This window comes from Malus domestica, chromosome 08 (assembly GCF_042453785.1).
Source record: "Malus domestica chromosome 08, GDT2T_hap1".
Taxonomy (NCBI): Eukaryota; Viridiplantae; Streptophyta; class Magnoliopsida; order Rosales; family Rosaceae; genus Malus; species Malus domestica.
The window spans coordinates 13,427,123-13,569,888 of record NC_091668.1 but is presented as its reverse complement, the minus strand read 5'-3'; the positions used below and the strand labels follow the sequence as shown (position 1 = coordinate 13,569,888).

Genomic DNA, 142,766 nt, shown 5'->3' with positions numbered 1-142,766 from the left:
AGCATTCACGAAACTGATACTGAAAAGACCAAACCTATACAAATCGTTGATGATAGGCAGAATGACTTACCCATTGTATTTTCTAAACACAAGGTTTCTAAATCCTGCTGAACTCAAGGTCTGCGCAGATTTCTCTCCGTGTGCATATGCAACCTCGTCATCACCTGCGATGAAGAATTAAGGCTTCCGAGGGGGTTCCAATTTTAACAAAGCAAAACGAGCGAGCAACTGGAAACTTGCAAATTCTTCAATAGTTACTTATGGGAAGGGGAGGTAGGGGAAGACCGGAAGAGAGATTATGCCAAAGAACTGAAGCTGTACTACCAAATATGAGAAGAACGTGATTACCTAAGCCATGACATAGCAAAATGGGCAATGATGCTGCATGCCTTGCAGCCTCGTGCGACCTTTCCATCTGGTTCCTCAAAGTTCTGCCATAAATTAAAAGATGGATGAACTGATTGCTTATTAACTAAATGTCAGTGCACACACGAAAAAAGCTGAACCTTGAACACGGAAGCCAGCCACTTAAACCAACAATTGCACTTAGGTTAATTGGGTATGGGTTTCCATTCCCATATTGCCCTAAAACACGGCACGTAGCAGAGTAGAGGGCAGTTGCAGCACCCATACTGAAGCCCCCAACACCAAGTTTTACTGTTCATGATAGTAAAAAGAAACATGAGTTATACAACGCATTTGTAACTCCAACCAGAAAAAATTACCTCAAGACACATCATTTTAAACGATCATTTTATAAGAATATCCAACAAACATCAGTAGTTATTCTCCTCATAGATCTTGTTGTAATAACTGCTAAAAAACCAACTTCCTCCAGTTCTAGTTCTTGGTTAACTATTACCATATTATTGATTGCATAAATCTCCCGAGAACAACCTTGAAACAATAAGGTTATCGATATTTCAGTAGCAGAGGTGAAGATCAAGTGAGCATGCAAATTAATTGGTAAAAATCAATTATGCATTGAACTTGTTCCATGGTGGAAACAAAATTTAATAAACCCGATAGGGAAATAAAAGAGATAATAGGGAGAACTGAGCAGTATAAACTTTTTCTCAGGTAAGTCATGATTCATTAGATATGTATGAACAAGAAGTCAAATAAGTTTCCTATAGATCAGTAGAGGATGTAATTTATAGAGAAATTTGACTATTTTATTCTATATTGCAATTTTTAAGAAGGGAAAATAGCTTGAATCCAGAGGACGGTTTCCCAAAACCCCGAATTTTACATTTTGTTCTTTTAAGTCTACCAAGATATATAATCGGTCCAATTATCTTATGTTAAATCCTTTAACTGTACATGTTTCTAACAACTATAACTAGATACTAGAGTTTTACAAGCTTTCAAGAGAAGAACTTACTATTAGCAGGCTCTGTTGACAAAAGGTTTGCGACATGCGCTGCTGAGGCATCTAACCCCTCGATATCATCAGGAGCATCTTCTGAAATCTCTCCCATGTCAAACCCTGTAATAAATCACCCCAACGCTTTAGAATATGTGTTAAACATACAATATTAAAAGAAATAAATAAGAAATAAACTGCTATCTTCCTAGTTAATGGATAACTCGTTATTTTAGGCAATCAATGTCCATGCGATAAAGCTCAACGCCATCCTAGAACTTGATGGTGGGTTTCAGAAAGAAGATAAATACAGAAACTAAAACAATCAATCTTACAGGCAGTACAAGGAAATCCGCCAAATAGAGCCACAGGTCGAGAAGGAGCAGTAGGGCAAATCCACTTAATCTGTATAATAAGTTCAACAGAAACAGATAATAAATTCTATTAACCAAACTTGGCAGTATATTCTCTAATAAAAGAAGGTTTAAGGCTGCTGGTGATGAATGCTGCATAATGGTACAACGAAACTTAAAAGTTACCACCCTTACATTAGGAAGAGGAAGGCTTTCCAAGAGCTGGGACCAGCTGCAAAACAAAGCACAAAGTGGGAAAATCCAGCTGAGTCACTACTCTTGCTAACCAAAATCGTCAAATGAGCAAAAAGGGAGTTGGAATAACATAATATTTTTGAGTCCAATAGCTGCGAAGGTTGGTGGCACACTTCAAGCTTGAAATCATTACAATACAACTTAAGAAACACTTCTTAAAATCATATAAGATATAATTTAGGGAGCACAAACAACCAAATAGCATAAAACTAATCAATAATTGTAGAATTCTGATGCTTTCCAATGTCTTAGCTCCAAATGGTTCCATCATCCTTCGTTAAAACAAATATTTGAAATTAATTAGTCCTGAATTAGTACTATGTAGTTATTAATTAGTATATTTCAACTTGATTAGCAGCTTAGAGGGAAACTAAGCTATTGAAAAAGTGGTCCCCTATTCTAGGCATTGCTATATTCAAATACTTGATTAAAAACTTCACCATCAGGACTTAGAATGAAACGAAAAGGAAGAAAAAGACAACTAATCACATTGTACTCGGGATTCAATTAGAAACAGAATCTTCTACAGAGTTCAAGGAATTAGTTAAATAACAGACTCTTCCCGATCAGGACAAAGACATTGACATTCTCCGATTTCCCCCCTTTGTCCTTTACGTGGAACAAACCATCCTCTTACAAGCATATGCTCATTTAAAAGAAAAAGGAATCACACTCACACCAAGTGCTTCATATAAAGGAAGGAATATCAGGTTCATACAGATGACTATAAAACTCCAAATTCTTCATATCATAACTATTGATCCATGCACGTCTGCAATCAATGACGAGCTATAATTTAATCATGCATAGGAACTTCAGTTCCACTGATGAGTTTGCATACATGGATTAGACACAAGGATAAATTGTACCAAAGCGCAAATATCGTTTTCAAATCACAATAGAACATATGAGAGTCTGCAAAAGAATAGCATTAGTACCTTGAGCCCTTATCACCAAGGCCATGCAGCCAAACTATTGTAGCTTGATGTCTCCCTTTAGGCCTGACCACATGGGTCCTTCCGAACTCAAACGCCCTGCTAGCAGTTCTACTACCTGACATATTAAAACAGAAAATTCTCAAAACACAGAACCAGCAGGCCTAATGATCAAGATATCGGCAAGAACCAAGATAAATGATATAGACAAAAATGACAAACAACTTTACTCCATATTCCATATAGACACCATCACAGGAAAATAACTAACCAGAACCAGCGTTGGAGCTATTGTAGCTCATCCTCGCCCCCGAAATACACACGAAATGCGCAAACCTATGCTGACTTCCTGCAATGGAGAAAAGCCAATGTCGGTCATATCTATTTATACCCATGAAAGGGGGTGAAAATGTAATAAAACCCTTGAATCTGCATAAAACAAGTTTAAATGGTGGTTCTAATAAACAATATCAGAAAGGGAAAGGCATCCAGAAAAGAAGACAGGAAAAGCTAGGAGGCTTTATGAACACATAAATGCAGAAAATGAACTATCAAACTATCAAAGTCTTTGAGTTTGCAATGCTCATTGCTCACAGAGATTGAAAGCAAAGAATCTAATGCTAGTGGACAGCAGGCAAAGTAAAGCACTTCCAACTACAGCAACCCAAGAATACAAAACCACAAATGACATTTCTTTCTGAAATAAGTTTCATTTTTTTCTCCAAAATAAATTTAAAAAATGACATCTTGAAAGATACCCATTAAACAAAAATAGAAGTTTGAAAAGTTTCACTTGTTGAATGAGGTAATGAAATTGCAGGTGCATAAAAAGATCTGAGAAATATATATATATATATATATATATATATATATATATATATATTGATAATAAATATTGCAGGTGAGAAAGAGAAGTGGGGTTTAAGCTTTAATTTAGTACCAACCTGGTTCCCAAAACTTTGCTTTTCTTTGCTTCCCACAACTCTCTCTCTCTCTCTCAGTCTCTATTCACACTCCTTTTCTTTTTGTTTGTTCACACAAAATCAATCGTACCTCAAAAATACAATGTCTGAAAACTACTCATTTACTTCACAGGTTTTTGCCAAATGCCCAGACCAAAATGCCCTTCCCATGCCCCACTTGTTTTAAATTTACCAAAGTTTTCTTCTTTTTTGTTAAGTTTTTCAAATATACTGCTAGAAAGATGAAAAAGCAACTGACTTTCACACTCATGTTTATCACCTTACATTTTCTCTTATTTCTATTCATAAGGTGGAAAATACAAAGATTCCATATCGAAAAATTGAAATTCAATATGATATGTATCAAGTGATTCTACTTCTACTTACTATAAAATTTACACATTTCGTAATGTGTAGGTGGTAAATGAAATTTAGAGATAATATTCATGTAGTGAGTCGATTCTCAATTTCTTTAAAATCTGGACAAAGAGAAAAATAAGACCGCATACTCGAATAAGAGAACAATGCCAAGTTTGGTCAACCAGGACCAAGCCCAATGTGATAGTTCATGTTAATTTTCAAAAATAAAATTGATTCCCTTCTATAATAATTTGATTATACTTGGCATTACAAGTAATATTCTACAATAAGGAAAGGGGTAGTGTTTCAATCCAAGATGAAATAGATTGAAGAGGAAGACTCTAATCTGGAACGGAGTGAATTGATTTTTAAACCTTAATAGAGATGGTAGTGAGATGCTAAACTCTAAATCGGTAAATCCCATCTTTTCCAGAACTTTAAACTCCACATACCTCAATGGAGATTGGACATGCTTGCTTCCTGGATTTGGTCATTGAGTTGAACATGGTCTATTTCACTTTTTTTTTTAATAAACGATATTATCTACATTAACAAGGTGGGGGCATGCGTTAAGCCTCACAATGAGCTAGTAATAATGTGATTCAAATTCACTTTTGACGATAATCAAACCTAAGACCTTTTACTTATAAGTAGAGAAAAATATTATTAGATCGTGGACTCAATGACTTAAAACATAAATAAGTGCAAATTCAGCAAATAAGTACTTTATGAACTATAGAATAATGTTTGGAACTTTGGATGAGGGGTTTCCAAGTATCAAGAGATTTAGGTTAAATTAGTTAAATACGTTACAAAATATTAGATAAAGACATTAAAAATGCACTACATAAACATCACAAATCTACAAAACAAAGAATTTTCAAATGACTCCTTACAAGAAGTCATGTACGAATCCGAAAGTATTTAAAACTCCCTCCACATACATTGCATGGGTAGACATCTCAATTAAAATCTCTGTCTTCCATTTTTTTTATTAAGATTCTTCATCTTTTCTGCCTTTTTTGTGTGTGTAAATTCACCTAGTATCCTTGAGTTTGTTCCACAGATGGCATACTTGTTTACCACAAGAAAATTGGCACTCCATCTGTCGCGATATAGGTGATGCCAACTCTCTCGCATTTGTGAAGATGCTCGTCTAACGTAGGTAGCTTGGCATTGTAAAACGCGTTCCAATTACTAACATATTTCATCATGCTACTTGTGCTAAACCTCATGACCATGCATTTTATTTTTCTTGATATCCAGTACAAAAATCTATCAAATATTACCTATAATTCTTACATTTAGTGGTATTTCCATGTTGGTTTGCTAAGCTCCAACTTTTCTTGTGGTTACATTGAAAGCCATGTAGGGACCAGAATGGTCCTAGGCCTACCCTAAAATTTTCTTCACACAAGAAAAAAAATATAATTATGCCTCTGATTTTCAAAGATTTTTCAGGATATTAGGGTCCCAACCAGAATCTTTTCTTTATTTCCTTCACTAGGTTCGATTTAAGGTTGGTGGTTGTTTGGGGGACTCAGGTGATCAAAAGAAGGAGAGATAGAAAGTAGGCAAGAGACCTTCCTTCATTCATCCACTTAAAAGGACTTTTATTTTGAATTTGAGTTGTGATGCTAGGCATGGGAGTTGAGTTGAGGAAGAGGATGACACGATCAACGTCATACCAAACCCAAATGATGGTGGTTGGTAGCTCAGGACACGACATATCTTTATTTTTCTTAAATTAGAAAAGCATTTTAGGCTGAAATTTTTAGACCCCTCCTGATTTAAAATTTTGACTCCTCCCCTAACTCAGTTACTGATCTCACCTACTCTCCCTTGCCACTTGGGCTAACCCAGGCATATTTTCTTAAACGTTGAAAATGAAATAAAGAGGATTTGTTTGCTAAGATGGAACAAACATTGGTGGCTTTTCCAAATTAGCGTCTTAGGTGTGATGTACATGTCTTCATCATCCAGCTAAATTTACATGTCTATTAGGAATTTAGGACGAAAAAAAAGTCCTAAAGTTTTAGTGCTTTGTTTTATGTGACTTTTAGGTTGTCCCTTTTAAGTTGTCAACTATCACACCTATTCAAAACAGAATCATAGTTATTTTATTTGTGCAAGAAACTTTGGTTTGCACACAAAAGTGAAACTCGTAATCTTCTTTGCCTTTCGAATAATCATGGGATGGGACTTTCTAGCCTTATTTAACGTATAAATCACATATTCTCATCCATCAAAGTGGAGATCTAAATGTTACGAAATCATACGGTAAAGATAAATATGATTTGACCATAGTATTCTGATTGATTTTTTTATTTATTCCTTTTGGACTTTGATGCCAAATTAAAAGCATAATATGATTGTTGATAGTTTGGCATCAAAGTCTGAACACAAAAAATACCAAATTAATGCCTAAGAATGGCTCAAAATGGAGATTAGACTAAAGTTAATGATGCCTTAGGAATAATATTTTCGCGTTGTCGGGAATTTTTCTGAATTTTTATATGATTAACACATTCCAAGTGTTCTCCACTCTGCAGGTTCCAAGGCCTTGCTAATTATTTTGGTTTCTTTTATAATATTTGGGTTCAAATTCATTTGCTAAATGCTAGGTTGTGACAGCTATCATGTATATGTAATATTATATAGGCTTTTTAACCATTTTGATATCTGAAATTTGCATATCTCCTCACTTTGATCTATGAGATTTGAAATCAATAGAAGTGGTTGCTAAGATTATCCACCATCAATCATTTTGGTCATTCCGTGAAAAATTATGTTAAATAAAGATCAAAATGATAAAAATACCCTTAATCTAATAAACAATAGGCCAAATGATTTGACAAAAATTGAAGGTATTTTTGTCATTATTTGCTTATTTAATGGAGTTTTTTCATGGAATGACCAAAATGATTGATAATGGACAAACTCAGGGACCAATTCTATTGATTTCAAATCTCAAGGACCAAAGTGAGGAGTTATGCAAATCTCAGAGACCATTTTGGCTAAAAAGCCTATTATATATATAGAAGCAAGCTTCAATGTGGTTTGTTACATGTTGTTAGAATTCCTCTGTCCCACATCGGCCAGAAGGCTTCAGAACAAGCCTTTTAAATAGAATTACTCCACTTTAACTAACGTCGAGACCTTTTGTGATAAAACCCAACACCTGATGCGAGTGGCCAATGGGGACCCACCCATTCACGTGGCATCTCTTGGCCTACATGGAGCCAAGTCGGGGCTCACCCATTCACCAGAGGTCAATGGGAACTCACTCGTTCATGTGGCAGTATAGGTCCGTCCCCTAGTTCATGTGGCAGTACGGGCCCATCCCCTGACTTTGATACCATTTTAAATTTCAGGTAGACGGGCCATGGGCCCACTCCAACAACACCGATATTGTCCCCACTTGGCCACCTACTTAATTCATTAGGCGTGAGTTTTTATCACAAAAGACCTCGGTGTTAGTTAGAGTGAGGTAATTCTATTTAAAGGGTTTGTTCTCAAGCCTTCTGACCGATGTGGAACAGATGAATTCTAACACATGTGGTCCAACATCCTAGTTGATCTTGTTTTGAGTTTCTACGAGTGAGTCGCGGTTTCGAAACTCTCCCTTCTCCTAGACTATTGTAATAGTTTCAAACCTTCCACATCCCCTTCATAAAAATTAATTTAAAAAAAAATGTGGTTTGTTGAATAGGTTCCCCAAGTACTCTTGTCTTGTGAGATAAGGCTTCAAATGTTTTCAGTACAAAATCAACTTTATGTTTTATGAAGTAGGATTATCTCCCCTCCTATTCTCACATCATGAGTAAGTTGGTGTTCAGTGCACCTGTTAAAGACCTTAAGACTTTTTTTTTTCTTTTCTCACTCTCAATATATACTATTAGATTGCGTCCAACCACCTGATCGATGAAGACTTGACCCTAACCACCTGGGATGACAGAGACTTTATTCGACGTCTTGGTAAAAATCCCATGTTTTCAACACCATGGATATTAGAAAGTGAAGAAGTCAAATCTTCTCTTGCATGGAAAAAATTCTACTCTAAGAATCCTGCCCTTGGAGTTGCGAGCTTGGCCCCTCTCGTCTCACATTTTGAGTTTTGTCTTATTATTTTTATGAAAAAATCAATATAAATGTTGACGTGGCTTAACCGTAACCGTTCAAGTATGAGAGGAGGGAAGGGAAGAGAGATTAGAAGGAGAGAGAATCCTACTCCATGTTTTATAGTGAGGGGTTATGCTGTTGGGCCTGGTGGGGCGAAGTTATCCCTCACGAGTCATGAGCAGCTCGGCATATTGTTTTGTTTGTTTATTTTTGGAGACCCGGCAGTGCTGTGAACTTGGTTGGGTCACCTAACTTGGGTGGCTGGATTGGAAGACGAGCTCTAATATTTTGGCATGAAAAGGGATCCTCTTTTGATCATTTCCTCCTAATCCACCAAATTGAGGAATCTGTGTCATTGAAATTTGATTCAACGGGCACGGATTTCCTGATTTGGTAGATTAGGAGGAAGGGATCCGGAAGGAGGACCTAAGATCGTGAGGAAAATATGGTTTCCTTGGCGCAATGCCAAAAGGAAAGAGATCTTCTTCGAATCTCTTCCTCCTAATCCACCAAATTGAGGAATCAGTGTTATTGAAATTTGATTCAACGGGCACGAATTTCCTGATTTGTTGGATTAGGAGGAAGGGATCCGGAGGGGATCCCTTTCCTTTTGGCATTGCGCCAAGGAAACCATATTTTCCTCACGATCTTAGGTCCTTTTGTTTAGCAACCTGTCCATCATAGAAATATAGGAGGAGAAATATTGAAGTGATAGGTTTTCAAGTGTAGAAATGAGTTGGTTCTTCGAAGATTTGGAATAAGATGAGATAAAATTTAAAGAATCTTATCAGAAATTAAGAAAAAAAGTTTTAGAAATAATTTCATAAATTTTAAGTTCTAGATAAGAAATCATATAAAAGAGAAGCCATGGCTTTATATGATGCTCCCATGGGCGAAGCTACAAAGGAGTGAGGAGGGGCGGACGCCCCTCCCCTCATAGGAATCAAGCCCAGGAGCGATGGTTCCGCCCTTCTGGTCTCGTCGGAAATGATGGAGTCTCGACTACTGCTTTGGTAGCAACGAAGAGTTATAATTTTTTTTGAAAATTCCTAGGCAGAACGACGCCGTTTTACTTTATTGAGATAAAAAAAAAATGATTATAGTGGGGACCACTAGTCCCCCATTTCTTCTTCTCACTCACTCACACCCCGTCCCTTTTACGAGAGCAGCAAATTATGCCCCAAAAACTCACAATTCACAAATATACCCTCAAGTTCTGACTAGTTAAATTATATTGGCAATGTATTTATTTTGTATACATGAATATAAATTTTAGTCTACAATCACCTAATGTAGATTAATAGTTAGCACATAATTCAATCTCTTACATATATGTATTTGGAGTTTACCTTAAAAAATAGGTCAACTACAATTTACACTATTCACATTTGGAATGATTTTTAAAATGGGTCATGAAGTTTTAAATTTCTCATAATGCATCATAAGATATATTATAAGTGTATTAATTTTTATCTTCAGCCTAATTGTATGATAATTTATTAAATTGATGAAATTGTGAGCTTGAAAACCTTATATGAGCTCATTTGTAAACTATATTTGCACCGGATTGACAAAAAACCTCTTTAATTTAGGATTATTAACCTTTTTAAAATTCAACTTCAATGAATATTTAACCGAAACCAAAGGGTGATTGGTGTCAAAAATGTGTTTTTTATGACTAATCAGGAAAAAAAAAAGTATTTGGAATAGAAGAATTTGTGACTATCAACGACAAATTTTTTCCTCGAAAAGTTTTTCCGATGGCTCAATACCTTTTCCTACTGCATTTTACCCTTGCTAATAGCGTTTCATTATGCAGTGAATGAGCATATTCTGGAATGTTTTCATGACATGAAACCTCGTCGGCAACAATTTTTACCCTTTCAAATTTCGCCCCTCCCCGCAACAATTTCTGGCTTCGCCATGCTCCAGTATTATAGTATAAGATGAGATAAGATTTTTATGAGAAATAAGTTTATAATATATTAACTAATAAATTTAATTCTATCAATAGTGTCATTCTCGGACATAGTTTTAGTATTGTAAACTTGATCCATATTGTTGGCTCATTCTCTAATAATCTAAACTTTTGAATCCAGTTCTTACTTAACAAGATTTCAGAGCCTCCTTTGCAAGGAGTCCTGAGTTTGATTTTCGTTCCCCACTTCTTTGTTGGTTCATAGAAAATACATATATGATGGGGTTACACCTCACCATTTGCATATGCTTTGATAGTAACCTTGTTATTTTTGGTTTTTACTTTCATGAGGTTATGGGGTCCAATTTACTGGTCTAGTTTTGGTTCTTTCCAAGTATTTTCTACTTGGGTTAAAATTATTGAAATTTAATGTGGTGTGAGCCTCATAACTAATTCCCATTTTAAAGAAAAATGGAGATCCATTATCTTAAAGCCCTCCTATATACATATATTCATGGGATTAGCTTGTGGTCATCATTTCCTTTTTTATTGTTGAGTGAAAGTAAAAATTGGAATTAAATAATCAATTTCAATGAGTCATCAGATACCTTGATATTTTAACTTAACTTCTAAAGTCTTTTCACTTATATGAATATTTTTAGCACATTTACGTATCAAATTAAAAAAGAAAAGAAAAAGGAGATGATTCATGGCTGTGGGTGTTATATGAATATTTTTAGCACATTTACGTATCAAATTAAAAATAAAATAAAATAAAATAAAATAAAAAGAGAGATGATTCATGGCTGTGGGTGTTATTGCAAATAGTTTATGTACAGTGGTGGAAACTAAGATGTAATTGCTATACTTTTGAGATTTTTTTTAGTATGCTCCGAGGTACACGATACTTTGAGATATTTTGGGCTATTAGATTCTTACACTAACCAAGATGAAGCATAATCGAAAATGGATATATTGATTTTATTGAAAATTTCTCTGAGAAATCAGAATCTGAAAATGTCTATAGGACTTCAACATTACAAAGCTCTTATCCTTCAAGATTCTGTTGAGCAATTTGTAGCATTAAAATCTATGAATTTTAAACCATTTCAATTTGTCGAGCAGCTTTTCTGCTTTTGGCAGCTGATGATTCAATATCATATCCTCCAGACTTTGAATTTCCAAGCTTTTCACCTTGTCCCCAGATAGCATAAGCTTCTTCCCCATGAGCTGCTTCATCACCAATCTCCATATCCTCCGTGGACATTCGCAGCGGCATGATGGATTGTATCACAAGACATATAATGCTTGTGACCACAACATTTAGTGTAACAACATAAAAGATCCCGAGAAGTTGGATTCCCACTTGACGAAAGCCGGTGCTGACTTCTCCCATATGGAAACCGTAGAATAAGCCAACGTACTGTCCATATTTGGTATAGAACAAGAAGCTAAGCCGTGGGTGGGCAAAGAGACCGGTGAGGATTCCACCAAGGGCGCCTGCGATGGCATGAGTGTGGAGGACAGCCATTGTGTCGTCAACTTTCTGAAGGAGCAAAGATCTCTTGTGAACAACCATCATGGTAAACCAAGGGATTGAGCCCGAAAATATCCCCATTATTATTGCTGCCCATCCTTGCACAACACCTATATATATGAGGTTCAAAATGCATCAATGGCTATTAGTATCTGGCACTGAAATTTGATACTTGAAATCTAAAACCAAAATTTGAAAAAAATTGAGTAGATGCGAGATTTTATCAGGGCGTCGTGCCTCTTAAAGACAAGATGTCCTTCATAGAGCATTTATGTGAAGGATATGCAAAACTGTAGATTTTTTGAACTTACCAGCAGCAGGGGTGATGCAAACTAAGCCAGTGATCATTCCCTGAACTGCCCCAATGACCGAAGGTTTACGGAAGAAAGTGATGTCAAGCAAGAGCCAAGTGAGTAAACTGGTAGCAGTGCAGATGTGAGTGTTCAGCACAGCCAAGGAGGCATCAACACTGACCACATAAGGGTCTCCTCCATTAAACCCTGTCCAGCCCATCCAGAGAAGTCCTGCACCAGTCAACATAAGAAGAATGTTGTTGGGAGGAAACCTTTCCCTGTCTTTGTTATAACGAGGACCAACCTGCATCGCGTATTAGACCCCGAATCAAATCATACTTCTCAACAAGTTTCTGGTTTTGAGACGTACTGCAAAAATGTTTGAAAAGAGGGAGACTTCAAAGGGTTGTATAGAGAAAGTGATTTTTGCTACAAAATGTGCTCCACATAAAAGTTTAGCAATTGAAAAGATGTGTAACTATTAATGTTAGTGAGAAACACTTGAAGTATCAAACTACATAAAGAAACAATAACCTCGCCGAATGTTCGATGCACTAATATTCGAGTCCAATGACAATTTAATCCAGTTTTTTTCCTCTAAATGAGGATTATTGTTTTCTACTATGAAAGAGAGTTCCGATGTGAAGAAAGTTGAGGTTCCACTATAAAATCAATTGGCAATATGGGAAGTAGTCAAACTTCTTATAAGCCTATGCAAGGTCCCTCCTCTCATCAATGTGGGACTTATTCTCAACACGTCCCCTCACGTGTGACGAATTTTCGAGCCTAACACGTGGACAACCCGAAGACAACTGGGTGACGTGGAGCACATGTGGCCGTTTGGCTTCACATGTGGGACAATATGTTCTAATACCATGAAGAAAGTTGAGGTTCCACCATAAAACCAATTAACAATTATGGAGAGTAGTTCAACTTCTTATAAGCCCATGCAAGGTCTCTCCTACCATCAATGTGGGACTCATTCTCAGCACGATGGACTTATTTGTGAAGAACCCGGAAAAAGAAAGAACAAAAGGAAGAATGAGAAAGAAGGGTTTTCCTACCCAGTAGGCAGCTGTGAACCCAGCAGCACCAGAAGAAAGATGGATCACGTACCCACCAGAATAATCAATGATTCCTTTCTTGGCCAGAAACCCGTTAGGGCTCCAAATACTAAAAGCTGCAATGGTGTATGAAAAAGTTAGCCACAAAGGCACAAACAACATCCAAGCATAAAAGTTCATCCTTCCCAAAAGTGCCCCAGCAATTAGAATCAAAGTAATTGCTGCAAACACAAATTGGAAATAAACCATTGTAGCATTTGGTATTTTCCCACTAAATGCTATGCCCAAAAGATATTGCTGGTTCAGTGCCACGTTAGGTTTCCCCCAAAATGGAATATTCTTGATTAAGGCATCCCCAAACGACATATGGTATCCCCACCCAACCCAACAAACAAGAACACAAGCAAAAGCATAGAATCCCATGAAAGCCGAGTTCACAGCCCATTTCTTCTTCACTGCGCCACCGTATAGGATCATGAGCCCCGGGATACTCTGGAGGCCGACCAAAGTCGCCGCCGTTAGCTGCCACGCGTTGTCGCCCTTGTTCATCCATGCCGGACTGGCCTCATCTGGTATGAGGTTAATAGGCAAAGCAACTGTGCTGTTGCTCATTTTGTTTCCTTATCACAATCCCAAGAAAATATGTCACGCTAAAGCACTACAAAAGAGTGCATGAGATTAACCAGCTCTGGGGAACTTGTGGAGTTAGCACCAAGTAGTGCTTTTATTATATAGAAGATTAGGGTTTTGATTCTCACGAATAGCTGTCACTGTGATGTATAATTTTTGGTGTTATTTGATTTCTGTTGTTGTTAAACAATGTGTTTTTACATCTCTTAGTTGCCCAACTGCTACGTGTAGTTTTGGACATTTGGCGGGCACTCCAACCGTTTCAACGGTATTTCCAAAGATACCCCTCAGCCTTTTATCTCTCTCCCAATCAGAGAGTGCAGCACATCATAAAGAGAGATGAAAAAAGTTCAAATATTGGTTAATGGAGTATTAGAAGGAAGAGTCGGCGTTGATCAAAACTCGATCAAAACTCATTTCTTAATCGTTGATATATGATTATTATGTTGTTAATTTTTTACATTGTATCATTGATTTTTAATTAATATGTTGTTGATAATTGATTTAATTAGTTCAACAATTAAAATTTAATTTCTATTCATTTTAGTCGATTTCTAGTGAAAATGGTAATTTTGTTTTTGACAGGAGGACATGGGGAGCTCCGACTAGTGTTTGTATTACACAAAACCATTTTTGCATGATATACTTTATGTGACTAAAGTACCAAAGGTATCATCAACAATCAAGACATGGGGAACTCGAAATCTTTGTATTTACATAAAAACATTTTAGTCTGGGACTTTATGTGATAAAATAAGACTAGAAGACAAGCAAAATTAAGATTGAAAACTCCAAACGTATAAGAATGAACCGAACCCGAAAAAAGAGTCCAGGGGGAGGGATTCGAATTGTAATCATCACTTTTAAGGCATTATATCCATATTAAGATTTTTTTTTTTTTTCACTTTGGCGAACATTTTGGACAAAAACAATTTGAATAAAAATGCAACCATAAACATGTCAAAATAATAGTAAGTGCAGTGTTATTCATACACATATTTTTACCAACTAAACTCTTATTAGTTTTTATCCATTGATCTTCTTCAATTCATTCGATCAGATGATTGAAAATTGAGACGGATGTGTGAAAAATAAAAATAGAGGTGTGAATAGCATTACTCTAATAATAATAGCATATCAGATAACCAAGATGGTTAATCATCCACCCAAGTACAGGAAACATAATTGTGTCGAAATTATAGTGTTTAGTGGTGGAATACTCATCAAAATTTAGCAGCATTGTTGAAAGAAAAAATGTTGAAGATTCAAACTTCCAAGTCTAAGAGACCACCTTCACTTCTATCTTTTGTCCTTTATAGTTTTTACTCGTTCTCTTTTTTGTTGTTTCCTTTTTTATTTTTCCAGAGATTTATGTGTTGTATGTACCATATTAAGCGGCTTCGGAAGAATAAAAATAAACAAAGTTCGTCTACGAAAAGGTGAAAGGATGCTTCTTGTTTATCAGGAAATTGAAGTTCCAACATAAAACAATTAGTAATATAGTGAGTAACTCAATTATTTATAAGCATATATAATGTTTATTATCTTATCAATATGGGACTTATTCTTTACACGTCTGTTTGTACCATACTTGACCAATCCCGAAACTACTGAGCACCGGTCAACGTTATACCGTCAAGGACCTAGAAGAGTTTCCTTCCAACCAGGAGGCCAATCACAGCGCGACACGTGTCGACATCAGAAGCCAATCATAGCGCGACACGTGTCAACATCAGAAGCCAATCACAACACGACACGTGTCAATGTCAAAACAAAGCTAGAAACTCTCTTCTATAAAAGGAGATCATTCTCCCACAATATTTCCTAATGTCATTTGTACTAAATCATTCACTAGTACTCACTAAAGGAGAGCTTGAACCTATGTACTTGTGTAAACCCTTCACAATTAATGAGAACTCCTATACTCCGTGGACGTAGCCAATCTGGGTGAACCACGTACATCTTATGTTTGCTTCCCTGTCTTTATCCATTTGCATACTTATCCATACTAGTGACCGGAGCAATCTAGTGAAGGTCACAAACTTAACATTTTCTGTTGTATACCAAAGTCCTCACTGATTTTGTGCATCAACATTTGGCGCCGTCTGTGGGAACAACACTTATTCCCACTCTCTTCAACTTTGCCAAGTTAGTTTCCACCATTCGTACACTGTATTTTGACCAGGCATCTCTATCTAACATGGGGAGCGAAGGAAGCCACAACACACAGAATAACACCCCTCTTACACCTAGTGCAAAGCAACGAAAGAAGGAAGGAAAGAGGGTCGCTCTTCAAGCTAAAGTTGATGAGCTAGAAGCTTAGAACAACAAGATAGCAATGAAGAATGAGGTCCTCTAGAAGCAGTATGAGAAGCTCTTTGAGACACTCCACGAAACTAGGCGTACTCAAACACGCGAGCTCGTTGCCCATGTGGACATCAACTATCATCTGGGTACCCCCCCCAACACGGAGGGTCACCTCCCTTCGACATGGGTATCCCTGATGAGGAGCGAGCTAATCATCAAAACATTGATCAACATGAGACTTCTCTCAACCTAGATGCTTTGACCCGAAGCAGAAGAAGTGGAGGAAGACACCTCCTTGCAGAAGGGTTGGAAGGATCGAAAGTCGTTTATTGTGACTGCTGAGACTTCCTAAAGCAACGTTGAGAGAATCCCCTCACATATGCTCGAAGATCAATGACCCAAGGGTTTCTGAAAGACTCGGTCCCCTTCCACGACCTAGGTCAGCTGCCAATCTAGGGAAGGAACGACAGGTCCCAGATGAACATGAAGGTATAAGGGATTCTGAGGTATTCCGATAGACTCGCCCTATAAGTCAGTATGGCGAGTCCAAGAAAAAACCATACGCCCTTGCTCAAACTTTCCTACTTCTAAGAGGCGATGGAGACTTACGAAAGAAAATTCCAGTGGTACATGACTCCACTCAAGACCCCATTGTCCTTCAGCTTCTTGTGGAAGTAAACAAGTTGAAGGTTGAACGTCAAGCCGAGATACCTTACTGGAACCAACTCAGGCCTGTCTATCTCACAAAAAGGATCATCGACACCCCCTTCAAGCGAAGACAAAACAAAAGCTTGGTTTACAACTCTATACTGGAAGGGAGGACCCAATTGAACATTTTAACCTCTTTAAGTCCACCATGGCATATCGGATGCACATCGACAAAGAACGATGTCTTCTCTTCCCCTCCACCCTATCTGGCGGAGCTCTAAACTGGTATTGCAGTCTTCCATCTGAGACAGTAGACTCATTTAAGGAACTGAGGAAACTATTTGTCTCTCAACACATCTTCCAGACCGATCGCTTGCATTCTGCAGATGACTTGTACACTATTCGCCAGAAGCCGGACGAGTCACTACGAGAGTATGCCGGTCGTTTCAGCCATGAGTATTCTCGTTGCGCTGAGGCAGATGACAAGGCCGCCCTCAAGGCCTTCACGGCAGGCCTACGTGATTGTTTCTTCAAGTACATGATCAATGCCAACACTTGGAAAACTTACTCTGAGGTGATGGCACATGCTTACAACCACGCATCCGCCGAAGCAAGGACATATCAAGGGAACCCCCATATGGTTAACCCTTATCAACAAGTGGGAAGTGGAAGTCAAGTTCTACCAAGTGAGGAGATATTGGCCATTCAGACACCCATTGCATCATCTCCTGCCTCATTTAACTACTCGCTAAGTCACCAAACGTATCTATCTCTTGGTAAAAGGAAGAATTTTTACTCTTAGCAAGCCCATTACAACAAGAAGGATAAAAGTTCGTATCAAGACAACCAGGGGTGAACGTACCGTCGACTATTATGACTATGAGGCCAAGCCCCACTCTTTCAAAGTGGAGGACTAGGTATTGAAGGAAATGCTATTATAAGAAGGCATACATATTACAAATGTTTTGACTTTTAACCGCTTGAGATCTTTTGTCACACAAGCCATTCGATAAATATTTAAAGAAGATGGAATTCAGACAACTTCTTATGAGTCTTTTGCATTCCTAGCACTGGAACACTTGGTCTACGCTGACCTACCCTTATACTCCAACTCAGAGCTTCAACATGCGTACTTTGACACAAAGTATGTGATACTAAGTGTTACAACCAACATGGTTCACATATCAAAAGCATGGATCCCTTCATGTATAGCAAAACATTCATAAGCATCACTCATATCAATCAACATAAACATCATACATTCCAACACATCCATACATAAGCCAAATGTGCTTCGAAAGGGTTCAACATACTTTGTGTCTTCGACACTTACTACAATGTGCCTCAACACCTTACCCTTATTCTCACCAACCAGGTGATGAAATATGAAGAAAGAACTCATCTTCATGCCACCAACCAAGTGATGAAATGTACAACCCATACTCTCCTTCATTCCACCAATCAGGTGATGAAATGTACAACCCGTACTCTAATATCATTTGGCAACTTGCCACTCATGCCACCAACCAGGTGAAGAAGGAACTCATCTTCATGCCACCAACCAGGTGATGAAATGTACAACCCGTACTTTCCTTCATACCACCAACCAGGTGATGAAATGTACAACCCATACTCTAATATCATTTGGCAACTTGCCATTCATGCCACCAACCAGGTGAAGAAAGAACTCATCTTCGTGCCACCAACTAGGTGATGAAATGTGATGAAAGGTGATGAAGAAACTCACCTTCATACCACCAACCAAGTAATGAAAGCAACTCACCATTCATTCCACCTACCAGAAGACAAGTGGTACAACTTGTACATGTGAACTCCATACTCTAATATTTTAAATTAACGATTGAATTAGTTTATTGTATTCATATAGGATCAAGGAGTGTAGCTGTAAAAACATTATCAATATCGGAGTTAAAATAACCGTTAAATCGTGATTTTTCGTTTATAGCCGTCGAAAATGTTTGTCTCGTTACTTCATATTTGAATGTTTGGTTTTTGCAATTTTTTGGCGTATGCAATCTCGAAGCATATATAAATAAGTTTGACGATTGGATCGTTGAAATTAGTTTTGTAGAATGCGTATTGTGAAATCCAGTTTCTGGTTTTCACTATTGCAAACTACGTATGTGTATTAAGGAGTTATTATATTATTATTATTATTTTGGAATTTATACTAATGGTAGAGTGTTGAGATTGTGTATTCAAAAGATATGAAGGTGAAAATGCTACAATTAAAAAGTTGCCTTTAAATTAATTAAGGAAATTTGTTTTTTAAGAAAAAGCAACGAGGAGTGGCTGGAGGAGGAAGAAGAAAAGGAAATGAGGTGTGGAAGAGAAAGGAGGGAGGAGGGGGAAGAATCAGAAGAGGAGAGAGAGGAAGGAAGTGACAAATCAGAGAGGGAGGAAAGGATGGGAAAGGAGGGGAAAGAAAGGCACCCAACCCGGATCACATTTTCGACCTGATTCCTAACCCGACTTCGATCCCGGTCCCGGTCCCTTTTCATTTTACGACGTAATTTTGGCCCTTTTTTCGGCGAATTGCGTCCATTTATCACCACCATTCATCATCCCGGACCTTCCTCTTCATTTTACACTAAAGATCGACTGGGTTTAGGGCTTTTATCACGAAGAACAAAACCGTGGGTTCCGGGGACACCACAGCGGTGAATCCGCCATTTTTGCAATGATTTATTTCGATTTCCACCACTAATGTACTTATCTGGAGCTCAGGAACAATGACCAATCATTGGTTGGAGCGTCGGAGTCGATTTGAGGACGAATCAAGACACACCCATTTCTAGGGTTTCCGGCGGATTTGAGTGAAATTTGAGTTTTTCCCGACCAAATTGGACTTGGCCATAGGTATAAAGTTTGCTATACTCTTATAGTTCTTCATTTCTGTAATTTTTGATAATTTTTAAAAATAGTTGAATTTTTCCGATAAGTCGGGGCGGCCGACCGCCATCCGCGGCAGCAGCCTGGCCAATGGGCTGACGATGTTCTTTTAAGTTCAAATAAATGTCTTGGTTTCATAATTGATATCCGTATGATGTAATTTGATTGTTTGGACTTAGTTTCATTACGATACCTTACTTGGTCAAAATATGAATCAACGATTCGACCGTTGGATCGTCACCAAACCTTAATGCGTGACAGAACATAGTATTTGTGCATCATAGAAACTTATAGATCAGGAATCCGACGTACGGATCTTTCCTAATTGGATTTCTAAGTTGGTAAAATAAACTGTTGATCGCCACTTAATTCTAGTAATTGGTGGAGATCCGACCATTGGATCGCGATGGGAATTTAGTATGTTGTTCTAGAAGCATAATGTGGACTTTGGAAAATTACGGATCCGAAATCCAACGTGTGGATCTTCCGGATTGAATTGTGTAGAATTGTGGACCCTACCTTTGACCGAGAGTTGACTTTTGGTCAACATGTCTCGAAACGTTCCCAATACTTAAATTAGTAACACGGGAGACTTAAATGAAGTCTAGTGGACCTACATTGGTTGGAGAGTGACTTGAATATTGTGATATGGTTATTACCTTAATTTCTTATATTAGTATCATTTGTAAATGTGCATTGGACTTATAAATATGATTTCTATTGAAATGTGATTTTCATATATTTAGCCATAGGCTTATGTTTGTTAAACATGATTTGGCTTGTGTATTGATGATAATGATGATATATGGATGTTTAATTATTTCTAGTAATGTGAATGATAAGTATGATAAATTTATGGCTATGTGATCTTAGAATCCTATTTGAAATATTCTGTAGAACTTATACGTTTGTGTGATATATTAGTTGGTGGCCATGAGAAGTTGATGGTGTAGGAGACTACGTTGTAATTCATTGGGATTAGTGTGATGTGAAGAAATGTGAGTGACTTTAATATATGTTATATTGGTGATTACCCATGTTTTCATAATTATTATCCTGTGAGGATATGTCTTGGTTTTATAAATATGTTTCTTTTTATTGAATTGTTATTTTTAATACTTAGCCATCAATTTATGTTGAAGAAGTGAGATTTGAAGTATATAATTGAAATATGGGTTGATTTGTATGATTGGTATGTTGTGATGAAATGTACGGCTAGGAGTGGACCATTAACCATGGGGATTTGTTGTTTCGATATTGTTTCATTTCCGCTTCGTTTATTAGTTCTAAATTTAGTAATTGTGCCTAATTTCCCTTGGTTGAGCTTTGGTAAATTAAGTAGCATGTGCTTGTCTCATTTCTTTGAGCCGTCGTACATTATGGTGTTGCCCTTCCGCGATTTTGTTGAGTGATGGTCCGGAATCGTATCCAGTTGGATTCCGTTGAGTGATGGTCCGGAATCCCTTCTACTCCACGATTCCGTTGAGTGATGGTCCGAAATTGTATCTTGGGTTGGATATTGTTGAGTGGTCCGAAATCCCATTCTTCGGAGAAGTAGGTTTGGCTTAACTGTGTCACTCTAGCCTTCGTTTTAGTATATTGTGAATAATGGTTTTGAGAATATTGTGAATTGAATTATAAAAGCAGTTGTACGTCCGTAGGATTCCTTCGAGATTTTCTACGATTCAAATATGGTTTCATAGTTTATGAATTTAGAAAATATGGGAATGATTGTTATTATGTTGACCATATTAGGTAATTAATGTGGTTAGAGAATGCTTTTGTGCATTGTCGGTTCTTAAATATGATGTATGTTGTGAATTGAGATATCATGTTGAGTCCTAATGATTTATATGAAGGATGGAAAGGAAATCATGATTTTTTTTCATGTGGGTTTGTTATGTTACCTTGAGTCTAGGAATTTTATGCTTGACAAGTTCTATTGATTGATGTGATGATTGGATGGTGTTGGAACGCTTATGGGTGGATGAATGACGAGATGACTAAAAATTATTATTGGGCTTTGTTAAATGTTCCTTGAGGTGCTACATGATTGAATTGTGGTATTATGTTGAGACATAGTGGTCTATGTGTTGATTGTTCGATTGAAGTAGAATAATGAACTACGAATGGCTTGATCCCTATTGAGGGTATGTAGGCAGTCTAACGAGGAGGTTAGATGCAGCCATAAAATATACAAAAATTTCTATGAGATTTGGATCTTGAATTATGCTATGTACATATCTCGTAGGTGGGGTAGGTTGAGATACGAGTATTTGGTGACGTCATGTGTCGATCCTGGACGTATGTCGGGATCGGGGCGTGACACGTACCCTATCAAAACAATAGCACTAACATTTAAGAGTTTATTTATACTTTCATTAAATATAACATAAGATTTTGTGGTATCTACTAGTGTAAATATTTTAAATTGACGATCGAGTTCATTCATTGTATTCACTTAGGGTCAAGGAGTGTAACTGTAAAAAATCATCAAATTTGGAGTTAAAATAACCGTTAAATCGTGATTTTTCGTTTATAACCGTCAAAATGTTTTTTCTCGTTACTTGAGCTCTGAATGTTTTTTTTTTTGTGATTTTTAGTGTATGCAATCTTGAAACATATACAAACAAGTTTGACAATTGGATCGTTAAAATTAGTTTTGTAGAATTTTATAATAATTTTTTTTTAAAATATATATAACTTGCGCGATGCCTAAATGGGATCGTTGTGCAAAACCACTCTGCGCGATGTCATAACGTATACATGCGTTGCGCAATGTGTTAAAAATTTGGCGGTAGTTTTGTAAAAATTAGGCGCTTTTTTTTCCCAAATTTGAACAAAATGGGAGTGTAAAAATTTGGTCTCTCTTCCCTCTCTCTCGCTCGGTCTCTCACATCTCGCGTAGAAGCCTGAGCCCTGAGCCTTGAGCCTTGAGCCTCATCTCTCTCTCGATCTTCAATCACTCTCTCAAACTCTCCGTCTCTCATTCCCAACACCATCTCTCGATTTCTCTCTATTTCTGCCTTCATCCAAAAAAAAAATTCACACGCCTCCACCTCGGCCAAGCTCGCGCCGCCGTCAATTTCGATGTCCTCTTCAGGTTCGCACATTCAATCTCATTATTTGCATATTTAATTTAATAATTGTGGTCAGATCCATGGTTGAAAAGGATGGGTCTGCAAAGGGAATTGTTTTCAGCCAGTTCACATCGTTCTTGGATATTTAAAGGGTACACGGTGGACTGGCAAGTGCTGGTACGTCTACAACCTCCTTCAGTACAAGTTCGATCTCCAGTTCAATATCCCCATCACCTACCCCGCCACCGCACCGGAACTCGAGCTCCCTCAGCTAGACGGCAAGACCCAAAAGGTCGGCCTTATTTTGATTTTACGATTTTTCCCTCTTCCCCCATTTTTGTTTTCTGATTGTACCTTAAGTCCGTTAATTTCTGGGTAATTTTGGATTGGTTCAGATGTATAGAGGGGGGATCTGCTTGATAGTGCATTTCAAGCCGTTTTGACCCAAAAACTGGTGATTTTTCTATCTTGCTGTCTTTAATTTGTTATATGTGTTGAATTATTGTGAATTTTTTATCTGTTTGGTCACTGAGAAATTATAAGAAATGAAAGGAAAGTTGTTTTTTTTTTTTTTTTTTGTTGGGAAATTTGTAATATTTGGGTTTACTTGAGATTTCGAAATCAGCTATGAACTCGGCTCTTAATTTGCTTTAGAAGATATGACATAACAGAACAATAAAAACTCAAATGTTGTTGCAACTGACAAAGAAAACTCGAAATTTGTTTGGCTTTATGATTATTTGCTTCGAGTAGAAAATTAGGATGCATGGTTTGTATATTTCAATATGTTAGTCTTCTGTTTCTGAAACCAATTTATGTATTTAGATTAAGTATCTTTGCCTCTGTGAAAGGAATTTCTTTTCGCATAACATGACTTACCTTGCATTTTCTTTGTGGAAGAATTATGTTTGTATTCTTTTATGTGGATGGAAAATAATTTGTGTAAAATTTGCGCAACACATTTTCTTTTTCCTTAAATTTGAATTGTAGTGAGAAACATCCGTCTGTGGAACTTTTGCTTTTCATGGCATTCACATGGTAATTGATGACCATGAAAGTGTTAGTCTTCCTTTAATCTCCAACAATGAACGTACTCTAATCTCTTCTGGAAAGCATTAATGCAAACAAACAACGTGCTGATTTGTTTAATTAAACATGTTTGGAGTTATCGGCTAGTAGTACTTATGATCTTTCTCATGTTAATTATGCAGTCCAAGATTTGGTATGGCACATGCACTTTGTTTGGGTCTTGCACCATGGCTTGCTGTATTCATGCTTATAAGAATAGCACATGGTTTTTCTTTTTTATATCAAGTTTATGAAAAGAGGATTGTGGCTGAAGCTGGATGCTTCACAGTATCGTAAGAAATAATGTTTTAGCATAAATTTTCTACGGTTTTGCATCTTAGTTATTAATATTAGAACAGAAAAAAAAAATTGGCCTTCCAATTGCTGGTTTTAACTAGTTAAAGGTCAAGAATCATGTAGTTTTGTTGCCTAATGACCAATTTTAGATATCTTCAAATTTGCATTGTCTCCAACGACCCTTCTCAGTTAATATTTGACATACATATGCACATATACACCATACAGAGGGACATAGTCCGACTCTCAGAAACTTTGTTCAAGTATTAAGCTCTAGTGAGAAGGCACAAGATACAGTTTCCATAGCATAATCAAAATTTCGAGGTTTTGATTTAGAGGCAATATATGCATCAACGTTAAGGCTTATGTGATCAGTTAATATCATTGAATGTTAAGGCTTATGTGATCAGTTAATATCTTTGAATGTTGAGGCTTATGTGATCAATTAATTTCTTTGAATTTCATCATATCTTGATTATTCTAAGCCTTCTTCAGTTGAATACTTGAATAAGATATGTGGATTAAACTTTGAAGGTTGACATTTTCCACAGGGACTTCATCCTTGATCGTTATTAACTGAGAAAGGATAAGGTGAAGGGTGCTAACCTCAAGTGGCTTTACCCACATTTGTCTGTCATACCAGCCACTCTCTTCGTAAGGTATAATGGCTGATAGTAGCTTATCACCAGCATAACTCCATCCCTGCAGTACGGTAATTATATGATTTACTTGCTTTAAAGATTCTACAATGAGAGACGTTCTACTAAACAAATATTAAGCATGAAAATTGCTTGAATGTGCTTGTTTTTCTTTCTTATTGCTTACAATACTATTGTTTAATGCCTCAATATGAAATTTCAAGTCTTGCATTTGTTTTCGTGCAGTCCATACATACCGGGGAACCTGTAGTAATATATGTTCTCTGGTATTCGGGGCTGGTAGAATTGAATCCATGGCTGTTTATCAAGTTCATAATCTATTATGTGTTTATCTTTTCTCAAAGGACTCCCTTAATATAATTTTTCAAGAGTTCTACCTATACAAGTACAAATTTTTTTTCTTGATCCATATGCTTATGTCCGTGCAAATAGAGAGGCAAAAATTTATGAGGCTCAAGCATTAGGGGCAGTAGTTCGCTCTCGAGGTCCTTTGTCTGGAGGTGTTAAAAAAATGTGAAGGCTTCAAGTGACAATGTCCTTGTTTGTTGGAGGTCTCTGGATAGTTTGATATTTCTATGTAAATCTCATTGTTTTATTGTTTGCTTTAGAAGATTACTTGTTTTTTCTTTTTTGTTCGGACATCTTGTATGTACATTTTCATATATTTTATAATTAAATATTTTTGCTTGGTTAATTAATTATTGTTTAGAATTTAATTACAATATTTATCAAAAATTAAGAAATATATATATTTTTGACCAAAACGAAAAAAAAAGGGTTTGCGCGACGCAAGTCCTAGGTCACACAATATTTATAAAAATTTTGACCAAAACAAAAAAAGGGGTTTGCACGATACATGACTACGTCGTGCAAAGCGGCTTTGCGCAACGCATGTCCTACATCGTGCAAAGTGACTTTGCACAACAAGTAACATGCGTCGTGCAAAGTGGCTTTGCACGACGTAGCCATGCGTTGCGCAAAGTGACTTTGCACGACGCATGTTACTTGTTCGTCGTGCAAACCCTACCGTCATTGCCTTGGCGTGACGGTTAGCGCGAGACGAAGGTTGCGTTGCGCAAACCCTTAGGCAACGATTTTTGACTTTGCGCGACGAAGGTACGTACGTCGTGCAAAGTGTTTTTTCTACTAGTGATGTAATGGGACTACTAGGGTTCAGCCTTTTTTTACTTATTTTTTTATTTTTTTATGACCACAGGTAGAAATTCAGCCTTTTCATCTTATATTTCCTTGTAAGCCTAGATGGTAGGGCAGTTTTGGAATGTTAAAGTAAAAGAGTTTATTCTCTTCCGTTCTATCAACTTGGGTAGTTTGTAGAAATCAACGAGGCATAGATTTTCTTTGTTCTTGATTATTCTCGTATGTGAGAATCAACAAGAATTAAGGATTGTGTTCTCAAGTTGGTTTCATTTTTCAAATATTATTGCTGCATCAGTTGTCGTCAGAGCTTAGGTCAATCATGCCACCAGGAAGGGGACGTGGTGGAAGGGGACTGGGACGGGGAACCAACCATGGTCCATGATAATGTGTATGAGAGAGAACATATTGCGCGATTAGCACAACAGGTTAACCGACAACTTACTCAACAAATGGAGACTTTACTTGCTCGACAACAAGGAAATGAAACAAACTTGAGAACACAATAAACCCTTATTGTTGTTGTCTCTTACAGATGAGAATACCAAGGACAATGGAAATCTATGCTCTATTGATTCCTACGAAATACCCAGGTTACTTTTACTTTAACACTAAAAACCTACCCTGCCATCTAGGCTTACAAGGAAATATAAGATGAAAAGGCTGAACCCCAATAACCCCATGACATTAAGCCTAGTCCAATACAAGATTACTCTAGGTAATAAAGCCAAACCCAAGATTACTTCTAATACAATGCATCAATACTTATTTAGATATTTAATGCATAGATGAATGCAACCTATCCCAATACATCTGCATCATTTAGCATGTTCAGCTTCTTGAGAGATTAAAATATTTTGGAACTACAACATTCATTAACTAATTTTTTATATTCATTAAGGATAAATAAATAAATATTAATTTATTAAGTACACATTAAGTAATAACCTCCTAATGTTATAAAATTGGTTTGGTCTCAACTTTATTACTTTATAGAGGTTTTGTAGTATTATGGCCGGTCCATGGGATTTTTATAGGGTCATGCAAATTCTTTTGAGGCCTTATTGTTGTAGGCCTAATTTACTGAACAATATAAAAGACAGAGTGAGGGGGTGCGGCACAGAGAAATATGAGAGAAATGTATATTTGTGAGTTGTGTGTTATCTCAACATATTGTGCCTTTATTTATAGTAGTAGGAAACCTAAATTCTTTACCCAATAAGATTACAACTCTAATAGGATAATATCTAGTCTAAAAGATATGATAGAATCCCATAAGGATATCCCATATATGATAGGATTTACACAATCACATTTATAATCTAATAGGACTGCAACACTCTCCTTGAGTGTGTTAATACTCAAGCAAATGGTGTATTAAGTCTTCAACGATGAAGTAAGTTCAGTTGAAGAAGTTGTCGGCACAACGAGCGAATGCGAGTCTTAGATCAACATAAGAATGCATAAAAGTTAAAACTCACAAAACCTTGCTACGGTAAAACCCAAGGTGGTATAAAAACCCATAGACTAAAGAGAAAAGTGAGAAGTTGCGTTAAGTCAAAATTATAAGTCTTTTGAACACAAATAAAAGAACTCATAAGGGTATGACCAACCCAGGATGGGTGCCCTTTCAAAACCTAGTTATGTAGCAAAAACCCGGTGGGAAAAATGCTCATAATCGTAAGGAAAAATAGTACATTAAGATCCTGGATACTCTCCTTGAGTTTGATAAAACTTACAAATGCGAACTACAAACATTACATATGAATAGTTAGGCATACCAATTCCTCGGACAAGTTTTTAGAAGGTTGACTTCAGCAGTGACGCCATGAAGAGGTTGGAAAGGTTGTCTGGGATCGACTTGCTTGACTTCCATCTCTTGATGATTTGCTGATGTGATGTAGACGCAATATGTCTTGGCGTTGACTTTGTTGATGTGTTATATTTTGGTCGGGTTGATACATGCGACATAGTCTTTATGGATCGTTGTCGGGACTCACAATGAATGAAAACAGTAGGTACTTCAAATATGCTCAACAAAAGCTCTCAACCATGTGTCATGTTGTGGCAAAATGAAGTAAGGTGAGTCTTGGAATGATTCGAAGATTTCGCAACTAAGGTCATATCGTAGACCTCCAAGTTATTGCTATATCCCTACCGGTGAAGACATAACCAATCGGGGATGTGCCTTGTGCGGGTTTGTTAAGTAACCTGCGTCAGCATAACAAATAAGGCAAATATCATTTCGAGAATCAAGGGGTCGAATCCGCTTCGAATGCGTTGTGGATTAGCCCAAACCCATAGTACCTTTGGGGTAGCAGAAAACGTCTTTAATACCTAATTCAGTGGCTACGTGTATACGCAGTGCTGCATCTTTATCAATAAATCAACGGCAAAGTAGATGTTTTGTCTAACGTAATGAGCTAAATACAACAAAACGCAAAGTTGAACTCAAATATGGAACTTCGGATTCCATAAACTCTTCAAGGGTCTCATCCTATTCCTAAAGGTTCATAAGGCCCTCGTTCAGTCACTCACTACAAATGGATCTGGACGACCTCTAAATCTAACATCCGTCAAGTCGGATTACTGGTGAATGCCTGAACTTTCTTACTTTATCGTAAATTTTTGTTTATATTCCAGTTTCCTTGCTGCCATTGTTCTAGGATTTCAAGCTTTGTCATTCAGGCATACTTTTATTATATTGGCATGATGTATAGCTTCTCACTGGACAAATAGAGAAGGTCTGTAATCTCTGTTAATATTCACTATTTTCATTTTCCTCTCCTTTAGTTTGGTTGCTTTCACAATATTAACTTTTGGGTTATTGGTTGTGGCAGTATTTCATTTGTATAAGATCGAATGTTTTGGGTGTTCAATTACCAGTTACAGGTACGTTTGAATAACGTGATTTCTTGACCTTCATTTGAAGTTTTCTATTGAATGTTTAATTGGTAGAGAAGTGTGCCGTAAGAATTTTTTTCCCGCTTCTAATGAAATTCATCAATCTCCCCTTTAACAGTTGCGGGTTCCTCTGTCAAAATTAAGCACAAGGGAAGGACATCCAGAGAAAAAGTCGTCTTAGCATACAACAAGGTTATCATTTTTAGCTAACATTTTTATTGTGCTATTTTTAGTTTACTGCTGATATGATTTTCTTTTAGTTTTTAGGAATGTGAGAAATAATTTAAATCTTTTATTAATTTGATTATTCGTTATGTTGGTATATGTTGGGTGACTAATGCGGACTTAGAGTTGTAATTTTACTGTGACCTTTTTTTTAGATAAATCATTAGTTTTCTCTTTGTATATTGAGGTAGTCTTTTTGTGTTGTTTATTTACTCAGTTTGATAACATTTTAAATGATGTATTCATATCTGTATTTTTCTGCTATCGTTTGGACATAAAGTTCCATTTTTTCGTGGCATTTGCGATATAGGAGATTGATAGAAACATCAAATTTTGCTTCATTTTGTTTATGTGCTCTTCTCTTTGCAAGTTCAGAGGCTTACAATTTGTTAACTAAAAAAATTAAAATAAATGTATCTTGACAAGTACAAACGTACAAATTAAAATTAACCATTGTATGTCGTACGTTGTAATTATGAGAATGTCTCTTAATGCGTAAACAAATGTAAAAAGGGGGAAAAAAAAAACTTCACACGCCAAGCATAGCGTGCGTAATATAAAAAAGGCATTTCGCACGCGCATGAGCGTGTGTAGAAAGGCTAGCTATCTCTAAAACGAGTACAATGACTAGATTTTAGGAAAGTTGTTGCTATTTTTTTGGTGAACTGGTCGGAAGACAGTCCTTTTGGTATAAAACAAAAAAAAAATTAGAATTTAAGCCCATGTGGTGACGTATTTTAGGATTTAGGCACAAAATTGAAAATTCCGTTAACTTTCCGTTAATTATTAGCAGGTGAGCACACATATGAGGATAAAATGAAACTCTTCATTAATTGTTAGCACGTGAGACTTACATGCGAGGCTAACTTTATCTTTTTAGCCTCATAGGTGAGCTTCATGTGCTAATAATTAACAAAGAGTTGACAAAATTTTTAATTTTGGGTTTAAATCCTAACAAACTTTATCACAGGGGTTTAAATCCTAATTTTTTTTACTACAAGGGCTATCTTTGGATTATCATATCACTACGCGGACTATTAATCCAATCAAGCCTCTCTTTTTTGTGATGAAAAATTCCTAAATTATGGGAGTGGCATATCTTGTAATTTTTGGTACAAAAAGAAAGTTAGTTATCATACATGTGGCACAAAAATTGTAGAATAAAAGTTTAATCAAATCTTAAAAATGTATACATGTTTAGTCTAAAAAATTTAAAAATCAGGTGCCTGGATTAAAACTTTCCGATTAAAAGTTCTACCAACATATCACCTGTGAAAACGTGGATAGATCGTAGAATCTAAATCCAACAAATAAACAACCTTAATTAAAAAGAACAAATGACACACGATATTTCTAATACACAATGAGAAAAATCCATGGCACTAGCCGGTTAAAAAATCCACTAATTAAGAAATAAGAACTTTTACAAGACTCAAAAAGGTAGACACTACACTTGGAAGTTCTCTCTTGTACTTTTGTTCTTGTAGCACACTGTCCTTCCCTAGCTCTCTTTTGGATGAACACAGCGCACTCAATAGGTCCTCCTCACAAACAAAAAGGTTGCACACAACTTCGTCATAAAGATGAACGATATGATATAATGGAATGATATGCAATGCATGAAGAGTTTCACTAAGATCACTCTTCTAACCTAACACTCAAGAACTTTCCTTTAAAACATTTTACGCTCAAGTCTTATTTCGGTAATATGAATATAATCTTTTCTGCCAAGAGATATAGAAGCCTTCAGCCCTAAAACCCTAACATGATAAAATGCCTAGGGCAATATGGCTTAAGAAACAAGCCTTAATTGAAATGACCCAAACATACGACAACTTTTTGAAAAGATTTAGTCTTGATTTAATTAATCGAATTTGCAAACTAAATTATATTTCACTAATAAAAAACAAACATGTTAATCAACACTTAATTAATAATCCAATCATCTACAACCACATTTCGACCAAAAAAAAAATATTAATCATCTACAACCACATCATTTAGTTTACAAATTTAGTTTAAAAAATCTGGTCTTCCTCATTACCCTAAAATTAATTGATTTCCTACGAAACCAACAACCTAGAAGAAAGGAAATTAGAATTATATATTTAAAAAATCTAAATAAAATTGATTTTATTTGCTAAAACTAGGCATTTAAACTGATCTCACAATCTGAAAGATATGCAATGATGTGATTCTACATGCTACTAATCATCAAGAGTTTACGAAATATGATCGTCCAATATATGCCTTGATGTGCATATCTTCAATACTTGAATCTAGAAACTACGACACACTAAAAATCTAGAACTAATCTATTACAACTGTACAGCCCATATGGTGACGGCGTACATTTATAAGCATGTCCGGAGTTTTGACTGAGATGAGTTAAGACCAAAATTACATTTTAATATCTTAACTTTTTTTTTTATTCGAATAATATTTCAATAATCTTATTTAACTACAATTACAGTGTTGTAGCCAACTTGGCTACACCTAGTCCTGAACTCTCTACAACCAGTTACCACTCAGAAAACATGGAGTTCCCATCCACATAAGAATCCAAGTCAGCCTCCATGATCTTCTTCATCAGCAACGCCGCCTTCTCTCGTGCTCTCCCCGACCCTCTAACCGAAACATCAGCCACCAAAGTTGAGAAGTCCGGCAGCCTCAAAGCGTCTCTTACGCAGCCCTCACTTTCATCAAACAGGAGCAGCATGATTTCAGCTGCACCTTCCTTACTCAGCATGCACCTCCCTTTGAACACTTGTACCATTGAGCTCACAATCTGGTCAGTTTTGCGCAAAGCATTCAGCCCTTCATCAAACCTAGCAAGAAGGCCAAGAAACAGGAGAGAAGTACCGGCCAGATCCTCGCCGTCACTTCTCCCCACCACTTGGATGAGCGCTTCAACAGCTGCTTCTTTCACTGCCAAAGTCAGTTCCCGTGGAACTGAACAAGCTCAGCTAGAGAGCTGAGGAGGTGATGAGCAAGACTGCCAGACCCGGAAATGGCCTTGACTAGTAACTGGATGGTACCTGCTACGCCAAATTTGGCCTTGTTCTTGTCAAGCATTGCCAAACTACAAACCAGAGAGGAAGCTACTCTGCCGGACTCCGTGGAGGTCAAGGAGGCAATTATCGAATTCAGGTGGTAAAGCAGAGATTGCTTCAGATCAGGGTTCAGGGACAGGTTGAAGAGGACATACAACGAGAGAATCTGAATGCTGTCGGAGGAAGATTTCGAGAGCGCAAGTAAGGCTGGGATGGTTCCTTCTGTCTGTGCAACCAAGTTCCTGTTTTGGGAACTCACCTTGGTGATGGAAACTAAAGTGTGAAGAGCCTTCAGCTGCACTTCAGGAGAGTCAGACTGAGTCTCCGAGAAGCACTGCCTAATTGCCTCGCGTATTCGAGGAGCTGACATTGTTGGGAGAGTACTGGTTTCAGAGCAGAGGCAGGCATGCTTAAGCAGTCTTCAGGGTTGAAGCTTTGCATACAATTACCATGAAAACGATCACACACAATTGAGCCTTGAGACAAAAATTAGATGATTCCAATGCTTAGTCAAATTCTTTGGATTAACCTCCAAAACTCTTTGGTCTTGGGGTCCCATAAGTAGCAGTTTTAGAGCATATTCCAAAGGCCAGAGACATTAAAATCCACAAATTGTATCCACTTTACGCCTCTTTTTATTGTCTTTGACATCAAAATACCATTTAGTACAATGAAATGATTTCCGCACACCCTTTTTTCCCTTCACACCCATGTTTACTTTTGCTCATTGATTATTATTTGATTTATTGAACGCAAAGATAAAAAATAAGTAAGGGGAAGAAAGTGGCGTGCAGTGATCACTTCCCAGTATGAAATAAGAGAAAAGAAGAAAACGATTGGAGCAACACAAGTTTCTAAACTGTTAATGTTGGATTTGGATAACACACAACAGCATCCTTGAATAGCTAAATACAAAGACAAGATTATGAGATGTATTACGACTAACACGTAGTCATTAATTTTTATTTTAAAGCAATCGACTCAATCATTTTGATCTTCGTACACAATTCAAAATTATCAGCCACTCAAACGTATCCAGTTCTAATGAACTGACCATGAAACCAAAATTATCACCGACAGAAAAGTCGAACACAATCTCTTAAGAACGACGGATCACCGAAAAACAAACCAGAAAATAATTATTGAAGCTACACAGTATAAAAGACTGCCCCCCCCCCCCCCCCCCCCCCCTCCCCCAAAAAAAACAAAAAATCATGTAAATCAAATTTTTATTTGCGCAAGAAACCTGTCAGCCAGATCAATGGTGACCATCTGGAGGACCTCCTTTGCCAACCACTTGCAGCTGTTAAAAGTTTATCACAAATTGGATCAGTCAATTTATTCAAGCACCGGTTCATCTATATACTAAGATGTACAGAGAAAGAAAGAAAAGACTTTGGACACGAAGAGGGATAAAAGGAAAAAGGAAATAGTCAGACTCAGCAAGTCACCTTAAAAACTTGGGTACAGACAGGGCATTCGTATGGCTTTCCTTTCTCCAGCCAAAACCACACGACATCATGCTCATCATCTGCAAACATAAATGTTCAGAAATTACAGTTAACCGTACCTTTGGAATGACTTGATTTGACCAGCATGAAAAAAAATTATGCATCTAAATGGAGAACTTTACCTCCTCCCTCAATACCAGGGCATCCGACTATTCTTTTGTCATAGACAGACTTGACGATCGCAGGTGCTTCCTATGACATAGAAAGTACGGTAAGATTAGTTACATGAGAAAGTTGATTGAAGACGACCACATATTTCCAGTTAAACGGAAGATGTCGTGCACAGATTTACACACTTTCACATCCATTTGACGTGTACATAAGGAAATGAGAGGCAGAGTGCAGGAAGAGATTTGATATTGATAAGCAAAAGTTTTTATTCCTTCAATGAAAAGACAGGATCCCGCAATTATTAGGAACTTCAAGAACAACCAGGAAACCATCGATCCATCGCTCTTTGGCGGTTGAAGGAAGATTAAGACGATTAGTACTACTTTTGGTAAGCGAGATGGCCATGGCAAGTGATGGCGTAGAACGGTGAAACACAAAATCTGGCAACATTAAACTTGCAATCATGGTGCAAACCACATTTATCATGTATACTTGCGAATGATGCAGCAAGAACAAGTCAGAAACTCTCGAAGATCCTTCCTATATACCGAATAACTATAACAAAAATGAAATCCAAGAGATGAAATAGAAGGACTACCTTGGTACCGAAAGGACCAACAGGATAATTGATTTCAAGAACGTCCCTTCCCTGCATATAATGAGATTAGCCAGTAATTAAGCAAAACTCTCGTATCTTTATAGAGTTCGATACAAATCACAACCCAACAATCGTAATTATCAACCTCAAGCTCGGCAGCAAGTTCCTCAAGCTCGTGACCGGTAGCAGTCGGATTAGCTTCCTGAGGGTTTTTCTTCAGAGCTTCATACACCACAAAAAGAATATAAATCAAACGCATTATATATCAAATCTCCAATTCTTGAGACCGCTCAAAGTTTCAAATTTTGAGCAACAAATTAATCACAACCATTAGCGGGTAATCCGCCTTCTCATTTCGCGAGATCAGAGAATTCTTAACGTGCCTACGTTTTCCCGGGAACCAAACAGAAAGCAACAACCTAATCGAGATCAGAACAACGTATAAAAAAACCCAAGGAACTGGAAACGCACGGGAGGTGGAAGCGGAGGCAATGTGGGGAGCGGCGGGAGGAGCGGACTTGGGCAACGGCGTAGACGAAGGGGAAGACGCCGAGGAGATTACGAACCTACGAGTGTGATAGAGAGACGAGGATCTGCATGAGGCTGAGGCGGCGATGTTTTGGAGCTGAGCAGAGGAAGTAGATGCCACGCGCCTCCACATTTTCGCGGTGCGTCGTATTTGTTGGTGGTTTTTGACTATTTCTCCTCTGCCGAGTGCGGGGGTGCGATTGCCAAATTTTGTACGCGCGAGTCACTGAGAAACTCAACAACTGAGGATTTGCCGCTATTTATGGAAATTTGGTTTGTCGGGTCGGGTCAGTTATTAACATTTTGTATCGGGTAAAACTTGTAATTGGTATCAAAAAAAAAAAAAAACTTGTAATTACCAGTTTACCACTGAGCTAAAAAGTATTTTTGTTGGATACTAAGCTAAGGTTGGGCAGTGTTTTTTTGGAAACAGGCTAGGCAGTGTTTGGTTCATTCAAACTAGTTATTATATCTTCAATCTTTAATTCTTGTCTTCAATATCTATTTTGATTAGATTAAGGATTGTGAGATTAGTCTACAATACCTACATGTATTCAGTACAATCACAATTTCGACGATCATATGGTGATTCTATTAAATGACATCAATTACAAATAACCGTTATAAATGTATTAAATACATGTAAGTATTTTAGGTATGATCATTTAAACCAATTTTTTCTTTAAAAATTAGTTAAGCACCCTCGGAATTGTTTCTGTATAAAGTTTTTTTATTCTTTTTTTGAACAAACAATATTATATACACTAATGGGGAAAGAGGTGGGCTTAGCCTCACAGTGGGTTAGTAATAATGTGGTTCAAATTCGCCTTTAACGAGAATCGAATCTAAGACTCATAACTTACAAATAAAGAAGCATTCGACCGTTGTACTAAGTGGCATGTATAAAGCTTTTTGACACAATTGGTTTCACCAAAGGTGCTTAGAAACATGGTGCTTCCCAAAAACCGTTTATACTAGTCGGCTTCCTGGAATCATGATTTGGTTATGAGTTGTTTCGTGATGCTTCATTGATCCTCTCAATTCCGTTGAGCGGCATATTACCTACGGATATGACTCGAAAGGATTATTTTCGTCAAAAGTGCATATAAAATTGCTTACTGTATGCGTAATCAGGCTTCTGTTTTGCATCTGAGCACTACTGGTGTCCCTATGTGGAAAGCTAATATCCCTGATACGGCGAAAATGTGCGTTTGGAGGGCTTGCCTCAACATTCTACCTACTCGGAGTCAATGCTACATGCGTTTAGTTATTGCCTATTTGCCCGAGCGGTACATTTCTCCTCCCATTTGAATTTGGGTCCAAGGCCTTCGGTGCATTCCTCTATGTGTAATTGGGTGTCTTTGTGTGTTTCTTCCATTCCTGCTAGTCAAGAAACTCTCTGCTATGGGATGGCAAAGTTGAAAGCCCGGCATTGGTATTGTCATTTAACCAAACTGCATCTTGATGAATTCACCAAGGCTAAGCCTGCATTCCAATCTCTACCTATACAAGCTTCGTCCCTCTGATGTCCCCCTCTAGGTGGCTAAAGAATAATGGGGATGGTTCTTTTATTGCTGCTACGAATCTGGGAGGTGTAGGTACGGTATTTCACGGCGAAGCAGATAGCTATGCTGGAGGTTTTGTTCGTCAAATATCCCCTGCATCAAATACCACGATGGTAGAATTGCTTCTTGTTCTCGACGGTGGTGTTGGGCTATGTAATGGAACTTGCCGAGGATTACGACAGTGATTCTTACAGGTTGTTCAAGCTATTGGTTGTCTTAAGCAGGGGCCTTCTCCCATGGATTTATTAGTGGAGGGCATCAGAATTAGCTTGCGGGTATTCGAAGCTTCGCATATTTGACATGTTCGTTGATCCACCAATGTACCGGTACACCGTATGGCCAAGTTGGCTACTTATTCGAACTCTGGTTTTTGTTGGTTCAAGGAACTGTATGAGCTTTTTCCAATTCAAATAAATCAACTATCGTTTCTCTTCAAAAAAACAAAAAACAAAAAACAAAACAAAAAACATAAAATAAATAAATAAATAAGTCAAATCTACCAAATGGAGTGAGAGGACTCAGAAATGCTTCTGGGTCGAACATCGAATAACGGAGTAAACAGTAAACATACTTCAATCTTAAATTTGCATTTCCATCAAATTTTCTAAGCACCGATATGCCAAATTCATATTTTTCAAAGTAATTAATAACGACCAAACCCCCGAGACTAGAAACCCTCAAAACCTGAAAAAGCCAATTATGAAAAGCACTTTCGAAAGTATAACAAATCATACGAACTCGAATTAATGAGGCACAGAAATATGATGATCTAGCAGCACAAGATCCACAATCCTCACGGGTGAAATCCACCTACAATTAAAACAGCTTCAACGATATCACGTCCCTCAAAGTACCCCAAGTAATACTCATTTCTCAACACCGGTAAAATCTATCAATGGCCAACTCCATCAAAAGTGGATCAAAACATCTCCGTTGCTACTACGATGTCATCATTTTACACTCGACTAAGGGGAAACATCATCGTACGAAACCAGGCCCTTCTTCCCTTTTGGGCTTCCTGACGATGACCTGGACCTGCTTTTGCCCGTCCGAATTGGGGATCTGGAATCCAATGAGGACCTTGATCTCGACCTTGATGGGCTTCTGCTTCTTGATGAAGATCTTGCCCTCTCAACCCGAGGAGAGACGTGTGATCTACCCACCTCCACTGGAGAACGACTGCGGCTCTGAATGGGGCTACGACTTCGCACTGGGCTACGGCTCCTGATGGGGCTACTGCTACGACTATAGTTTCGGCTGCGGTAACGAGGGCTGCGTGATACTGGACTTCTGCTTCTTCTGCTTCTGTATCTGCAGATATGAGTTAAATGAAATCACCCGTCTCTATATGATCCAACCACAAACAAAATGACTAAGGGAGAAACACAATCATAAGGCACGAAGAAAGATACGTGGCCAAATCCCAATAAGTTTTGTCACAAATGCATTATATCTTTTATGGAAACTCGGACTCTACAAATTCACCAACATGCAATTCAACATAAGCAGCCTGAATGCTAGTCCAGCACAGTATATGAAGCAGCAGCTTATAAGAGGGTGATAAACATACCTAGGAGGTGTTCTTCTTGGTGGGCTTCTATAGCGCCTCGGAGAATATCTGGACCTTCTATAACTTGAATACCTAGAAACACAAATTGGGCATGCACATTATGTGCAATTGCAATGCAAAAACAAAGTTCGCAGTCAATCACCACATGATCTACACTAGACGATAGTAAAAGAACTTGCAAAAAAAACAAATGACTTGCAATTACCTGTCACGATCACTTCGACCACCACCATAACGATAAGATCTCACAGGAGGAGACAAAGAAGGGGTTCTGTACCTCCGTGCATAAGAGTACCGCTGACTGAAACCCCGCCCTCTTCTAACGCGCTTTGGTGAGGCATCAGGTGAAACACTTCTTGACAAGCTCCTCCCCCGATTTGGTGATAAAGGCGACCTTACCCTACGCGCTACTGGGCTAGGACTCCTTGAATAGCTGCGATGGTTATTCCCGCTTGGGGCCCTCAGCGGACTGCGGCTAGCAGTTTTCCTAGAACGAAACCTACCTGAACTTCTGCTTGCACTCCTTCGAGAAGATCTAACTGGGCTTCTGCTTCTTGATACTCTTACAGGGCTTCTGCTTGCACTCCTTCGAGAAGATCTAACTGGGCTTCTAGTTCTTGAGACTCTTACAGGGCTTCTGCTTGCTCTCCTTCGAGAAGATATAACTGGGCTTCTGCTTCTTGAAACTCTTACAGGGCTTCTACTATTTGATTTGTGCAATGATTTTCTTGGTGGACTTCTGCTTGTGCTTGAAGCTCTGGCAGGGCTTCTGCTAATTGATTTATGTGGTGGTTTTCTAGGTGGACTTCCGCTTATGCTTCTTGGAACTTTTACTGGGCTTCTGCCATATGGTGGGCTCCTGCTTACAGGGCTCCTGCTTATGCTTCTTTGAGACCGGGCTTTCACTGGACTCCTACCCTTCCAGCCCTTCATTGGTCTTTTGTTGAAATCTCTGGCTGGGCTTCTACTGCTATCGCTTCTAACAGGACTCCTGCTGATGCTCCTGCTCCTTTGAGGGGGAGGAGGAGGGCTTCTACTAACACTCGAACTCCTGCTCTCACTCCGTTTGCGACTTAAGCTTGGGCTCTTGGTCGGACTCCTCCTGGGACTAATACTCATACTCTTACTCATGGCCCTCTTAGGACTGAAGCTTCGGCTCCTGCTGATCAACTTTCAATAAAATACCAGATCTGGAAGAATCGGTAAGCATAAAGAATAACTGAGGGGTGACAAGAATGGAAAGAAGACCTAGATTTGCCTGGGTGATCATCAACTATGTCAGGCTGTCTATCTGCACTTTTGTCATATTTACCACCTGCAAGTCCATTGCTCTGCTGATCTCCATTCTCCTTGGGATATGCACCGTCTTTCACAAGCACTTCAGCTTCCTCCCTCTTCTTAAGGTAGATTGAAGCATCACCTTCGCCTGCAACAAGTGGTTGGTTTCCAACAGCAGAAATCACAAAAAACCATGAGAACAAAACACAAATCAATTAGTAAGACAATGAAAAACAGTGACACAGGTCGGCTTGGGGGCATTGACCCATTGTAAGAATGTCCTGAATCATCTCAGCTTAAATTCATTTTCCATTAAGCACAACGTTCAACATTAACAATCCAATGTCACAACAAAACAGATATTCAAGTTCAATCCACCAAAAGTAAAAATATAACAAGCTTGAAAAATGCAGGCCACATATGTGATAAGGATAGCTTTGACCCATTCATCAATAAAATGCTGAACCCCAGGACCCGTAGATATAGCAAACCCAGACACCAAATGCTATATTTGCTAACTTTCTCCAAAACAAATATCAACCCCACCCACCTAATATAAAAACCTAATTTGCAAAAGGAAAGGTAAACAAGAAAAATCTTGATCTAGAAAGATCATGTGAGTAAATAAACTACTATCATCTAGAAGGTGAGATAGAACAATTATCATAACGGATGTACCACAGCTCAAGAATGCCGAAGAAATTAGTTATAGTACCAGATTTTTCAGAGATGTCCTTCTTAGACTTTTGATCCTTCCTTTTGGCGTCAAGGCCATCATCTTCACAGCTACTTTCACTTTTAATTTCACTCTCAGAATCAGTATGACCATGTGATGCCCTTGAGAACAGAAAAAAATATCAGCAAGGTGAGAATTTAAGTCCTTATAAAACCTATACCATTTCCTAAACAAGGTTTCCTATTAAAAAGAACATATTAGGAGAGGACGTTAACTACTAAAAAGGCAAGGACTACTAGCCTTACATGAGATACTGCTCAAGTGGCAAGAACATAAAAAGTATTTTCATGTGAAAAACAATAAGGGTGAAACCATAAAACATTAAGCATACAACCTTTTTGATCTGATCTTAGATTTCTTATCATGCCGCCTTCGCTTTTTGTCACGCCTTTTATCCCGCCTCTTTCCGCGTCTATGCTTGTCTCTTTTAGAAGATCTCTTTCTTTTCTTATGCCTGTCATCACTTGAAGAACTAGCATAAGATGATGAGGACACATCTGAGTCAGACTCACTATCTGACTCAGATGACTCAGATTCAGAATCTGAGGAACTGTCTGATTCAGATGAATCGTATCTCCTTCTCCTCCTCTTCCTTCTATCTTTGGAATATTTTTTGTGTTTAACCCTTCGCCTCAGTTCATGACTATTAGCTTCTGAAGAAGCATCCTTCCCAACTTTCACTTTACTTGCTCTCTTTATCTCTGCACATACAAACTATAAATAAAAATAATAACAAAGAAAACGCATGGTATCAAAGGAAAAGTTAGGGTTTTGATAACCCTTAGATACCAATATTTTTTCATATTGCTGAGAAATTAAAAGACAACACCGAAGTAGTTTCTCCATAACTGTTACCTTCGTTATATTCGCCACAATTGATCACTTTAACTAATACAGTTGGATTCCCATCTTCATCGCCCGCATTTTCAATCTTTTTCAGGACCTCATGCCCTTGTGCAAGCTTCCCGAAAACTATATTCTTTCTGTACAATGATACACAACTGTAATTAGACTGAAGAACCCACAACCTCTCATCAGATTTTTAACAGTCTGAGGAAATCATAAGTCACCAACAACTTTATAAAACTGCCTACTAAATGGCAAAAAGTAAGAATATTTACAAGCGAACAAAACCAAGTCTATAGTAAAAGAAAGTAAAAAAAAAAATTATGAAAATGAAAGCATACCTGTCAAGACTACGATTAGCTGCAAAAGTGATGTTGAAATGAGAACCTAAAGAGTCACGAACAGCAACAGGCATAGATAGAAGGCCAGGTCCAGAGTGTTTGAGCACAGGTGACTCATCTGAAGCAAAGTTAACTAACACTATTAATAATCAGAAGCATCCCCAAATTAAATAGCATTGAATTAATACTTAACTAGACCTGAGAACACGCAATTTCAAGATAATTCTACGAGTTCATAGACTACAGTTCCCTGAGTAGTGAGTATTACAATCCCTACTCAAGGAAGCTTGTGACAGTGAGACATGATCACAAACTTAAAAAAGCAGGGACAGGGGGTGAATAGAGCTATAACCATAGTTTATTGATAAGCAAGAGTTGTAATTTTGCTTATAGAAATATTGCACAGACATAGATATTGATGCAGATACTGTTGTCACTATTACCTGGAAACTTCTCACCATAAATGCTTTCACCAGCTGTGCCTACAGAACAAACATAAAAGACCAGTAAAACTCAGACTCAAGTCACGTTAAAAGAGACCTTCCACCATGCTTTGGTATTACCAGGGTATACAGCATTACAAAAATAATGTCATCATTGGTAGTTTTTTTTAATATTAAGACAAATCAATTATTCCACCGAAAATTTAAAATTGCGGTTTTCAGTTTGATTAGCCATAAACAATTTCAAGAAATAAATATATCAAAACACCTGATACTGCCTATGCAGCCAAGATGCCCTTTATGCTTCTAGGTCAGCTCACCACGGATTGATCCTGGTCCAAGTCTAAAGACATTGTGTTGGGGGGTGGGGGTGTGTTGGAAGGGAGTTGGAATTTTTTGTGTTTACAACCTATTCTAGTTATCTATCTCTCCGCCTAGTTCTATGCCACTTCATTTTTAGCTCAAAGCGAGACCCTTCTAATTCTCCAGAGCCTTTAAATGACATGACTTATTAATTAAATCCTAAACCATAAGCCCAGGATAATAAGATAAAAGGCATTTGCACATACATAATGGAGCCATATTCTTTCACTGTTAACAAGAAACAATCAGAGTTATAACCTAGCAAACACATTTAGGACTTGATATCCAATGATTATACCAAAACTAGAGTATTTGGTCGACTCGGAATCCCAGGAGCACAAAGCAGCATCTGTAGTTTCCAATATAAATTTCCTAATCAGCATAAATATAATTCTCTGTATTGTCGGTATATGGAAGCCTAATTGAAAATGTTTATATAACAGCATTTATCTTAAACAGGCTGCATTCTGCCATCTCATTTTTGGTAATTATATGTTCAAACACTACTATAAACATCATGCTTGAAAATAAGTCTTGCATAACCGAAATCAACACTTTAATGCTTATAAAATTTCTTGAAATTCTGTGCTTGTTTACTTGAACCAACTTATATCAACACTTTTTTTCTCAGTCCATCTTCAAAGAAATAGTGTTTTTAGTGATAAACATGAATTCAGACAAGAATGTGATATCGATTTTGGCCCAGATTTAATGTGCAAGCTGGAATGACACATTAAATGTAATGGCTGCAGGAAAGAGATAATTATAATACTTACCGTCTCTTTTCACAAAATCGCCACCCTGCAAAATGGACATCGTTCATTAACCCCTATAAGTTATAAAGGAAATGTGAATACAAAATTGGTTTGGGCATGACAAAGCTAGTAAATTTCAAGGATATACAACTTAGTAAGTACAACCTTAAAACTATATCACAAGAAAAGCAGTCGTGACCATCAGCCCTGTATCCTACAGCATAAACAAGGGTAACTGATAGACAAACCACTGCTAAGTCATGCTCAACCAAAAATTTGTATGGAAGACGAATCTAAAAGTAAGATGAGGAGGCATACCTGTGCGTTATAACCTTTTACAATACGATGGAAAAAGGACCCTTTGTAGTGCAGTGGTTTTCTACTTTTTGGACCAATTCCCTGCTCTCCTGAGTATTCAATAAAATAACAAATTTATGAGAACAGAAAGCCTTCTGATTTTAGTATGATAATGTATAATAACATCCCCAAAGAAGGAACAAAAGTGGAATCTCAGAAGCAATACAAGAAATTGATTATACGAATTGTTCATGTCCATAGAGCAATTCATGTAATCATGGTGGATACAGAATCCCATATAAAAAGTTAACAAATATGTTCTAAACGAAATGATATATATTACCTGTACATAGAGCACGAAAATTTTCTGCAGTCTTGGGAGCAACATCAGAGAAAAGCTGTAAAGCAATCACCAAAAAAATTATAAAGGTCTAACTCATTAGGAAATGCAAGAATTGTCACATAGGAGGAGCTGAGACGAACAAGAAAATCCACATCATTCATTACACAGTTTACACCGAAAGAAAATATCTAGACTGAATATATGTGTTCATGAACAGTACCTCAAAAACCATTCTTTCATAAGGATCGCCATCAACGGACACATCCATAAAAACAAAGGGGTTCTTCTTCTTCGTCATTCGTTTGTCTTCGAGAAACAAAACTCAAACCACTGATGTACGGAATTAATTGCACCTCACTGAGCCAACCACAGTGATACTAATAAATTCAAAGATAAAACGGAAAAAGAAAAAAAAAAAAAAAAAAAACCTATTCAACTATTACTCAATCACCCCATGTACAAATATGATGCGTTCTAACTGTAAATAAGTATTTCAAGCGTCAGAAAAACGATCATTTTCACCATAGAAACCATTGCGGCTCTACCCAAAACCAGCAACTAAATCCACTTAACAGAAGCAGGAATCTAAGCATGCAGACATATATTTAAGTTCCAAGTTACTAGTTAGATTAAATCTGATCATCGATCCAATGCAACCGTTTCGTAGGCAAACCCAGATCAGAATATGCAAAAGCAATCCCTAACAATAACCAAATCAAGCTCTCCTTAAACCCTAGCTAAATTTCCACAACCCCTAAACCCAAATGCATGCGCAAAACATGATAACTGCATCATCGAACTAAATTGAAAACATATTTCACTTTATTTCTCATCGAACTTTCCAACTAATGAATTTATGATCATATCAACAACAAAACTAACGAAAAAAATAACAGAACTCCAAATTTTCTACAGCAACCATGCACGTACGGAGCATAAAAATGCGAATAAATGGGGAAAAATTAGGTTTTTAATTGAGAAAAGAGGGGTGATGAAACCCTAGTGAGTTCACCTGAGAGACGCAGAGAGCCACAGAAAAGTGAGGAGACGAGATGAGAGAGTGAGGCCTGTCGAAAAATACCTAAAGCTCCTGAGAAAATATATAAAGGGGTCTGGCCGCTTCTGCTGAGCGAAGTTACTGGACTGTCCCTGTTCTTCTTTGATAGTGGTACCTTGACAATATTGCCCCTCGTAGGTTTTAAATTTATTTTTTATTTTTATCAACGATGAATTTGTTAGACTAGATAGTCAACGGGGTTCGAATCTATAATCTCCTCGTGAGTTGAATAATTTCAATTTTTTATTTATAATCTCCTTATTTTTTCTTTAAGCTGGATAAAATGTTATATTTTCATATTTGTGAAAGGAAAATTTTTGAATATTTCTTTTTTGGTTTCTGACATTTGTATATTTGCTTATCTTCATATTTATATCAATTTTTGAGAAAAAAACAATCGTATTTATTTGTAGAGGTCTCTGTAGACCTGATTTTATTAGTAATTTTAGTTTTTTGTGTACCTTAGCGAATTTGGACCTTTTTTGCTTGATGGAAACAAAGATAGATTTAGATAAGGCCCCTAGATGTTTTTATGGAATGTTTTTTTAATAGGGTTCATTGTGTTGCTTGCTTTGGAAAACTAATAAGTCTCGTTTGGCAATTCGGACTGTACTGACTATTTCAGTCAAATAAGATAATTTGTCCTCGTTAAATTAATCGCACGTTTAGTGTAGAATCGAACTAAAAACCGACTATGTAGTAATGCATTATATTTTATGAAAACAATGTCCGTACTAGTTTTAAGAAAAAAATTGTAAATAAAATGAAAAAAAAAAGGAACAAAATTGATATCCTAGAATAATCCAGAAAGGGGCACTGCCTTTCTTGTAGTTGATCTTCTGCAAACAATCTGTTCTCGTTGATCTTCTGCACACAACCCAGAAAAGTTATGGGAATGGGTGTGGATTCATGGCAAATCGAGGCACCATGAAGGTGTGGAATGAAGCGCAGCTGACAGTGAGATTTCGGCGAAAGGGCGACTTGCAAGTCGTTGGGTTTCAGATCCTGTTAAGGAAATCGATTAATTGGATTTACATCGTGGTGGTTCGTCGCAACCTCATAAATAGAGCCAAGAAGCTTCATCTTCCAACCCTAATTAATTTCACAGAATAAAGAAGCATGATCGAACACTTCCATGGAATGTGAAACCTGGAGACATACAGGGAGAGTGGAACTTGGAGTCTAAGCATTTCATGTGGGAATTCGTACCTGAAATTGGAGTATCTGAAATTTTCCACTCCAACAGTTGACGCTGTATGTTGGAATTTGTCCAAAAGGGAAAGCACAATCATTATCCGACGTTGTAACCAAGAGCAACAGTAAAACATGGGAAATTCCTCAGAGGGTCAAAACATGGGAAATTTTTAGAGGCGTAGACAACTCTTCACTGCCATCGCTGTTGCCGTCGTTCTCTTCCTCGCCTTCGCGATCGATGACAGGTCCCCCAAAGCAGATACAGCTCTTCTACAGCGACAGGTATAGTAAGTTCCGTAGGGACCAAAGGGCAGTCTCCATGTTGGAACTTGTAACCCATCGGTATTGGTGGTCTGCGAGCATGCCTGCCAGGGCAAGAGCTTTATTCTTAAACCAGGTTTTCGGAACTTCGAAAAGAGTGGCGGATTTCAAGTAGCATTTATACATCATCCATGTACAAAATGGCTATGGTGTTGGAATGCACCATTTAAGACAAGTGCACCGGATGAGACTGAATACAATCTATTACTATTGGATATTGATGCTTTTGATCGGACGGGAACATATATTTTCCTTGGTGGTTCACTTGATTGTACGGGTGGAATACTAATAGCCAGGGATAATATGAATAGGGATTATACATGAAAAAGATCGAAAACCTACGTACACAACATGTGTTCAAGGTTGCAAAGCAAGGAAACATGCTCAAAGCTCACTCTTGTGACACCAAGGGCAATGAAATTGCCTTAATAGATAAGAACTATCACATTGATTTATAATCAGTTTCGTATTCATGCAATTCATGGTTTTTGTTTGGCAAAGAAAACTGAGAACACTGAATCACTAACATGGAATCTCAACTTATTTATCACTTACTGTATCACTTATGTCAATAAATAATATGAGTAAAGATTTCACTATTAATGTCGTGGCCTCATATTGACAAGGCTAATGGGGATTTATTGGAATTGTGCTGGTAGTGGAACGTTCCAATTTATGAGAATATGGAGAGAAAGTGGAAATGTTTCTATAACACATCATTTGGTTGCATATTGAAAAGGAAATTATTCTGCAAGCACTCATGGCTTAAAGCACTCTATTACTACATAAATTCATAATCGAAGATCATAAGACCGTCATTTAGAACAAATCAAGGCCGAAGGCCCAAGACTATGGGAACGTACAAAAAGTCGCCTTGAGAAGACATGAATGCCCTCCAAGCAACAATGGGGGCATAAATTTATACCCCAGACATAAGAAGAACTAGTAAAAGGTTTGTTTCTAGACTCTTTCATATCACTCAATAGATTTGTTAATTGGCCCTAAACTCTTATTTAAAAAAAAAGGCAACTCTAATTAATAATTGCTAATCAAACTGCAAAAACAACAGAGTGAGCTTCAACTGTGTTCAAATTTCTGAATCAACAGATTCAAAGGTCTTGATATGCATTATTAACCAAAGGCATCCATTACATTTTAATAAAAAATTTCCCTAATGGACTGCAATTCAGATACAGTTTGAAAGATCAAATTCAAACATTGAAGCACTCAAGCACTCAAGCAATTTAGGTAATGCTTGAAAGATGAAATTCACACACTAAAACCACTATGCAACATATTCACATGAGTCACAGTAAGAACTTACTAACCAAAACTTTACCGCAGCCAAACGCTAGGTCCTTTCCATTAGTTAAGTAAATTTTACATAGCTGCATTGACATTGGAATAAGGGAAATAAATTAGTAATCTTAATTTTTTTTTAATGAACTCAAAAAGATTTCCCAACTTGCTTGTTTTCCTTGCATTAACAATTATAAGCACAGAGGGGAATGGATATTTCCCAACAAATAATGCAAAAACCAATAATTTTTGTGGTTGATGTGTATAGCAATTGTATCAGAAAATCAAACCTTGAATATCATACAACGAACATGGCTCTGCAAGTAGCCCGCTTCAAGCACGATGGAACTCTGATCTGACTATCCCATCATGCCACCTATAGAAAATACCAATTGATAAAGAGTCAATATTCGATAAATTTATCTCACAATTTTTTTTATTTAAACCGATTCTTTTTATATGGTTCATCACATAAGTGGTTTCTGAGAAATCCAAGCAACTAAGCTACTGGCAGGATTTGGAGATAAATCTCGAAACGGTATGCAATTCAATGACAACTGAAAGGGCTGAAAGGGAAGTAGTGGTATTGGTGATATTAGGATACAATCAGAAAAGCATTGAAATGCTTAGCTTTTAGTCTAACACATTTTTCTTCTTTAGAGAAGAGAGGCATGAGAGAGCAATAGGAACATTCTAACAGGATTTCTATAAACTAGATTTGTGAATGAATGTTGGGTTGGGCCACTTCACAACAGGTGCTCACTCTCACTCTAGGTTCCAAGTTCCACACACACACACACACACACACACACACACACACACACCAATATTATTACTTCAAAAAACTACTAATTAAGAGAAATAAGAAACTATATATATATCTATGTGTGTGTGTGTGTGTGTACAATGGAGCAAATACGGATATTAGTAATGGTGGAGATCAGACTCCCAACGAATCAGATAGGTGAAAAAGAGAGGAAGCAATATGGGTCATACATGAATATGTACAGTTTTCCTTCTTCAACTAAAGCATTTAAATTCCTCTAATCTTCACCTTTTATAACCATAAAAACAACAATCCCAGATTTTGGGTTGAACAACCAGTCATGGATATCCCACATCAAATCCAAATAAGAGGAATAAACAACTTAAAAAGCAGCAACATTGCTACTTGCTAGTCTTCCTGACACACCCTGACCTAGAAAGGTCGAAGCATGCTGGCCATCACCGTGAGGTGACGTAAACATAAGGGTAAGTGATGTAAAAAGTGAATAAAGTTAAACTAATTAGAACTAAACAGTGAAAGAATGCGCAAATCGTGGGGTGAACCCACTACAATTATTCAGAGCGTAATAGACAGTGAGACTACAGAAGAGTAGTCAAAATAACTAAAGTACACTTATTACATAACAGTGATAAGTTCGTCCGTCTAAAACAAAAAGGAAATGTCAGAACTGCCGAGATTCCTCGAGTGCTACAAAGAGTACAACTATCTAGGTCCTGGAGGGGCGAAAAAACAAAGTTGAGTGGGTCAGTAAAACAATGCTTATAAGAAAACCTTTATCTTTGTATATACTAACCCCTCGCCGTAAAACAAGTATAGTTTCCTTAAAACATACTACATAGATATGTGAACGATAAATCAACAATACTATAACAGAGTTATAACCCAACATATGCCAAGATATGATGTATCAAATGCCACAATAATATAATCATGTGATAATCATATATAGCTAAGTGTTCATCCATCTAAGCTGACACACACAAGTCTGAACAGATAATTTCTGACACAAACAGGACTGGGTGTAATCAATATGCTCTAGTGCTACAATCACGTGAAGGCCGGTGCAGAAGCACGATCACATACAAGTCGGATTGTCTAATACAATCTACCCGACATGACTGGCACCTAACTTGGATCCAAGGTGAGCGAACGGTGCGATGTGAACATACACATGAAGGACTGGCCCTAGCCCTAGGGTGAGTACTAACACCAGTGCAGCAAGATGAGCATGTACAATTATATATATGAATGTCATGACAGTAATATCCCAACCATATAGCAGCATTTATCACAATTAATATCACTATAACGATACTTGGCAAAATAAGCGTAAAAGTGAAGTAAATACGCATTTATGGAAACTATAAATATGTATAGGTATAAAAATAACTACCCACTCACAAGTACGTTGCTGGGTCGTAGCCCCCGAGCCTAGCTTGGCTTCGTAAATCCTCGGGATAAGTTTCCCCTATATGTGAAATAACTAAAATAACATTAATTAAAGCACATAACGGAAACCTAAATAAAACCCCCATAGTTTACTCAAACCTAGGGTTTAAATATATGAAATCAATCTACTCGACGTCACGGACACACACGTGTCGATCACAAGTCAGCTGGAGGCCGGATGCACCGCCTAAAGGGGCTGCACAAATTGGCCACACGCGCCTGCAAGTACAGGGGTACTCGCCTTCCTCGTGAATTTCTGCAGTTTTGCAGATTTTTGGGCCAACTTTCAAAGCTTCTAACGAGCTCGATTCTCAACCAAAAATACTTCTACAAAAGCCAAATTAAAGCTAGGAATGTGATGTATCGATCCCATTTCACCGAAAATTCGAATACGGTCCGTGTTATTCAAGAATTTGGCCTGAAAGTGGCCAAATGACCACAGTTGCAGATTTCAGAAAATTGGAAATTTCTTCCTAACTTCTAGAGTTGATTTCTAACTCGTTACTTAACCAAACTCAGTGATTCAAAAGCCATTTTGAAGTTAGGAATGTAGAGAACAAGTTTGTACCTAATAGGAGTCCAACTGTGGTCGAGGTTGACCGGAAAAATGGGTTGAAAGTGACCAAATGGTCACGGTCTTTGACTGAAAAACGTGCAGATTTCTCTTCTTAAGTTTTCTGTGTAAAACCATACGTTCAAAACACAAACAAGAGATCAATATCAACCCCTAGAATTGAAATGAAGTTTCTAAAGGTTTCTCGAGGCTTACCTGAGCTATGAATGGCCTGAAAATCATTATATCGAACTCCTCGAGTCGAACCTTCCGAGTTGGATGACCAAAACTCAGTCAACACGTGAACTAGGGGTATGGTTGAGTTCCTGGGGTCGAGATGAGCATGATGGTGTTGTTTGCTTGATGTTTGTGTGTTTTGGTGTGGTTTTGTGAAGGTTGCAGAGAAGATGAGAGAGCTCGATGAGGGAGAGAGAGAGAAGAGAGAGGAAGAGAGAGAGAGTGATGTGAGGTTTGCTTTTCTGATTGGTTGCTATAATGTAGGGATAGATGGGATTGGTTGAATGAATAATGGAGGGGATGCACGGGTAGGATAAAAAGGGAATCCAAAGGATAGGATTTCAGATTCCCTTTAGTAAAAGAAAATCGAAATCCATCTGAAGTATATATTTTTACACTTTAAAATCTACGCCGACTCGTACTAGTGTGTACAATTTAAATGCGATAGCGAGAAATAAAATGAAAGCAATAAGAATATGTCCACGTCACTTGCCAATAAGGGCATAATCGTCAAATTACATATTTGGGGAGAAATTACATAAGAAAATTAGGGACGGGTCATCACACTTCCTACATGATCTAAGAATATAATTAATTAAATAGATATATGATCACATTGACCATAAAGTATTACCTGCAACTCAAAAACTAAAAATAAGAGAGAGACTTTGTGGAAAACTTGAAATCCCTCACCCAAAAAACTCAATGCACAATTAGATCATTAGGCTTCATGTCATATTGTTTTTCGTTTAAGAAAACCTTCTTGCAGTTTGTCGTTCAAAAAATCCTACTCGAAGTAAAAATTAACAATAGTAAGTTATAGCAGCAGAAAGTATAATTAGTACATTAAATTCGACCAAACATAAAACACAATTTAACTAATATTCACATAATTCAGTAAATTCAATACCACATCAAACTTGAGATTCCAATAGGTCTAAATGTGTCAAAACCTTCTCCATATTCAACTTCAATTGCTTGAAAATACCAAAAAATAGAGCAAAATCATAATTTCATCAAAATTACTTACCCAAGGATAAGTTAAAAATAGAAAATAATCAAACCTCAGAAGCTATGGGTTCTTAAGCACCATGAAAATTACAAATTAAACCCAAACTACAACTAAAAAAAGGAAACATCAATTATCTAGATATATAAATTTATCATATGAATTACTCTCCACTAATTGTATGTTCCATTGAGTAAAGCAACTATTGTACTTCTAGGCTCATCGTCCCTAATCACATTAACCTAGAAAAAATCTAACATCAAATTGTAATTCAAAATTGACCCAAAAAAATACAACTTCAAATCGAATTTCCACACAATAAATTCAAAATCCCATCAGAGAAAATCAGATGCTAAATCCAAAACTTGCATTCTCATTAGAAAAAAAAAATGGTAAAAAAATCTCTAAAAAGAAAAACCCAAAAAAGTAAAAAGAACTTGAATACCTGAGAATGCGTGGATCCCCGATGAGCCGGTGGCAGTGGCGGTCGCGAGTTGTTCTCGGCTACTATAAGCTAACTCAGAGCATATTCGTCGGGTATTTTGGCTGCAATCCACCATGGGCTCTCGTCCTCGGCCACCTTTGTTTGCAGGCGAGAAAGAAAGCTCTCCAGATTTTGTGAATTTAGGGACTTATTTTACCGTAAAAATAATTCAGAGACTTAATTTTCACTGGGATGCTAATTCACAGATTAAATCGACAGTTCACCCTATTATATATTGTGAATAACTCACTCATGATTATACCCTAGTAACAAGAATTCATGTCTATTGCTAGTATGGACAATTTTCAGTATGCTATACATGAAGACTGAAAGCCACTTAGAGGGTGTGTACTCAAGGCTTTTGAGCAAAAGAAAAACACCCTGCATCAACTCTAATGGTGGCGAAGTTGCCTGAGAGGAAAGTTTGAACAGAATAATTGTAAAGGCAAGATGATGATGATCGGCATGCAAGCTCGGATCCCCAATATCGTGAATGAAACAAGGCTACATCGCTTTGATGATTTCCCTTGCGCTTGAACATTGTTGCTGGTAGAAATCAACATGTGAATGTTTAAGGCACGACAACTATGTGTGCCACACTAACCCGCGGTATATGCTACGGTCCAATATTTATTATGAACCGATGTTTATGAATATGAGACCAAAAATTGAAAACATAAAATTAAGGTTTATGAATTAAGATCGAAAACCCATGATCGAATGGGTTAAAAGCGAATTAAGATCGAAAACCCAAAATTGAATGGGAAAAGACCGAATTAAGATTGAAAACCCAATATCGAATTATGATAGAAAACCCAAAATTGAATGAGAAAAGACTAAATTAAGATCGAATGGGTTAAGACTGAATTAAGATCGAGAACCCAAGATTGAATGGGTTAAAACCAAATTAAGATCGAGAACCCAAGATCAAATGAATTAAGACCGAATCTAAATCGAAACCCAAGATCAAATGGAATCAAAAGGCTCGAGATAGAACATAAATATAGGCTGCAAAACCCAAAGATCAAAAAGGCAGAAGGCCCAAGATCGAGGGTTCAAGTCCCTAGACCAAATTATGATTGAAGCCCAAGACTAAGGGCGAAGGCCCTAGTTCGAATTATGGCCGAAGTTTAATTATCATGTGATCATAGCCAAAGGCTAAACTATGATCGCAGCGAAGGCTAAACTCATTTTTGAAGATCATCCACATGTTTGGTGGTATCATATCAATGACGTCACATGACTTTTTACAAAAGAAGGAAGATGATATGGGTTTGCAGAGAAAAAAAAGGGCATCTTTGGGTGCAAAAATTAAGGCTCAAGCAATGAGTCACTTCCCATTAATCCTAAATTTGGGGGAGTGGAGCTAGAATAAAGGAGCATGATCGAATACTTCCATAGAATGTGAAACATGGAGAAATACAATGAGAGTGGAACTTGGAGTCCAAGCATTTTATGGTTATAAAAACCCTAACAATCACACAAGAACGGGGGAATAGAGAGGTATGAGAGCTTTCTATATTTTACAAGTATCTTGAATAAACACTAACTTGAGCGTCAGAGTGTTTTATTATTGATCCCCCTCCTCCCTCATTGATAGCGAGTGAAGATGGTGTCTAAAGTTTTTCAACATGTTCAAGATTACGTGTTGATGGAGAATTGGAGTACCTGAAATTTTTCACACCAATCGTGTATTTCGTAATTGAAATCTAATTGCGCATTTTGATTCCTATCAGGTCGTAAACATGCCATAAAGTTAGTTGACAAGTTGGACTGAGGTGAAAACATTACAAATTATAAAGATGAAAAATATTAACCAAAAATAAAATTAAAAGAACGAAAGTGAAAATTAAAGTAAATTAATTCGGCCTTTAATAAATCTCAACTAATAGAATGCCAGAAGCCAACTTTGGTGCTTCACCAAAAATAATTAGACTAAAAAGCCCCTAAAAAAATTATAAACTGAAGTAAATTATGAATCTAAATGTTCCATGGGCATTTGTGTAAATAAAACGAAAAAAATTTCACAAAAAAAAAGAAAAAAAGAAATTTAAACGTGGGAAAAGTTGAGAAAACTGCACCATGTTCCTTACAAAACAGTTTCCCTCAAACTGTGTAACTCCCGTAAATCCCATTTCAGACCTCATGCTTTCTTGGCAGTTAGAACTTAGAACCCTATATATATTTACCCAATTGGTAAAATTTAATTGGCAATACATTGCATGTTCGGACCCTTTTACCATCTAGGCCCATTTCCTTAGTTTATTCCCTTATCTAGTAGTGGATGGTAGAAGGATAGTGACTCAGCCTTTTGTACCTAAGTCTCTTGTCTGTAGTGAATGATGTGGGCATATAATCCTTACTGTGACTCCCTTTTGAGGATATGAATGAAAATCTGTTTTTACATTTCCATTGTCATTTTCCCTTTCTATGCATTTCTGTTTCTTAGTGCTGATGGAACCTACCATTTGGTATTCATAGCCCAGGTGTGTATCCATGGGCAAAAGTAAGGCGTCTATCACATTGGCTGATGTGACGGAGGACGAACTGGACTGTGAGTTTCAGCAACATCAGATCATCACCCAGCTCTAGGAATTCAATAGTCCATCTCAATGTTGACTGTTTGCTATGACGACTTGCAGCGCTCCATCATTGATCTCTCTGTCTATTGAATTCGTTAGGACCAAATGCAACAGACGATCCTGGACGAAGTTCGTGCTCTAAAAAACCCTCCCCAGCCCAATCCCCAAATTTTGATAAGATATATTCTCATTTCTCTAGGCCCCACCCCCTTCTCTGCCATCCACACTCCCATCCCACCACTAGCATGGGGTCTCTCCCCCTTCCAACCTTTCACAACAACCCAACCTACGGGATCCCATCTAACGGCCAGACCCTTGTCACTTCCATTCACCCCACCGTTGTCCGCCACCACCCAAGCTTTGAGTCGACCCTCTACCTCCTGCTACCTTCCCTTTCCATGACTGACCCCAATTCTTCTCCCTTCACCTCCGAACCCTCCTACACCCAAACCCCTTAACCCTCTTCCCCCACCTTTCTTGGGCACAAAACCCTAAAAATCGAACTTCCTCATTTTTTTGGGAGGACCCTTACGGATGGATTGCGATGGCTGAGGAGTTTTTAGACTATCACAAGATAGCCGAGCACCGCCGAGTCATAGTGGCATGCCTTCACCTTGGCGGCGACATGGCCTATTGGCTCCGTTGGTTCAAGATGAGGTTTCCCATCTCCTCTTAGGCCATCTTCACAACCCAACTACGGCAATGATTTGGGCCGGTCGACTCTTTGAACCTTAATATGGCCCTGTTGCACATTATGCAGACCACCACAATGGAGGTGTATGTGGGCCAGTTCATTTGCCTCTCATGTCACACTCCGGACTGGATCGACGCCCAACTCTTGGGAGCATTCTTAGGAAGTCTCAAAGACGGGTTGTAGGACGATGTCGTGGCCCAGGGACGGTCATCTCTAGCGTACCATTGAACTAGCTTAAATCTACGAGCACAAACAGGGTCGCCCACCAGTGGTGAGTCCTGGGAACTCCCGTTCCTCCCCCTACAATTCTAAACAATAATTTTCCCCTCACCCAACCAACCTAACCAACTCACTACCTCTCGACCCCCTACTACCACACCCAACCTTCCACCACCAAAGTCAATTATAAGACTCACCCAAGCAAAAATGCTCACCCGTCGAGAGCAGGGGCTCTATTTCAACTGTGATGAACATTATCGACCCGACCATCGATGTTGTCAATCACACATACTACTGTTACTGAAAGATAAGGAAGGTCCTGACCCTGTCCCAGCGACAGAGGCCCCCGCTCCCTACAGTGGTCGAACAACCAGAGTATCCCATCACCCTTAACGCTATCTCGGCCACTAAGCGTGGTTAGGGCCATGCGATGCGCTTGGAAGGATTCATTTTATTAAAACACCGATCCAGGTATTCATTGACTCCAGTGCTAATCAAAGTTTTCTCAACCCACATTTGGCAACTCGTTTGGGCCTGCACGTTGATCCGTCTCGAACCGAGGCAGTAATGATGGTTACAGGTCGTTGCTTTCGAACTAAAGGGATGGCTCACTAAGTTTCAGTGCGCTTTCAAGGCTATACATTTAACAGTGACTTCCACCTTCTCGCAGTGGCAGGCTGTGACATGGTTTTAGGAATGGATTGGTTAAAAACGTTTGGTTTCAGCGGATGGAATTTTTTGCTCAAAATTATGGAATTTTCAGTGCACGGGACCAATTATAGATTAATAGGGTCATCTAATCCCACTGTTCTAAGCTCCCCCGTGTCCACGGGTATTGATGTTGCTCATGGCAAGCCTCTCTCGGCTGTCATACAACTGTCAAGCCTTACTACCACATCTCGACAACATACTCCACCACCTGCCCCAATTAAATCATTCCTCACTAAATATCACAGCCTCTTATAGCCACCAACATCCTTGCCCCCATCGAGAGATAGATCATTGAATCCCCTTACTCACAGGGTTGGGGCCAATTAATGTTCGACCATATCGATACGTGCATGCCCAAAAAACGGAACTGGAGCGCCAAGTGGACGATATGCTAGTCGCCGACATCATCCGCCCCAACTTGAGTCATTTCTCTTCCTCGACCTTACTAGTGGCTAAAAGTGACTCGTCATGGCATTTTTGTGTGGATTACAAATAGGTAAATACAGCTACCATCAATGATTGCTTCCCTATTCCTATTATTGATGAACTATTGGCTGAGTTGCAAGGCACTGTGATATTTTGTGAACTGGATCTCTACTCCAGGTACCACCAAATTAGAATGGATAAGGCAGACATCTATAAGATCGTGTTCCGCACACATGAAGGACAATAAGAATTCATAATCATACCATTCGGACTCACCAACGCACCGGCCACCTTCCAAGCACTGATGAATTCAATCTTGAAGCCCATGCTCCAAAAATCTATCCTCGTATTTTTTGATGATATCTTAGTCTTCAATGACTCTCTGAACCACCATGTTTCCCATATAATGGCCATTTTCGACATTCTCAAGCTGCACAAATTGCATTTGAAGCCAACCAAGTGTCTTTTTGGTCAGGACTCGATTGCTTATTTAGGCTAAATCATTTCAGCTGGTGGGGTTAAGGTTGACTTATCCAAAATTGCAGCTATTGTGGAATGGCCGACACCTACAAGTTTCTGGGCTCTTTAAGGATTCTTGGGCCTTGCTGGATATTACCGCAAGTTTATCCCTCATTTTGGTCTCATTGCTAAGCCCCTCACAGACTTGCTCAAAAAAGACAACTTCCTTTGGTCACAGGCAGTAACCACGGCGTTCTTGGCCCTCAAGCTTGCATTGTCCACCACATTAGTCCTGGCTTTGCCGGACTTCACCAAGTTGTTCACTATCAAGTGCGACGCCTCAAACGTAGGTATTGGTGTAGTATTGGCCCAAGATAACCATCCAATCGAGTTCTTTAGTAAGCCCTTGGCACCTAAAAACCAAACCTTGTCGGTGTATTATAAGGAGATGATGGCTGTAGTGTTTGCCATCCAAAAGTGGCGCCCATACTTGATTGGTCACCACTTCAAAATTCTCACAAACCACTAAACACTTACATACTACTTGGACCAACGGATTACCATTCTGGCACAACAAAAGTGGCTGCTGAAACTCCTTGGTTACAACTACATTTGGAGTATCGCCTAGGGGCTTTTAATGCAGCTACCAATGCATTGTTACGCCGTTCTGACCTACTATCTCTAATAGGGCTCTCACAACCACTATTTGAGTGTGTGTCCGAAATTCAGGCTTCCTATGATGCGAATCATCCCACGGCTGAGCTACTTAAGGCCTTACAACAAGAACCCAACAGTAAGGGCTTATTCAAGCTGCAAGGTGACTTGATATATTACAAGACCGACATTTTCGTTTCTTCAACATGCCTTGGTGTGCCTATGTTCTCAAGGAATTCCATGCTTCTCCATCTTCGGGGCATTCCAGTTTCTTACGGACTTACAAGCGTCTCACTCATAACTTTAATTGGCCCAGCCTAAAAAAGGATGTCAAAAGCTTCATGGCAACTTGTGATGTGTGCCAATGGACTCACTATGAAACCATTAAACCACCGGGACTTCTACAACCACTCTTTGTGCCTATCCAAGTGTGTACCGATATTGCCATGGACTTTGTGGAAGGTTTTTCCTCAAACCATGGAAAAAATGATATTTTGGTGGTTGTGGATCGTCTCTCCAAATAAGGGCACTTCATCCCTATCAAGCATCTATATTTTGCTCCCCAGATTGCAGAAGTCTTTATTCAGGAGGTGTTTAGGTTGCATGGGATGCTTGCTTCTATTGTTAGTGAGACCTGATTTTCCTTAGTGAGTTTTGGACGGTCTTCTTCAAACACTAACATATGGCACTTTGCAAAAGCTGCGCCTATCACCCACAAACGGATGGCCAAATAGAGGTTCTTAACCAGACATTAGAGTACTATCTTCGTAGCCTTGCCATGGACAAACTAACTACTTGGATTCGATGGCTCTCATGGGCGGAATGGTGGTATAACACCACATTTCAGTCGACCATCAAAATGACTCACTTCCAGGCGGTCTACGGTTATCATCCACCCACGGTCTCGTCTTACCTTCCAGATTCCTCTTCTGTCCATCTGGTGGATGTCACTTTCAAGGATCGCGACACCCTTCTCAAGCACCTCAAAGAAAACATGCACATGGCGCAGCATCGAATAAGGTAATAGGCAAACAAGTATCGATCGGAAAAAGCTTTTCAAGTCGGTGATTGGGTCTTCCTCAAACTTCAACCGTATCAGCAGACTTCAGTGTCTAAAACTCACCACCCAAAACTGGTTCCTCGTTATTACGGACCATTCCAAGTGCTAGCCCACGTCAAACAAGTCGCCTACACATTGGACCTTCCTCCTCAGTCCCACATTCATCCCACCTTCCATGTGTCACTGCTCAAACCCAAACTCGGTGCTCACTCTGTGGCTTTAACAACACTACCCCCAGTGGCCGCTGATGGCTCATTTCAGTGGTTCTCAGAAATCATCCTGGAGCGTGGCATGTTCAAAAGAAACAGCAAGGTTGTCACTCGCTAGTTAATCAAGTGGCAAGGTCTACCGGAGCAAGACGCAACGTGGGAAGATGCTAAATCCATCGTCACCCGTTTTCCAGATTATGACGCCTAAAGACATGCTTGCTCTACCGCCGGCCGGGGGGGGTGCCCTATTAAGACCCTTTTACCATCTAGGCCCATTTCCTTCCTTAGTTTAGTCCCTTATCTAGTAGTGGATTAGCAGAAGGATAGTGACTTAGCCTTTTGTACCTAACTCTCTTGTCTGTAGTGAATGTTGTGGGCATATAATCCCTACTGTGACTCCCTTTTGAGGATATGAATTACATTTCCATTGTCATTTTCCCTTTCTCTGCATTTTTGTCTCTTGGTTATGCTGGAACCTACCATTGCAGTGGAAGCTTTTTTACTGACTATTTTTTATGTTATTTTGGCATGCTTTTTCAGCACTGGGATTTACTTGAGTTTAGATTGCAGTAAGCGAGGATAAGAGAATAATTAGAGAGTTTGCAATGGTGTTGGATGCGTATGACGAAGAAACGCACATCAGTTTTAAGAGAAAAAGAAAAAACTGACAAAATAATAAGGGATAGAAACTACCGTGCAAAACTGAAACCCCATTATCTTTTCATGCTGATTGAATGAAAACCCAGTACGGGATCATGTTATCTAGAGCAAGAACAACTCAAATACTAGATTTTGGAGAAGAGATCGACCAAATCAGTGACAAAAGTCAGTGAAGAGATCGAAATTCTTCGTCTATATATCGACTGATTCTTATCGCAGGTAGCTTTCAATCTCGGATTCTCCATTTTCTCTGCATTCCTTCTCCATCCAGCGTTTGTCTATTATACACCAAATTTAGTTTCCTTTCTGTTTTTGATTATTTACTTTTCAATGAAAACTTGGTGCTTCTTCGGAGGAAGAACAACCAACATACTAGATTCGGGAGAAGAATTGGTCGACCAAATCAGTGACAAAAGTTCGAAATTCTTCCTCAACATTGACTGATTCTTATCACATGTAACTTTCAATCTCGAATTCTCCATTTCTCTGCATATTCTTTCTCCATCCCACGTTTGTCTACCATTCATCAAATTCATTTTTCCTTCTCCATGTTTCTCTCTGCTTTCTCTGCTTTTGTTTCATTCTATCGACAAGATTGTTGCTTCAGGCAAAAAGAACGTTAAAGTTGGATTTTTTTTTTTTTTGTTTTTTTCTTACAGTGATTTGATTATGCAAGATTTAGGTTTTTTGAAAGTTGCTTTGCGAATGGCTTTATCTCCCTTGAAAGTCACTACACGCAATCAGGAGGAATGACACCCATAACCACCCCTCCAACTCATGGACCTCTTCAAAGAGCAGCATAACTAATATACAGATTTTAAATAAAATTTCATGGATTGTCGATCTTTTCATTGAATTGTTAAATCCTTAACTTGGTTTTTTTGTTTCCTTTTGATGACCAGATGCAAGTCAGTTTTCAACAGGTTGGCTTAACCAGTTGTAAGTATGTATATGTATATGGACTCTGCGTGGGATTTTATTGGCTGATCCTACCATTGTTTATGCTTAGTTGGGTGTTTAACTTTTGTTTTGTTGTGTGATTTCTGCTTTGCTAGATGAGTAGGATTTGATTTTCTTTATCATTTACACTATGTTGGTTGTATAATTTTTGGTTGATGCTAATTTGTTAACTTATAGTCTTATACATTCTATTCTCTGTTTTCCTCTAATTTTTTTGTTTCAATTTTTTTTTTCAATTCAGGGCTCAATCTGCTGTTTAGAGAAGATTTCAGGTGTTTTTTTCTCTAATTTTCACTCTTCCAAAAAAACACGGGCGAGGAACTCATTCATCATCAAGCTTCGTGAGCAGCAAGACCGTACAAATAAAGGTTTCGGTTTTCATTCTTTATCTTATTGCCCAATTTTTATGTTTATGTTTTGGCACATGGGTTTTTTCTGTATTTGATTTCCTTCAAACCAAATTCGACCCCAAAAATAAAATCACCACACTGGAATCAATCAGTCATTATTCAAATAAGCCCCAAATTCAACCAATTAAAGCAGTGTAAAGGGCAATTAATAAAACTAATGGGTGGTATTCACTATTAAGATTGAGTTTTATATGATTAGGTGAATATATAATTTTTTTTACTTACTTATGTTAATTGCATAAATGTTGCAAGTTTCCAGCAGATTGTTGAGTGTTTTTTTAAGCAGAACAGCAAGTTAGACCGAGTGCTGCGGAATGTTCTTTCGCGTATGCAGAAGGGTTCATCCGAGTCTGCTTGCTTGGCAGACTTGCACTTTGGAAGTTATAACCTTTCGATTTAGAAGTTGCAACCTCATAGGAAAAAGATGAATACCATGGCGTTGATATTGCAAGAAGACTTTATGTTTGTAGTTTGTAATATTGTTCATCTTTGAATCAGGACGGGTTTTTATATGAAATTTTTAATGTTGATGACTACAAGTTTCTCTTCGAATCATTTTATAATTTTTTTAGTTTTATGTACTATAAAAAGTTCCTTGTTCATAAGATGACTAATGAAAACATCATGAGCACTCAGGTAAAAAATTTCCATGTCACTAGATTTTAAAATACAAGGAAAAAGAAGAGAAGTCAATATATGTACATGCTTGCGAAAGTAACGTGGAGAAGATAGTTAAAGACACTGCTATGTCTGAGAGAGTATCACAACAATAGCTATAGCTTTATGCTTCCACTTAAGTGCAGTCATCTGACAGATTTCATCCCTCATCTCTGCACTTAATATCATACTTTTTTTCAAATATTTCATCACAATTATAATGAATAACAACTAATGCAAATCATTTTGAGGTGCGCATAGTGTCCGTAATTAAAGAAAATGTTAGTCATTCAAAATAAAAAACTTTGGATGGGCAAATAAGAAAACAACTAAAGTAACACATTTTAAGGGACGCGTGGCGCCCGTGATAAAAAAAATGCCTCTTGCATACGCGTGAGGACGTGCAGAGAGGCTAGTGCAAAACAAAATCGGCATTGCATCTATATTCTGCACGGAGAGGGTTTAGGAGAACAAACGACACGTCGTTTTCTCTTGAAAAGCTTATAACGAATTAACGGTCGAGGCTGGCCCGCATGAACGCTAAAATTAGGCCTAGCAATTCCTGACACAACCCGATACCTGACACGACACGACACAAAATTAACAGGTGTTCGGATCAACACGATAACGAATCGGGTCGTTATCGGGTAACCTGATAAGCACCTGTTAAGATAACGGGTTGGTTCGGGTATACACGTGGGTAACACGATACACGATAAGCAAAATATTAATTTTATAATTTTATAACCCTAAAAAAATACTATAATAATTATATATATATATATTAATTTAACAAATTTATACCCGTAAAAACTATAATAAATATATATATATATTAAATTAAATATTAAAAATTGATGATCATTGGATCGGCTTAAATATACATACCATTCAATTTCTTAAGTGTTATACGTACAAAATAAATAAATTTAAATCTACTTAATATATATATATATACACACACCATTGAACTTGATGAGATATGAATTCTACGAGACTAATTTCAATGATCCAACCGTCAAACTTGTTTGTATATGCTTCGAGATTGCATTAGCAAAAAAATCACAAAAAACAAACATTTAGAAATTAAGTACGAATAGAATGAATGAACTCGATCTTCAATTTAAAATATTTACACTAGTTATACTTAATGAAAGTATGAATAAACTCTTAAGTATTACGAAATCTATTGTTTTGATGGGATATGCAATCTACGAAATTAGTTTCAACGATCCAACCGTCAAACATGTTTGTATATACTTCGAGATCGCATACGCCAAAAATTGCAAAAAACAAACATTCAGAGATCAAGTAATGGGACAAAACTTTTGAACCGTTATCAACAAAAAATCACGATTTAAAGATTATTTTAACTCTGATTTTGATATTTTTTTACAGCTACACTCCATGACCCTATATGAATATAATGAATAAATTCGATCTTCAATTTAAAATATTTAAACTAGTGGATTCCACACAATCTTATGTTATACTTAATAAAAGTATAAATAAACTCTAAGTGTTAGTGAATCTATCGTTTTGATGGGATACGCATTTTACGAAACTAATTTCAACGATCCAACTGTCAAACTTGTTTGTATATGCTTCAAGATCACATATGCCAAAAATTGCAAAAAACAAACATTTAGAGATCAAGTATTGGGACAAGATTTTTCGACGGTTATCAACGAAAAATCATGATTTAAAGGTTATTTTAACTCCGATTTTGATGATTTTTTTACAGCTACACTCCTTGACCCTATATGAATACAATGAATGAATTCGATCTTCAATTTAAAATATTTACACTAGTGGATATCATAAAATCTTATGTTATACTTAATGAAAGTATGAATAAACTCTTAAGTGTTAGTGAATCTATCGTTTTGATAGGATATGCATTCTATGAAACTAATTTCAACGATCCAACTGTCAAACTTGTTTGTATATGCTTCAAGATCGCATATGCCAAAAATCGAAAGAAACAAACATTTAGAGATCAAGTAACGGGACAAAACTTTTCGACGGTTATCAACGAAAAATCACGATTCTTCAATTTAAAATATTTACACTAGTGGATATCACAAAATCTTATGTTATACTTAATGAAAGTATAAATAAACTCTTAAGTGTTAGTGAATAAATCGTTTTGATGGGATACACATTCTACGAAACTAATTTCAACGATCCAACCGTCAAACTTGTTTGTATATGCTTCAAGATCGTATACGCAAAAAATCGCAAAAAAAACAAACATTCAGAGATCAAGTAACGGGACAAAACGTTTCGACGGTTATCAACGAAAAATCATGATTTAATGGTTATTTTAACTCCGATTTTGTTGATTTTTTATAGCTACACTCATTGACCCTGTAAGAATACAATGAATGAACTCGATCTTCAATTTAAAATATTTACACTTATACTTAATGAAAGTATGAATAAACTCTTAAGTGTTAGTGAATCTATTGTTTTGATGAGATATACATTCTACGAAACTAGTTTCAACGATCCAACCATCAAACATGTTTGTATATACTTCGAGATTGCATACGCCAAAAATTGAAAAGAAAACAAACATTCAGAGATGAAGTAACGGGACAAAACTTTTCGACGGTTATCAACGAAAAACCATGATTTAACGGTTATTTTAACTCTGATTTTGATGATTATTTACAGCTACACTCCTTGACCCTATACGAATACAATGAATGAACTTGATCTTCAATTTAAAATATTTACACTAGTGGATACCACAAAATCTTATGTCATGATGATCGATGAAAATTGAGGATTTTATAAAAGGAATAACATGCAAGCTTTGAGTGCCATTGACAAGGTTTAAACTTTTGAGAAAGGCTTTACAACCTTGAAAATAAAAAATCTTTCATTTTGCATATCCTTACACATTTAATATTTTGTAATAGACTAGTAGTGTATGAATGTTTGTTTATTAGGCTCTTATTTTCGAGTGTAGATGTAGTACTTAAATGACAAATGTGTTATAATGTTTTGAAGTAATATTTATGTGGCAATGTGTGGTATGTGCAAATTTAAGAAAATTTTTTTTTTTTCTTAATGTGTCATAACGGATCGGTTACTTTACCACCTGTTAAGGACCTGTTAAGATAACGGATGTGACACGACATGACCCGTTAAGATAACATGTGTTGCACGAAAATGACACCAACACACAGACACGACCCGTTTGCGCTAAAATGGCAAACGGTTTAAAGAAGCAGGAACAGGAAGAGCAACCATGGCGGATCTTTGAGTTCTACAATGGCATTGGCAGCATGGTACTGCAAAAACCCAAATACCTAAAGTACCCCTTTTTGCTTTCTAGTTTTTAAATTCTTCAACGCTTTTTGATCAGTTTGCATCTTTGCGATTGTCAGAGGTACTCGCTAGTGAGGGCAGAAGTGAACGCCGAATTTGTGGAACCGTTCGACATCAACGACACTGCCAAGGACGCTTACTAGCACAATTTCGGCTACCGTCCCTATCAGATTCTTCCCATTTTTTAGTTCAATTTTGTAATTTATCCAAATTCAAGCTCCTTTTTATATAGTGTGCACAACCTAAGTACAAATTTGTGGTGTCTGATTACTTGAGGATCAAAAGTTTGTATATATGTGGCTACCCAATTTGAGTTTCTTGCACTTAGGGATCGTTTAAGACTGCTTTTGTAGGAATCACTCTGCTCATAAGCACGCACTTTTGTACAAGTGTTTTTCTCTATTGACATTGTTATTGAAATGCAAAGTGCTTAGTGCTTCCGACGCTTCTATGGCCCATAAATACTTAAAATTTTTTTTTGCAAAAAGTAGGCGGAAGCGCTGTTGATTATTAAAAATTACTTTTAGTGAGCATTTCCAAATCGGCGTTTAATCTCTTAGATGCTTAATTTTGGATGTTTTACAATTTGTTTGAATATTTTAGTTTAAAATTGCTTGTCAGCTAGTTCTGTATTGGGTCAGTTTTGGATTAGTACCATTTGTTTCGGTGTTTGGTATTTTGAGCTGCTTTTTGATGGTTGGCCTTTCAATTGCTCAGACATGATGTTTCCTAAACCTACTTGAGCTCATCTTGCAATGAAATTTGAATATTCTTGTTTGCACAGGGTAATATTCAGAGCATTAATGCGGCTGATCTTGACTGTTATGGGGCGGATGCATGGCTTCTTTCTTCTCCTTGCCAACCTTACACTCGACAACGTTAGTTTTTATCATTTTCATCTTTACAGATGTATGGCAACGGCTTAAACAGATTTTCACTAGTTACTTATGGATAGGTCTCCAGAAGCAATCCGGCAATGCTCGGGCATTTTCATTTCTCAACATTCTTATTGGAAGTGATGTACTGAACGTGATGTATAGGCTCAAGTTGCTTTTTCAACTCACAATCACATGTGTGAGTTGCAGCCACCACTTTCCCATTTGTTCCTTAATTTGCTCTTTAATTGCTGGTCTTGTGTTTCATTGTAACTTGTAACTAGGATTAGCTCTTCTTGAAACTTGTAATTAGGGTTAGATAGTTTATTCTTTGGTTCTTTATGTGGCCTGATACCAGGCTTTGTCCATTGGCCCTTAAGCCACTCTCGAGCTCTCTATAAGAGTTTCTCCCTTGTACTTTGTTTCCCATGATGATATACACAAATAGTTGAAACTAAAAACTTCAATATGGTATCAGAGTAGGAACCATAGGGTCCTGTCTCTGTTGTTTTTCTTTCAGTTCATTTCTTCTTCTATTCATCGTTGTGATAGCAGAAGACAATCCATTCGGTTCTGAGGCTACAAGTTCCTCAACCTTAACACCAACCAACATGATACACGGTGAGATCAATCCAAACCAATGACTATGCTTAGTATTGTTGAACGAGTTCAATTATTTGCCTTGGTCACGAGCCGGCTCTCTTGCCCTATGAGGAAGATCGAAGCTAGGGTACATAAATGGAACCATCAAGCCTCCAAAATCCATTTCACTCTCTTTTGATGCATGACACTCAAATGATCAGCTCGTAATGTCTTGAATTCTTAACTCGATGGAGCCCAAGTTGTCGGAGCTCTTCAACTACTCAGGATCTTCACACATACTATGGGAATCTGTCAAGGAAATGTATGGCAGTCAAAACAATTTTGCCCGTGTATTTGAACTGAAGAAGAGCCTTTCTAGCCTAAAGCAAGGTGACAAATCCTTCGTTCAGCATCTTGGAAGCATGAAATCTATGTGGAATGAGCTTGATTTATACCGTCCATACACAACCGAATCCGCTGTGCTATTTAAGAGGGCTAATGAAGATAAAGTGTTTCAACTGTTGGCAAGCTTGGGAGTTGAGTATGAAGATCTTCGTAGTCATTTGCTAATGACTCCAGAGTTACCATCATTCATCAACGTGTGTCATGCAGTTCAAAGGGAAGAAACTCGAAGAAAGGTAATGCATATTGAGCCCAAGTCTAGCTCTGAGGCTAGGGTTTTCACTAGCAACCACAAAATCTCTTGTGAAAGATTTTTTAATGGGAAGAAGGCTGACTGGAATTGCACATATTACAACACTAAGGGGCACCTATGGGAAAAATGTTGGATCTTACACCCTGAGTTAAAACCTAAGTTTGACAAGGAAGGGAAAATGATCATAGATGGGAAAATGTTTGCTCCAAAAGCCCTTCGTGCAACTAGTTGTTCAGCTGATGAGATGGCAAACTTCACTTCAAATCCGATTTCCTTGATTAATGAATTTGCTGCCTTTCTCTAAAGAAAGAACATGACCACTTAGAATGAAAAGATGATCAATAAAAACCCCACTGCCATGCTTGGAAAATTTGTTGGCTTCTTGGCAGGATCAGATACCACAACACACGACAATATCCCGGGTATTATCAGTGCACTCTCCACTGCTCTCAATGCACATCTCACACATGATTTTTGGATTGTAGACTCAGGTGCCACTGACCATATAACAAATAAAACATCTAGTCTACATGAGTTTCAACAATTAACTAATCCTACTCATGTATCTATAGCAAATGGTAAAGGGGAACTTGTTCTAGGAAAAGGAAAAATTAGGTTGATGGGTAATGATGTAGAGTCCACTGCACTTTATGTACCTTCATTTCCATTCTATCTTTTGTCCATAGGAAAAATCACGCACACTTTGGACTGCCTTGCCATATTTTCTCCTTATAACATTGTGTTTCAGGATCGAGTCACTCAGGAGAAGATTGGTGAATGGTTTTTCTTAAATGGCCTATACTACCTCTCAAAGAAGTTCAATCTTGTTAAGGATCCCATTGCCAACCTAAGTCATGCCCAGGAGTACCAGCTTTGGCACCAACGTCTCGCTCATCCCTCAGAACCAATGATGTCTAAGTTATTTCCAAATTTTTGTAAAAACACACATGAGTGTGAGACCTGTCAAATGTCAAAATCTACTAGGCTGCCTTTTGTATCCTCTCAGTCTATAACCAGTAAGCTTTTTGAAGTTGTTCACTCAGATATTTGAGGACCTTCTCATGTCGAGTCATTCAATGGGTACAAGTATTATGTCACTTTTATTAATGATTATTCTAGGGTTACATGGTTGTATCTCTTAAAGTTTAAAAGTGATTTTTTTGAAGCTTTCAAAGACTTTCACAAACTAATAACCAATCAATTCTCCTCTAAATTATATACCTTAAGGACAGATAATGGCATCGACTATACATCCAATAACATGTCCAATTACTTGAGCAATCATGGTATCTTGCATTAAACTAGTTGTGTTGGTACACCACAACAAAACGGTGTAGCCAAGAGAAAGAATAGGGATTTGTTGGAGAAAACAAGATCTCTTATGTTTCATATGCAAGTTCCCAAGAGATTCTGGTCCCAAACACTTCTCACTACAACCTACATCATTAACAGACTTCCAACTCGTGTGTTGAATGCCAAGTCACTGTTTGAAGTCATGAAAGGAAGAATCGTGGATTTGACTCATCTCAAAATCTTTGTATGTACTTGTTATGTTCATATCCAAGCTACTCATCGTGATAAACTAGAACCTAGAGCTGTCAAATGTGCGTTTATGGGGTACTCTAGTTTTCAAAAAGGATACAAATGTTATAACTCACACACTGGGAAGCTTGTTGTCTCTAGAGATATTCGGTTTGATGAAATCACTGCCTACTCCTAGAGAAATTCATACAAACACCCCGAACTCTATCATTAATCCCTACATTGATGAGGTGGTCAGTGAGGAAGCACCTAGTGCTCCAGCATCACAAGCTGCAACTCCACAATCTGTAGTAGCACCAAGAAGGAACCTTGCTCGAGATCGACATCCCCCGTTAAGGTTACAAGAGTACGTTATGTACTCTGTAAGGTACCCTATCACTGAAGCTATTACTTACCAAAAACTATCAGCCTCTTATGCATTATTTCTTAACCAATTGTCAAACAATCTTGAGCCAAGAAGTTTTCAAGAAGCCGTGTGTACACTTGTGTGGCAAAAAGCCATGCATGAAGAGCTCAAAGCATTGGATGAAAATCAAACTTGTAGTGTGGTTGATCTTCCCAAAGGCAAGAAGGCTGTAGGGAGTAGATGGATATACAAGACAAAATTCAATTCCAATGGTACCATTGAGAGACACAAGGCTCGATTGGTAGCCCGTGGTTTCACACAAACCTATGGTATTAATTACAAGGAGACTTTTGCCCCGGTTGCCAAAATGAACACAATGAGGGTGTTTCTATCAGTGGCAGTCAATCACGAGTGGCCCTTGTTTCAAATGGATGTAAAAAAATGCTTTTCTCCATAGTGATCTTGAAGAAGAGGTGTACATGAAGCTACCTCCTGGACACCCATGAGAAAGTGAACCTAACAAAGTTTGCAAGCTTCATAAGGCTATATATGGACTCAAACAATCTCCTTGAGCTTGGTATTCCAAACTGAGCTCAATTCTTGAAGTTGCAGGGTTCAAAAGAAGTCATGCTGACTCCTCCTTATTTGTTCGCAGTGGTGTCCTAGGCAAGCTTGTTATGTTTATATATGTTGATGATCTTATAATTACAGGGGACAATGTGAATGAAATCAATGCCCTTAAGTGCTCACTACATCAACAATTTGCCATTAAAGACTTAGGAGTCTTGAAATACTTCTTTGGCATTGAGATGGCCACTTCTTCCAAGGGGTTATTCTTAAATCAAATGAAGTATGTAGTTTATCTCCTTGATGAAGCACACATGCTTGAGTGTAAACCTGCTTGCACTCCCCTTGTTAGCAAACTTCAGTTGGATGCCAAAGGTGAGCCTCTCTCCAATCTTGGTGTTTATCAACGAATGGTTGGAAAACTTATTTACTTCACGATTACTCGGCCTGACATTGCTTACTCAGTGAGCCTTGTCAGCCAGTTTATGCACTCTCCTACATCAGTTCATTAGGAGATTGTCAAGAGAATACTTAGATATCTCAAAGGTTCGGTTGGTAGAGGTATACTCATGAAGAAAAATAGGTCAAATCACATCATGGCCTACACTAATGCTGATTGGGCTGGTAATGCCATTGATCAGAAGTCCACCATGGGTTTTTGTACTTTTGTTGGAGGTAATCTTGTCACATGGAAGAGTAAGAAACAAACCGTGGTTGTAAGATCCAGTGCTGAAGCTGAATATAGGGCCATGGCAGCAATAGCTTGTGAACTCATATGGTTGAAGAGTCTTCTATTTGATCTTGGCTTCACCAGCAAGGAACCCATGTCGTTGTTTTGCGACAACCAGGCCGCCATGCATATTGCTTTTAATCCTGTATTTCATGAAAGGACGAAACACATTGAAGTTGATTGTCATTACATTCGTACACAAGTTCAATCCAACGTCATCAACACTGTGTACACTCGAAGCCATGATCAATTTGCTGATCTCTTCACGAAAGCTCTAGACTCTACACAGTTTCAATGGTTATTGTGCAAGCTTGGATCAATTAACCCTCTTGATCCAGCTTAAGGGGGAGTATTGGAAGTGATGTACTGGATGTGATGTATAGGCTCAAGTTGCTTCTTTAACTCACAATCACTAGGCTCAAGTTGCTTCTTCAACTCACAATCACATGTGTGAGTTGCAGCCGCGACTTTTCCATTTGTTCCTTAATTTGCTCCTTAATTGTTGGTCTTGTGTTTCATTGTAACTTGTAACTAGGATTAGCTCTTCTTGAAACTTGTAATTAGGGTTAGCTAGTTTATTCTTTGGTTCTTTATGTGGCCTGATACCAGGCTTTGTCCATTGGCCCTTAAGCCACTCTCGAACTCTCTATAAGAGCTTCTCCCTTGTACTTTGTTTCCCATGATGAAATACACAAATAGTTGAAACTAAAAACTTCAATAATTCTTGAGTTGATACCACATACATCTCGACCTCCGATGGTGTTATTTGTGGACAATGTTGTCAGATTTGAGGTCAATTCTTGGAAGTTTTATCTTAATTGTAGGTAAAATATTGATTTGTTTTTGTTCCAATTCCTTTGTTTTATCTCCTGGCTGCAGACATCTGATACTCGTACAAAAATGATAGACATATTGGGAAGAACAAATTTTGTTCTGCAGGAGTTCATATTGAGTCCCTTACAGTTTGGTGTACCCTATTCCAGGCCATGCTATTTTTGCTTGGTAGCCTCCTGTCTCACTGGTTTTCTAGGTCATTCAGAAACTCTTGGAAACCTCTTGCTCTTATTCTTTCCAAAAGTTTTAACACATAAATTCATTTATCTTGCAGGCAAAGAGGAAACGTTCAACCTTTTACAATCAGGTTTTCGATAATCAGCTTCTTTGCTCCCTAGGGCCATTATTTGGGGATGCAAATGATGATGAGACAGTGTTCTCTGAACTTGATGAACCACAAGAGAGCCGGGATAGGTTACTTGAATCTTGTGAGCCTATAGAAAGCTTTCTTGAATTCGAGAATTGCAGTGACCAGTCGGAGTCCAATTTTGGGGACACCATTACTGGTTCTACAAACACTGAAGGAATATTGGAGAAAGATGTTTGCAATAGTTAGATTTTGTATAAAGTTCATGTCATTAAGTGGTATATACCATTGTAGCCGGACCCAAGAAACTGTTTTGGAAAATAATCTCTACTGCAAAATGTTGGCAACCCTAGGGTCCGTTTAGCAATGAAGAAGTGCGAAAGAAGGATGATGGAAGGGATGCGGAAGAAATGTAGATGACATATAGAAGATAAATATAGAGAAATAAGAAAGTTAAGCGTTTTATGAAACTAAATATGCAGCAAATGTGCTGGCTTGGATGGGTAATGATGTTGTCATTGTTCCATCTTGGACTTCTAATTTTCCTTTTCAATTGTCTCAATAGCTCTAGTTTGACTATTTCTCCGTCTTAGTTGTCGTTTTAAGTTAATTTTGACAAGGAAAAACTGTAACTACTAGGATAGATGCGCACAAATGTATCGGTGAATGCCGTTAATTTTTATGACGCATCAACGGTAGAAAGTAACTTAAGTGCGCGTGAGCTACTGTTGCGTCTAGAGTTGAAAAAAAAACTATTATAGGCTCTTTAATGTTTGTTTATTACTCCAAAACTTTTCATTATCACACCAGCACTCTTGAATTGATGTAAAAAAAAAAAGCATGCCTAACCTCTATTTTTATGAATAATAACCTTTATTTTTCCAAAAAAAAAAACCTTTTATTTCAAATATTTTTGGTGTATTGGATTTGAAATATTTTTCATTTTTTCTGATTACAAGAACACTTGAATTTTTAATAAAAAATCAATTTGTTTATGATAATATTCTTAACAGTAGTGCTTGTGAGCGTAAATACTTTCTATAAAAACAATTCCAATTGTGCCCAAAGACAATTCATCATGCCAAACTTGTTCACGAAGTTCTTTTTTTTTTTTTTTTTTTTTTTTAACAAGCGATATTATCTACATTATGGGGGTGAGAGAGTTGGGCTAAGCCTCATAATGGGCGAGTCATAATAATGTGGTTCAATCGCTTTTGGCGAGAATCGACCCTAAGACCTCTTACTTACAAGTGAGGAGAAATAGTAGACCGTAGTACGAAGTGGCACCAAGTCCTCATTTTAGAAAATTGTTGGACACATTTTTGTTTTTACTTTAAAAATGTTGGACAGTTGGACAATAAGAACTCGGTCACACCAACATGATGAAAACGAAGATCTTTGAGGGCCTTGAAGCCAGAATTGTTTTTGCCTCCAGATCCAATAGTTTTGGGGAATTGTATAGTTATTACTTGTGTGTTGTAAAAATCGACACTGAGTGGTGAGGTGTCGTCCCGATCCCGATTGGGTGCCAAACGGTGGACAAAATTGGGGAGTTGTTAGCCTGCCTGGGCGCTCCTAGGTGGCCTTGGCGGTGTTAGGTAGTGGTGCTAGGCGGTTCTCCCCGTCGCCTTCACACTTCACTAATGCCTCCTAGAAGCTGCAACAACTCACATGCCATAAGCTTTGCGTAGGTTATTTGTCACAATATTAGTGTATTGTGAACCTATTGGAGTGCGTAATTTATGGGAGGAATTGCACCCAACATCTAGCAGCTCAAATAATAGGGTTATCATCAATCTTTTGTTGCGGGATCTGAATGCATTGTTACAACAACATGGTAAAAGAATTCGTGATTATGATCTTTCATAAATTGATATGTCCATAAATAGCTCAGCAACAACAAATATACAAGATGAGCTCGCGATTCATTTCCCCCAGAAGACCTGCAATCAATTCAGACATTAAACACTGATCAACACACCGCATTCGACACAATCATGAGAGTTGTTACATGTAATCAATCAGCAGCTTTCTTTGTAGATGGCCCCGCGCGGTACTGGAAAGACTTACCTTTATCGTGCAATTCTTGCTTCGTTAAGGAGTGATGGCCTCATAACTATTGCAACAGCCACATCTGGTATTGTAGCTACTATTTTACCCGGAGGAAGAACATTACATTCACAATTTAAGATTCCTATCGACTTATTGTCCACCAACACTTGCTCTATAAGCAAGCAATCAGATTTGGGGGAACTTCTAAGGCTTGCAATTGTTCTTATATGGGATGAAGCTGACTCATAGGAAAGCATTTGAGGCTTTAGATATAACCTTACGAGATATAACAGGCATGGAAACACAATTTGGTGGCAAAGTGATGATTTTTGGAAGAGATTTTCGTCAAGTTCTTCCCATTGTGCCTCATGGAACCAAAAGCGCAAACAATAGATGCATGCATTGTAAAGTCCTCATTATGGAACGAGATTCAAGTTATCCGGTTGAAACATAATATGAGAGCTCAACAAGACCCTGATTTTGCAGAATTCCTACTCTGTGTTGGTGATGGAAATGAGTCATTTGTAGAAGATGATATGATTAGAATCCCGGATTCATTGATTATTCCTTGGCATGGCGATGAATCAATTAGTGAGCTTATTGGTTTTGTATTTCCAAGATTAGAGGAGAATGCTTTCAACATTTCTTATATGGTTGATAGGACTATCATCACCCCAAGGAATGATGACGTTGACAAGTTAAATGAAGTGGTGTTAAACTCATTTCCTAGGGAACAACATATTTATTACTCCTTTGATAGAGTTGACGATGACCCTCAAAACTTATACCAACAAGAGTTTTTGAATTCTATAATTCCAGGTGGCTTACCTACTCATAAGTTGAGGTTGAAGTTGGGTGCACCAATCATGCTCCTTAGAAATATTGATCCAAAAACTGGGTTATGCAATGGAACAAGGTTGATATGTAGGCGATTCTTTCCAAATTGCATTGATGTTGAAATATTAACTGGACATTTTAAGGGTACAAGAGTCTTCCTGCCACGCATTCCTTTGAAGCCTTCGGAAAATGTAAAGTTTTCGTTCTCTTTTATACGTCGACAATTTCTATAAGATTAAGCTTTGCGCTGACCGTAAACAAATCTCAAGGCCAAACAATTTCATATGTGGGTGTCTATCTCCCTAATCATGTGTTCAGCCATGACCATCTTTATGTAGCTTTGTCAAGAGGAGTTTCCATACAGTCCTTATAAGAAATGGTGTCATTGCAGGACAATCTGGAGTTTTATACAAGGAATGTTGTATATAAAGATGTTCTAACATCATGGCATATGCAACAAGATGAATAAAACGTAAGGTTTACTTACTTCTCCCTTTAGCATTATTTACTTCATTTTTTTGCTAAATGAATCAAATATTACAAATTGCTATTTTTCATTTAGACTTGAGTATAAAATTTGGTTCTCTTTAATCTATTTGTGAATGAAAGAACTACTTGGTCTATTTCTAAAGCTTGATACAATAGTTGAGGCCCCTAATTCTTTTCTTAATTTTGAATGCATAGGGGCTGTTATCTAGGATATGCTAATATTTGAAAATGCAATTTGGAAACTATTATGTAATTCTAAGAAAGCTCAGTTATATATATAAAAGGTGGTTCTGTCTTCTTTATATTTAATTAAATTCATTTCCTTTTATTAATATTTTTAAGAAATAAGAGTTTTATTAATTAATAAACATCTTTAAGCATAAAAGAACCTTATATATAAATTAGGTGTAAATTAACCCAACGGTAAGCTCCCTTCTGGCCGGGGGCAAAACTTCAAACGAAAAAAAAAAAAAAAAAAGAGTAAATAAATAAAAGAACCAAAATATAAAATTCGTAAACAATTTCATTTTCTTCATATTCTCACACAAACATGAAAGTGCAAACCCTAACTTTCTAATTTTCCTCCCAATTCCAAGCTCGCAATTCTCAACCCCTACAGACTGGAAATCCCTAATTGAAGCCGGTACACAAAGCATCCAGAGCAATATTGTTCGCGTATTGATCGAATTTCGAAAAATCTCAAGCAAGGTGAGTCAAATCTGTTCTAATTTTGATTTCTAGGGTTTGGAATATACGCTTTCAATGCTTTGTTCGTTTACTTTTATGTTAAATTGAATACGTTTGGATTGTTTTGTGAAACATTTTGGTGTTAATTGCTTGCCCAAAAACTCCGAGTCTGATACTGTATTCAAATTTGGGGCTTTTCATTAGCTTGGTACAGTTTGATATATTGGGGCTTTGGGTTGAGTATATTTTGCTTATTTTTTGTTTTGTTTTATTAGCTTAGTCAACATACTTTGAATTTGTAAACTGTTTCACTTCAATCTGGAAAAGGTGTCCCCTTTCTAAGTTTAACAAATGTGTATCTGCTGCTGATTTATCATTGTGTTTTCATCTAGTTATTGCTTTTACGAAACTCTTATGCTTCCTTTCTGATTGGACGATTTAATTTCTTGGTTGTTACAGGTTTTGACATATTGGTAGTCATTATGAGATTCAAGAAGAGGAGCAAAGTGGAGGTACTTAGCCAAAAGGAGGCGCCTACAGGAGCATGGCGCTGTGCTGTGATTGTTTCTGGTAATGGGCACACATATAGTGTTAGCTATGATTGGTCTGGCAAGGACAGTCATGCAGATATGCAGAGAGTCTCAAGGAAGGATATCAGGCCTTGCCCTCCGCCTGTCCGAAGAGTGGAGAGTTGGGCAGTTGGTGATGTTGCCGAGTTGTTTGATGATGGTTTCTGGAAAATGGCCACGGTGTTGAAGGTCTTGGATGAAAATTATTACTTGGCTAGGCTACTTGGATCTTCTGAGGAGTTAAGAGTCCACAAGTATAGGATCCGGGCTCGCCAATTATGGAATAATGACAGATGGGTTGTGATCGGAAAGGTAAACTTCTATCTGGCTCATTGTTGTTTTATGTATTTTTATCATTCTCTAACTTGTTTAACATATTGATAACAGTTTCAGGCCTTTCTTTTATTTTATTTGCTTACTAATATTCCTTATGGTTCCTTTTGACAGGGTCCCGACAATCAGATGAGCTCGCAAGTCCCACAAATGAATGCAAAAATAAAGTTACCCAATGGAAATGGTTGTTTACCTCCTATGTACAACATCAGTTGTCAGGATTCCCATAGTGTTTCATCTGGATCGTTGAAGAGAGCTTCTCCAGATAGCTCTTCTATTGAGGGATATTCTCGAAAGGTGAGGGCAATTGAGAAGGGGTGTGAGCGTCAAAGTGTTTTTGCTGGGTCCCCATCTTACTCGCTCAAAAAGGTAGATGCTGTTGCTTACCCGCGAGAAAATCTGGGTGAAAAATACATGCATGCTTCCTTTATGAATTGTTGTACAACTGGATGTTTTGAAAAGGAGAGGGAGAAGCTAAATGGTGTTATTTCTTGTTTTGTTGAAAGAAGCTCAGAATTTAATGATAGTAATAATGATGCATGCTCTGTTGGTAGTTGCAGTGTTATTAGTAGCAGTTCAAATAAGTTGTCCGGTCATTTATCAGGTACTAGTCAAGATGCAGATACCCTTTCTAGTGATGCAGAGACTTTTTGTTGCCGTGAAGATCTGCAAGAAAACTTTTCCCGTCCTCTGAAAGAGGATGTAGCAGCAGGAATACATAGGTTAGAATTGAATGCTTATCGCAGTATTCTGGTGGCAATGCATGCTTCTGGGTCCTTAAGCTGGGAACAAGAAGCGTTGTTGACAAATCTCCGTATTTCACTTCACATTTCAAATGATGAACATTTGATGGAAGTAAGGAACTTACTTTCTCCAGGAACAAACTTCAATCTTAGATAACTTTTATCTTTAGGATGTTCAGTAGCTTTCTTTGTAAGAATCAAAGAATAATTGTTACGATTTCTCATGCTTATCTTGATTGTTCAATCTGTACTGATTTTTTTTTTTAGTAAACAATCTGTACTGATTTAAACTTGGGAAATTTGTACTTTGGAAATTATGTACCTGATTTTGTAGAAGTGAAAATTTAAACTTGGGAAATCTGTACTGTCTCATGTCATCTGTTTTTAATAATCTCGTTATCGGTTTTTCTCCATTGTAAGAAATAAGGATATATTGCTACATTTTGTTGTGCTTGTTTTAGTTTCCAATGTCATTTTTTTTTCCCTAAAGTTTCCAATGTCCAATGATGTAAGTATGTAAGATTTGTACTTGGAAAGCTATGCACTTTATCGTATTAAGAAGTAAATATTAGTACCCTTTTTCCCTTTCAGAAGGCTTGTGCTTTGTAGCTCTTATGTGCAGTATTTATTGAGTATTAAACCAGAGAGGATCTATACATATCCAGGATCTAGTCTCTTGGGACCCAATTATTGGGCTCAAGTTCTCATAGTTCACAGTTCAGTTCCTGGTCATAAGGATTAAGTAAGAAACAATTTCAATGACTTATGCGCTGCTTGACATTTACAAAATTGTGACATGCATGCAGCCAAAGAATAAGGATAAAGCATCTTCATTGAAGGAGCAACACCTTAGATACTTTACCCCAAGCTGCTAATTTCGTTTCTACATATCTTTTAGGGAGCTTTAACGAAAAGCACCTGGTACTGTTCACTTTAACGAAAAACCACATTTTTATACTAAAAAGTCAATCCTGGTACTATTCACTTTACTCTTTATTTTGTCTTTATCATTAAAACTCAAAGTTTTCAAGCCCTTTTCATTAGTTTTCCTTATCTTGATCTTTTATGGACCTTCATTTATTAGGTTGCTAATTTGCATTCTCTCCCGGAAGATTTTCAGTTTCCACAGCACATAAGCCTTAGGCAACGGTATGCAACTATTTCATATTCAGCTTGATGTGTATTTTAGCAGAAAATAAACAATGCTGTGCCTTTTATTTGATGAAAATTATTCTGTGTATGACTATTGCGTCTAGAGTTAAAAAAAAAAAAAAAACTATTAAAGACTCTTTAATGTTTGGTTTATCATCACATCAACACTTCTGAATTGATATAAAAAAAGCATGCCTAAGCCTTATGAATAATAACCTTTATTCCCCCCAAAAAAAAAGAAAGAAAAAGAAGTACATTTATCTCAAATATTATTGGTGTTGGATACAAACTATTTTTCATTTTTTATGATTACAAGAATACTTGAATTTTTATAAAAAATTTAATTTGTTACTGATAATGTTTCTAACGGAAGCGCTTCTGAGTGTAAACATTTTTTATAAAAATAATTTCAAACGAGTCTAAATCCAACTTCATCTTGCAAAACTTGTTCACCAAGTTCTGGTTTTAGAAAATTGTTGACACATTTTTATTCTTACTCTCTCCAGGAACAAACTTCAATCTTAGATAACTTTTGATCTTTATGATGTTCAATAGCTTTATTGTCTCTCGTACATTGTAAGAATCAGAGAATAATTGTTACGATTTCTCCTGCTTATCTTGATTGTTCAAGCTTTACTGATTCAAACTTGGGGAATTTGTACTTTGGAATTATGTACCTTTGTAGAAGTGAATATTTAGTCTTGGGAAATCTGCACCGTGTCTTGTCAACTGTTTTTCATAATCTCGTTACCCTTTTTTTCCATTGGAAGAAACAAGGATATATTGCTCCAATTTGTTGTGCTTATTTTAGTTTCCTATGTGCACATGCAAGGATGAAGTCAGAGATCTGCATGGATGGGGCATCTTTAAACAACAAAATCACAAATTAAAAAGTTCAAGAATATACTAAACAAAACACATATATATTAGTCCATAAAATTTTTCATACAACATATCACAATATCCATCGATGTGTTTTTATGTTTTGAAAGCGTTGCATAACAACCTCATTACCAATACCATCAAACATCTCTCTCTACAAAAATAACCATGTTATCATTTTTCCATTAGTCTCTCATACAATTTCACTATCGATCTTCATAAATTTTATTGCCGAAAATGCTCTTTCAACAATAAAAATAGCGCATGAAAGAGTTAATACTAATGCCACAAACAACTGAAAGAGTACTTTTTTTTTTCACACACAAAAATGAGTGGGGGCATCCGCCCCCTCTGAGCCTAAGGCGGCTCCGTGTGCACATGTAAGTATATAAAACTTGTACTTGGGAAGCTATGTACTTTGTCATATAAAGAATTGAGTATTTGTACCCCTTTTCTCCTTTGGGGAAGGCTTGTGCTGTGTAGCTCTCATGTGCGGTATTTAGTGAGAGTAAACCAGAGAGGATTTGTACATATCCAGGATCTAGTCTCTTGGGACCTGTTCGCGTCAGGAATTTCCGTCGGGGACGTTTCCTGGCGGACGAGCGCACAGCTCCCCGGGAGGTTGGCGCCAGTTGAGGGCTGCTGTCAGGCTTCTGCTTCACTGTCGGGCTTTGTCGGGCAAGGCTCGTCGGGCACGGCTTATCGGGCAAGACTCGTCGGGCACGGCTTATCGGGCAAGGCTGGAAGAGAAGGACAGCGTTAACTTTGAGAGGTGCCTTTGTGGGGCCTTAGGTGTAGGCCTTGAGGCTCACAATCAAGATTAACTTCTAAGTACTCAGGCGTGCCACTGCCATCTTTAGCATGGCAGATGTAAAATGGATGTCGCATTTTAGTTGTATATATATATATATATATATATATATATATATATATATATGCCCAAGAAACCGTGTTCGTTATAACAGGTGCCTTTGTGGGGCCTTAGGTGTAGGCCTTGAGGCTTCCCATCAATAACTAAACCAGTGCTCGAACATATAATATTCGTTCGATTGATTGCAGGAGCCTTACAACTATTATACTTCTGATTACCCGAATCTGAGAGATATAACGAACCCAAATAGGTGCCTTTGTGGGGCCTTAGGTGTAGGCCTTGAGGCTTCCCATCAGAATTCGTTCTTATACTCAAACGTTCCAGACCGCGGAATGGAATGAATCCAAATAGGTGCCTTTGTGGGGCCTTAGGTGTAGGCCTTAAGGCTTCCTATCAGAATCCATTCCATGGTTAAGCGTTCTATGATAATCATAATATAATAGAAATAAAACTAAGGGGTAGGTCGATTACTTGCGCACCAAGTAACTTCGAACTTCTTGTTTATCAAGGGCTATCGTGGATGAGTTAAGTCCACATAAGGTTCTTTTTTATGCCTTGAGGCCAAGGACTTTCAACTGATCAAATTTACATGCCCGAGGGCTTAGAACTTAGATCTGGTTTGAACAATGAAGATATATTCAAATCGGATCCAAGTACTAAGAGATTCTTTTAATAGTCATCTTACTAGAAATAACTTGAATACAACTGGAAGTATACAACATATTGCTAGGCTAATGAATGAAAAGACAAAAACAAAGAAGGTCGGGCAAGGTTTAACCTTGTCGGGCAAGCCTGGTCGTCTTGCAGGTTCCTATCTTTGTGGCTTATCAAGGGTCTGAGAGCTTTTAGGGAGAGGTAAGGAGAGGAGTTTTACAAAGAGAAATCAATACTACAGCAAGGTTGAACAGGGTAGCAGAGCTATTACAAGGGTTTGAGTGAAGGCTTGTCCCGAGAGGGATGAAGGCTTAGGCTGACTACAGCTTCGTTCTGAAGGCAAATCTGGCTTTGAGCAGAGTTTGTGCTTGCATTTGTTTGTTTGTTTGAGTGTCCTTAGTCCTGATTTCTCTTTCTTGTTTTATAGACAACTCAGCTTGACCTCTTATAGTAGCAGCCCTACCCGAATGCAACTTGAGAGGCAGTGACTCATCAGCTATATTACTTGTTCTGCCATTATAAAGTACTTTATGGGCTGTATAGCTGGTCAGTCTATACCACTTGGCTTTTGGGTAGGTGAGCAAGTGGTCTTCATGAGCTGCACCAAGTCAGAAAAGCCCTTTTTTTGCTTTCAGTGCTTTGGCTGGGCTTAGGCCGACTCTTCCTTTAGGCATCCCTTTGGGCCAGCCCCTTTCCTGAGCCCAAAGTTCAAGTTTTGATCCAAACAGGACCCAATTACGTTTGTTAGTTTGATGGTGATGACAAGGATGAACACTTGTCTCCGTATGGTTTTGGTTTTATCATAAGGACTTCTGTGTCTGACTCTAGATTTTTTTTTCGAGATGAAAAACCAAGTTTCTGATCCGGGAACAAGGGTCACCATATTCTTACCCCACACTTGCATGTATTGCTAGCTAATGCATCATGCACCATCTTTCTGTTCTATCATTAATTATTGGTTGAATGAGATGGTATCATTAAGTATGTGGAAGATTGGTTATTTTGTTCTGCATATCGCATGGAATATGAAGCCTGTTGTGATGCCATATTATCTTTGTTTTATCTTACTCAACTCTGGAATGTTTATATGATCCATATCCATCTGTTTATTCGAGACTCCTTAACTGTCGGTACCTGGTGCATTTGTGTGACAACCTTACATGGCTCCCAATATAAAACCCCTATTTGGCGTGCATTTATTTCCTTATTAGTTTATGTACTTCGATTATAGTAATCTGAAGGCACTGATATTTCTGTTTTGATAGTGGCATGACATTACGATCATATGGCATGTTCAATTTAAAATAATTATTCTGATGCTATGAACCTAAGCTTTTGATGGTATTGAAATTGTCATATTTACAAGAGGTGATTCACGCAAGTAGAGAGAAGTGAAGGAAAGAACTAAACTTCATTCCGCCAAGAGCTTCTCGGAATTCAGCAAGGAGGAGGTATGGTCTTGGAAGGTTGCTTATTGTTTGCGATATTTAACGCTCAATTAGGCACGTGTGAATTGTTGTGAAATATGATTTTTCCAATTGAATTAGGAGTTGTGTGAGTGATTAAAGCAATTTGTAGTTATCTCATTTGAAAAAGAAGCATGCTAAGTTGATGAGTAGTCTGTAATTAGATTCCTGTTATGCAATTGTTTGTTTGGAATACTGTCATTGTGATTGTGTATTTGTTTGAAATTAGCAAGAAAATTACTCTGTTCGCATACACAAACATAATTATTGGTACAACTTATACATGCAGAAATAGTTAAGAAGATTCAACAATAATACCATATAGCTTTTCAAACATTGGCGTAGCCAAGTTGGTTAAACCAATGCACTTTTCCTTTGCACTCAAGTTCGAATGCTTATAGTTTTCTCTTGAATTATGGCATAGAGCTTGCTTACAATGTTATTTTGGAACCGTGAAAACCCAGTGCTCCACGGCATGTTCAACAACAACGTGGCAAGAACACTCCAAAAACCAAATGCAAACCCTAGTCCCAAGCTCAGATCGAACCAACCATCTTCAAGCAAACAAGCAATTCCCTCCCTTTGATTACCCAATGAAACTGGACTTCCAACATGTTTTATGCTGCACTTCTCTTGTGGATGTCCACAAAGTTTATTGCCAAAGAAACTCGACCGATCAATGCTCTGAAGCTGTGTGCTTTCTGGAATTTGTCTTGTCAGATAGTTGTAGGACAAATTCAAGTTGCTTAGAAATGTTAACTTTGACATGCTTGGAGAAATCTGACCGATAAGTTTGTTTCTCAAGAAAACGAGAGATTCTAACCATCTCATATCACCAATCTTTGAAGGAATGTTTCCAACCTGGTCAACTCTTCGGGTATCTCTCCGGATATGAAGTTGCTTGAAAGGTCCCAGCTTGTCACCAAAGTAAGTATTTTGTTGTACTCTACTTCTCTACCTTTTCTATTGCTTTCTCTACGTAGTTTTCCTCGAAAGTAGCATAACCAAAAGCATATGATCCAGAGGAGAACATCCCAAGTTTGAAAAATTTGCCATGGTTGTGAAATTCTTGAAACACTTTGGTATTGCTCCAGAAAGGTTGTTGTCCGCGAGGTCTAGGATCTGGAGATTTCGAAGACTGCACAGTTCATGAGGAATGTTGCCGTGAAGCATGTTCAAACGGAGGCTAAGAACTCCCAAATTTGGAAGGCTTTTACCAATCCATGTTGGTATACTTCCAACAAATTCTTTTGTGTAAAGGCCAAGAAGGAACAAGGACTCATATTTTTGTAGGGAAATAGGTACTTCTCCAAATAAGTGATTATTGCGCAGGTGCAACGATTAGAGGAGTCCTAAGTGTCCAACGGAGGTTGGAATGTTCCCACACAAACTGTTGTTTCCTAAGTTGAGAAGTGTCAAGTTTTGCAAATAGTCCAAACAGTCAGGAATTTATCCACTGAGGAAATTATCTTCAAGCCGAAGAATTTCTCCACAAAGAATTAAAGACTTGTTATTACAGGGTTTCCTTATTAGGGTCTGAATGAAACTCTTTCGAGTATGCAGATGAGGGTTCAGACATTAGTATCTCCAGTTCCTTGGGACAAACAGACAGACCAGCCGTGTTGCATTTACATATGGCGGGATTATCACAATCCTTAATTATTAATTAAGCAAATACCAGGTTGCCAAAGGTTCCTTGCGTCGACTACACATTGTACACCTACCACAATATTTCCTTGATTATTAATTAGAAATAGAATAGGTGATCAGGGAAATATGATAGAAATATTCGAGCAAATATTTTACACGTAGAGACCAATAAAATAACGAGCAAATCGAGTTGAGAGAAACTTTTTCCATATGTATATGCATATTAATTACCTATGTATATGCATATTACGTATCTATGTATATGCATATTACGTATCTATGTATGATCCAAAACATATGTACCGATAGATTCGTACCGAAACTTATGTACTGATGCATTAATACCAAAACTTATGTACCGATGCATTCGTACCGAAACAAATGTACCAATGCATTCATACCGAAACTTATGTTCTGCATTCGTACCGAAACTTATGTTTTGCATTCGTACCGAAACTTATGTATTGAAACTAATATTCCAAAGCAATTGTACTGAAACTTATGTACCAATTTTTGTACTAAAACTTATGTACTAATACATTTGTACCTAAACATATGTACTAATACATTCATACCCAAACATATGTACTACTACATTCGTATCGAAACTTATGTACCGTTGCATTCATACCGAAACTTATGTACCGATGCAATCGTACCGAAACATATGTACTGATACATTTGTACAAAAACATATGTACTAATACATTCGTACCAAAACATATGTACTAATACATTCGTACTGAAACTTATGTACCGATTTTTGTACTAAAACGTATGTTCTGCATTCGTACCGAAACTTATGTACCGATGCATTTCTACCAAAAATTATATTACGAAGCAATCGTACCGAAATTTATGTACCGATTTTTGTACTAAAACTTATGTGTTGATACATTCGTACCTAAACATATGTACCAATACATTCGTACCAAAACTTAAGTATTGATACATTCGTATTGAAGCTTAAGTACCGATGCATTCGTACCAAAACTAATACAATTGTACTGAAACTTATGTATGGATTTTTGTATTGAAACTTATGTATCAATACATTCATACCGAAACATCTGTACTAATACATTCATACCAAAACATATGTACTAATACATTCGTACCAAAACTTATGTTCTGCATTCATACCGAAACTTATGTACCGATGCATTCATACCCAAACTTATATTCCAAAGCAATCGTACCAAAACTTATGTACCGATATATTGGTACTGAAATATATGTACTAATACATTTGTACAGAAACATATGTACTAATACATTTGTACCAAAACATATGCACTATTACATTCGTACCGAAACTTATGTACCAATCTATTCGTACCGAAACTTATGTACCAATGTATTCGTACCGAAACTTATGTACCAATGTATTCGTACCGAAACTTATCTACCAAAACATTCGTACCGAAACATTTATACTAATACATTTGTACCAAAACTTATGTACCAATTTTTGTACTGAAACTTATGTTATGCATTCGTACCGAAATTTATGTACTGATGCACTTGTACCGAAACTTATGTATCGATTTTTGTATTGAAACTTATGTACCGATACATTCGTACCGAAACATATGCCCAAAATGATTATTATCTGATAGACCCAATGACCCAATGCGACCTGAATTGCATGTAGACAAGCTTTCAAATATTTCTGCAATGCTTCCGTTGAAATTGTTCCTCGAAAATTCGAGATCCATCAGCTTACAGAGGCAGATGTGTAGTCTGATGGGATTTTCCCATCAAGTTGGTTGTCTGATGTGTCAAGATTGACAAGGGCCGTCAAGTTTCCAATGGAACTTGAAATTTCAACATGAAAGTTATTTTCTGAAAGAACTAGTGTTTCCATGATAGTTAAATGTATACAACCATTTGGGAATTATAGAACTGATAGAGTTTTAACCGAGATCAAGGACTCGAAGACTAATCATGTTCGAAATTCCGTCTGGTAGGACATCCAGATCACAAAAAATACATATATAGTTCTACCAGCTGAGAGGGTAGTTCTGTAGGAGCAATGTGATACTTTGCTAAGTTGTGTAGCAGAAATATCCAGGTGTTGCAAAAGAGAAAGGCCAGAAATCCATTGAAGGTTCTCAACTACAAAATTGTTATCAAACAGACCAAGAGCGCGAAGACTCGAGAGGTTTCCTAGTTGAGGAGGAATTGTTCCTCCAAACCCTGCTTCTGAAAGGTTGAGATATCTTAAACTTTTCAAAGAACCTAAGAAGCTAGGAATTTGTATTCCTGCAAAATGATTGCTTTGTAGATCCAGGTAGCTAAGATGCTTTAACTTACCACCCAAAGACTTGTTCCAGGACAAGCTATAACTCAAGGACATGACTTGGTTTTTTATCGCATATAACTCCAGTCCAGTTGCAGTTGTCTCCTTTGCCGCCAACCCAAGACGAAAGCTGGATTGAAGGATCCTTGAGGTCTTGCTTCAACATCAAAAGTGCTTGTCTCTCATATTCCTTGCAAGGCGCACTTATCAGATTGCCATTGCATAAGCAAATGCTAATGGTATTACAATGCTTAGAAATCTGAGAAGTGAAACAACAACTCTTATGGGATTTATCCATATGGTTTTTTTTTCTTCTCTATATAAACTATATATCAAGTGTTTGGGGTTAGTGAGTGAGGAATGAGTAATTTATAGTGCTTACATCCAGTTATATATATAACATATTATTGAGGAGAGGAGGTCCAATTGGGGCCTACTCAATACAATATTTTGAAAGATAATACCAGCGCCATTGAGCGTGTCACGCTCAAGGGCATTACTTTGAAAGATAATACCATCATCAGTGAACGTGTCACGCTCAAGGGCATTACTTTGAAAGATAATACCATCATCAGTGAACGTGTCACACTCAAGAGCAGAGCCAAGAAATTTCCTAAGGAACGAGTTGCATGTGGTACTTGGCATAATTGCACTCGAAAAGGTTGCAATACTAATAAATTGTAGTTTAAGCAATAGGCAAAGTCACGATTGCTTACCAAAGAGCTGCTATTTTTACTACATCCATCCCCACATCATGGTGGACCAACGCGTTACTGACTAGTTCTTAGGATGGTGGAGGAATGGGGGTGAGGGCGGTGGTGGTGACAGTGGTTGAAAGAAATGAAAGGAAAGAGATTGACAACAAGGAGGTGTATCTGGTCGTTTAAGGTTACTTATTGGACAAAGTTTGCGATATTTGACACTTAATTAGACACATGCGAACTGTTGTGAAATATGATTTCCACAATTGAATTAGGATTTGGTTATCTCATTTGTAACACTGATAAGGTCAAAAGTTGGGAAAGAACCTGTTAATTGAGCATCACTGGTGTGGCACGCCATCTCAGCCGCCATGTTATCTGTAACATTTTATCTTGCATCTCTTTTTTTCTGATGTCTGTGTGGTGTTGTATTAATGTTAATTTTGCTATGAGGGAATATAAAAACCTGAAGTTACGTTTTATATTATTTTGTCTGCTTTTTTCAACCCGAAAGGAGTCTCCTAAAAATTCCACTATTTACCACTGCAAATTCCCTTATATTCATTTTTTAAACTGGACTAGATGTTCCGTTAAGCGTACGAAACTTGGATTTTTTTCAAGGAATTCTAATTGATCTTGTGGACAATTCAACTTTCTTTTGCAGGTCTATCTCCTTCTAAAAAATTGCTCCATAATGGTTGTTAGAGTTTGTAACAAGAAAATTCTATTAGGGATCTTCAGTTCCATGTTAGTCTGTAACATCAAAAGTGCTTGTCTATCATATTCTTTGCATGGCGCACTGATCAGATTGCCATTGCGTAAGCAAATGCTAATGTTTATTGCAATGCTTACAAATATGAGAAGTGAAACAACTCTCATTGGATTATCCGTATGGTTTTTTGTTTTGTTTTATAAACCATATATCAAGTGTTTGGGGGTGGGTGAGTGAGAAATGAGTAATTTATAGTGCTTACATCCAGTTATACATATAACATAGGGTAAATTTCAGTGTACCACCCTCAAGTTTCGTGGTTGTCAACATTTAGTACATAAAGTTTTTTTCGTCCCAAAGTCATACCTAAAGTGTTAATTTTGGGACAGTCTTATACATCTGTTAGTCTGGCTGTTAAGTCTCACGTTAACTAATGACGTGGCGCCCATGTGGTTACTGACTATATGTCACGTGTCATTAAGGGTTCACGTGGAAATTAAAATTTGAAAAAACCAATTTCTTGTCCAAATTTAAAATATTAAAATAATTAATTTAAAAAAAAAAAAAACCAGAACCCCTTCTTCTTCCCCACCCGAGCCACCCCTTCTCCTGTCACCAACCCCGTCCCCCAATTTTTCCTCCAGACCATCACCTCCTCCTCTCCTCCCGCTGCAACATCTCCTTCGTCGACAGAACCCCAAACCCCAAAAAATCCAAACCCTCACCAATTCTGTATCAGGATCACTGATGCCCAGCATCGTAGAATCGCTTATGAGCACCACAATTTCGCCTTCCTTCAACCGCTTCAACACTGTTTGCCCCCTTTGAGCTTCATTGAATTTGTGATAGTTCTGTTGTAATCTAAAAGCATAAATCAAAATGACTAAGACTAAAAACTAACCAACTCAGAATCCCAATAGGACCCTGCAACCGAAACAAACATTCAAAATACAATCTTGTGTTGAAAAAACGATAAATTAATGGTTTGATTATGCAAAAACAATGAGATTGAAAAATTAATTAGAGGGAAATTAGCGTTACTTGTTTTGACGGCGGTTGGGGGATTGTGTCGGCAAGTTCGGCGGAGATTTGAGGGCTAGAAGAACAGAAGGGGATTATGCTAGCTTTATTAGGGCAAACGAAGAGTGAGTGGAGAGTAGGCTACGCCGTCTGAACCATCTGGGAGGGGAGCAAGTTCGAGAGGCTGAACCTCCCCCACGATAAAGAAACGCTGTGAAAGGAAGTCGTCGCGAAAGCATTTGTTCTGCTAACCAAACCTCTCGCGCTTGCTTCTTGGTGGAGGGAAACACAGCTGAAGTTAACCGTTTTGGAGAGAAGTTTGGGATTGGGTTTTTTGGGGTTTAGGGTTCTGCCGATGCATGAGATGTTGTAGAGGGAGGAGAGGAGGAGGTGATGGTTTGGTGGGAAAAATTGGGGGACGGGGTTGGTGTCCAGAGAAGGGGTGGCTCAAGTGGGCAAGGGGTGGAGGGGTGGAGGGTGGGGAAAAAGAAGGGGGTTTTAGTTTGTTTTTTTTTAATTAATTATTTTAATATTTTAAATTTGGACAGGAAATTGTTTTTTTCAATTTTTTATTTCTACGTGGACCCCTTAATGACACGTGGTGTCCAATCATTGTTCACATGGGCGCCACGTCATTAGTTAATGAGAGACTTGACGGCCAGACTAATGGATGTATGAGACTGTCTCAAAATTAACACTTTATGTATAACTCTAGGACGAAAAAAGTTTCATGTACTAAATGTTGAAAACCACGAAACTTGAGAGTAGTAAATAAAGATTTACCCTATAACATATTATTTTTAGAGAGTTCCAAATTGTGGCCTACTCATTACAATATTTTGAAAGATAATACTAGTGTTAGTAAGCATGTCATCCTCAAAGGTATTATCTTGAAGAATAATAACAGTGTCAGTAAGCATGTCACGCTTGTAGATGCAAATTTTCACCTCTTCAATCTTGAAGAAAATACACCTGCAAAACAATCAACACATTTGATCAAAGACTTAGCCTTCCACGCCCACGAGGTTGGGGGGGGGGGGGGATTTAGGCCAATTGATCTTCGATGCCTAAGTTAGTTTCTCTAAGAGAGTAAAGTGTTTAGGGCTTTTTAGGGGTAGCAAAAGCTTCTGAAATTTGGTAGAATATGAGGTATTTATAGGGAACATGGACGACCATAGTGTTAGGGTTTTACCCTACACATGGCAGCATCCTATTGGCCAATGTTTATGGAGAAATATTCTCAAGATATTAAATAGGAAATAATATCTTAAGATAATGGAGTAATTATCCCTAATTGATTTAAATTGGGATTACTTACTTGATTGGAGTCAATCTTCAATTGAGAATGTATTAAAAATAGGATTTGGGTAATTAATCATTATCTTTAATGCTTTAACTTTTCCTTGCCAAGGGCAGGTGAGCTATGGCAGTCGTATTCAACTGCTGAAACCTTCAGGGGTGTGAGCTGCGCGTGTGAGTATCTAAGGAGTCTGCCCATTTATTGAGGGCAACCTCTTTCTTAAGCAAAAGTCCATGTGTTGCCTCTATAATTTTTGGGATTATTTTAGGCTCCACGAATACCCTTACACCTACTGAGCTGCATGCATGAAAAGGATATTAGGTGTAGAAATCCCAAGCTGCTTGGGCTTGTAAAGTTGGTTCCCAATTTGAACTTGATCTCCTTTCTTCATTTGGAGTTAAACTTCTTCTAGGAAAAGGAAACCAATTACCCCCAATACCTATTTAATTATGCCTTAAGCAGGGAATTAAATAAATTAGGAGAACAATCATCATTCTATCAAGGAAGAGAGAAGCCAGAGGAAATTTTTCTTCCCCTTCCTCTATCTTTCTTCTTCTATTGCCCTTGCAAAGAGTTGTCTCTCGTTGTTGTTCTTCTTCTCTGTGCCACACCAAGGTAAGAAAAATTTAAATTTTCTTCTTCTTGAATTTTTAGAAGTCTCGAGACTTGAAAAATTGGCTCGGCAAAGGCCGAGGATGTGTGAAAAACTTGGCAAGGTTGCACGGGGCTACTGGTGGTGCCGCACGGGGGTCGATTTGCTGCTAGCGTGGGCTAGGTGAACGGCTTGGCTTGAGCTGAGGTGGCTGGTGTGCTAGGGCGTTGGGCTGGGAGAGCCGTGAGGCTCTAGCCCATCTGGGTTAAGCTTGGCACGGGCCAAACATGGAGAAGTAGGCTGGGGCCTGCTATGGTGGGGGAAAGGAAGAGAGAGACCGGCATAGGCCGGGTCTCTCTTGCTGGCATGCTGGGCCGTGAGGCCTTAGGCCCTTTGTGGTGTGTTAGGAATGTGAAGGAGAGGGGAAAAAGGTGCGGGCCTCCTCCCATGTTGAACTGAGTGGCACGGGCCGCATGCATGGATGACCAATGGCTTTTGAGCTATGCAGTGTGAGAGAAAAAGAGCTTGGTCTGCACATGAAGGATGATAGCGAGATGCCTTGGCAAAAGTGACGAGTACTTTTTGTAGAGATTTTGAGATGTCTTCCTCCGATCACAAAAGTGACGAGTATCCTTCCCATTTGTACCGTCAAAGTGGTTTTTTTTGGAAAGCTGGGCTATTTCAAGGCTGTACATGTCAAGATTAATTTCAATGAGTTGTTCGGGAATTTCTCGTGACGTACAAGCATGCGATTTAATTAGGAGTTTGCGTCAAGTGGGTGAAAGATAATAGCGGCCATGAACCATGAGGCCAATGTGCTACTGCTAGGAAAAGGGCTATGAAATTCCATCTATATTACTTCATGTTGGGATTTACTTTTCCCATACCGCATCTTTTTTAGGAGGTAACTTGATCCATGAAATACACACCTGCTCAGTGCTCCTCAAATGTAGTTTGTGCGATGGTAAGGTTCTCAAACTTGAGCAGGTTCTTTGATCTTGCCTTGACCATAAATGAGTTCTGGTACTTCTTTGAGATTGGCCACAAGGAAGGCGTGGGACAGTTGAGGTCTCGCCATAGACTGCTTGATGCTTCCTGCAAAGATGATCATGAGAGGGCGAGAGACACCTTGGAAATTAGTGGAGAGAAGAAGTCTGACTCTTCTTCTGAGCTGCGTGTCCCGACTATCTTTATTAGTGGTAAGTGAATTGGTTCATTCCTAGCTTGCTTGAATTTTTGTTAAGTTGCTCCATGACTTCAGTTTACTGATCGTCATTCTTTCTTTGTGTAGATTAGGAATTTGCCTCAACTCCAAGAAATTTGGCGGATATGAAGAAAATGCATATCTCCTTGGGCATTCCTGCTGAGTACCGTGAGTGGCGCTGGCTGCTCAGTCCTCTTCGTTGAGAGAAAGGCGGGCTGCCTCTAAAGGAAGAGATAAAGTAGATAAAGGATGAGGTGCTTGCTCGTCTGATCGCTGCTGTAGAGCCTGCTGCAAATGAGGGTGGAAAGAAGAGATTTTCCTCACCTGCTCGTGAGCCTTCGGTCGAGAAGAAGTTAAAGATTTTTTCTATTGGTCATGGGGGCTCGTCGGCTGTGAAGAAGCTTGTCATTGATCTGACTTCTCCTAAGATGATGAAAAAGTCTGTTGAGCATGTGCTTATGAAACCTGCTGCTCCGAAGGTGGCCACAACCATTGCTAAAAGGATTGCCCAGCGGATTGGGTTTATGTCGAAGCGTTCGTCGGGAGCTAAGGTGGCGCTTGGGCCTGTTTCTCTTTCTGCTGCGATTGATTCATCTGCTGAGAAAGGGAAATCTGATCACATGGGCAGTTAAGAGTGGTCCCATCGAGTCTGAGGGTAGAGAGTTTCCTGAGGTTTATGCGCTATTGAAGGCTGACCTACTTGAGGACATTGATGGATGTGCCAAGTTTGTTGACAGTGTTGGGAAAGTTGTCATCCGCTTAGACTCTTTTGCGAAGTGTCCTGCCTACTCAAGGAGGTCTTCCTTCATTGCCACAATGCATAAGACTTTGATACTAGCAGCTGAGTTTATAAACATTGATAAGGATGCTATCAAGTGTGCTAAGGAGGCCAAAGTGGCGTTGATGGCTCAGTTTCACTTGGCTGCTGAAAAGATCGAGAAGCTCGGATCTGAATTCGTCATTTGCCGTTTTGAAGCGGTCTGATGTCTCTGCCTCCACTTCTATGCAGTTTGAGACCGTTCATCAAGAGGTCGCCTGATGAGTAGATTTTATATTATATATTTTACCCTAATCTTAGTATATTTTGGTTAATATTTTGGAAGAATTTTGATACTTTGAATTGTATTTTCAATATAGGACTTTCCACTTCCTCCGGAGCAAAACAGGATCAAACAGACGAATTTTGGAGTCATTCTAGTTGGAGGACGTTCGTGATTCATTTAGCTTGATTGTATCAAAATTTGGGATTTTTTCACCAAGCGGTTATTTTCTGGCGATGGAATAAAGAAGCAGTGTGCAGTGCTGGAAAATGACGTTTTTGGGCTTAAATTGCGTTTTTGGAGCCCAAGATGACCTCGGATGGGTTTGTGGCCTTCTGGAGAAGTGTTCAGAATATTCCAAACATTAAATCCAGCTATATTAGGCCAGTTTTGGAGCAGCTTATGGGTCCAAAACGTGGCTGTTCAGATTTTAGGCGAATTTTACCATTTAATTTAGGGTTATGTTTCCATTTTTATTGGTTTATTATTAATTTTAGTTTCCTAGGGTTTGTGTGGGGGCTTAGCAGATATATTGCTTGGCCGTCTACAGTTTTGAGGTACGCTTTATTTTATGCAATTTTGGAGACAGATAGAAGTGCTAGGGTTTTGGAGATTTTCTACTTGAAGGTGTTTTCAATCCTTTTCTTAATAATATTTTCTATGATTTCAATTATGAATATGCGGAACTAATTTCTATTGCTAGGGCGAAGCCTTGAACCTTAGCATGAATATGTGATTTTTATTTAATTGCTTATGATTGATTGCATGCATACTTTGAATTGTTAATCACCGGGATAAAAACTATCTAATTGTTTTAATGCCTGATCACCATTAGGATCTTTAGAAAAGTAATTTGATGCAATTTTGGTCGGAAGGTTCCCTGAAATTGACGCTGGTTTCTTGTGATTAATAATTGTAATTTCATTTAGGGTGAATACTACGTCTTAAGGATTGCATGGTTTTTCAAAGGATTTTCATAAAGGATAATGAGTCTTTCATGTTCAGATTTGATCCGAATGTTCGGATGGGTTGCATGTTAGATATACATTCTATGTTGGAGGTTCCAAGTAGAATATGAATTAGGAAAATCTAACCTTCAAAGTGGCATGTGTAGATCATAAGTAATTGGTAAAAGTTCATAGGATTGCTAGGTGATGGTGGAACCCTAGTGCTTTCTTAATTTGATTCTTCCAAAACTGTTTTCTTTTTCCCCCAGTTCTAATATTGCAGATTGTTTGTTTTAATTAATTAATTTCGTTTTTAATTTAAGTAGGTTATAAAATCAATCACCTCAATTTCTACTTTACAATAATTAATTGAAATTTGATTAGTTTTGAATTATTTAATAATCCCTGTGGAGAACGACCTTGCGAGATCCGTTTATACTACAATAACCTTGTGATTCTTGCAAGTATTATATGAGATTTTAGCCCGTTCACATGAATAGTAAAATCCCTATCAAGAAAATGCGTCGTTGCCGGGGATTATTTAAAATAATCCCTACTAATCAGATTTTCAATTAGTTATTGTTGTTTATACATATAAAAAAAATTAATTTTCATTTTTATTTTATTTTTACAGATTATAACAGTCCAACAGTACAGATTTCAATAATCTGTGCATGGTCAGCACCCGATCAACAGTGCAAAATTTGATTTCATTTGATCCAGAACTTGAGCAAACTTTAAGGAAAGGACGCCGGGAACAAAATTTGCAGTGGGTTCCTTCTCTGCAGGGGACTTTTCTGCAATCTTCATTTTCTGGGGACCTGCACAGTAAAGAAAAAATGGCATTTGTAATTCCAGAGGCAGGTCAGCCTTTGGGTGAATCTTTAACAGCCCATACCACAAATATACCAAGTTGCATTACTTATTCGGCAGTGGAGGAGGGGTCTACATTTGAAATAAAGTAGCACATGTTGAATATTCTACCTACATTTCATGGGTTATCATCTGACGATCCAAACATGCATATTGCATAATTTTTAGTGGGATGCAAAAATATTTTGGTGAGGGGATTTTCAGCCGAATCTATTAAGCTGCGTTTGTTTCCATACACTCTAAAAGATCAGGCAAGGAGATGGCTCCTCACACTTCCATCTGGTAGCATTAGTACTTGGGCCCAACTTAGTGAAAAATTCTTAAACAAGTATTATCCAGCTTCAAAAACTCTTGACATGAGAAGTCAGATTTTATCTTTTGCCCAAAAACCAAATGAAGAGTTCCATGAGGCGTAGGAGTGGTTCAAATAGTTGATTAGAAAATGTCCACATTCGTGTATTAACACTACTGATCAAATGCATATATTTTTCAGAGGGTTGAATATGACTACAAAAACTCTTGTCAACGCTTCATGCGGAGGTTCGTACAAAGATAAAAATGCACAAGAGGCTTGTTTGTTATTTGAAAAAATGGCAGCAGATACACAACAGTGGGCAGTTGAGCAGCCACAATCTAGGTCAGTTTTTGAGATGTCTAATGGTTCACCATATGTTACAGCACAAATTGAAAAAATTGGAGAAACGGTTTGATGCAAAATTTGACTTGTTATTACAGAGACTACCAAGTTCACAGGTTGTTGTACAGCAGCCTTTACAAGCTGCCTGCAGCATTTGCAACATGATAACTCATGATTTTATGAGCTGCCCACATAAGGATGTTTGTCCATATTTTATAGCAACATGATAACTCATGATTTTCAGCGTCCCCGATATGACCCGTATTCAAATTTCTATAACCCAGGTTGGAGAGATCATCTTAATCTAAAGTGGGACAAAGATCAGCACTCTAGGCCTTAATTTCAATAGCAGGTACAACAACCTATTGCACCTAAGGCTGCTTGGGAGGTTGCAATTGAAAAATTGGCAAATACTACCATGCAAGAAATCCAAAACCTACATGCAGCAATGAAAAACATGGAAAAACAGATGGGGCAGATTGCTTTGCAAGTTTCAGAAAGGGCACCGGGTACATTTCCCAGCCAAACCAAACCAAATCCAAGGGGAGGTGCAGATTGCAAGGCAGTTAGAGTTTTGCGTTATGGCAAAAGTTTTGATAATAGAGTTGAAAATAGTGTTCAAAATTCGCAGGTGGCTTCACAGCCAAAAACAGATTCGGGAAATGTTGAAAAATTTGCCAATCAGAAATATTCTGAACGGTCGTTGAACAGTTCCGAAAATGGTGCAAATACTGTTGCAGATCGTGTGTATGAGCCACCTATGCCTTATCCCGAAAGGTTGAAGCCTAAAGTTAAAGACCAACAGCTGACAGATTTTATGAAGACTTTGTCTAAGGTTCAGATTAATCTTTCGTTAATTGATGCCATCAAGAACATTCCGTCTTATGCCAAGTTTTTTAAGGATGCTTGCACAAAGAAAAAGAAGCTTGTTGATTTTGAAAAAGTGATTCTTACAGAACAATGCAGCGTTGTTCTACTACACAAGTTGCCCCCAAAGAAACAAGATCCAGGGAGTTTTACAATTTCATGCACAATTGGAAATTCTAATTTTAAACGTGCTTTAATTGATTTGGGTGCTAGTATTAATTTAATGCCTTTTTCTATTTTTCAGAGACTAGGACAAGGAGAAATCAAGCCTACATCAATTATTCTACAACTAGCGGACCGTTCAGTTGCTTATCCTAGGGGAATTATTGAAGACCTAATTATTAAAGTGGATAATCTCTATCTTCCTGCAGATTTTGTGATTTTGGATATGGATGAAGATATGCAAACACCAATTATTTTGGGACGTCCTTTCATGGCAACTGCTCGAACGTTAATTGATGTAAAGGCTGGAACACTTACACTTCGAGTGCAAGATCAATTTGTTGTGTTCAGTTTATTTGAAGCTACTAAAAGGCCAGGTGATGTGCAAGATTGTTTGTGTGTTGATGTGCTTGACAACTTATTACATGCCAAAATTATGCCACGTTTGACATTTGATCCATTGTTAAATGTGTTGCATGGGTTTGAGAATAAAAATACAGAAGATGAAGAGGTTTTTGAGTATGTTTTAGCTTTGGAAAGTGTTCCTTTTCAACCCCCACGTTGGAGGCATGTTTTTGAGAGTTTGGGGGAACCCAAAAAACTATTACAGACTTCCAAGGTACAACCACCTAATTTGCAGTTAAAAGCACTCCCAGAACATTTGAAATATGCTTACTTGGGTGCAGATTCTTCGCTGCCAGCTATTATAGCCGCTGATTTATCATCAACAGAAGAAGATAAATTGTTGCGCATTTTAAGAAGTTATCAAGATGCAATTGGTTGGACTATAGCTGACATTAAAGGGATCAGCCCTACAATTTGTATGCACAAAATTTTGATGGAAGATGGAGTAAAGCCTGCCATTGACGCTCAACGTCGTTTGAATCCAATTATGAAAGAAGTTGTTCGTAATGAAGTTATGAAGCTTTTAGATGCTGGGATGATCTATCCCATTTCAGATAGTAAGTGGATTAGTCCAACTCAAGTGGTGCCAAAGCGTTCTGGTATTACAGTTGTGAAGAATGATAATAATGAATTTGTGCCTACTCGTTTGACTACAGGGTGGCGTATGTGTGTTGATTATAGAAAGATCAATGTGGGTACTAGAAAATATTATTTTCCATTGCCATTCATCGATCAAATGTTGGAGAGGTTGGCTGGTCATGCTTTTTATTGTTTCTTGGATGGCTATTCAGGGTATAACCAGATTCCAGTTGCCCCTGAGGATCAAAAGAAGACAACTTTTACTTGTCCTTTTGGGACTTTCGCATATCAAAGAATGCCTTTTGGTTTGTGCAATGCGCCTGCCACATTTCAGCGATGCATGATGAGCATATTTACCGGGTTAGTTGAACAAGTGGTTGAGGTATTTATGGATGACTTTTCTGTTTTGGGGATTCTTTTGACCAATGTTTGCAAAATTTATCTTTAGTTCTTGAAAGGTGCATTAAGACCAACTTGGTTTTAAATTGGGAAAAATTTCATTTCATGGTTAAGCAGGGAATTGTCCTAGGCCACTTGATTTCTAACAGGGGTATTGAGGTTGATAAGGCTAAAATTGAGGCAATTGAAAAGTTGCAACCACCAACAACTGTTAAGAGTGTTCAATCTTTTCTTGGCCATGCCGGATTTTATAGACGGCTCATCAAGGATTTATCCAAGATCAGCCGACCATTATGTAATTTATTGGCTAAAGATGCTCCTTTTGTTTTTGATGAGGCTTGTTTGGAGGCCTTCAAGAAGTTAAAGACACTCCTCACTACAGCACCCATTATGGCAGCCCCTAATTGGAGCTTACCTTTTGAATTAATGTGTGACTCATCGGATTATGCAGTGGGAGCAGTTCTTGGACAGCGGAAAGATAGGCTTCCCCAAGTGATTTATTATGCTAGTCGAACCCTCAATGATGCACAACTAAACTATGCAACCACAGAGAAAGAATTGTTAGTAGTTGTTTTTGCATTGGAAAAATTTTGTTCGTATTTAGTTGGGGCTAAAGTGATTGTTTATACAGATCATGCAGCTTTGAAATATTTGTTGTCTAAAAAAGATGCTAAGCCTCGATTGATTCGTTGGATTCTTTTATTGCAAGAGTTTGACTTGGAAATCAGAGATAAAAAAGGGTAGTGAAAATGTGGTGGCTGACCATTTATCTAGATTAATTATTCCCACAGTTTCCAAAGAGAATTCCCTACCATTAAGTGAGAGTTTTCTAGATGAACAGCTATTTGCTGTCCAAATCGGTACACCTTGGTTTGCTGATATTGTTAATTACTTGGTTAAAGGTGTAGTGCATCCAGATTTAACGCTTCAGCACCCAGACCAAATTATTCGCAGCTGTATTCCTGAAGCCGAACAGGAAAGTGTTTTAAAGTTTGCTCATCATTTTGCTTGTGGGGGACATTTTGGACAAAAAAGAACAGCAGAGAAAATTTTGCAGAGTGGGTTATTTTGCCCTACACTTTTTAATGATGCACATAATTGGTGCAAGGCTTGTGATAGATGTCAAAACGTCGGCAACCAGTCCAAAAGGAATGAGATGCCCCAGCAAAGTATTTTAATTGTTGAATTATTTGATGTTTGGGGTATTGATTTCATGGGACCATTTCCATCTTCCCATGGGAACCACTATATTTTAGTTGCTATGGAATATGTTTCTAAGTGGGTCGAGGCCATTGCAGCACCAACTAATCAGGGATCAGTGGTCCTGAAGTTCCTCCAAGGGGTTATATTTCCGCGTTTTGGAATTCCACGCGTTATTCTTAATGATGGGGGGAAGCATTTTATTAATAAACCATTTGCTAATTTGTTGGGAAAATATGGGATTAATCATCGTGTGGCTACACCTTATCATCCACAGACATCTGGTCAAGTTGAAGTTTCAAACAGAGAATTAAAACACATTTTGGAGAAAACAATTGGTTCAACATGTAAAGATTGGAGTTTAAAATTAAATGATGCATTGTGGGCCTACAGGACAGCTTATAAAACTCCTATTGGGATGTCACCATTTCGACTCGTTTATGGAAAAACATGTCATCTACCTATGGAGCTTGAGCATAAGGCTTACTGGGCAATTAAAGAGTTAAATTTTTCATATGACTCAGCTGGGGAACAACGTAAATTGCAGCTCAATGAGTTGGAGGAAATTCGTCAGGGTGCTTATGAAAGTTCTCGCATATACAAGGAAAGAACTAAGGCGTTTCATGATAGTCAAATTTTACGGAAAGAATTTCAGCCAGGGCAAAATGTGTTGCTATTCAATTCACAGCTCAAGTTGTTTCCAGGGAAATTGAAATCTCGCTGGACTGGGCTATATCTGGTTACTAAAGTCTTTTCTCATGGCGCAGTTGAAATAACTAATGAGGCCCAAGGCAACGCATTCAAGTTGAATGGTCAGAGGCTGAAACCTTACGTGGAGTCACCCTTTGATACTGCATACGAATCTTTAACTCTGAAGGAACCAGTGATCTAGCCATCGGACTTCCGCGACGTCTAGCTACAGACTTAAAATAAAGCGCTTATTGGGAGGCAACCCAATTTTTCTAAACTTTTTCCTAATTTTAAATTCCGTTTGATTTTAACTAACAACTAAACACAAGAAAAATATATATATATATATATATATATATAATAAAAAATAATAAAACATAAAAAAAAACGAAAAATTCAAAAATGGAAGATTGCAAGTTGATTTAATTTTATTTTTTTTAACGCATATTGGTTCATTACAGGTTGCGAATGTGGAAAATAAAGCGCGTCCTATGCTGGAATCCTGCACCCAGCAGCAAGTCTACCTTCACATCAACCACATCTACACTTATGCTGGAAATTTAAAGCAGTTAACATAACGTCATTCACAGATGCAAGTTTGGGGTGATTGTTGCAGATCCAGCACATAAACATAATTTTGAGCAGTTAATTTTCTGCAGCTCAGTTTTGCGATGTATGGAGGAAGCACAGTTAAATCACATATCCATACACCACAGAACTGAGTACAGCTATTATTACCAGATCTACAACAATTAAACTTGCAGGGATTCGAATTTTACCTCCCAGATGTTCAGATCTGGGTCCTGAGGCCTTTGTTGTTTTTGTCCGTTGAGCTTGTGTGTTTACTTCTTTTCCCTCGGCTCTATTATGGATCCGTATACCCGTACACAAAGAGCACCAATATGAGTACATGCAGGACATAGAACGAGCATCTATACAGAACTAACCAGATTCATGAGTTAGCACCCAAACTATTTTTCAGCAGTTTTATTACTCATGCATTGGAGTTGAATAGTATGTCATTATTCAAGTCTGGGATGGGTTCTTCAGTATGTCCTCTAAACGGTTCTTGTTCATATGGTCTACATGTATGTTCTCAGGTCGGATCTAGGGTTTACTTCATTCTTTTCTGGGAGCCCATGTATTTTAATCCGCAGTTGTTACCCGTTTAGAGATCCAAGTGCTTGAAGTGCTTGTATGTTTTCAGTTTGTATAAGGTTATTTTGGGAGTACGTACAGGTTAAATATGGCATTATAATGAACTGTTGTTGAACTTGTAAATGTTGAGCTTAGCAAAAGCAGAAGAACGAGATCTTTACTTTCATGATTTGCAGAGGTCGAGACAGTTGCTGTTTATTTTGCCTTCTGGGACCATTAGACCGGCAGCTTAAGCTTGTTTTCTCTCGGTTGTACGCTGGATTTGAGTATCATTTTTCAGTCCTAGAAGTAGTTTTATTATTCAACTAGCAGATCATCGTCAATCCATAAAAAGGGTTACGGGTTTTACCCCAAAATTTGCAAATCCATGAGTTTGGGAATTTTTTTTTTGCGTTAGTCTCTTCAGTCTCTTTGTAAATCTCGGGTACCTAATACAGAAGAACATCATTGTAAGCTTCTACATAGACTCATCATGAAAATATAACTCTCAGAGATTTTTCGCAAGCTGAGAGACATGTATCTTGAACCAAGTGGGAGATGATTACCGTTGCATGTGCGAAATGGTCTCGATCTACGTGCTGAGAACTCGAATCCGTAATGGCGTGAGGCTTGGGAGACACACGATATGGTTGAGAAGAGATGGCGACTCAGGGTGTTGTTCTTGTGTTGTTGTCACGGATTTGAAATTATTTGGGGTCCTCACACAGATAACACCACATGCATGTGTTAGATTTTGTACATTTTCCTCAAATAAATAAATCTGAACAGGAAATTAAAAGATTTGAGAATGATTTACCTTTCGCATTGCAGTTTTTCAGATTTCCCATCAAGGCTAGGTATTCACGGAGGTATGGTTGTTGCTGGGTTATGGAAGTCTACAGATGCAGCGTTTAGGGGGTAAAAAGAAGCTGCTGTGAAATGGAGGTTTGCATTGATGGTTGGGTTTGAGAGTTTGCACATAGGAAGAGTTCCGAGAGAGAGAAGGCAAACTTTTTTCCTTTTGGAGATCTATTTTTCATGTTCGAGAGATATGGGGTCTGAGAGAAAAGAGAGAGAGCAGAGATGAAATGGGGAAATGAGAGAAAAATGTGAGAGAAAGAGAGGTCTTTTCAATTTAGAGCGAAATGGTTTCTGAGAGAAATGGAACATAATGGAGCTTTTCAGTTGGAATCCTAAGGCACTCACCACCCGGATGCACGACACGTGTGTAAATCTGAACGCTTCCCTTATCTGCCGAGTGGGGGTTTTGAAATGACTCTGAAATGGAGCCGTTTGGCTCTAGACTAGGTGAAAAGAGAAGAGCCGTTCGGCTCGGTAATCGAGGTTAGCAGGGAATCCAATGTCTTCACATACTGGTGCTCGTGTTTTGGTGCACACATGCTGTGCACATGGACTTGGCGCGTGGTCTGCATATCTAGCCCATGCATGTGTATTCTGGGGTTTTCAATGTTTTCAAATACTGATGCATTCTTTTACATGGGCTCCATGACTGACACCTTTTCAAAATCGGCATGCCAGCTGCATGCCACTTTCTCATGAGGAATCCAATGTTTCAATTAGCATTTGCTAAGTGGGTCTACTCGGCCACTTGTGTAGTTTGTCACGGCTCAACTCACACCGTGACCTTCCAAATCAAAAGCCAGGTGTTATGCCTTTCTTTATTTACATTTTGTTTTGTATTTTCTTTCATTTTCTTTTCTTTTAATAGTCTTGTCCATTTTTTTAGTGTCACAGTTTTTGTGTTGTGTTTTTATTTTTTTTAGTTTTCTTTTTGTTTCCACACCTTGAGGACAAAGTGTGAAATAAGTTTGGGGGTGGGAAAGTAAATCTTAGTTTTTCATGGTCTTTATATGGCTGGAAAGAAGAAAAAAAAAATTGAAAAATGTCAAAAATCCAAAAAGATTTTCTTGTTCTTGAGTCGTTTGGTTAGACCTTCCATAAGTCAATGATAATAATTCGCTTTCTTCTAGGTCAACAAACTTATTTGAATTGGTTCTTCTTTTGTGAAAATTCAATTGTTTTATATGTTAATCTAATTCTTACATGATCACTCTCAAGTTTATTTTAAACCAATAACCAATGTCAGTATGATTATCTCTTACTTAGAGAATTCTATGTGGATTTAAAGTGAAAACTTATTGAACCCTTGTGAGATTTTGAGCCTCTTGCATATTCTTTCTTGTGAGTTTCATGATAGCATTATCATTCACTAGAACTTGCTTCAATATCTCTCGAGGCGAAATCCTAAGTCATGCAACATTAGAGAGATGATAAAGGCCATGTTTGGATCGTTTGAGCCTTTCTAACCAACCTTTTATGTTTCATTTTCCCTAGTTACCCTTTTGAAGCCACACACTTAGCTTTTTCTTTCATCACCCACATTCATCCCTACACATTTAACCTATTTTGGCCATACCCTATAACTTAAGGGATACCAAGTGGACATCAAGGAAGATAAAGGTTGGGTTCTACAATAAGAAGTGGCGTGTACCGAGGTACCATGTCTAGTATTATTTTTATTCTTCAATTAAAAAAAAATTAGAAAAGAAGAGTTCGAAATTGTTCCATCTTTATGACATGAGTCCTGGACGCCAATAATAGAAGATTCAAGTTTCAAAAGAGGGCCGACCGAATTACATTATGAAGATATCTTGGTATTTCTTAAGTTTTAGTTTTTCCCTATCCTTTCTTTGATAGCCCATACCCTAGCCTAATGTTACAACCCTTGTAAAGACCTTTGATCTTTGGTGTTGCATTGATTTACATTAGTGGAGAGATGAGATGAAGAGCAAGCTTATGGGGTTTTATATTGCTTATCATGATTTGAGTGAAACACTCTACCCTTTAATGTGTGATTCCTTTGTGAGTGATATTCATGGTAGAGGATTTGAAGTGGAAGCTTTGGTTTGCATATACCTATCCGGGTTGAGTAAGTAGTATTGATATTGGTTATGTCACTCATTACGCTTGAGAATGTTGTGTGAGGTTTGGGTAATTGTATTTTGATAAATGTTTAATTCTCTTAAGTTTGGTGACCGTCTCTAGATTGCTTTGAGACTAATTTATGGAAGGTCTATTGTTTCATTGTTGTTTTTTTTTATTCTGTTTTGCTTGAGGACAAGCAAAAAGCTAAGTTTGGGGGTATTTTGATGAGTAGATTTTATATTATATATTTTACCCTAATCTTAGTATATTTTGGTTAATATTTTAGAAGAATTTTGATACTTTGAATTGTATTTTCAATATAGGACTTTAGACTTCCTCTGGAGCAAAACAGGATCAAACGAATGAATTTTGGAGTAATTCCAGTTGGAGGACGTTTGTGAGTCACTTAGCTTGATCGTATCAAAATTTGGGATTTTTTCACCAAGCGGTTATTTTCTGGCGATGGAATAAAGAAGCAGTGTGCAGTGTTGGAAAATGACGTTTTTGGGCTTCAATTGCGTTTTTTGAGCCCAAGATGACCTCGGATGGGTTCATGGCCTTCTGGAGAAGTGTTCAGAATATTCCAAACATTAAATCCAGCTATATTGGGCCAGTTTTGGAGCAGCTTATGGGTCCAAAACGTGGCTGTTCAGATTTTAGGCGAATTTTACCATTTAATTTAGGGTTATGTTTCCATTTTTATTGGTTTTTTATTAATTTTAGTTTCCTAGGGTTTGTGTGGGGGCTTAGCAGATATATTGTTTGGCCGTCTACAGTTTTGAGGTACGCTTTATTTTATGCAATTTTGGAGACAGATAGAAGTGCTAGGGTTTTGGAGATTTTCTACTTGAAGGTGTTTTCAATCCTTTTCTTAATAATATTTTCTATGATTTCAATTATGAATATGCGGAACTAATTTCTATTGCTAGGGAGAAGCTTTGAGCCTTAGCATGAATATGTGATTTTTATTTAATTGCTTATGATTGATTGCATGCATACTTTGAATTGTTAATCACCGGGATAAAACTATCTAATTGTTTTAATGCCTGATCACCATTAGGATCTTTAGAAAAGTAATTTGATGCAATTTTGGTCGGAAGGTTCCCTGAAATTGACGTTGGCTTCTTGTGATTAATAATTGTAATTTCATTTTTCCCCCAGTTCTAATATTGCAGATTGTTTGTTTTAATTAATTAATTTCATTTTTAATTTAAGTAGGTTATAAAATCAATCACCTCAATTTCTACTTTACAATAATTAATTGAAATTTGATTAGTTTCGAATTATTTAATAATCCCTGTGGAGAACGACCTTGTGAGATCCGTTTATACTACAATAACCTTGTGATTCTTGCAAGTATTATAGGAGTTTTTAGCCCGTTCACATGAATAGTAAAATCCCTATCATCGCCCATTTAAAGGCTAAGCTTAGTGCGACTCAGACAATGTTGGAAGCTACATAGAGGGAAGTCAGTCGTGTTTCTCCAGTGGTCAAGGACCTTGAGCATTTCAATTCGGAGTCACGATATGCTTGGTTTGCCAAGGACGAGGAGCTTGTCTCCATGCATGCTGAAATGTCTCGTTTCAAGGGTGTTGCCAGTGAGCTTGAGTCTAAGGAAATGGATCTACACAGTGCGCTGTCTGCTAGCGAAAACCTGAAACAAGAACTAGATAAGCTACATGGTGCTCACACTGGGCTTGTTGAGGAGAATGTGCAGCTGAACAATGAGAAAGCAGGTCATGAAGTGGCGCTTGCTTCATGTCAGGCCAATTTCTACAAGCTTGGCTATGTAGACCATCTTCAGAGTAGGCCGTGGGATTATGAGTTTTCCAAGAAGGACTTCGAGACTTTCTCCATTTCTCCATTTGATCTACTTGATTTCTCGTTTGAGGTTGCCTTTAGTGAAGTAGTTGAGGGTTAGGCAGTCTAGGCAGAGGTGGCTGAGGATGAGCTAATGGAAGTTTTGGCTGCTAAGAGCAGTGCGACTGCTGAAGACGTGGCAGTCGAAAGACCAGTGGTTTTGCAGGCTGCCGATAAGTAGTCTTTTTGCTTAGACTTAGGAATTTTCTTCTTTTTCTTTTCATTCTGCTTTATTTGAACTTTGTTGGCCTTCGAGACGGTTTATCAATTTGCTAGAAATTTAATTAACAGCTTTCATTGCTCTGCTTCATCCTTCTATTTCGCCACGTCTTTTGCCATAGGACGGGTGACTAGGTAAGCTGCTTCAATGAAGCAGTCGATCCCACATCATCACTTAGGTTTTAGTTTCAGCTTCGAGGCTCAATGAGCTTTACTTGCAAAAGGAAAAGGTGCGAGATTTCTAACTTATAAAGTGGACGGCCAAACTTGTTGCCTCCGTAAGAAGCAGGTGAGTTCGCATAACTATTATAGTTGTGAATCTTCGTTTCATGAGCCATAGCTCTCTCGAGGCGTATTGCGAAATTTTTAACTTCTAGAGCAGATGGCTGGACACGTTCTTCTCATAGAAAGCAGAAGAGTCTGCATAACTGCTATAGTCGTATTTCGGCTTTAGTGACTGCTCGAGCCTTAGCCTTGCCAAGGCACGTTGCGAAGTTTTTAACTTATAGAGTCGTCGACCGGAAACTTGCTTCTCGTAGAAAGCAAAGGAAATCTGCGTAGCCGCTATAGTCGTACTTCGACTTTAGCAGCTTCACTAGCCTTAGCCCTCTCGAGGCTTGTTGTGAAATTTTTAACTTATGGAGCCGACGGCTGGACACTTACTTCTTGTAGAAAGCAGAGGAAATTCGCGTGGTTTTTATAGTTGTATATTTCAGCTTTAGCTCATGTAAAACTTAAATTGTAGGTCGTTGGTTGGAAGCTCTACTTTTAAATAAGTAAACGGGTTCGCGTAGCCATAGTAGGTGTAAGTCTCGGCTTACAGATTGCCTTGGGCTACTAGCCATTGGGTCGTCGGTCGGGCATCTTACTTACAGAAGCAGATAACCCGCGTGACCACTTCAGGCGTCGTCCCTGGCTCTCGAAGGTGTTTTAGGCGTAAGGTGTAAGCAAAATCATGCCTCAGAGGCCATATCCTTCAGAGTTGTAACTTGATTCCACTAGTCGCTTAACTATTATTTCAACACTTTAAAACCAAGCTACATTCATGAAGACTTGCACGTCATGGACGGACCATCTAGTCACGCAAATTATTTCATGGACAAGAATCTCGCACTTATCGTCTTTTCCAATTAGAGACCCGGGCTCCCACAGAATTGAATTATTCAATCGGCTAAGTCTCTTCTAGGAGAAAGACTATTGTGGCCAATTTTGGGAGTCGTCCAGCTCAGGTAGTCGCTGCATTCAGGGGAAATGAGCAGTCGTACAACCTATCCAAGTTTGGATATTCCGGATTAGTTTACCTTCTCCTAATTAGAGAGCACACGCCATGTCTGCAAACACATGAGATACTTCTGTTGTCACAGGGATGGTCAATTTGTTTATGCATTTGGCCCATGATTGTGAATAATCCAAGGAATGATGGGAGATGAGCATATTTATTCGACTTAGTTAGCTTGTTTTCTTGCATTTTCATAGAGAGTTTGTGTTTATTATAGTGTTTTAAGTTATTTTCGTGTGTTTGTAGGTCCTAATAGCAAAGTTGGCCAGAAAGTGCATTTTGGTGCAGTTTTGGGCTGAATTGGATTGCATGCATGTGGAGCAAGTTGGATGGACATTTTTGGTGTTTAAATGAGGCTAGGAATGTGCTACAAATCTGAAGAAATTATTTCAAGACTTGGAAGATAAGGAATCAGCAAGAAAGAAGGAACATTATCCAAACCTTATCCAAACTGCCTTATCTTATCCAAACTGTAACTAACTTTATCTCATCCTATCCTATCCTAATCTTTTCCTAACTTAATTCCTGTTGCAAGGGGGAGTTAATTTCTGATTTAAATCACCTAGAAACCTTTCTAGAAGGCCTTATCTGTTCCTACATTGGTGCTGCATGTTTTTAGGCCTTGTTCTTCTAGAAATCAACCACATAACATTGTTTCTAGAATTTCCTACAAAAGTGGCGCCCCAAACCCTTCTAGAAACCCTAAAATTTGCACAAACCCTAGTTCTTTTCCTCCTTGGATTGAGGCCCAAGCCATTGCCAAAAATCCTAAGCCTTTTCCAATCAGAATTTGTCAAAACCCTAGGCTATAAATATGTGTTTTAAGCCATAATTTCGCACCACCACCCCCCCCCCCCCATATAAATCTACACCCCTTTCAGCCACAAAAAGACCACCCACCACACCATAATTCATTCTACACCACCACCCATTCATAAATCCATATTTTTCCGCAGATGAGAGAAAACAAGACCTTGTCGTGGCTTCCATTGGAGAAGGAGAAGTGTGCCGCAAACCTACCTGTATCCTTTGGAGTTTTTAGACTTCTTTCTTCCCTTGTTTTATTTCCATGTTTATTTCAGATTGCTTTTCAATTGTTATGAACGTGTGTAACTAATTTTCTTATTAGTTAGAGGTGAATTTGAAGCCATGGACATATGTTTGATATGAATTGATTACCTTCAGTTTTTGTTTCGTAAAACATGAATGTGGTTTACTTATCTGATTGATTGAGAACTTATTTGTGTATGTTGATTGAGGGTGCACACTTAATTTGCATGCATGAATCTAATGCTAAAATATAAGGGAGTTTCACCTAATCGTTATGAACTTATAATTACAAGTAGTGGAGGCTGCTAGTCACAATCGTGTTAGGTAAATCCATGGCACGAGTATCATGCAGTTCATTGTTACGAATGTCATGTCAATGCTTATGATTTTCATAGAACCTAATGACCTTTGATTGTATCTCTATCATGTTGTTCATATAGGGAACTTAAGGTTGCCGATGCGTATTCCATCCAATTCAATGAACTTAGGAAAATCTGAAAATTAATTTATGCTTTTCACGATTAATTTGGGGCATTGTCGTTCATGGTTTAAAGAAACAATACTGGAAATCAAATTATGTTGCATATGTTTCATGCGTGGAGAAGAATCCTCTAGCTAGCTTTTCACCATTCAATTCACCTAATTTCGTGCCTAGTTTGATTTAGTTTTGCAATCTGTTCAATTTAATTAATTTCGTTCAATTCAATCCCCTCTTTACTTAGGTGTGTTAGATTAGTTTAAAAAGTGTTTCAATCTGTCCAATTGAGTGTTTTGAGTCTTATTAGTCTTAAATTCGTTCAAATAACTCCTTAGAGTCTGTTTTGAGTCTAATTGTTAGTATTGTGTTGTTTTGAGTCTTTTAGTGTGTTTTGAGTTCGTTGAGTCATAATTTGTTTTAATTGAGTCTTTTGAGTCAAGTTAAGTTTTATTGAGTCTTTTGTTTTGTTTTCTTATTTTGTTTTGTCTTGTTTACTTTATGTTAGGCACTAGTTTATGACTCGAAGTTCTCAACCTATTAGTGCAAATATCTTGGAGTTTGACGACGATTTTGAAAGAACTTTGAGAAGGAAAAAGAAGCAACCAGAACCTAATCCACCTTGCTCTAGCTCTGAATCTGAAGTTGAAATTGAAGAGGAATTCGAAAAGGAACAAGACATGGCTATGGACAATCGAACAATCAAAGAACTTTCAGAATCTGGATTGGACATCGCCATGCCCCTTTGCATTCAATACCCCGTGGCTGCCCAAGGAAAGACCGATGAGTTCAAATTGAAGTCAAGCTTACTGCATCATATTCCCAAATACCATGGGCTATCCATGGAAGATCCAAACAAGCACTTGAAGGAATTCAAAGTTGTTTGTTCAAGCATGACACCAATCAACGTCGATGGGAGCATTTTAAAGATGAAAGCTTTTCCATTCTCTCTTTTGGAAAAGGCTAAGGATTGGTTGTACGAATTGGCACCTGGAACCGTCACTTCTTAGGAAAGCATGAAAAGAGCATTCTTAGAGAAATTCTTCCCAACTTCAAGAGTCATTCTTTTGAGGAAGAGGATTAGTGGCATTCAACAAAACCAAGGAGAGTCGTTTCCAGCATATTATGAGCGTTTTAAAACATTAGTTGCATCCTGTCCACAACATCAAATTAAGGAAGAACTTTTAATTCAATACTTCTATGAAGGACTTCTTCCAATTGAGATACAAATGCTTGATGTTTCAGCTGGTGATGCGTTGGTTGACAAAACATCGGTTGCTGCCAAGACTTTAATTGCCAACCGAGCCTTGAATGCACAACAATATGAAGGAGTTGGACAAAGGGAGCCCCCACAACAACAACATATGAATGAGGTAAGTGCAATATCTAAAATTCAATCTCAATTGGCTAATCTCAATCTCAATCACAATCTGCCCAACCAAAAGAATGATAGAAAATGATCAAATTCAATGGATAATAATCAAATTGTTGTGCCACAATCTGCCTAACCAAAAACAGGTTCGTCCAACCAATTTGAACAATATGCATAACCTCTTTTGGTCTATGCAAGGGCACTTCAATGATCAATGTCCTCAATTGATAGAAAATGGAGGATGGGAAAGTGCCAACGCCATAGGTTCTCAAGGCCAAAATCAGCTTAAATATGATCCATACGCCGACACTTACAATCCAGGCTGGAGAGATCATCCAAATATAAGGTGGAGGGAGTCTCAACAACCTCAACAACAAGGGGGATTTCAACAAATACCCCATGGGATGTTTACAAGGCCATACGCACCAACTCAACCTCAATCACAATCTGCCCAACCAAAAACAGGTTCGTCCATAGATAATGATCAAATTGTTCAAATATTAACCACTTTGGCGCAGGGAGTTCAAAATCAAACTCAAGCAATGCAAACTCACGCCAAAAAGGTGGATGAATTGGAGAAGTAAATAGGGTAGATTTCAAAGTTCCTCGGGCAATTTAGAGAACAAGGTAAACTGCCTAGTTCAACCGTTACGAATCCAAGGGTAGGATTTGAAACCGCCAAGGCTATCACGTTAAGAAGTGGCAAGGAAGTTGGAACTGACCCACAACCATCCAAATCAAGTCAAAGGGAAGATGAAAAGTTGTTGATTGAAGAGGATGAGCAAGACAAGCCCACGGCAAGGGTAGCACAACCCTTACCGCAACCACTTAAGCAACCTAAGCCGTCCAACTCAAGTAAGGTGGTTCCAAATTCAATTGTTTCTAACGTTATTCCTCTGAATGTGCCTTTTCCTAGTAGATTTATGCAAGCCAAGAACAAATAGGAGGAAAAAGATATTCTGGAGACGTTTAGGAATGTGCATGTCAATATCCCGCTCTTTGATGCTATAAAGCAAATCTCGAAGTATGCCAAGTTTTTTAAGAAGCTTTGTACAACAAGAAAACAGATTCGGGAGAAAGAGGTGGTACATGTAAGTGAGAATGTCTCTGCAATGTTGCAAAGAAAGCTGCCACCTAAATGCAAAGATCCAGGTAGTTTTACTATCCCTTGCCTAATTGGTAATACAAGGTTTGAACATGCCATGCTAGATTTATGTGCTTCTATTAATGTCATGCCATATTCTGTTTATGCATCTATGAATCTAGAAGAGCTTAAAAATGATAGAGTTATTATCCAATTAGCCGATCGTTCTAATGCATATCCGAAAGGAGTTTTGGTGCAGGTAGACCATTTGATTTTTCCTACAGATTTTTATGTGCTTAAAATGGAGGAGTCAGCCCACTCTCCATCATTGCCACTTTTACTTAGACTACCTTTCATGAAAACAGCTCAAACCAAGATTGATGTGGCCAAAAGAACAGTCACTATGGCGTTTGGTGGTGACATGGTTATTTTTAATGTTTCTGACTCTGTGGAGAAGCCTAATGATGTTCGTTCTTGTTTTGCCATTGATGTAGTTAAAAATATAGGGCAAGAATGTTCAACACCAATCAAGACGGAGGAATCTAGCACCACCACCCCCATATAATTCTAAAACCCTCTCAGCCGCAATCCACACCATTCCACAACCTTTTGCAGTAACTCTCGAGAAGAATGAGCCCTTACCATGCCTTCCATTGGAGCAAGGACCTTGTGCGCAAGCCACCTGTAGTTAAAAATAGAATGATCACCTGCTCGAGCATCAAACCTTTCGGGGTAGTAAGAACTAGGCTTGCTCTTGATCCTTGGTAGTTAATAATCCATCGACGTGCAAAAGCCAAAAATCTCCTACAGGTAGGGCTGGTGCGGCTACAGCATGCTCGGCTGCCTCCAGGGTGCTTTCGGGCTGAGTTGTTGCGTCCTTTAGGCTTGGGGTGAACTCTGCTACAAAGTCTGCCAGTGCCTAGGCTTGTATTACTATGTAAGGTTGGTATGCTAAGCCGTATTGGCCAAGTTTCAACGCCCACTTCATCACTCGTTCAGAAGCGTCTGGACTATGCAAAATTGATCGTAGTGGGTACTGGGTCTTGACGATGACCAGATGCCCTTGAATGTAAGGTCTAAGCTTCCGAGCTAAAATAACTAGCACTAAAATTAGCTTTTTAATCTTCAAGTATCTGGTTTTCGCATCGAGGAAAGCTTTAGATGTATAGAATACAGGCACTTGGGCCCTCAACTTTTCTCATATAAGGGCAAAGCTCATTGTTACTTCTGATATCGCTAGATAGATGTATATGTTCTCCAAGTATAGAATACAGGCACTTGGCCTCCCAGCTTTTCACATATGAGGGCAGAGCTCATTGTTACTTCTGATATCGCCAGATAGATATACAGGTTATCCGCTGCTTCCGGCTTGGATAGTAATAAAGGTGACGTTAGAACTGTTTCAAGTTCTGAAATGCTTTCTCGCACTCGTTGTCCCATTTATCCTTCTGCGCCTTCTTGATTTCCTTAAAGAAGGGCTTACATCGGTCGATGGATCGCGAGAGGAACGATTCAGCATCGCTACTCGTCTAGTTAGAATTTAGATCTTCTTTAGAGTTGTGGGAGACTTCATGTCCAAGTTTGCTCTAATCTGCCTTGGATAAGCCTTGATTCCTCACTGGGTTAAAAGGTACCTTAAGAATTAGCCTGAGGAGATGCCAAAAGTGCACTTGGCATGGTTAAGCTTCAATTTGTACTCTCAAAGAATGTCAAAAGTCTCTGCCAAGTTACGAATATGGTCTAACCGTTGCTTGCCTTTCACCATGATGTCGTCGAAGACTTTCATGGTTTTTTATTTACTTCTTGAACATCATTTTTATGAGCCGCTGGTAGGTTGCTCCTGCGTTCTTGAGGCTAAAGGGCATGACCTTGTAGCATTATGTGTCTTGCTTAATCACGAATGTTGTTTTCTCCTTATTAGGTTCGTGCATGGCAATCTAATTATAGCCTGAGTATAAGTCCAACAAGCTAAGCAACTGGTTCCTGGATGTTGAGTCAACGAGCAGGTTGATTCAGAAGACAGGGTAGTTATCTTTCGGGCATGCCTTGTTGAGGTTGGTGTAATCCACGCATACTCTCAATTTACCCTTGTCTCTTCATTACCAACACGACGTTGGCCAGCCATGTTGAGTGTGCCACTTCCCCAATGAACATGGCCTTTAGTAACTTGTCAAGCTCTGCCGTAATAATTGATACTCGCTCGGGTGTGAAATGTCACATTTTCTGGATCACAGGTTTGGCTACGAGATCGACATGCAGCTTATGACAAGCTATCGTTTGATCAATTTTGGGCATGTCAAAGGGTGACCATGCGAAAACGTCACGATTTTCCCTAAGGACAACTGTGACTTCTTCATTCTCTGTCGGGCTCAGACGTGAGCCAATCCTAGTCGTTTTCTCCTGCTGGTAGGGGTCAAGAATAATGTTTTTGGCGTCTTCTTCGGGTTTTCATCCTGATTCCTCTACCAGGGCATTGTTGACCTTGACGCCATCTTCTTGACCTGCATGTTGTAATTGTTATTTGGTAGAGGTAGGGTCATCTTTCTGCACTTTCGCTGTTACTACTAGGATCAAAGGCTTCTTCTTCGACTTCTTGAGCACTTGTATAATGCATCTTCAAGACATGGCCTGGTAGCCTTTGATCTCTCTGACTGCTCCTCTCAACGAAATCAGATCTTCTAATACTCGATCGAGGTCACAGCTTCAATCTTCACCCTAGCTAAGGTCGGCCCAATATCCCATTATAGGGAGATGGGTCGCTGACGATCATGAAGGTCTGCGATAAGATAATCGATGGGCTGGTTACATCGAGGGTGATGGTGCCAATGGCAGTCAAGGTCACCTTCGTTCAATCTGGTCAAAACCTCTACTTTGCGTTTGATAGTTGTAGGATATTGACTGAGTTGTCGTTGTCTACCATAATTTTGTTAACGATGACATGCCCAGTAGAACAGAAATCACCAAGGCGTCATCATGAGGGAAGTCTATTCCCTCCGCTTCCTGCTCGGTGAAGCCGACGATTGGTCCAGGTACATTATCTATGGCTTGAACCTGAAAGATTGATCTCGCCTGCTAGATATTCCTTTTCTTGGAACTATTGGTGGCCCCCAGATGCTCGAATTCGGCAAAGATTTCGTTGATTCAAATTGTATTTGGCTGGGGGTTCGGCATTAGTGTTTGCTTCTCGCCTTGGCCAAGCAGCTGGTCTATCAACATACTGGTCTCATTTTCCTTCCTTCACGAGTTTCTCAAGGTACTTCATCCATGTGGTGCAGTCGTTGGTTATGTTCTCAGGACCTTTGTGGAATGCGCAATACTTCATCTGGTCCATCTTAGAGGTGTTCCCCCTCATTGGTGGCAACATCTTAAACCACGACTTGTCCTTGAGGTTGTGAATGATCTGGTTGATCGGGACTGAGAACCTAGTGTACATATTGAGTGTTGTGCCTCCCTTCGTTGGGGATCGATCCTTGCATCTGCTTCATGGCTTATTATTGTCATTGAGCGGTTTATCGCTCACCTTCTTCTGAGTCGGTTCTGCATCTTTGCATGGCTGCTTAGGCGGCTTCTGGGAACACTTGGCCTCATCCTAAAGGGAGTGCTTTTCTACCAAAGTATAAGAGTATGCCAGGGTCAGGTTCTCGCCCATGATCAGTTCTCCGAAAAATGGGTGATCTGTTGGGAGCCCTTTCCAAAAGGCTGAGCATGCAATGCTGTCATCGTACCTAACGATCTTCGTATTCTCTGCCTTCAACCTCATGACGTATGTGCAGAGTGACTCATTCGGGTCTTTCTTCATGTTGAAGAAAAACCAAGGAAAGTTCGCTGAAGTTCCGAATTCATCGTGGCGGCAGGGTGTGGAACTAGTCTTGCACCTTGCCTTGGAGTGTCGTGGCAAAGATATTGCACATGAGAGTGTCGTTGGTGGTGTAGAAGGTCATGGCGCTTAGGTAATGCATAAAGTGTCTATCTGGATCTTCACCTCATTTGAACAAGGTGAAATGTGGTACGCTGAACTTCTGCAGTGGCTCTATCTGCTCAATCTCGTCTGTAAATGATAACCTACTCAAGTTGGCCACGTCTCTTCGAATGGCATAGTCGATAGCTGCTCTGCTACGAGCCTTCGTACTTCATATTGGATTTGCACCTGGTGAGGCAGCAGAGCCTCCACCTGCCTCTGGTGTTGATTTATTGTTCCATATTGCTCTTCAGCATGTCTTGCTCGTCTACCGCAGTTGCAATGCATGTGGTTCGTTCTGTGCTGCTCACCGTCACGCTTGACGGTGGCTGCCAGTGGAACCTGAGCTAGACTACTCTCATGCTCTCTTCTGTCTTTCATGCGGCTGCCTGCTCTGTTGCCTCGCAGAAGGATCTCCTTGTGCACCTAGCCTCGTGTGGATGTTTCGCTTGGAATGTCTTGAGTGCTCGTCTGAGTGTGGACCCAACCTTGAATGCACACTGACTCATGAGTCGAGTCAGAAATGAGCACTTCTCTATGCATCTAAGTAGGAGAAGACATTTCCTCGAGGGCTCAAACGAGAGTGCACACTACTCGAACGCACAGTTTGTGCCGAGCTGAGTTGTTCTTTGCTAGGGCGTGCTGCATCTCGATGCGCTCAATGAGCTGGTTCACCAAGATGGTATGTTGTACGAGGGCGCTCGTCAAATTGACAACCTGCTGGGGCAAATGGTGCTCACCATTTGGATTGGAAAAGTCTGGATAATGGGTGTTTCCATGTGTGGTGGAAGTATAGTGGATTACAGGTACAAAGCTTGAGCCAGAGCGGGTATTCCTGCATAAAGTGGGGTGAAAATAGCCTCGACTCAATCACGGGACCGGTGGTCAGGATATGGATTACCAGCGGTGACCTCGAATTGGATTGGGCCACAGGTTGGGTTGTAGAAACGGGTCACAAAGCCGAATAACCTGGTTGGTTGGTTGGGCCGTGCATATAGGCACGCTCGGTTCGTGCATGTGGCGGCTAACCTTGGGCCTGCATTGAGCGTTAAGTCAACGATTACTCCTCCCAGGCATGGGCTTGGTTGGCAACCAAATGGGCTTGAGCTGCCTCGGAAGAAAGTTGGGCATGGGCTGCTGGCTGGGCTCCAGCTGCTGCGGCTTGGGCAGCCTAGTTTACGACTTGAGTTGTAGTGGTCTGGGCTTCTTGGGCTCAACCTGCTTCTCTATGGACCTGGGCCTCTTGCCCAGGGTTTTGAAGGATGGGCCGCTGCAAGGGCAGCTGGGCTGCTATTTGTGTCATGGCCTGGTGGCCTTGCCATGGCTACTGGGTCGTGGCAACAGTGGTGGTGTAACTCTGCGGTGGTGGGCCTTCTTCTGCCGTCACATTAAGCCTTGAGGATCGCCGTAGTAGGGCTATGGCTCATCTCCACTCTTCGGTCCAAATCCTTACACGTACGAGGTTTCGTTCATCATGGTTTCTTAACTTCCTACCATTGTATCCTTTCTCCAAGGATTGATCAATAAACTTTTCTAGGAAAAATTAATTGATATGACGTGTGAGAAATCCAACGTAACAGAAAATTCAAGAAACCAAATGCAAGAGGCTTATTCGAGTATTTGAATCAACTCTCAATGAAAGCAACAATTTGTCGATGCAAATTTCCGCTGTCTTCATTCTTGACGAAAATGCATCTGCAAAACAATCAACACCTTTGATCAAAGACCTAAGCCTCACGGGCCCACGAGGTGGGAGGGGTGGGGTTAGGCCAATAGATTTTCGATGCCTAAGTCAATTTCTTTGAGAGACTAAAGTGTTTATGGCTTTTTAGGGGTAGCAAAATCTTATGAAATTTGGTAGACTAGTGTGTATTTATAGGGGATATGGCCGGCCATAGTGATAGGGTTTTACCCTACACATGACGGCATCCTATTGGCCAATGTTTATGGAGAAATATTCTCAAGATATTAAATAGGAAATAATATCTTGAGATAATGGAGTAATTATCCTTAATTGATTTAAATTGGGATTACATACTTGATTGGAGTAAATCTCATATGGGGAATATATTAAAGATAAGATTTGGGTAATTAATCCTTATATTTAATGCTTTGACTTTTCCTTGCCAATGGCAAGTGAGCTGTGGGTAGTCGTATTCAACTACTGATACCTTTAGGGGTGTGAGTTGCACATGTAAGTATTTGACGAGTCTGCCCATTTATTGAGGGCAATATTGTCTTTCTAAAGCAAAAGTTCACGTGTCGCCTCTAAAATTTTTGGGATTATTTTAGGCTCCACAAAGCTCAAAGAGAAATGCCTGGAAATTTCATTAGGTCCGAGCTGCATGTGGTACTTGGCATAATTGCACTCGTAAGTGTTGCAAGACTTGTACATTCTAGGTCAAGCAATAGGCAAAGTCACGATTGCTTATCAAGACCTGCTATTTTTTCTACATTTAGGTCAGTCAAGCGGAAAAAGACGAAATGGAAAAATGAAAAGTATGACATGCCTTATTCTTATCACACCTAATTTTCTATGCACCCAGATGGTCCTTGGTCTATCCCCAAAGAAAACTTGTGTGGTTTTAAACTTTTAATTATGGTAGAATTTTTTATTTTTTTTTGTTTAATGTTTGGTCAAAATCTTCTTGGCTTCAGAAATCAGGCCTAGTAGTTTGCCGATAATCTTAGGCGGTGTATCGTACACAGAGTTTGATGGATTTTTATAAAATTATGAATATATGAATTTTGTGCTTGATCCATATGGATTTTAACTGAAATCTAGTTGGATTATAATGGAGTTTTTGAGACTTTTATCAGATATTTTAATAGAATTTGTGGATTGTCACAGACATTTAAATGACTAATTTATGAATAAGCATTGCTGTTTTTCAAATTTTAGTTATTTGAAATAGTGATTAATACCATGACAAAGTGGACGTATGAGGTGGTGGCTCCAATGATGCTGGTACAAGTTCCATGCGTTGATTGTCAACAAGATTGTGATAGTATAGGTGTTGTCTTAAGTGGCTGCAATAGTGGACTAGATGTTGTTGGAGAACAATTCAGAAATTAAAATAACAAAATTTGAAACGAATTGATTATTAAGAAATATACTTGCAATAAAGAATGAAATAATAAGAAAATAACTAGATAAAAATAAAATGATACAAACTTGATATACAGATAGAGGCTAGCCTAAAGCTATGTCATTCAAATAGTATTTCATTCACACTCTTGTGCTTGTGGTTCGATGACGTCTGCCCCACCAGAACACAACTATCAAATTCTACAATTCACACCAGATTATAGAATTCTAAGAATTGTAGAATAATACCAGTGTCAATAAGCGTGTCATGCTCAAGAACAATGCCAGGAAATTTTGTAAGGGCTTAGCTACATGTGGTACTTGCCATAATTGCACTCATGATAATAGTGGTAGAGAGAAGTGTAAGGAAAGAGCTTCACAATAAGGAAGTGTATACAATCGTGCAAGGTTACTTATCGGACAAGTTTGCGATATCTAACACTCAATTAGACACATGTGAACTGTTGTGAAATATGATTTTGTTGGTTATTTATTTTATTTTCTTAAAGATTCAAAACTTTATTTATTATTATTTTAAATAATAAATATGAAGAGTCATATCAATTAGAGAAGTCATGTCTTTTACCAAAGGTTATATAGAGTTTTATAAATGGGGAACTCCTCAAACGTTAATAAAAGATTCAAATGTCTTCCGTCTCTCCCTACTATAGTACTCATATATAATTCTTATTATCTTCCTACTCATCTTGATCATCAATGGGCAATTGATCACTAATTGGCACCCCGTCTACCGTAATCTTGCTTATGAACTACACACTCTGTGAGATTCAAGGGTTGTATCTTGGAGTTATAGATAGCCGTTATAATTAGCACGTAAGGAAGTGTCTACGACTTCGACTTTAGGACAGTGACAACACGTCTCTCTTGATATCATAGGCCATATCATTCTTTTCCTTTTCCTCTTTTACTACTTTATTTATTGTTATATTGACTATAGAGAAGTGTAATTTAGGATGGACTACTGACTTTGTATGCTTTCATTCTTTCAATGCATTTGATGATAAAATAAAATCAAAAGTGTATATATAAGTCGGTGCCGTGTTACTTTGGGATTTGGTCAAAACAATATATTTGTTGATCATCTTGGTTTATACTTTTGAAAGAAAAAAAAAGAAAAAAAAAACCTTGGGAATGTATATTTGGGTTTTACTTTTCCATCTCTTAATCAGATGTTACAAATTGTAAATTATGTGTTGATTGAGTTTTGCTTTGTTGAGCTTTGGTATCATAGTGAGAATAAAGTCACAAGAATAGATTAATATTTTGTCGTCATTGCAAGACATGTAAGTTACTCCTTGAGAACAAACAAATAATATTAAACTTTTCTTCAAGGTGTGTGTAATTTACTCTTACTTTGGATATCTTATATATTCTGAAATTGATTTGAGATTTTCATGAAATTAATTTTCTAATAAGTGCCATAATGTGGGGGTATGTTTCACTGCTCGTACCCATGTTTATTCTAGTGAAGCTATGAATAATTAATTATGTACCTTAAACAACTTATATGTGAAATTATGACTAAAATATTTTTTAGCTTGCAGTTAGTTATAACGTGCAGGTTTAAGAGCGCTGACGAGCAAATATATGACAAGAAAACTTATATATGCCTTGCGAAGGCGATCATAATTAGTAAAATGACTTGTTAGTCATTTATCTGCATGCTCTGGGGTGGCTAAATGCAAAATTGTCGAGGGGGATGTGCTTAAGCCCGTAAGGGAGTCACCTAAAGAAGAAACCCAACTACTGTGATTGGAGATCCCATGAAGGAAGTTCAATGTGATAGAAACAATCCATGATTGGCTATCTTCATTATAATAGCACTCATATTATAATGAAGATATCCATGAGATATTCTTTCATTCATCCCTAGGACTTTAGTGCTATTTTATGTGGCGTTGGGAAGGGTATTAACCCTGAATGAGTTTCGAGGCGGGCAATCTCCCGCAAGGTACATGTCACATGTACTCTTGGAGAACTCACCTAAGTGAGAGTAGTCGTGAGGCTGTGACTGTGAGGATTGGGTTGTTCTCTAATAACTGTCATGAGAATCAAGATTAAGCGCATGGCCATAAATAGCGCTAACCTGCACCAAGTTTTTGATCGATACCATGTGTGTTGCATTTAGTATTATGATCAAAAGGAGTAATTCAAGACATAGTTCACTATGATTCCTTCAGATGAAATTTGTTAACACTAAGTTAGGTTCAGGTTCAAAAGACACCTACACCCATTGCATGTTGAATATTTCAAGAATATTTATATATAGGGTAAATTACATAGTAGCCCCTCAGGTTTGAGCTTTATTGCAATCTCATACAACATCTTTAAAACATTTCACTTTCATACCTCAAGTACTATTTTATTTCAATTTCATACAACCGTTAGATTTTCCATCCATGGATCTGTTAAATGCTGACGTGGCTGCCACATATATGACACGTGGCTGCCAAATGTCTGCCACGTGGCAAATAAAATAAAATTTTTTTTTTTTTAAAAACCTGAAATTGGAAGAAAAAAAAAGGTCCGAACCCAGAAGAAGAAGAAAGAGAAAGAGAAGAAGAAGAAGAAAGAGGAGGGAGGAGAAAGAAGAAGAAGAAGAAGAAAAAAAAAAAAAAAAAAGAAAGGGGTCCGAACCCAGAAGAAGGAGGAAGAAGAAGAAAGAGGAGGAGGAGAAGGAGGAGGAGGAAGAAGAAGAAGAAGAAGAAGAAGAAGAAGAAAAAAAAAAAAAAAAAAAAAGGGACCGAACCCAGAAAAAGGAGGAAGAAGAAGAAGAGAAGAAGAAAGAGGAGGAGGAGGGAGAAGAAGAAGAAGAAGAAGAAGAAGAAAAAAAAAATAAGGTCCGAACCCAGAAGAAGAAGAAAAAGAAAGAGAAGAAGAAGAAGAAAGAGAAGAAGAAGAAGAAAGAGAAAGAGAAGAAGAAGAAAGAGAAAAAAAAAAGAAAAAAAAAGAAAAGGACCGAACCCAGAAGAAGAAGGAGGAAGAAGAAGAAGAGAAGAAGAAAGAGGAGGAGGAGGGAGAAGAAGAAGAAGAAGAAAAAAAAAAAAAAAAGGTCCGAACCCAGAAGAAGAAGAAAGAGAAAGAGAAGAAGAAGAAAGAGAAAAAAAAAAAAAAAAAAAAGGGACCGAACCCAGAAGAAGGAGGAAGAAGAAGAAGAGAAGAAGAAAAAGGAGGAGGAGGGAGAAGAAGAAGAAGAAGAAGAAAAAAAAAAAAGGTCCGAACCCAGAAAAAGGAGGAGGAGGGAGAAGAAGAAGAAAGAGAGAGAAGAAGAAGAAGAAAGAGAAAAAAAAAAGTGGCAAATATGTTTTTTTTTTTTAAATTAAAAAATTATTTTTATTTGCCACGTGGCAGACATTTGGCAGCCACGTGTCATATATGTGGCAGCCACGTCAGCATTTAACAGATCCATAGATGGAAAATCTAACGGTTGTATGAAATTGAAATAAAATAGTACTTGAGGTATGAAAGTGAAATGTTTTAAAGATGTTGTATGAGATTGCAATAGAGCTCAAACATGAGGGGCTACTATGTAATTTACCCTTATATATATATATATATATTATATTCATGAAATATATATGTATATATATGGTATATTTCATGAATATAATATAATATAATATAATATAATATAATATATATACACATATTATATTCATGAAATATATATGTATATATATGGTATATTTCATGAATATAATATAATATAATATAATATAATATAATATAATATAATATAATATATATACACACATACATATATATATAGATATATATATATATGATTTGGTGCTGCATTGTGCAGCATGTGTGTGGTGCTGCAGTGCGCATCATGTGTACAGTCGGCAACTCCTTACAAAAGGTTGGGTTTCATTCAACCTTTGTATATCTTGTTGAATGGTTGCAACTTTAGTTAAAAGAAATGATGCTTACTCAAATTGTATGAGTAAAATTAAAAGATATAAATAATGAATATTTATTTAAATATAAGACATGTCTTTTGGATCAACACTGTTAAGAAGAGTTGTATATCTTCAACTAAAATGAAAGGACTCGATGAATGGGTGTCTTAATGCCTATAAATACCTATTGTGGCATAATGTTTCACACACTATTTCATAAATTTATTTCTACATTCCTTGCTCTCTACTCTCTCCATCACATTCATAGAATTACTTTCTAGTTATTTCTAATGGAATATAATTCGGTTTTGCTAATCGAATATTCCATACTTTGTTGTATTTTAGAAGTGATTTGCCAAGAACCCTTTAGCAAACTCATTTGAGTGGGGGGGAGGGGGGTAAATAACACTTTAAGGAAACGATTCAAGTCGTACCTCAAAGTCATCATTCGGATTATTCTCTAAATTTCTACATTTACTCTAACATTGCATGCTATACAAGTTGCCCAAATTTCTTCCATTAGTATCTATATGTTTATGTCTTCTACACTTCTGTGGAGTTTTGAATCTTGTGGGGGATGGTTGGCTATTTATTTTATTTTCTTAAAGATTCAAAATTTTTTTATTATTATTTAAATAATAAATATGAAGAGTCATATCAATTAGAGAAGCCATGTCTTTTACCAAAGGTTATATAGAGTTTTATAAATGGGGAACTCCTCAAACGTTAATAAAAGATTCAAATGTCTTCCTTCTCTCCCTACTACAATACTCATATATAATCCTTATTATCTTCCTACTCATCTTGATCATCAATGGGCAATTGATCACTACTTGGCACCCCGTCTACTGTAATCGTGCTTATGGATTAGACACTTTGTGAGATTCAAGGATTGTACCTTGGAGTTGTAGATAGCCGTTATAACCGGCACGTAGGGAGGCATCTACGGCTTTAGGATAGTGACAACATGCCTCTCTTGATATCACAGGCCAGATCATTCTTTACCTTTTCCTCTTTTACTGCTTTATTTATTGAAATATGTGTTTGATGCATTTGGGTATTATCTAATTGATTGAATTTACATGTGCATTATGATCATAATCATTTATATAATCCTACATATTTTTGCAATTGAATAAGGATTGTGGTTATCTCATTTGTAATAAGCATGCTAAGTTGAATCAAACTTAATTGCAGTATGTAAAACACCAATAGGGTCAACAGTGGAAAAAGAACCTGCCAATTGAACATCACTGGTGTGGCACACTGGCACGCCATCTCAGCTGCCATGTTAGTCTGTAACATTATATCCGGGAACAAGGATCACCATATTCTGACCCCCACATACAAGTATTTCTAGCTAATGCATCATGCACCATCTTTTTGTTCCATCATTAATTATTGGTTGAATGAGATGATGTCCTTAAATATAAGGAAGATTGGTTATTTTGTTCTGCATAACACATGGAATACGAAGTGTATTGTGATGCCATATTATCTTTTTACTCATTGAATTGTGCTTGATTTCCTTGTTACCATGTGAATGCATATAGAGTTCCGTGTCATGATACTTATTTCAACTCCCTGCATTTTCAGGGCCAAGGTTGGACCCCTGGGATTTATCATTTTGGCGTGTACAGTGGGACAGTCTATTTCCAATTTTCTTGGTGTACGACTATGTCACCAGCAAATGGTACAATTGTTTCCTCTGTTTCTTTGATGTGGTTCATTTCGGCTCTGCTGGGAACTGGGACACATCTTGTGCAAAGAACATGAACTTTGAAAAGGTTTACAGTTTGCTTGATGCAGTTTACCTGATCATTTGTTCTATGATAGATCTCTAATTCTCTATATTTTCTATCAGCTTTTCGTTTTTTACTGTTAAAATACAGGAGGTATTATATTGGTTGAGATAAAAAGCTATGTTAGTTTAGCACCATTTCCATGCACTTTTTGAATTTGCCATGTAAATTTTCTGTATTTTTGTTTTATCTTATTGAACTCTTAAACGTTGATATGGCTCTGAATTTACCATATATAACCAATGTTTGGCATGCACTTATTTCCTTATTAGTTTATGCTAAACTGCTTCCTCTTCTCATCGGCGTTATCCCGAATATCAGGACAACACTCAACCAAACACCGGAATTCCCGCTCATAGTCGACAACAGCCATATCTCCCAGTTCAAGATCCAAAAACTCCCCCCTTCGGATTGCTTGAAATTCAGGGCTAAGAAATTATTCTTGAACCGCTCCTTGAAGAGATCCCAGGTCCAAACCTCATTAGCCTGAAGATTAAGATGTTCCGTCTTCCACCAATTCTTGGCACAGTCAACCATGAAGAAAGTCGCTGAGCTCACTCTCTGGTCCACCGGACATCTCATAACCTCAAGAACATCATCCATATGCTCCAGCCAAGACTCGGCTTCTTCTCCAGCACCCAGACCATCAAGAGAGTAGGTACCATGGCTCACGACAATTTCTGCCTGAGTGCGACCACGATTTGCATTAGGAATGAGCTGGGCCAATGCCACAATTAATTGTTGTAACCCCGGAATAGGAGTATGTTCACGCCTACGCGTCAAAGTTCTATCAAGTAGACATTAAATAATTAGCACAATTACTGCCATCATACGATGCAAATGTATGTTTCCCCTAACCATGCTCTGATACCAAACTGACACACCCCAACCCCAATAACACAAGGTACGAGGTCGAGATGTGATGGCCAACACTAAATTGACTATATGACGTCATAAGCCAACTTAATGACGAAGCCATAGTAAGATATTTATGATGTGTAATAATTTGAACCAAAAGATGTTCATTGAAATAATAAATCCAAAGCTGCTACATAAGTACTTATCATCCTCCCCACTTGGGGATACGTATTATCTCGGGTTTGACCCGTTATTAATCACATCACATCTGAGCAGCTAGAAGTTTCACACAACAGTAAATACATCAAAGTGCAGTGCTATGGCTTCCTCATTAATCTCATAACCTCAAGAATATCATCCATATGTTCCAACCAAGACTCGGCTTCTTCTCTGGCACCTAGACCATTAAGAGAATAGGCACCATGGCTCACGACAATTTATGCCTGAGTGCAACCACGATTTACATTAGGAATGAGCTGGGCCAATGCCTAAGGCAATTGTTGTAACCCCGGAATAGGAGTATGTTCACGCCTAGGCCGGCATAGTTCTGTCAAGTAGACATTAAATAATTAGCACAATTACTGGCATCATGTGATGTAAATGTATGTTTCCCCTATCCATGCTCTGATAAACTAACATCCCAACCCCAACAACACAAATTACAAGGTTGAGATGTGATGGCTGACACTAAATTGACTATATGACCCCAATCAGATGATGTCACAAGCCAACTTAATGACGAAGCCATAGTAAGATATTTATGATGTGTAAGAATTTGAACCAAAAGATGTTCATTGAAATAATAAATCCAAAGCTGCTACATAAGTACTTATCATCGTCCCCACTTGGGGACACCTATTACCTCGGGTTTGACCCCATTATTAATCACATGACAGAGTAGCTAGAAGTTTCACGCAACAGTAAGTACAACAAAGTGCAGTGCTATGGCTTCGTCATTAATCTCATAACCTCAAGGATATCATCCATATGCTCTAGCCAAGACTCGGCTTCTTTTCCGGTACCCAGACCATTAAAGGAGTAGGCACCATGGCTCACGACAATTGCTACCTGAGTGCGACCATGATTTGCATTAGGAATGAGCTGAGCCAATGCCTTAGTCAATTGTTGTAACCCCATAATAGGAGCATGTTCACACCTAGGTGGCATAGTTCTGTCAAGTAGACATTAAACATTTAGCACAATTACTGCCATCATACGATGCAAATGTATGTTTCCCCTAACCATGCTCTGATACCAAACTGACACACCCCAACCCCAATAACACAAGTTACGAGGTCGCGATGTGATGGCCGACACTAAATTGACTATACAACCCCATCCGTAGATGATGTCACAAGTCAACTTAATAACAAAGCCAGAGTAAGATATTTATGATGTGTAAGAATTTGAACCAAAAGATGTTCATTGAAATAATAAATCCAAAGTTGCTACATAAGTACTTATCATCCTCCCCACTTGGGGACACGTATTATCTAAGGTTTGACCCTGTTATTAATTACATCACATCAGATAGTTAAAAGTTTCACACAACAGTAAATACAACAAAGTACAGTGCTATGGATAACCAAAAGTGCGATCATGCGATAATTATTATAACATAAAACTGCAATAAATGAGCCATCACCCAAAACCTAGAGGATGAAAGCCTCAATGCCAAGCCCACTCATCCCCACCGATATTCTCCTTAGTCTCGTTAAAGGGTCGATAAAATAAAACGTGAGTGGACGAGTGTTATCACAATTATAAAATCCTCATTTGAACATAATAACCCCTGTTTTGAAAATATATATAGTGAAAAACTATATAATATAATACTACCATAATAGTAAAGTCTCATTCATCAATATCAACGAAAAACCATCAAGTCAGGTCCAGAAATCATACATTCTGTCAATCAATCATGTGTCCATCCACTAACATAAGTATAGCAAGCAGGAAATATACTAGCATCAACTAGTTAATCTCAATACCGGTAACAATCATCAACTCTAGCGTCCACTAGAAAAAATATAACTTGCAAACAAATCTACGGCCGAAGTTGGCTATACGACTCATCACATGATGACCATGTGGTGAAAATAGATCACGAATGATCTAAAGATATTATCAATATCGTCACTAGTCTCATCAGAGACTAACATATTAATATGCATCCACATATTAAGCATATATAAGCATGTGTATATATATATATATATATATATATATATATATATATATAAATGACTAATTATGAATAAGCATTGCTGTTTTTCAAATTTTAATCATTTGACATGGTGATTATTACCATGATAATGGGGTTGTATGAGGTGGTGGCGAAAACGATGCTGAGACAAGTGTCACATGGTAATTGTCGGCAAGATAGTGATATTCTGTGTATTGTCTTAAGTGGCTGCAATAGTAGTAGGGATGGTGATTGTGGTGGCGACATGTTGATGGGGTGGTGGAGGAATGGGGGTGGGGCCGCAGTGATGATAGTGGTAGAGAGAAGTGAAAGGAAAGAGCTTCACAACAAGGAGGTATATAGGGTCGTGCAAGGTTACTTATTGGACAAATTTGCGATATCTAACACTCAATTTGACACATATGAATTGTTGTGAAATATGATTGTTGCAATTGAATTAGGATTTGTGGTTATCTCGTTTGTAAAATACGCATGCTAAGTTGAATCGAACTGAATTGCAGTATGTAACAACACCAATAGGGTCAACAGTGGGAAAAGAACCTTTCAATTGAACATCACTGGTATGGCACGTCATCTCAGCAGCCATGTTAGTCTGTAACATTATATCTTGCATCTCTTTCCTGATGTCTGTGTGGTGATGTATTACTGGTAATTTAGCTATGAGGGAATATGAAAACATGAAGTTACGTTTTATGTTCTTTTGTGTGCCTTTTTCAACCCCAAAGGAGTCTCCCAAAATTCCACTATTTACGTGGACTAGATGTTCCGTTAAGCGTACGAAACTTGGATTTGTCAAAGAATTCTGATTGATCTTGAGGACAGTTCAACTTTCTTTTGCAGTTTTAATAATGTATGAGGTACCTTCGACACCTGGTCTATTTTCTTCAGAAAATTGCTCCAGAATGGCTGTTAGAGTTTGCGACTAGAAGATTCTGTTAGGGATCTTCAATTCCAATATATTGAACACTTACATATCTTTTTTCTTTGGATAATGGGCAGTTTGTAATCAGGCTCTTGTTATATGCAGTTGTTAATATGAAATATAATCATTGTAATTACTCGATTCGCATATACAAACACAATTATTGGTACAGTGTATATGTGCAGAAATAGTTAAGAAAATTTGACAATAATAGCATAAAGCTTTCCAAACATTGGCATAGTCAAATTAGTTAAAGCATTGTTTTTCCTCTCTACACTCAAGTTCAAATCCTCCTAGTTTTCGCTTGAATTATGGCATAAAGCTTGTGTACAGTGTTATTTTGGAATTGTGAAAATCTAGAGCTCCAAGGCATGTTTAACAACAATAAGCCAAGAACACTCCAAAAACCAAATGAAAACCCTAGTCCCTAGCTCGGATGGAACCAACTATCTTCAAGTAAATGACCAATTCCTCCCTTTTTTTTATCGCCCGATGAAACTGCACTTTCAACATGGTTTATATTGGTATTCAAACCATCTTCCATCCTAATCAAATCTAGAATCAAAGATGAGAAAATGATGAAGATATGAATTAAATACAGAAACACCGGAGAAGAAAACTGAGAGCAAAGTAGCTTTTTTTCACATGAAGAGTTTTTTATTTGGATAATTGTTCCCAGTACATAGGACAACTGCTAAGACTATAGGGCAGCTCTTTACAAAACATCTAAGCCATACATGTGGCAATAGCATGGAGATGCAAAGACTTACAAAAATACCAAAATGGACATGTAAAAAGACAACATAGGATTAACGTTAATACTCCCTCTTAAAGCCTTTGTGCTTCACTCCCAGAAGTTGTTTTAGGTAGATGAGTTTGTCCTTTGGTGAAGATATTTGCAATTTGATCTTCTATCTGCAATAGACCACCTCAACTTCCTTGTTCAATGACACCTCTGCTGTAGTGATGTTTCATAGCAAGATGTAACCTAAAACAAAACATCTCTCCCCTTTATCAGCACCCCCACGTTCTTTCTCAGTCTCTTCCTCTCTTCTTCCATTTAAAAACCAAATAAAAAAAATGTTCACACACACTTTGTCTGTAGGCATATGCTAGTGTTTATTAAAAAAAACAAGAAATTGTGAAAAATAACCAAGCACAAGAGGTCTTTGCTAGGTAAAGTGGTGGCCGATAAAAGTGAAACTATCATAAATATTTAAGGGCATAATGGGTAAGAAAAGTGGATTCCGATTCCTCCATACTCTCGGAATTGGAATACAACCTCCAATTAAGGAGTCCAATTCCATCAAAATGAGGAATTGAATTGCTTATTTTGTGTGAGTCTGACATTTCTTTTTGTCCCCAAGTTTACTAAATGAAGGTATATTCTATAAGGGAAATTTTATTTGAACCCATATAAGCTATCTATGTACCCTATTCCAGGCCACGCTATTTTTGCCTGGTAGCCTCCTCTCTCACTGGTTTTCTAGGTCATTCAGAAACTTTTGGAAACCTCTTGCTCTTATTCTTTCCAAAAGTTTTAACACATAAATTCATTTATCTTGCAGGCAAAGAGGAAACCTTCAACCTTTTACAATCAAGTTTTCGATAATCAGCTTCTTTGCTCCCTAGGGCCATTATTTGGGGATGCAAATGCTGATGAGACAGTGTTCTCTGAACTTGATGAACCACAAGAGAGCCGGGATATGTTACTTGAATCTTGTGAGCCTATAGAAAGCTTTCTTGAATTCAAGAATTGCAGTGACCAGTCGGAGTCCAATTTTGGGGACACCACTACTGGTTCTACAAACACTGAAGGAATATTGGAGAAAGATGAAGGGAATGGATATTGTAGTGGCATCGTAGATCAGTACATTGTTCCATTAAGCTTGGTAGAGAGGTGGGGAAGTGCCATGGGTATCCTTTTTCGTTATTGATTAGAACATAAATTCTTAACATGAATATGCTCAGTTTGGGGGTCCACCAGAGGAAACTTTCGAAGAGCGAAAAGTCAGAAATTTTACGAATAATGGATGTTTATGCAGCGAGGCTATAATAAGGAAAATATACAGTTCTTCGTAGAATGCAAAAGTAAGATAGAGAAAGAGCCTTGTCCCTACTAGAATACAAAGATTAGGATCGTTGTCTTACATCATTATTTATGTTATTTCTCTCTCTCTCTCTCTCTCTCTCTCTCTCTCTCTCTCTCTCTCTCTCTGAAGGAATCCTTAATGTGGCTTAGATATTGTCTATCCTGATTCAAAACGATGTTGTTGTTTTACAAAAAGTTACTATCGATATGTGAAGGGTACAGGCTCCCTTTTGGCAACTCTGCAGGTAAGATTACACATTTGGATTAGTATGGAACATGTTAGACTGTTGATACTTAAAAGCTCCCGCCGTAATTAGATTGGACCACTATTTCAAGTTCTTATACTTCAGGGTTCAGTTCCTGGTCATAATGACTCAGTATGAAACAATTTCAATGACTTCTCCGCTGCTTGACATTTGCAAAATTGTGACATGCATGCAGCCAAAGAATAAGGATATATAAAGCATCTTCATTGAAGGAGTGGCACCTTAGATACTTTACCTCGAGGGAGGTATGCTAATTTCGTTTGGACATATCTTTTATGGACCTTGATTTATTTGGTTCATGTTTTCAGTGTGTTAATTGACAATTTTTCTTTGACCTACTTAGGTTGCTAATTTGCATTCTCTCCCGGAAGATTTTCAGTTTCCACAGCACATAAGCCTTAGGCAACAGTATGCCACTATTTCATGTTCAGCTTGATGTGTATTTTGGCAGAAAATACATTTATCTTGCAGGCAAAGAGGAAACCTTCAACCTTTCACAATCAAGTTTTCGATAATCAGCTTCTTCGCTCGCTAGGGCCATTATGTGGGGATGCAGATGCTGATGAGACATTTTTCTCTGAACTTGAAGAACCACAAGAGAGCCGGGATAGGTTACTTGAATCTTGTGAGCCTATAGAAAGCTTTCTTGAATTCAAGAATTGCAGTGACCAGTGGGAGTCCAATTTTTGGGACACCACTACTGGTTCTACAAATACTGAAGGAATATTGGAGAAAGATGAAAGGAATGGATATTGTAGTGGCATCGTACATCAGTACATTGTTCCATTAAGCTTGGAGAGAGGTGGGGAAGTGCCATGGGTATCCTTTTTCGTTATTGTTAGAACATAAATTCTTAACATGAATATGCTCAGTTTGGGGGTCCACCAGAGGAAACTTTCGAAGAGCGAAAAATCAGAAATTTTATGAATAATGGATGTTTATGCAGTGAGGTTATGATAAGGAAAATCTCCAGTTCTTCCTAGAATGCAAAAGTAAGATAGAGAAAGAGCCTTGTCCCTACTAGAATACAAAGATTAGGATCGTTGTCTTACATCATTGTTTATGTTATTTCTATTGAATAACTCCCTCCCTCTCTCTCTCTCTCTCTCAAGGAATCCTTAATGCGGCTTAGATAGTCGATCCTGATTCAAAACGATGTTGTTTTACAAAAAAGTTACTACCAATATGTGAAGGGTACAGGCTCCCTTTTGGCAACTCTGCAGGTAAGATTAACATTTGGATTAGTCTGGAACGTGTTATATTGTTGATACTTAAAAACTTCCGCACTAATTAGATTGGACCACTATTTCAAGTTCTTGTACTTCACAGTTCAGTTCCTGGTCAAAATATGACTCGGTAAGAAACAATTTCAATGACTTTTGAGCTGCTTGACATTTACAAAATTGTGAAATGTATGCAGCCAAAGAATAAGGATAAAGCATCTTCATTGAAGGAGCAGCACCTTAGATACTTTACCCCGAAGGAGGTATGCTGATTTCGTTTGTACATATCTTTTATGGACCTTCATTTATTAGGTTCATGTTTTTGGTGTGTTAGTTGACAATTTTTCTTTGACCTACTTATGTTGCTAATTTGCATTCTCTCCTGGAAGATTTTCAGTTTCCACAGCGCATAAGCCTTAGGCAACGGTATGCCACTATTTCATGTTCAGCTTGACGTGTATTATAGCAGAAAATAAACAATGATGTGCCTTTTATTTGTTGAAAATTATTAGGTGTACGTCATTAGTGAGAAATACAAACTTTTCAGCTTCTCATTTTGCTGGGATACTACTGTTAAACATGACAGTGGTTGTTCAGCAAGTCTAACGTTCTGTCCGTTTCTTTTACGCTGCAGTTGTGCATTGCGGTGGAACAGTTTTGAGTATAGCAGTGGTTGCTCCGTTACTCAAATACTTATTTGCCGGATCATAGTGATTATTCTAAAGACACTCCAATGTAGTAGATGCAGATCTCACCCACAGCTATACGTTTGGCTCACTATATCAACCACTATACGTTTGGCTCACTATATCAACCACTAAGCTTAAACTTCTCTCCCCGGGTATATCTGCTAGCGTGGGAGCACATACTGCTTGATGTTGTAAGAAGCTCATGTCATTGAGTGGTATATACCATTGTAGCCGGACTCAAGAAACTGTTTTGGAAAATAGTCTCTAGGGCAAAATGTTGGCAACCCTAGGGTCCCATTTAGCAATGAAGAAGTGCGAACTAAGGATGATGAAATGGATGCGGACGAAATGTAGATGGCATATAGAAGATAAATATAGAGAGATGAGAAAGCTAAGTGGTTTATGAATCTAATTATGCAGCAAATGTGCTAGCTTGGATGGGTAATAATGTTGTCATTGTTCCATCTTGGATTTCTAATTTTTCCTTTTCAATTGTCTCAACAGCTCTAGTTTGACTCTCTCTCTCTGCCTTAGTTGTCGTTTTAAGTTAATTTTGTCAAGAAATGTGTAACTCCGAGGATCGATGCACACGCGTGTATCGGTGAATGTGTAATGTTAATTTTTACGACACATCAACAATAGAAAGTAATTTAAGCGTGCGTAAGCTACTGTTGCGTCTAGAGTTAGGAAAAAAAACTACTAAAGACTCTTTAATGTTTGGTTTATTATCACATCAACACTTCTGAATTGATATATATAAAAATTAAAAAATTAAAAAATTAAAAAATTAAAAATAAAAAAGCCTGCCTCTATCTTTATGAATAATACCTTTATTTCAAAAAAAATAAAAAAGTACATTTATCTCAAATATTTTTGGTGTGTTGGATACGAACTATTTTTCATTTTTTATGATTACAAGAACACTTGAATTTTTATAAAAACTTTAATTTGTTTCCGATAATGTTTCTAGCAGAAGCGCCTGTGAGCGTATACACTTTTTATAAAAACAATTTTGAACGAGTTTAAATACAACTTCATCTTGTACTTGTTCACCAAGTCCTTGTTTTAGAAAATTGTTGGACACATTTTTGTTTTTACTTTAAAAATATTGGACACCTGTCACTTAATACTACGGCCTAGTATAGTATTCCTCTTCACTTGTAAGCGAGAGGTTTTAGGTTCGATTCTCTGCAAAGGCGAATTTGAACCACATTATTGCTAGCCCATTGTGAGGCTAGCCCACCCCCTCCCCCTTATTGTAGATAATATCATTTGGTCAAAAATGTTGGACACCATAAAAATCCGTCACCTCTTTAAAATAAATTAAAACTACAGTCCAATGATATTTCTCTCGATTTGTAAATGAAAGGTTTTAAGTTCGATTCTCGTCAAAAACGAATTTGAATCACATTATTGCTAGCCCATTGTGAGACTCAGCCCACATCTCTTTCTCTTTGTGCATATAATATCGTTTGTTAAAAAAAATGTGATATAAATTATAATCTCCTAAAAATTAGGTGTAAATTAATCCAAGGGTATGCTCCCTTCTGGCCGAGGGCAAAACTTCAAACGGACCCAAAAAAATAAAAAATAGAAAAACCAAAATATAAATTCGTAAACAAATTTATTTTCTTCATATTCTCACACAAACAGGAAAGTGCTCAAATAGGGGTATCCTGGTCACCCGAAGGCATAACCATCACTCGAAGGTGAAGCTGTACGACACTGGGTTACGCCAGTGAAGAAATATTGTACGTCTCATCACCCGAAGGTGAAGCTGTACGACTCTTGGTTACACCAGAGAAGAAAAATATAACATAACACACTGACACTAGCCATGGCTAGTGAAGCTGTCCGACACTGGTTTAGCCAATGAAGCTAAGATTATTTCATATATTTCTCACTACTCATCAACAGTGTCCTATGGCCATAGACGTATACATACTCAAGTTGTGTGTATGTGCTGTATGAATATCCACTAATTAAGCACAGAAAATGTAAAACATAATCCTTCCAAATCAAATCATTGAAGCTCAAAAGCTCAAAGCATCATATCATAAACCATATTCGTAAATCTGTAATATTTCACAAGGTAAAAATCCAATAATTCATAACCTTACGTAAAACGTAAATTTGATAAATCATAAATTATGCATAAAACGTAAAATCATGAAATCATGCTTTTCATGAATGCAAGCCTAGCATTTAATAAAAAAAATTATGCAATTTAAGAAGGGGTCTAATAATAGATACTTCGTCGCAAAGGAGCCGTTCAAACTAGGAAAGATGGGATCGCCACTAACAACACACCAAAAGAAGGTCGGGTGGTTGGCGGGAAAACACCTGCAAAGGTTGTGGTCCTCGCCAAAAAACTGGGGAAGCTTTCACTAAGGATTTCTTGTGTCCAAAACGTTGTCAGAAACGGCGAGGATTCACCACAGAAACTTTGAACAGTAACAGTGTCACTCTGCAGTGAAAAAGAGAAGGAGGAGAAGCCTTAGCCGGTCTGGGGTCTCAATGGGGAGGTCCCAAGGGTGGTGGGGTTCTCCGGAGTGTGACCCACGGTGGTGGAGGTCTTGTCATTGTTGTTATGTTTGTGTGCTTTCCCGAAGAGGGGAGGTTAGAGAGAGAGATGAGAAAAATGAGAGGAGAGAGAGTTTTAGAGAAAGAGTGAAGGGATGGAAAGAGAATGACGGGGAAAGTGGGAAAAGAGAGAGCCGCGAGAAAAAAAAAAGCAAGGGTGGGCCCCACAAGCTCACCAAACAAGGGAAGAAAAGACGAAACGTAAAAATATCCCTCGGACATAAAATTACCAAACTACCCCTAACACATTAGATTCTGTAAAATTCATGTTCTAGCTCCAAATTCAATGATGTTTGTGCCCAAACATTTGTAGCAATGAGTACTACAAGAATACGCTAACAAAACGGGTTATCCGTCTCACGATACGAGGGTCAATAAAAGTCAATGATTTTGCCTCGAAGGGCATTTTCGTAAATTCTCATATCTTGCTCTTATTCTTTCCAAGAGTTCTAACACATAAATTCATTTATCTTGTAGGCAAAGAGGAAACCTTGAACCTTTCACAATCAAGGTTTCGTTAATCAGCTTCTTCACTCGCTAGGGCCATTATTTGGGGATTCAAATGCTGATGAGACAGTGTCTCTGAACTTGATGAACCACAAGAGAGCCGGGATACGATACTTGAATCTTGTGAGCCTATAGAAAGCTTTCTTGAATTCAAGAATTGCAGTGACCAATCGGAGTCCAATTTTGTGGACACCACTACTGGTTCTACAAATACTGAAGGAATATTGGAGAAAGATGAAGGGAATAGATATTGTAGTGGCATTGTAGATCAGTACATTGTTCCATTAAGCTTGGTAGAGAGGTGGGGAAGTGCCATGGGTATCCTTTTTCGTTATTGATAAGAACATAAATTCTTAACATGAATATGCTCAGTTTGGGGGTCCACCAGAGGAAACTTTCGAAGAGTGAAAAATCAGAAATTTTACGAATAGTGGATGTTTATGCACCTTGGATACTTTACCCCGGGGAAGTATGCTGATTTCGTTTATACACATCTTTTATGGACCTTCATTTATTAGTTTCATGTTTTTGGCGTGTTAATTGACAATTTTCCTTTGACCAACTTAGGTTGCTAAGAGGTGGTTTGGGAGTGAGGTGCTTAAAAAAAAGCACCCATGAAAAAAAGCTGTGAGGGGTTTTAGGTGTTTGGTAAACTAAAAAAAAAGGGCTTATTTTGGAAGCTGCTGTGAGAATAAGCTGAAATCAAAGGAAAAAGCTGAAGCAGCTATTTGCAGTTTTGGAAAACTGGCTTTTTTTCAAAGCACATGGAGCAACAGTGCTCCTTTAATAAAAAGATCCACTATCAAACTACTTTTTTTTTTCCAAAAGCACTTTTACAAAAAAGTTTACCAAACACTCTGCTGATTTATTTCACAGCCGCTTATTCTCACAGCAGCTTTTTTTCAAAGCACAGCAATACCAAACCAGCCCTAATTTGCACTCTCCCGAAAGATTTTCAGTTTCCACAGCACATAAGCCTTAGGCAACGGTAAGCCACTATTTCATGTTCAGCTTGATGTGTATTTTGGCAGAAAATGAACAATGCTGTGCCTTTTACTTGGTGAAAATTATTCGGTGTATGTCAGTAAGTGAGAAATGCAAGCATTTCAGCTCCTGTTAAACATGACAGTGGTTGTTCAGCAAGACTAACGTTTTCTGTCCGTTTCTTTTATGCTGCAGTTATGCATTGCTGAGGAACTGTTTGAGTATAGCAGTGGTTGCGTTACTCAAATACTTATTTGCCGGATCATCGTGATTATTCTAAGACACCCCATTGTAGTAGATGCAGATCTCACCCACAGCACATACTGCTCGATGTTGTATGAAAGTTTTCAGTGTAGACGTGCGAGGATTCATAATTTTGTGAAATTGGTTCCGATTTGGTTTCGAATTCTCTCCGATTTCTCATGTGTGTATCTCTTATAGTGAATTTTCACCTCAAAAGAAAGAGTTGGGAGAAAATGCAATTTTTCTTTCATGATAACGTTATGGAAATAAACAATTAGAACTTGCATGTAGGGATTAATGAATGTTTGCAACAGTTAGATTTTGTATAAAGTTCATGTCATTGAGTGGTATATACCATTGTAGCCGGACCCAAGAAACTGTTTTGGAAAATAATCTCTACGGCAAAATGTTGGCAACCCTAGGGTCCGTTTAGCAATGAAGAAGTGCGAAAGAAGGATGATGGAAGGGATGCGGAAGAAATGTAGATGACATATAGAAGATAAATATAGAGAGATGAGAAAGTTAAGCGTTTTATGAAACTAATTATGCAGCAAATGTGCTGGCTTGGATGGGTAATGATGATGTCATTGTTCCATCTTGGACTTCTAATTTTCCATTTCAATTGTCTCAATAGCTCTAGTTTGACTCTTTCTCTATCTTAGTTGTCGTTTGAAGTTAATTTTGTAAGGAAAAACTGTAACTACTAGGACAGATGCGCACACGTGTTTCGGTGAATGCTATTAATTTTTATGACGCATTAACAGTGGAAAGTAACTTAAGTGCACATGAGTTACTGTCGCGTCTAGAGTTGAAAAAAAACTATTAAAGGCTTTTTAATGTTTGTTTATTACTCTAAAACTTTTCATTATCAGACCAGCACTCTTGAATTGATGTAAAATAAAAATAAAAAATAAAAATAAAAAAGAGCATGCCTAACCTCTATTTTTATGAATAATAACCTTTATTTTCCCAAAAAACAAAACCTTTTATTTCAAATATTTTTGGTGTATTGGATTCGAAATATTTTTCATTTTTTCTGATTACAAGAACACGTGAATTTTTAATAAAAAAATCAATTTGTTTCCGATAATATTCTTAACAGTAGCACTTCTAAGCGTAAATACTTTCTATAAAAACAATTCCAAACGAACCCAAAGACAATTCATCTTGCCAAACATGTTCACCAATTTTTTTTTTTAACAAGCAATAGTATCTACATTATGGGGGTGAGAGAGTTGGGTTAAGCCTCATAATGGGCGAGTCATAATAATGTGGTTCAATCGCCTTACATTTTTGTTTTTACTCTAAAAATGTTGGACAGTTGGAAAATAAGAACTCGGTCACACCAACATGATGAAAACGAAGATCTTTGAGGGCCTTAAAACCAGAATTGTTTCTGCCTTCAGATCCAATAGTTTTGAGGAAATGTATAGTTATTACCTGTGTGTTGTAAAAATCAGCGCTGAGAGGTGAGTTGTTGTCCCGATCCCGATTGGGTGCCAAACGGTGGACAAAACAAGGGAGTAAGTGAAACTAAACGTTACAACCAACATGGTTCATATATCCAAACAATGGATTCCTTCATGCATAGCAAAACATTCATAAGCATCACTCGTGTCAATCAACATAAATATCATACATTTCAACACATTCATACATAAGTCAGCTATGCTTCGAAGGGGTGTCAACATACATTTTGCCATTTGGCACTTGCTATAATGTACCTCGGCAACTTGCCTTTATTCTCACCAACCAGGTGACGAAGGAACTCACCTTCGTATCACTAACCAAGTGATGAAGTGTACAACTCGTACTCTAATATTCTTCGACAACCTGTCACTCTTGCCACCAACCAGGTGATGAAGGAACTCATCTTCGTATCACCAACCAAACGATGAAGGGCACAACCCGTACTCTAATATCCTTCGGCAACTTGCCACTCTTACCATCAACTAGGTTATGAAGGAACTCACCTTCGTATCACCAACCAGGCGATGAAGACTACAACTAGTACTATTAATAAACATTTTTGCCTCAGCAACTCACCATTCTTCCCACCAACTAGGTGAGGAGTGGTACAACTTGTACATGTGAACTCTTAGCATTCATAAATAATCAAAAACCCTCAAGCCTTACAACTCAAAAAGGGGATAAGAAAGCTTATCTTAACCTAATTGGGGGAGCACTTATGCCTAACAAGGGTTATAGTCACCAACAAAGTCTTGTTATAAGCCAAAAAAGGCTTCAGTGCATGGTATACAAAATCAAGCTCTTTAGCCCTTTTGCATCTGCTTCAGACATTTCCCCTCTATAACCATGCAAACAATACAACTCGTAGAAAGCTTCTCACACTCTTGATCAAGACTGTGCAAAGCAAAATCAATTTATATGGTTCCTCCGAACCTTCAACTACTACAATGTGGTTTGCCTCGCACACTCTAACTCAAGAGTGTGAAACCAAAATTTATATACGTGGTCTCTCCCACATTTTCTTGTCCCTAATTCAAAAAATAAAATAAAATAAAATAATATTTCTACCAAAAAAATCGAAATTAATTGATTAATAATTATTTCGATAATAATTAATTATTTAATTAATTGTTAATTATTAATTAAGCAATTAATTAATTATTAATTATGACATGGAGGAGAAGGTCAATAAAGATTCAACACATAGGAGTCAACTACAAATGTCAAAAACTTCACACACTCTTGATCAAGATAGTGTGAAGCAAAATCAATTTATGGTGCTCTAGGAATAGCTTCAACTATTTAAGCTATGTGCTTAAGCAAATAAGCTTCACCTATAAAGTTTCAACCAAAATGTTTCACCTACATGGCCTCAACCAAAAAGCTTCACCTACAAATCTTCAATAAAAAAAACTTTACCTACAAAGCTTCACCTACAAAGTTTCAACTAAAAAGCTTCACATCCAAAATTTCAATATAAAAGCTTTACCTACAAAGCTTCAGCATAAAAACTTCACCTACAAATCTTTAACAAAAAAACTTCAACACTACAAGATGTAGAAAGATTGACACACTCTTGATCAAGGCAATGTGAAGCAAAATCAATTTATGATGTCCTATGGATAGCTTAAAATATTCAAACTATGTGCCCAAACAAAAACCTACAACCAAAAATCTGCAATCAATAAACATTCACCCATTAAATCACAACCATAAACTTTTACCTATTAAATTATTTTTCAAACATAAACTTTTGCTACAACTATTCAAAAATTTCACAAAGCCCAACATTTTAGCAATCTCTGCAACCTTCAACCCAAAATCAAAGCAAGCTTTGAACTTGCTGCGTCTTGGAAATTAAAGCAGCCATTACCTTCAACCTCAAACTCTCAACCCCTCCATCAAAACCCAGAACTTCAAATTCCTTCAACGCCTTCCTGACACCCAAATGCCTGAAGATCGGCAGCGATGTCAACTCTTTCCACCACCAAAGTTCCTACCTGCAGCCACCCCTGCACAAACCCGTCTCTGTAAGCCAACTACAACCACACACCGATGACCTGCACAACCCCAACTAAGTTGCAGCCTCAGAGAAAAATTTGCACTCCCTTCGAAAAGACTGCAAACCCGCGCCTTCAACATGTTCGCACTCCTCTGTGTCACGGCCCAATAGTGTGGGGGAGATGTAAAAGCTAGGTTTTTTTTTTTTTTACTTCGAAGCAACAGTTGCCAACGGTTTTTGTTCTAAAGCTACGACACAACGGAGAAATTAGAGAGCAATCCTTTGGGTTTTGGTGGATAACGTCGAAGAGGGAAGGCACAAGGAACTGTTATGTTGATACAGACTGCACAGTCATGGGCAGAAGGATAAGGAGAGGTGCCACTGTCCACCTTGATGCATTGGGCTGCTGAAGAAATGGGGAAGAAGTCACGGGCAAGACATGGAGGGGCCTAGGGTTTTTGTTTCAAAAAAAAATAAAACCTTCTAGGGTACTGGCCTCCTCTTTTCTTGGGCTCTCAAAACAAAGAAGCAGCGACATAAAGAGGCCCTGTATTGGGCTTCACAAAAAGGAGCTGAATTAACAAAAGGCCTGGGCTACGTTTGAAAAAAAAATTGAAAAGTTGAAGTTATATAAATGTGGCAGACTTTAAAAGAAAAAATGGCAGATGTCTGCTTGCTATTATGGGTATGGACTATTAAAGCCTTCCTTTCTTTGAAAAACAAAGGGAGAGAGAGGGCTGAAATTAAAGACATGTGTTGGGCTTGGACTTTGGACTTAGAAAACTTAGACAACAGTAAAGGGAAGCTTTGGGCTACATAAAAGAAAATGAGTCTATATATATGCTTGGGCTAAGGCATACAAAGGAAAATGGTAGAAAAAATTTAAAGTCAGATCCTTCGGCTATCCTCTTTGCTTGGAAACTTGAGGGACTCCCACTATATGCTATTACACTTCGGCACTCGGAAGTTCCATGATTACTCAGTGACTTGGATTTTGCAAGTCCCTAACCGAGAAGCTTCCTTCACTCGAGAACTTAGGGGAGCAATGTTTGTACCATACTTGACCAATTCTGAAACTACCAAACACCGGTCAACTTCATACCTTCAAGGATCCGCTGAGAGGTTCATGTTGAGGCACCCCTGTCGAAGCATAAGTGCTTCCCTCCAACAGGAGGCCAATCACAACACGACACTTGCCAACGTCATAATAAAGCCCCTAGAGTCCCACATCGACCACGAATGAAAGCCGGAGACTCTCCTCAACTATAAAAGAAGATCATTCTCCTACAATTGAGGAGGAATGTCATTATTGTACTTAAACTAGTCATTAGAAACCACTAATGACAATTATGCTTGAACCTATGTATTTGTGTAAACATTTCACTATTAATGAGAACTCATCTACTCCGTGGACGTGGCCAAACTTAGGGTGAACCACATACATCTTGTGTTTGATTCCCTATCTCTATTTCTTTACATATTATCCTTACTAGATGGCCGGAGCAACCGAGCGGGGGTCACAAAACTTGACACTTTACGTTGTTCAAAAGTCTCACTGATTTTGTGCATCAACAACACTTAATTACTTTCTCTCATACTAAAACTCGAGATTCTTGACACTTAATTCTTACATGGGTTTCATACCATTTAAGATAATCAAATTTAAATTTTACACAAGAGTGCAAGCTTCAATCGAAGCGGTTGCTTTCACATTGGACAGTGTAAAGTTTTGAGTCAATATTCATAGTAGAAAGTAGTATCTCCAGCGGTTGTAAGCAATACTATCAAATCCAATATAAGGAGCTTAAATTGGCTAGGATTAGATCCTAAAAAATGTTAGGCGCTAGTCAAACAGCGGACTAGGACCTAGCAGCTAGGTGCCTAGGAGAGATCTTGGCAGGAGCCGAGATGGATTTAAATTATCTTAAAATAAGCATTAAACAATATTTACATTGTTTTTAAAAAGTAATACAATATTTATAAATAATGTGAGAGTTCAAGATAAATACGATGGGAATCTTAAAAGAGAAAATAAAAATACATACAAGAATATAAAATATAAAAAAGAGAGAAATAATAAACCACAAAAAAAGGTGGGGTCAGAAGAGAAAAAAAAGGGGGAAATGGGTAAACAAAAAAGTGGGGCAAAAAGATAATCGGAAGAGAAGTGATGGGTCAGCATAGTATTTTAAGAGAAAAAAGAAATAAACAAATGGTCAGCAGGATAATACTTGGGTATGGTGTCAGTACCCAATTTTTACTAACTTATTAGGTGGCCCAATAATTGTCCAACACCTGTCTTTAAAACTCACATCCAAATGGGCAATACTTGTGTACTGAAGTCAGTACCTAATTTCACTAACTATCTATGTGGCCCAATAAGTTTGAACCATCTATCAATCCAAGGACCTTGTCATCTCTGTAACCAAACACAAATCCATGATTTAAACCCGTGACCAAACAATAGTCTTCCTCCTCTCCAACAAGTCTGCCAAGATCTTCACAACCGGCCACCGTGAACTCCTCGACTCCACCATTTCAAGACTTCACCAATCTTGTCCTCCACAGCCACGCCGAGCTCGATCATCGGCCAACTATAATCCTTGTCGTCGCAAGTTGGCGGCATCCATGTCATACCAGTATAGCTGCGTTGTCGTCGATCTCATTGCAGCGGTGGAATCAACGGTTGGAAGAGGGATTGGGGCGGGGGGGGAGAAGATGGGCTGAAGAAGAAACCATAGCCATGGCATGGAGATTAGCAAACATTGGAGAAGAAGAGTTCTATTTGGTATTGGGTTTAAAGGGGTTGGTTTGCGTTTGGCCATGAATTCCAACGGATAGGGGAAGGGCTGAACCAGCACTCCTAGGCGTATTTTCCCGCGAAGGGAAGGACGGCCGCTACTCCTCGCCCTCACGTAGCTTCGCCAGTGCCTATAGCGTCTTCATTCAATTTATAGAGGGCGTAGAGGATTCGAGAAGGACAATGGGGTGGTAGATGGTGGCAGATGTTGATCTTATCTAGTCCACATCTTGCTCCTCTATGTCTGATGGGTGTGCATCTCTCTGTTCTTTTCATGTTCTTTTCATTTAATCGAATACATTCATTTATTCTTTTGGTCAGCTTTTATGGATCATCTAATTTTCATTCTATTTGAAGACCATTTAGTCATCTATATATATATAAAATACAACTTTGCTCGCAACACTAAAGTGGAAGTGAGCAGGTGATGCTCATCCCCTATTGATTACCGTTAAA

General features: G+C 38.1%; 8 protein-coding genes, 5 long non-coding RNA genes and 1 other non-coding gene across 37 annotated transcripts in view; 6 read left to right on the top strand and 8 right to left on the bottom strand.

Annotated features, from left to right (window-relative positions):
• LOC103441410 (uncharacterized) overlaps positions 1 to 3,987 on the bottom strand; it is a 4,524-nt gene extending 537 nt beyond the window's left edge. Inside the window, exons 1-9 of one of the 7 annotated variants that reach the window (XR_011583754.1) lie at positions 3,854 to 3,968; positions 3,181 to 3,258; positions 2,913 to 3,027; positions 1,915 to 1,951; positions 1,702 to 1,771; positions 1,385 to 1,489; positions 507 to 657; positions 241 to 431; positions 71 to 164 (exon numbers count right to left, since the gene is read on the bottom strand). Coding sequence is in view for 4 of the 7 variants with exons in the window: in XM_008380084.4 (XP_008378306.3) it covers positions 71 to 164; positions 349 to 431; positions 507 to 657; positions 1,385 to 1,489; positions 1,702 to 1,771; positions 1,915 to 1,951; positions 2,913 to 3,027; positions 3,181 to 3,304 (779 nt within the window). In the remaining 3 variants the exon portion in view is untranslated. The other 6 variants (XR_011583755.1, XM_008380086.3, XM_008380085.4 and 3 more) reach the window with 6 other exon arrangements.
• A 7,246-nt stretch (positions 3,988 to 11,233) lies between these two features.
• On the bottom strand, positions 11,234 to 13,903 carry LOC103441419 (ammonium transporter 2 member 5-like). Its single transcript, XM_008380099.4, has 3 exons — positions 13,166 to 13,903; positions 12,120 to 12,405; positions 11,234 to 11,918 (listed from the first exon to the last, which is right to left on the bottom strand). The coding sequence occupies exons 1-3, from the start codon at positions 13,775 to 13,777 to the stop codon at positions 11,371 to 11,373; spliced, it is 1,446 nt and encodes a 481-aa protein (XP_008378321.3). The 5' UTR covers positions 13,778 to 13,903; the 3' UTR covers positions 11,234 to 11,370.
• An 8,607-nt stretch (positions 13,904 to 22,510) lies between these two features.
• LOC108170568 (uncharacterized) lies at positions 22,511 to 25,461 on the top strand. Of its 4 annotated transcripts, none has more exons than XR_011583825.1 (5): positions 22,511 to 22,766; positions 22,895 to 23,035; positions 23,139 to 23,197; positions 24,660 to 24,767; positions 24,993 to 25,461. It is a non-coding gene; the product is annotated as an uncharacterized lncRNA (long non-coding RNA). The 4 variants fall into 4 exon arrangements; XR_011583824.1 differs by having other exon boundaries at positions 24,660 to 24,820; XR_011583823.1 differs by having other exon boundaries at positions 24,660 to 25,057.
• A 3,203-nt stretch (positions 25,462 to 28,664) lies between these two features.
• On the top strand, positions 28,665 to 29,188 carry LOC139198359 (uncharacterized). Its single transcript, XR_011583788.1, has 2 exons — positions 28,665 to 28,814; positions 28,945 to 29,188. It is a non-coding gene; the product is annotated as an uncharacterized lncRNA (long non-coding RNA).
• A 2,384-nt stretch (positions 29,189 to 31,572) lies between these two features.
• Positions 31,573 to 32,474, bottom strand: LOC114826275 (U-box domain-containing protein 2-like). The gene is made up of 2 exons (XM_070826289.1): positions 32,090 to 32,474; positions 31,573 to 31,979 (listed from the first exon to the last, which is right to left on the bottom strand). The coding sequence occupies exons 1-2, from the start codon at positions 32,472 to 32,474 to the stop codon at positions 31,573 to 31,575; spliced, it is 792 nt and encodes a 263-aa protein (XP_070682390.1).
• Positions 32,475 to 33,027: 553 nt separating this feature from the next.
• LOC103441407 (cytochrome c oxidase subunit 5b-2, mitochondrial-like) lies at positions 33,028 to 35,292 on the bottom strand. The gene is made up of 6 exons (XM_008380080.4): positions 34,796 to 35,292; positions 34,470 to 34,546; positions 34,325 to 34,375; positions 33,738 to 33,807; positions 33,556 to 33,635; positions 33,028 to 33,407 (listed from the first exon to the last, which is right to left on the bottom strand). The coding sequence occupies exons 1-6, from the start codon at positions 34,983 to 34,985 to the stop codon at positions 33,363 to 33,365; spliced, it is 513 nt and encodes a 170-aa protein (XP_008378302.3). The 5' UTR covers positions 34,986 to 35,292; the 3' UTR covers positions 33,028 to 33,362.
• Positions 35,293 to 37,136: 1,844 nt separating this feature from the next.
• LOC103441408 (peptidyl-prolyl cis-trans isomerase CYP95-like) lies at positions 37,137 to 44,524 on the bottom strand. 7 transcript variants are annotated; one of them, XM_070826910.1, is made up of 15 exons: positions 44,402 to 44,461; positions 43,610 to 43,746; positions 43,390 to 43,444; positions 43,068 to 43,156; positions 42,915 to 42,963; positions 42,771 to 42,795; positions 41,632 to 41,670; positions 41,189 to 41,306; positions 40,857 to 40,984; positions 40,336 to 40,702; positions 39,981 to 40,102; positions 39,236 to 39,413; positions 38,193 to 39,146; positions 37,988 to 38,059; positions 37,137 to 37,728 (listed from the first exon to the last, which is right to left on the bottom strand). In XM_070826910.1, exons 8-15 carry the CDS (start codon positions 41,260 to 41,262, stop codon positions 37,383 to 37,385), a joined length of 2,241 nt encoding a protein of 746 aa, XP_070683011.1. In that variant the 5' UTR covers positions 41,263 to 41,306; positions 41,632 to 41,670; positions 42,771 to 42,795; positions 42,915 to 42,963; positions 43,068 to 43,156; positions 43,390 to 43,444; positions 43,610 to 43,746; positions 44,402 to 44,461; the 3' UTR covers positions 37,137 to 37,382. The 7 variants fall into 7 exon arrangements, with proteins under 7 accessions (XP_070683011.1, XP_070683013.1, XP_070683012.1 ...); XM_070826912.1 differs by having other exon boundaries at positions 43,610 to 43,719; XM_070826911.1 differs by having other exon boundaries at positions 42,915 to 42,984; positions 44,402 to 44,458.
• Positions 44,525 to 65,606: 21,082 nt separating this feature from the next.
• On the top strand, positions 65,607 to 71,506 carry LOC139198044 (tRNA (cytosine(38)-C(5))-methyltransferase 2-like). Its single transcript, XM_070826288.1, has 5 exons — positions 65,607 to 65,697; positions 65,775 to 65,834; positions 70,846 to 70,908; positions 70,996 to 71,118; positions 71,225 to 71,506. The coding sequence occupies exons 1-5, from the start codon at positions 65,623 to 65,625 to the stop codon at positions 71,504 to 71,506; spliced, it is 603 nt and encodes a 200-aa protein (XP_070682389.1). The 5' UTR covers positions 65,607 to 65,622.
• A 3,550-nt stretch (positions 71,507 to 75,056) lies between these two features.
• LOC103428840 (uncharacterized) lies at positions 75,057 to 136,380 on the top strand. Of its 4 annotated transcripts, none has more exons than XM_070826463.1 (4): positions 75,057 to 75,343; positions 75,782 to 76,203; positions 76,339 to 77,079; positions 135,991 to 136,380. In XM_070826463.1, the coding sequence occupies exons 2-4, from the start codon at positions 75,805 to 75,807 to the stop codon at positions 136,234 to 136,236; spliced, it is 1,386 nt and encodes a 461-aa protein (XP_070682564.1). In that variant the 5' UTR covers positions 75,057 to 75,343; positions 75,782 to 75,804; the 3' UTR covers positions 136,237 to 136,380. The 4 variants fall into 4 exon arrangements, with proteins under 4 accessions (XP_070682564.1, XP_070682566.1, XP_070682567.1 ...); XM_070826465.1 differs by lacking the exon at positions 135,991 to 136,380 and adding an exon at positions 77,774 to 77,982; XM_070826464.1 differs by having other exon boundaries at positions 75,090 to 75,343; positions 75,800 to 76,203.
• Positions 87,831 to 88,824, bottom strand: LOC139198190 (uncharacterized). The gene is made up of 2 exons (XR_011583459.1): positions 88,399 to 88,824; positions 87,831 to 88,281 (listed from the first exon to the last, which is right to left on the bottom strand). It is a non-coding gene; the product is annotated as an uncharacterized lncRNA (long non-coding RNA).
• Positions 93,988 to 101,660, bottom strand: LOC139198192 (uncharacterized). Of its 6 annotated transcripts, none has more exons than XR_011583461.1 (3): positions 100,976 to 101,633; positions 100,052 to 100,858; positions 93,988 to 94,281 (listed from the first exon to the last, which is right to left on the bottom strand). It is a non-coding gene; the product is annotated as an uncharacterized lncRNA (long non-coding RNA). The 6 variants fall into 6 exon arrangements; XR_011583463.1 differs by lacking the exon at positions 93,988 to 94,281 and adding an exon at positions 99,672 to 99,824 and having other exon boundaries at positions 100,976 to 101,634; XR_011583465.1 differs by lacking the exon at positions 93,988 to 94,281 and adding an exon at positions 99,672 to 99,796 and having other exon boundaries at positions 100,976 to 101,634.
• On the bottom strand, positions 94,687 to 94,794 carry LOC114822372 (small nucleolar RNA R71). The gene has a single exon (XR_003770448.2). It is a non-coding gene; the product is annotated as a small nucleolar RNA R71 (small nucleolar RNA).
• Positions 122,399 to 124,295, top strand: LOC139198193 (uncharacterized). Its single transcript, XR_011583466.1, has 2 exons — positions 122,399 to 123,450; positions 123,787 to 124,295. It is a non-coding gene; the product is annotated as an uncharacterized lncRNA (long non-coding RNA).
• On the top strand, positions 128,881 to 132,222 carry LOC103421253 (tRNA (cytosine(38)-C(5))-methyltransferase 2-like). Its single transcript, XM_070826467.1, has 6 exons — positions 128,881 to 128,913; positions 129,020 to 129,368; positions 129,694 to 129,788; positions 131,230 to 131,295; positions 131,430 to 131,458; positions 131,667 to 132,222. The coding sequence occupies exons 2-6, from the start codon at positions 129,158 to 129,160 to the stop codon at positions 131,851 to 131,853; spliced, it is 588 nt and encodes a 195-aa protein (XP_070682568.1). The 5' UTR covers positions 128,881 to 128,913; positions 129,020 to 129,157; the 3' UTR covers positions 131,854 to 132,222.
• Positions 136,381 to 142,766: the final 6,386 nt, after the last annotated feature.

What these genes read in the sequence shown, in the direction of transcription:
- LOC103441419 (XM_008380099.4), bottom strand. Translation starts at nt 13,777, where the DNA reads ATGAGCAACAGCACAGTTGCTTTGCCTATTAACCTCATACCAGATGAG. An exon ending in GGTTCACAGCTGCCTACTGG is followed by an intron (nt 12,406 to 13,165) that starts GTAGGAAAACCC and finishes TACGCGATGCAG; the next exon opens with GTTGGTCCTCGTTATAACAA. An exon ending in TTGCATCACCCCTGCTGCTG is followed by an intron (nt 11,919 to 12,119) that starts GTAAGTTCAAAA and finishes TCATATATATAG; the next exon opens with GTGTTGTGCAAGGATGGGCA.
- LOC114826275 (XM_070826289.1), bottom strand. Translation starts at nt 32,474, where the DNA reads ATGTCAGCTCCTCGAATACGCGAGGCAATTAGGCAGTGCTTCTCGGAG. An exon ending in GGCCAAATTTGGCGTAGCAG is followed by an intron (nt 31,980 to 32,089) that starts GTACCATCCAGT and finishes TGACTTTGGCAG; the next exon opens with TGAAAGAAGCAGCTGTTGAA.
- LOC103441407 (XM_008380080.4), bottom strand. Translation starts at nt 34,985, where the DNA reads ATGTGGAGGCGCGTGGCATCTACTTCCTCTGCTCAGCTCCAAAACATC. An exon ending in CCCTGGTATTGAGGGAGGAG is followed by an intron (nt 33,636 to 33,737) that starts GTAAAGTTCTCC and finishes TTATGTTTGCAG; the next exon opens with ATGATGAGCATGATGTCGTG. An exon ending in TCTGTACCCAAGTTTTTAAG is followed by an intron (nt 33,408 to 33,555) that starts GTGACTTGCTGA and finishes AACTTTTAACAG; the next exon opens with CTGCAAGTGGTTGGCAAAGG.
- LOC103441408 (XM_029107064.2), bottom strand. Translation starts at nt 43,687, where the DNA reads ATGACGAAGAAGAAGAACCCCTTTGTTTTTATGGATGTGTCCGTTGAT. An exon ending in TAAAAGGTTATAACGCACAG is followed by an intron (nt 42,796 to 43,067) that starts GTATGCCTCCTC and finishes TCCATTTTGCAG; the next exon opens with GGTGGCGATTTTGTGAAAAG. An exon ending in CCAAGAAGAACACCTCCTAG is followed by an intron (nt 37,729 to 37,987) that starts GTATGTTTATCA and finishes TCATATCTGCAG; the next exon opens with ATACAGAAGCAGAAGAAGCA.
- LOC139198044 (XM_070826288.1), top strand. Translation starts at nt 65,623, where the DNA reads ATGCGGCTGATCTTGACTGTTATGGGGCGGATGCATGGCTTCTTTCTT. An exon ending in CCAACCTTACACTCGACAAC is followed by an intron (nt 65,698 to 65,774) that starts GTTAGTTTTTAT and finishes ACTTATGGATAG; the next exon opens with GTCTCCAGAAGCAATCCGGC. An exon ending in GGCCATGCTATTTTTGCTTG is followed by an intron (nt 71,119 to 71,224) that starts GTAGCCTCCTGT and finishes TTTATCTTGCAG; the next exon opens with GCAAAGAGGAAACGTTCAAC.
- LOC103428840 (XM_070826463.1), top strand. Translation starts at nt 75,805, where the DNA reads ATGAGATTCAAGAAGAGGAGCAAAGTGGAGGTACTTAGCCAAAAGGAG. An exon ending in GATGGGTTGTGATCGGAAAG is followed by an intron (nt 76,204 to 76,338) that starts GTAAACTTCTAT and finishes TCCTTTTGACAG; the next exon opens with GGTCCCGACAATCAGATGAG. An exon ending in ATGATGAACATTTGATGGAA is followed by an intron (nt 77,080 to 135,990) that starts GTAAGGAACTTA and finishes TTTATGCTGCAG; the next exon opens with TTATGCATTGCTGAGGAACT.
- LOC103421253 (XM_070826467.1), top strand. Translation starts at nt 129,158, where the DNA reads ATGTTACTTGAATCTTGTGAGCCTATAGAAAGCTTTCTTGAATTCAAG. An exon ending in GAGGTGGGGAAGTGCCATGG is followed by an intron (nt 129,369 to 129,693) that starts GTATCCTTTTTC and finishes AATGTGGCTTAG; the next exon opens with ATATTGTCTATCCTGATTCA. An exon ending in CGCATAAGCCTTAGGCAACG is followed by an intron (nt 131,459 to 131,666) that starts GTATGCCACTAT and finishes TTTACGCTGCAG; the next exon opens with TTGTGCATTGCGGTGGAACA.